The sequence below is a fragment of the Pristiophorus japonicus genome, chromosome 13 (genome assembly GCF_044704955.1).
Source record: "Pristiophorus japonicus isolate sPriJap1 chromosome 13, sPriJap1.hap1, whole genome shotgun sequence".
NCBI classification, from domain to species: Eukaryota; Metazoa; Chordata; class Chondrichthyes; family Pristiophoridae; genus Pristiophorus; species Pristiophorus japonicus.
Window position 1 is genome coordinate 2,151,527 of NC_091989.1, and position 144,179 is coordinate 2,295,705.

Sequence of the window (144,179 nt, forward strand, 5' to 3'; positions counted from 1 at the left end):
AGAGCCAGCAGCAACATCTTGCTTCTGACTCAGAGCATGTTCCCACATCTGTCCAAGCAACGCTTCACTTGTCATCCCCCCCTCCAATGAAGCATCGCCTGAGGAGCTCCTCGGCCAGGCGGCTTGGAGTCAGGAGGGGAAGGGGAAGGGGTAGAGGTGGGGAGGAGAAGCGGGAGTGGGGGGGGTTGGTTTAATGTTCAGTTTAAATGTTTTTTATTTAACAAAACCTTGTTGCGCGTTGGCTCAGATAGCTGCACCGTTACACGCTGGTGATTCCTTAAATGTCAAAGGGTAAAATTACACTTAACGTCAATCAAATTAAACTTTAAGCATGAGCTGCTCCAAGTGTGCGCTGACCTTGAGGTGGGTGATTGGGTGATGTCATCAAAACCCAGATCGCTATTTGGAGCGTGGGCAGTAACATCGGCGGGCCCAGGTATAGCAGAGTGGGAAAAAAAACATATTTTCTATGTTTCCATTTTGGGGGATCAAGGGCATGGCGAGAAAGCAGGAATAGGGTTCTGAAGTTGCATGTTCAGCCATGAACTCATTGAATGGCGGTGCAGGCTCGAAGGGCCGAATGGCCTACTCCTGCACCTATTTTCTATGTTAACTGTCACCAAGGTGATGCCCACCATTGATATATGACCTGCACACCCAGCAGTGTGTAAGCCTTATAAATAACACCAACCTTCTTTCAGGCAAAGCGATCATTGATGAGCTCCTCACATAAGGCTCTTGCAGCTATCATACCACCATGGGCCCTTTCTTGCGGTCTACAGGGGGGCGGGGCATGGCTTCAGTGTCAGCCTGATTGTCTGGGCCGATGTCAGCGTCCGCCTCCTCGTCCTCCTCTTCCTCTCTCTGGTGAGGTGGACTGTCAGATTCTTCAGGCAATTCTTGTCCCCTCCTGATAGCCAAGTTGTGCAGAATGGAGCACACCACCACGAATTGAGCTACCTGCTCAGGGTGGTATTGGAGCTCACCTCCCAAGTGTCTAAAGCGCTGCTTAAGCACTCCAATGGTTTTCTCCACGATATTGCGAGTTGCTCTGTGGCTCTCGTTGTATCGCCTCTCGGCCTCGGTGTGGGTGTCACGCAGGGGGTCATCAGCCAGGTGGTGAGGTCATATCCTTTGTCACCAAGCATCCAGCATTGACCTTGTGGCTGATTGTTAAACAAGTCAGATACAGTGCTCTCACGCAGGATGTGAGCATCATGGCTGCTGCCCGGAAATTGAGCCTTCACTGCCATAATAATTTGCTGGTGGTCGATAATGAGTTGGACATTCAGGGAGTGGAATCCCTTGTGGTTCCTGAAAACCTCTGCATCCTGAAAAGCTGCCCGCATCGCGATGTGCGTACAGTCTATTGCTCCCTGCACCTTGGGGAAGTTAGCAATTCTGGAGAATCCTAGAGCCCTCTCCCTGGTCCTAGGGAAGCTGATCAAGTCCCTCCTGCGTGTGTACAGGGCTTCAGTGACCTGTCTAATGCAGCAATGTGTGGCATGCTGGGACAGACCGCAAATGTTCACAGCTGAGGCTTGAAAAGAACCTGAGGTGTAGAACGACAGTGCCGCGGTGACCTTGACCTCAACGGACAGTGCAGTACGGATGGTGCTGGTAGACTGCAGATCTCCCCTTATGAGCTGGCATACCTCAGTGATAACCTTTTTGTGGAAGCGCAGTCTCGGAATGCAGGTGGTGTCGGGCAAGTCGAGGTTAGACCGCTTGTCCCTGTACTTGTGGGGGGTGTAACGTCTGGTCCTCCTCATCAGTCTGGCACGTCTTACATTGGGCACATAATGCTGTGGAGCGTACCTTCGGCGATCTCGAGTCTGCAGCATGTAATTGGTCATCAAGAGAGGATGAGAAAGGACTGGGCCCATTGCAATAGCTCTCTGTTTTCCACAGATTGGTCACAAACAATGAATGTCCCAACAAAGACACCTATTAAATTCCAATCGTTCAAAGTATGGTAAAGATGTTGGTACAGAAGTTCACATCACTTCCAAAGAGTTCCAGAGTATATCCAAACTCCCCCGAGGTTGAAGCAGAGCAGCCTTTTAAAGGATGTGACATGTGATGTAGAACATGGCATCCATAACGCTGTGATTAGTTCCGGTTAGTTCCACTTTTTCCGAGCGGTTTTTTGGGCGAGCGATATTATGGCCGATGTGTGTGCGAGGTGGTGAAAGTGACGCTGGGCGATCTCTTGGGCATTACTTTCGGCAAATGTGATATTTGCGACAAAAAAAAGTGGGCGGGCGGTATTATTGAATCTCGGAGTTAATTCCATCCAGAAACTATTGCTGGCCGATATGGGCGTTGATTTCGCCCATTCTGATGATTCTGCCCCAAAAAAATGGGTGGGCAGTACTATTTTTTCCTGGCGTTACGCACATGGGGAAAACGCCCGTCAGTTTCCATTTTGTGGCTAAATGGGCGATATATGGCCGTTATACGTCATTTCAGCGGTAAAATGGACGTTAAGTGGGCGTTAAGTATGCAAAAAAAGTGGAAACTCTAGCGCATAGTGACAGAAGTAGGCCATTCGGCCCCTCGAGCCGGTTCCACCATTCAGTTAGATCGTGGCTGAGCTGCACCTCAACCCCATTTACCCTCTTTGCTCCACATCTCCCGATACCTTTAACTGGTAAAAATGTCAACTCCGTCTTGAGCATTTCCATTGTCGCAGCATCCACAGCCCTTTAGGGGAGGTGGTTCCAGATTCTCACCACCCTTTGTGTGAAGACGTGCTTCCTGCTATCACTCCTGAATGGCCTGGCTCGAATTTTAAGGTTCTGGCCCCTTGTTCTGGACTCTCCCACCAGAGGAAATTATTTCTCTGTATCCACACTATCAAATCCTTTTATCATTTTAGCAATTGGATCACCCCGCTATCTTCTAAACTCAAGGCAGTACAAGCCATGTTTCGGCAACTTGGCCTCATAATTTAACCCTTTAATCCCTGGTATCATTCTCGTGAATCTGTACTGCAGCCCTCCAAGGACAATATCCCCTTCCTGAACGAAATGCTGTGCTTCAGGTCTGACCCAGACTGCGTACAACTACAGCATCACTTTCTCCACTTGCTCTTCCAGCCCCCTTGAGATAAAAGCCAACATTGCAGTAGCCTTTGTGATTGCTTTTACTACCTGTCCACTAGTTTTTAGTGATGTGTATACACGGATATCCAGAGTTTCTAGTTTCTCACCATTTAAAAATACGATGTGTCTTTGATGGATTCAAAGTGGAAGACCTCACATTTCCCCGCACTGAACAGCATCTGCCACAGTCTTGCCCATTCACTTCATCTGCCGATGTCCCTTTGCAAATTTCTGCTCCCATCGGCACAACTTACTGTGACTCCTAACTTCGTGCCATCTGCAAACGTGGATATACACCACTCGGGAATGGTACGGGGATAACTCTTTCAGTCGTGCCATTATTCTGTTACAACTAAACAGGAACATGGTACCCTCCGTTTAACTTTTCCTCCAATGTTGAATGGCACTTGTGGCACTGTAGCACTCCCCGCCTCCCACCCTCCATTACTGCACTGGAGTTTCAGCCTAGGTTACGGGTTCAAAACCTGAAGTGGACCTTAAACATTTCCCCCGTGGTTGGGAAAACTATAGACCAGTTAGCCTGATATCTGTGGTTGGGAAAATGTTGGGGTCCATTATTAAAGAAGCAGCAGAACATTTGGAAAAGGAAAATTTGGTCAGGCAGAGTCAGTATGGATTTATGAAGGGGAAGTCATGTTTGATAAATTTGCTGGAATTCTTTGAGGATGTAACGAACAGAGTGGATAAAGGGGAACCAGTGGATGTGGTGTATTTGGACTTCCAGAAGGCATTTGACAAGGTGCCACATGAAAGGTTATTGCACAAGATAAAAGTTCAAGGGGTTGGGGATAATATATTAGCATGGATAGAGGATTGGCTAACTAACAGAGAACAGAGAGTTGGGATAAATGGTTCATTCTCAGGTTGGCAAATAGTAAGTAGCGGGGTGCCACAGGGATCAGTGCTGGGACCCTAACTATTTACAATCTATATAAATGACTTGGAAGAAGGGATGAGTGTAACGTAGCCAAGTTTGCTGACGATACAAAGATGGGAGGAAAAGCAATGTGTGTGGAGGACACAAAAAATCTGCAAAAGGACATAGACAGGCTAAGTGAGTGGGCAAAAATTTGGCAGATGGAGTATAATGTTGTAAAGTGTGAGGTCATGCACTTTGGCAGAAAAAAATCAAAGAGTAAGTTATTATTTAAATGGAGAAAGATTGCAAAGTGCTGCAGTACAGTGGGACCTGGGGGTACTTGTGCATGAAACACAAAAGGTTAGTGTGCAGGGAGAGCAAGTGATCAGGAAGGCCAATGGAATCGTGGCCTTTATTGCCAAGAGGATGGTGTATAAAGAGAAGTCTTGCTAGGGTATTGGTGAGACCTGGAATACTGCGTGCAGTTTTGGTTTCCATATTTACAAAAGGATATACTTGCTTTGGAGGCAGTTCAGAGAAGGTTCACTCAGTTGATTCCAGAGATGAGGGGGTTGACTTATGAGGAAAAATTGAGGAGGTTGGGCTTCTACTCATTGGAATTCAGAAGATTGAGAGGTGATCTTATCGAAACATATAAAATTAAGAGGGGGCTTGACAAGATGGATGCAGAGAGAATATTTCCACTGATGGGGGAGATTAGAACTAGAGGGCATGATTTTAGAATAAGGGGCCGCCCATTTAAAACTGAGATGAGGAGGAATTTCTTCTCTGAGGGTTGTAAATCTGTGGAATTTGCTGCCTCAGGGAGCTGTGGAAGCTGGGACATTGAATAAATTTAAGACAGAGATAGACAGTGTCTTAACCGATAAGGGAATAAGGGCTTATGGGGAGCGGGCAGGGAAGTGGACCTGAGTCCATGATCGGATCAGCCAAGATCTTACTAAATGGTGGAGCAGGCTCGGAGGGGGTGGCGTATAGCCTACTCCTGCTCCTATTTCTCATGTTCTTATGATGTTCATATAAATACACAACCTTCTTACTCAGAGCTGAACAGATCATCTCAGTTCCCATGGACTAGAGGGTAGCTAATGTAACACCACTTTTTTAAAAAGGAGGGAGAGAGAAAACAGGTAATTATAGACTGGTTAGCCCGACATCAGTAATGGGGAAAATGTTGGAATCAATCATTAAGGAAGGATGAAATAGCAGCGCATTTGGAAAACAGTGACAGGATCGGTCCAAGCCAGCATGGATTTATGAAAGGGAAATCATGCTTGATGGATCTTCTGGAATTTTTTGAGGATGTAACTAGTCGAGTGGACAAGGGAGAACCAGTGGATGCGGTGTATTTGGACTTTCAAAAGGCTTTTGACAAGGTCCCACACAAGAGATTGGTGTGCAAAATCAAAGCACATGATATTGAGGGTAATGTACTTACATGGATAGAGAACTGGTTGGCAGACAGGAAGCAGAGAGTCGGGATAAAGGGATCCTTTGCAGAATGGCAGGCAGTGACTAGTGGAGTGCCGCAGGGCTCAGTGCTGGGATCCCAGCTCTTTACAATATACATTAATGATTTAGATGAAGGAATTGAGTGTAATATCTCCAAGTTTGCAGATGACACTAAACTGGGCGGCGGTGTGAGCTGTGAGGAGGACGCTAACAGGTTGCAGGGTGACTTGGACAGGTTAGGTGAGTGGGCAAATGCATGGCAGATGCAGTATAATGTGGATAAATGTGAGGTTATCCACTTTGGTGGCAAAAACACGAAGGCAGAATATTATCTGAATGGTGCCATACCCTGGTCTACACCCAGCTTTCTCCAGGATGGCAGGAGAATCCCACTGGAATTGCAGAGTTATATAGTTTGTTACACAAAGGCGATACGAGGAAAAATTATTTTACTCAACGAGTGATTTGGATCTGGAATGCGCTGCCTGAGAGGGTGGTGGAGGCAGACTCAATCGTGGCTTTCAAAAGGGAGTTGGATGAGGACCCGAAGGAAAAATATTGCAGGGCTCCGGGGCTCTGGCAGAGAGCCGGCACGGGCTCGATGGGCCGAATGGCCTCCTCCTGTGCTGTAACCATTCTATGATTCTACAATGGAGATCTTAAATTGCTGACAACAAAGTACTGGCGTGGGAGGTAGATCACATTTCAGTAGAGAAATTAATTGCACTCAAGAAATTATCGTAAATCACTGAATTTAGTGCAAGCAATTTAATTTTTAGTGATGAGAATTCACCTGCACTTCTCCATATTTCTGATACTTACACTGGTGTACAGTGATTCACCATCAGCTTTTTAAAGCAAATATGCTTCAATACATGTTTTGCTGAGGCTATTCAAAATCCAATTACAGATGGTAACATTTCCATAAAATGCTCCAGGGTTTTTTCCCTGATTTGTTAAATTGACAATGGTTAATTGCTAATAAATGCATTTTACTTAAGTAAACATAAATAATGTCTGTAATTAATGCTGTTCGGTGCAACCACTGCTCTTACCTGCAGTGGTGATTTCTCGTGCCAACACAGCCCTGCTGTCACAGCAAAACTCCAAAAATAGGCACTGCATCTTTGTATCTGCAGTTTAATAAACTCCCTCAATCCTCTTAGTAAAATCAGATCAAGTATTAAACCTGGCTTCGAACGTATGGATTACTCTCCTGCTGGAGTCTTTGTTGGGTCCATTCATTTATATTGTCCCTTAACGCCCAGTAATCGGATTTAATAGGAATTTCAGCACAATCGCCCATCAATCAATGAGGAGCAATGAGAAATTCCCAAAGTGTCCAGATTGATGCAGACACTAAATCCCCAACAGATTGAAACATTAACCTTCAGAACAGTTTAAAGGACAGCAGAGCATGCTCAGAGCGTTGAAATCACCACACATGGTATAAAATGACTGCTTTAAGGGTAAATGATTGTTAGCTGTTAATCTTCCTATTGGAACAATATTTCCCCAAACCTATGTGTGTGTGGGGCGCGTGCGTGTGCGATATGTGTATGTGGGGGGGGGGGGGGGGGGGGTTGTGTTTTTCCTCGTTTAAAAGTGAGATGAGGAGAAATTTCTTCTGAGGGTTGTAAATCTGTGGAATTCTCTGCCCCAGAGCTGTGGAGGCTGGGCCATTGAATATATTTAAGGCGGAGAAAGAGAGATTTTTGAGCGATAAGGGAGTGAAGGGTTATGGGGAACGGGCGGGGAAGTGGAGCCGAGTCCATGATCAGATCAGCCATGATCTTATTATATGGAGGAACAAGCTCGAGGGGTCAAATGGCCGACTCCTGCTCCAAGATCACCCCAACCTCTGTCGTTGAACTGCAGTATGTGGACGATGCCTGCGTCTGCACACATTCAGAGGCTGAACGCCAGGATGTAGTCGATGTATTCACCGAGGCATATGAAAGCATTGGGCCTTACGCTTAACATCTGTAAGACAAAGGTCCTCCACCAGCCTGTCCTCGCTGCACAGCACTGCCTCCCAATCATCAAGATCCACGGCACGGCCTGGACACCGTGGACCATTTCCCATACCTCGGGAGCCTCTTAACAAAGGCAGACATTGATGCGGAGATTCAGCATCGCCTCCAGTGCGCCAGTGCAGTCTTCGGCTGCCTGAGGAATAGAGTGTTTGAAGACCAGGCCCTCAAATCTACCACCAAGCTCATGATCTGCAGGGCTGTAGTAATACCTGCCCTCATGTTGGGCTCAGAGGCATGGACCATGTGCAGTAGACACCTCAAGTCACTGGAGACATATCACCAACGATGTCTCCACAAGATCCTGTAAATCCCATGGGAGGACAGATGCACCAACATCAGTGTCCTCGGCCAGGCTAACATCCCCAGCACTGAAGCACTGACCACACTCGATCAGCTCTACTGGGCAGGCCACATAGTCCACATGCCAGACACGAGACTACCTAAGCAAGTGCTTTGTGCGGAGCTCCTTCATGGTAAATGAGCCAAAGGTGGGCAGCGGAAATGTTAAAAGGACACCCTCAAAGCCTCCCAGTGGCGACATCACCACTGACACCTGGGAGACCCTGGCCGCAGACCACCCGAGGTGGAGAAAGTGCATCCGGGAGGACGTTGAGCTCTTCAAGTCTCAACGCAAAGAACGTGAAGAGGTCAGGCGCAGACAGCGGAAGGAGCGTGCAGCAAACCAGCCCCACTGACAGCTTCCCTCGACGACTGTCTGTCCAACCTGTGACAGGGTCTGTGGCTCTCATGTTGGACTGTTCAGCCACCAAAGAACTCACTTTGGGAGTGGAAGCAAGTCTTCCTCAATTTCGAGGGGCTGCCGATGATGATGATGAAGTTCTTGTACATTTCCTTCTTTTATTTTTCTCCATCAAGGAGCCTCAGATGTTGAAAGGTGATTGAATGGACGGTCCAAGTGGCTAATGGCAATTGCCCCTGCGACAGAGGGATGGTGTCGGCAGGACTAGGTGACATTGTTGGCTTTTGTTTCTTTCCCTGAAATGCAAACCGCTTGCATAAAGCGCGCGGCCATGTACTTTGATTGAACGCTGAGAAAACTCACTACACACACACCCCTCAACCCCCCACCCCCCCAATCCCCCCCTCACCCCCCCACCACACTCAACCCCCACCTACCACCCCCAATCCCCCCACCACACACAGCCCCCACAACCCCCCCCCGTACACGGTTGAAACTTGACTTTAAAAAAAAAGGATGAATATCGGTTTTAATACTAAGAATACACATTTATTCAACAAATCTCATCTTAATCCATGTTTCCATTTAAGTAAAGACTGTGAAGAAATTGTAGCTGTCTGAGTCAGATAAAACCCTTGATGCATCCGGGCAGATTAAGGATTTATTTTAAACCTGGCACATCGGAGCTGGGAGTTACATGAAATGTATAAAATAACAGAAACATTCTCCGAGCTGAGTGTGCAGTTCTCAACCCTGCTGAACGAGGAAGGCCCATGGTTAATCCTGGCTCTGATTAGAGGCAGGAGTCGGGATTTCACAATTCGCCTCAATCCTCCTGGGCTGGAGAGGAAACCAATCAGACAAGCTTTTCACTCCTGACTGCGAGTCACTGACACCACTGGAACCACTGGAAAGTGCAAGTGTAGAGACATCAGAACTGCAGCATGGCTCCATTCAAATATTGAAAGGCAGTATGACAAAGACATGCATTTCTATAGCGACTCTCGCAACCTCAGCACGACCCAAAGCGCTTTACAGCCAATGAAGTATCATCATCATCAAAGGCAGTCCCTCGGAATCGAGGAAGACTTGCTTCCACTCTAAAAGTGAGTTCTCGGGTGACTGAACAGTCCAATACGGGAATTACAGTCTCTGTCACAGGTGAGACAGACAGTGGTTGAGGGAAAGGGAGGGTGGGACTGGTTTGCCGCACGCTCCTTCCACTGCCTGCGCTTGGTTTCTGCATGCTCTCGCTGACGAGACTCGAGGTGCTCAGCGCCCTCCCGGATGCACTTCCTCCACTTTGGGCGGTCTTTGGCCAGGGACTCCCAGGTGTCATTGAAGTGTAGTCACTGTTGGAATGTAGGAAACACGTACTCAGAGTCAAGAGCGTACCCACTGAGCATGGCCTGCTTGGATAGACTGCCGTTATCTCGGAGTCTCTCACATATATCTGTATTTAGCTTCCTTATCGTTCCATTGCTTCAATAGCAAATATATCGCTTTTCTGTTTCAAATCCAACGAATTCAATTGCTGTTGAACAAGCACAGAAATATCAACCTAATACATTCCACACCCATTAACACCCAAGTGTCTTTGTAACAGTGCTACATAATGTTAAAAAAAAAATGGGTAGATGTTAGTATTGTCTGGGCTGCTTTGCCTTATACTCACTCAAATTACTTTTCCATGAAATGCTGGAATAAGTTCACATGTGAAGCTCATGGTTCGAAACAACGTAATTTACAGTGTAAATCACAGCCGTTTCAGGAAACTCAGCCAAAACGTTTTTGTACTTTAACAACTAAGCAAAATATTTTTTTGTAAAAGTGGATTGAAAAATATATTATCCCATTATCCCAAGACTCCTTCAAGCCATTAATGGCGGAATGTAAATAATGCAAAAATAACAAAGAATAATTTGCTTTAACGTAATATTGCTTTTAAATAATATTGACCCTAATGAGCTTATTGAATTTTGTACAACTTGTGCAATTTTAACAATGTTTCCATTCTGAATGTCAAATGAGATCAGATGTTGCTTTGGGAAAAGATGGACAATTTACGGCGGATTTGCAGAACACTTGTGCTTGGACATTTGGCAGCTGAACACCATGGCCATGCTCGAGTCGAGCCCAATTATCTGCCCTGTGCTCAATCCCTGGCCAAATTCTCCCTCCCACAACAGCACACAAGCCGAGAGGAATGAACGTATGAACGGTTTCCAGTCTACAGGACAGTCATTCGTGGATTCCATTCATTCTTCTGCCACATGATTGGCCAGCATATCCCTTCAAAAACTCTGAGCTGTACAAGCAAGCCATTCGCAAATGTTGGAGAAGCTTGTTCTAAGCAATAGTTTCCTGATGGAATGATAGGGAAGGAGGTTAGATTTCCGTAAGATTGTGAATAACATTATTGTTATTGCTTTTGTGTCTTCAAAAGAGCCAGTGCAGACTCGATGGGCCGAATGGCCTCCTGTAGTGCTATACTATTTTATAATTCTATTTATTGCCAAGAAAGTTTTGGTAATAAAAGGCACAGATACAATAATGATAAAATGGTTGTAGTTTTCTTTTGTAAATGATGTGATATTGAATTTCCACATTAATGTCACTTGAACAATGTGTCCCAACTTTCAAAGAAAAATATTCTAAAATAGATGACATGAACGAGAGGTGTCACCATCCAATTGATTGAGATTTCTGTGGAGAAGAATATAGCATTGCACGTCAGGGTGAGATCACAGAAGGCGAGGAATAGACCTTGGTTCAATCGCAAGGACTCTGCTCCCCCAGTCAACCCTAACTCCACAGTGTCAGCTGTGACTCAGTGAGTGTCACTCTCACCTCGGTTGTGGGTTCGAGTCCCACTCCAGGGGTCGAGAGTCCAGTGCAGTGCTGAGGGAGTGTGCACTGTCGGAGGTGCCATCTTTTGGATGAGATGTTAAACCGAGGCCCCGTCTGCTCTCTTAGGTGGATGTAAAAGATCCCATGGCACTATTTTGAAGAAGAGTAGCGGAGTTTTCCCCAGTGCTAATGGGCCGATATTTATCCCTCAATCAACGTAACAAAAAAGCAGATTATCTGGTCATTATCACATTGCTGTGTGTGGGAGCTTGCTGTGCACAAATTGGCTGCCACGTTTCCCACATTACAACAGTGACTACACTCCAAAAGTACTTCATTGGCAGCAAAGCACTTTGGGACGTCCAGTGGTCGTGAAAGGCGCTATATAAATGCAAGTCTTTCTTTTAACCCATGGGTTCACACAAGGCACAAGAACCAATTGTGGCAACCAGTCAGATGGGGAGCGGTAATTGGTACCATCAACGTCAAGAATCACATTTAATAGGAACATAAACATAAATATCACACAACCATGAATTTCCTGAACAAGAATTTAATCAGTCCACAGCATGGCTCAGGGATATAATTAACATCACGAAGAGCATTTACCGAGATTGGAGGATGTTAAGAGTTGCCTCGCTCTGTAGCTACAGGAGGAGTGTAGCGACACGCATGACTTCATCCAGAGGGAATGGAGAAACGCTGGCATAACTTTGAATTCAGGCTGGGTGAGAGAAAGGTGCTGCAGGCCTGGCTTATAGTGTAAATTTGATTTAAGTCATAGCCATCTTCTCATCCGTCGCATCAATGTGAGGAGACAAAGAAACTAAACCTGGAGACAAACAATACTGTTTCTTTTTATTTATTCGTTCACAGGATGTGGGCGTCATTGGCAAGGCCAGCATTTATTGCCCATTCCCAATTGCCCCTTGAGAAGGTGGTGGTGAGCGGCCCTCTTGAACCGCTGCAGTCCGTGTGGTGAAGGTGCTCCCACAGTGCTGTTAGGGAGAGAGTTCCAGGATTGTGAGCTAGCGATGATGAAGGAACATAAGAACATAAGAATTAGGGACAGGAGTAGGCCATCTAGCCCCTCGAGCCTGCTCCGCCATTCAACAAGATCATGGCTGATCTGGTCGTGGACTCAGCTCCACTTACCCGCCCGCTCCCCATAACCCTTAATTCCCTTATTGGTTAAAAATCTATCTATCTGTGATTTGAATACATTCAATGAGCTAGACTCAACTGCTTCTCTGGCCAGAGAATTCCACAGATTCACAACCCTCTGGGAGAAGAAATTCCTTCTCAACTCAGTTTTAAATTGGCTCCCCCGTTTTTTTGAGGCTATGCCCCCTAGTTCTAGTCTCCCCGACCAGTGGAAACAACCTCTCTGCCTCTATCTTGTCTATCCCTTTCATGATTTTAAATGTTTCTATAAGATCACCCCTCATCCTTCTGAACTCCAATGAGTGAAGACCCAGTCTGCTCAATCTATCATCATAAGGTAACCTCCTCATCTCCGGAATCAGCCTAGTGAATCGTCTCTGTACCCCCTCCAAAGCTAGTATATCCTTCCTTTAATAAGGTGACCAAAACTGCACGCAGTACTCCAGGTGCGGCCTCACCAATACCCTGTACAGTTGCAGCAGGACCGCCGTGCTTTTGTACTCCATCCCTCTCGCAATGAAGGCCAACATTCCATTCGCCTTCCTGATAACCTGCTGCACCTGCAAACTAACTTTGTGGGATTCATGCACAAGGACCCCCAGGTCCCTCTGCACTGCAGCATGTTGTAATTTCTCCCCATTCAAATAATATTCCCTTTTACTGTTTTTTTTTTCCCAAGGTGGATGACCTCACAATTTCCGACATTGTATTCCATCTGCCAAACCTTAGCCCATTCGCTTAACCTATCTAAATCTCTTTGCAGCCTCTCTGTCCTCTACACAACCCGCTTTCCCACTAATCTTTGTGTCATCTGCAAATTTTGTTACACTACACTCTGTCCTCTCTTCCAGGTCATCTATGTATATTGTAAACAGTTGTGGTCCCAGCACCGATCCCTGTGGCACACCACTAACCACCGATTTCCAACCCGAAAAGGACCCATTTATATATTTCCAAGTCGGGATGGTGTGTGACTGGGAGGGGAACGTGGAGGTGGTGGTGTTCCCATGCGCCTGCTGCCCTTGTCCTTCTAGGTGGTAGAGGTCACGGGTTTGGGAGGTGCTGCTGAAGAAGCCTTGGCCAATTCTTTTTAAATGTTAACCAAAAATTTATAAAAAGGCATCTTGGGACTGCAGTCTATCTTAGATAGGAATCATGGAGTGCAAAATTTGGGAGCACTCCATTCGGGGCACTAACTTTTGAAAGCTGCAAATATTAGCACCAGGCGCTAATGATTTTCAGCCGTTTCTAAATTTGGTGTTAGCGCTAAGTGTCCATTCCTTCTTGGTGCGCTACCAGACACAGGCGGGGCAGTAGGTGTGCAGTGCTGCTGGGATCCGAGGATCCTCCCCTCCCTGAAATGGAAAGGCTAATGCTGCCAGCTCTGCACTGAGACCGGTGAGCTGGTCCTCGACGGCAGCCGTGATCCGGTCCGATCAGCCCCACACACTCCCGTGATCCGGCCCGATCAGCCCCACACACTCCCGCGATCCGGCCCGATCAGCCCCACACACTCCCGCGATCCGGCCCGATCAGCCCCACACACTCCCGCGATCCGGCCCGATCAGCCCCACACACTCCCGCGATCCGGCCCGATCAGCCCCACACACTCCCGTGATCCGGCCCGATCAGCCCCACACACTCCCGCGATCCGGCCCGATCAGCCCCACACACTCCCGTGATCCGGCCCGATCAGCCCCACACACTCCCGCGATCCGGCCCGATCAGCCCCACACACTCCCGTGATCCGGCCTGTTGAATTCCTAACACAGATGAGGCTGCACACAGGGAGGTTAAAGTAACAGTGACCTCAGTCTTTAATAAGACATTCCAGAGTGAGGAACAGGCCTTAGGGGCCGGCTTATATACAGTGCTCCCAAGGGATGCTGGGTTCCCTTGGGACTTCAGGAGATGCGCTCCCTGGTGGCAGAATACGGGAGTGCATGCTTTGCAGATACACAACATCACTCCCCCCCCCGCCCAAAGTCAAAGTGAAAACTATTTACAAGGTGAGGCGGTCGGGAGCCTTTCTTTCACCGATGGACCTTGGTACAAATGTCTGGCTGGGCTGGCGTGTTGTTGGCCCTGCAGGGCTGCTGGGTGAGCCTGGCCTTGCTGGGCTGTTGGGTTCGATTTCCTGGTCCAGGGTGGTGGTCGTTGATCCTTTGGGTGGGTGTTGTGGGCTCGAAAAAAAAGTGGTGTCTGCTCTGGGTTGTTCAGGGCAGTCTGTGAACCGCAGTTTGGTCCAGGTGCTTTCTGCAAATTTGTCCATTGTCTAGTTTGACTACAAACACCCTTCTCCCTTCTTTAGCTATCACCGTGCCCGCGATCCACTTGGGACCATGTCCATAGTTTAGCACATACAGGGTCATTCAGATCAATTTCCCGTGACACAGTGGCGCGACCATCGTTTACATTTTGTTGCTGCCGCCTGCTCTCTACCTGATCATGCAGGTTGGGGTGAACTAGCGAGAGTCTGGTTTTAAGTGTCCTTTTCATGAGTAGCTCAGCCGGGGGCACCCCTGTGAGCGACTGGGGTCTCATGCGGTAGCTGAGCAGTACGCGGGACAGGCGGGTTTGGAGTGAGCCTTCTGTGACTCGTTTAAGGCTCTGTTTGATTGTTTGTACTGCTCGGTCTGCATGCCAATTGGATGCTGGTTTAAACAGGGCCGAGGTGACATGTTTGATCCCATTGCAGGTCATGAATTCTTTAAATTTGGCCCGTTGTCACTGACCAGTATGTCAGGCAGGCCGTGGGTGGCAAACATGGCCCTCAGGCTTTCAATGGTGGCGGTGCTTCCCGACATTATTTCACATTCAATCCATTTGGAAAAAGCATCCATCACCACCAGGAACATTTTACCGAGAAACGGGCCCGCATAGTCGACATGGATCGTTGACCATGGTCTGGAGGGTCAGGACCACAAACTTAGTGGTGCCCCTCTGGGCGCGTTGCTCAACTGAGCACACGCTGCATTGCCGTACACAGGACTCTAAGTCAGAGTCAATACTGGGCCACCACATGTGGGATCTGGCTATCACTTTCATCATTACTATATCCGGGTGTGTGCTGTGGAGATCCGAGGTGAACGTCTCCCTGCCCTTTTTGGGTAGCACTACGCAGTTACCCCACAACAGGCAGTCTGCCTGAATGGACAGCTCGTCCTTTCGCCACTGGAATGGCTTGATTAGCTCTTGCATTTCAATGGGCTGCTGGCCCAGCTCCCATGCAGTACACAGCTTTTTTTTACTCGGGACAGCAGAGGATCTTGGCTGGTCCAAGTCCTAATCTGACGGGCCGTGACAGGTGATTTATCTTTTTCAGATGCTTCCATGACCATCAACAAGTCTGCGGGCTACGCCATCATCAACAAGTTTGCAGGCTGCGCCATTTCCACCCCCGTGATGGGCAATGGTAGCCGACTGAGAGCATCCGCACAGTTCTCGGTGCCTGGCCTGTGGCGGATGGTATAGTTATACGCTGATAGCGCGAGTGCCCACCTTTGTATGCGGGCTGAGGCATTAGTATTTATCCCCTTGTTTTCAGCGAACAGGGATATGAGGGGCTTGTGATCGGTTTCCAGCTCAAATTTGAGGCCAAACAGATACTGATGCAGTTTCTTTACCCCGAACACACATGTTAATGCCTCTTTCTCAATCATGCTGTCGGCCCTCTTGGCCTTAGACAAGCTCCTGGAGGTATAGGCGACAGGTTGCAACTTCCCCGCAACGTTAGCTTGTTGTAATACACACCCGTCTCCGTACGACGACGCATCACATGCTAGCACAAGTCTTTTACACTGGTTATACACTACATAGAAACATAGAAACATAGAAAATAGGTGCAGGAGTAGGCCATTCGGCCCTTCTAGCCTGCAGCGCCATTCAATGAGTTCATGGCTGAACATGCATCCTCAGTACCCCATTCCTGCTTTCCCACCATACCCCTTGATCCCCCGAGTAGTAAGGACTTCATCTAACTCCTTTTTGAATATATTTAGTGAATTGGCCTCAACAACTTTCTGTGGTAGAGAATTCCACAGGTTCACCACTCTCTGGGTGAAAAAGTTTCTTCTCATCTCGGTCCTAAATGGCTTACCCCTTATCCTTAGACTGTGTCCCCTGGTTCTGGACTTCCCCAACATTGGGAACATTCTTCCTGCATCTAACCTGTCTAACCCAGTCAGAATTTTAAACGTTTCTATGAGGTCCCCTCTCATTCTTCTGAACTCCAGTGAATACAAGCCCAGTTGATCCAGTCTTTCTTGATATGTCAGTCCCGCCATCCCGGGAATCAGTCTGGTGAACCTTTGCTGCACTTCCTCAATAGCAAGAATGTCCTTCCTCAGGTTAGGAGACCAAAACTGTACACAATACTCCAGGTGTGGCCTCACCACGGCCCTGTACAATTGTAGCAACACCTCCCTGCCCCTGTACTCAAATCCCCTCGCTATGAAGGCCAACATGCCATTTGCTTTCTTAACCGCCTGCTACAAGCAGCTTGTTGGAGCATAAAATGTTTTTGGCTTTCTCAAAAGCAATTACTTGTTTTTTTCCCCATACCCAGTTCTCACCTTTATGCAATAACACATGTAGGGGCTCTAAGAGGGTGCTTAACCCCGGTACGAAGTTACCAAAATAGTTGAGGAGTCCCAGGAACGACCGCAGCTCTGTGATGTTCTGTGGCCTGGGCGCATTCCTGATAGCCTCTGTCTTGGCGTCTGTGGGCCAATTGCCATCCACCACAATCTTTCTCCCCAAAAACTCCACTTCTGTTGTCAAGACACATTTTGACCTCTTCAGCCACAGCCCTACGCGATCCAGTCGCTGGAGGACCTCCTCCAGGTTTTGTAGGTGCTCGGCGGTGTCCTGACCAGTGACCAATATGTCATCCTGAAAAACCACCATGCGTGGTACCGACTTGAGTAGGCTCTCCATGTTTCTCTGGAAGATCGCTGCAGCCGACTGAATTTCAAATGGGCATCTGTTGTAGATGAACAGTCCCTTGTGCGTGTTGATGCAGGTGAGGCCCTTCGAAGACTCCTCCAGCTCTTGCATCATGTAGGCCGAAGTCAGGTCGAGCTTGGTGAACGTCTTGCCTCCTGCCAGCTTCGCAAATAGGTCGCCTGCCTTAGATAGCGGGTAATGGTCCTGTAGCCAGAAATAATTAATAGTTACTTTATAATCGCTGCAAATCCTGACCGTGCCATCACTTTTGAGTACTGGAACAATCGGGCTGGCCCACTCGCTGAATTCCACTGGGGAGATGATGCCCTCGCGTTGCAGCCTGTCCAGCTCGATTTCCATTCTCTCCCTCATCATGTGAGGTACCGCTCGCGCCTTGTGGTGAATGGGTCGTGCCTCTGGGACCAAGTGGATCCGCACCTTTGCCCTGGAAAAGTTTCCAATGCCAGGCTCAAAAAGGAAGGAAATTTCTTCAGAACCTGGGTACATGAGGCCTCATTGACATGTGATAGCGATCAGATGTCATCCCAGTTCCAGCGGATTTTGCCCAGCCAGCTCCTTCCAAGCAGTGTGGGGCCATCACCCGGGACAATCCAGAGTGGCAGTTCGTGTACCGTGCCCTCGTAGGTGACCTTGACCATGGCGCTGCCCAGGACAGTGATAAGCTCTTTGGTGTACATTCTCAGTTTCATGTGGATGGGGCTCAGGGCTGGTCTGAGTGCCTTGTTGCACCACAGTCTCTCAAACAGCTTTTTACTCATGATGGATTGGCTAGCACCAGTGTCCAGTTCCATGGCTATGGGTAAGTCATTCAATTTTACATTTAGGATTATAGGTGGACATTTCATCGAAAATGTGTGCACCCCGTGTACTTCAGCATCTGCATCCTCTCTGAGGCTCGAAATTGCTTTGATCCACAATGGACCGAACTTCCTCTGCCACGTGGTGGTTAGCAGGTTTTGCAGAGCTTGCAGCTCGTCTGCAAACTCATTGGAGGTGCCCCATTGTTCCACAGCTCTTGCAAACATACCCTTTGAAGCGGCATGAATAGGCTGAATGGAAGCCTCCACAACGCCAACAAGGTGTGAATTGCCTTGCATTCATCCTTTGTTGTGGACTCAGTCATCTGGGTCACCCGAGGCCTGCTGGCAGTTGCAGACTCGTGGTTTCTGCCCTGTACATTTCTGCTCGCAAACACAGTTCCAGTTAATTTATGAACATTGCTAGCACTTGTGTGCTAAGAGATTTGTTTCGTGTTATCACTGGTGGACATAAATGCCTGTGCTATCGCAGTGGCCTTACTGAGGGTCGGTGTCTCTACAGTCAAAGGTTTACGTAGGATGGTCTCGTGGCTAATGCCCAGTACAAAAAAGTCTCTGAGCATTTGCTCCAGGTAGCCATCAAACTCACATTGTCCTGCAAGTCACCTTAGCTCAGCGACGTAGCTCGCCACTTCCTGACCTTCAGATCGCTGGCACGTGTAGAACCGATACCTCACCATCAGCACGCTCTCCTTCAGGTTAAGATGCTCCCGATCCAGTGTACACAGCTCCTCATATGACTTATCTGTGGGTTTCACTGGAGCCAGAAGATTCTTCATGAGGCTGTAGGTCGGTGCCCCGCTAACCGCGAGGAGGACCGATCTCCTTTTTGCAGTGCTTCCTTCTTCATCCAGCTTGTTGGCTACAAAGTACTCATCTAGCTATTTGACATAGGCTTCCCAGTCCTCACCCTCCGAGAACTTCTCCAGGATGCCCACAGTTTGCTGCATCTTTGCGTTGGATTCATATACTCGTCGCCAGTTGTTGTGTTCCTGACACAGATGAGACTGCACACAGGGAGGTTAAAGTAACAGTGACCGCAGTCTTTATTAAGACACTCCAGAGTAGGAACAGACCTTCGGGGCCGGCTTATATACAGTGCTCCCATGGGAAGCTGGGATGCTTTTGAAATTCAGGGGATGCACTCCCTGGTGGCGGAACATGGGAGTGCATGCTTTACAGATACACAACAGGCCTGATCAGCCTCACATGCTCCCGCGATCCAGCCCCATGCACTTCCGCGATCTGGCCCCACGTGCTGCTGCAGAATCTTCTCTCTCTTGGGCCTGGAGAAGTAACACCAATGCTGCCTCCGAAAGACCCTGCAAATCCATTGGCAGGATGACAGAGGATGGGACGACCTTGGATCTGGACTGGAGGTGACGGAGATTGAACAGTTTCCCATTTGTTCTGTAGATTAGCTCCACTCCAGAGTCGAGGAAGACTTGCTTCCTCACTATAAATGAGTTCTCAGGTGACTGATGAGCCCAATGTGGGACCTACAGTCTCTGTCTCAGGTGGGGCAGGCAGTGGGTGAAGGGACGGGTATTTGCGCTTGGTCTCCGCGTGCTCCCGAAGAAGAGACTCGAGTGTTCAGCGCCCTCCCAGATGCTTCTCCTCCACTTTGAGCGGTCTTGGGCCCAGCGATTCCCAGGTGTCAGTGGGAAAGTTGCACTTTTTCCAAGGAGGCTTTGATTGTGTCTGCGAAGCGTTTCCTCTGCCCACCTGGGGCTCGCTTGCCGTGTCGGAGCTCCGAGTAGAGCGCTTTCTTTGGGAGTCTCGTATCGGGCATGCGGGCGATGTGGCCCGTCTAGCGGAGCTGGTCGAGTGTGGTCAGTGCTTCGACGCTGGGGATGTTGGCCTGGTCGAGAACGCTGACGTTGGTGCGTCTGTCCTCCCAGGGGATTTGCAGGATCTTGTGGAGGCAGCATTGGTGGTACTTCTCCAGTGCTTTGAGGTGCCTGCTGCACATAGTCCATGTCTCTGAAGCATACAGGAGGGCGGGTATCACTACAGCCCTGTAGACCATGAGCTTGGTGCCAGATTTGAGGTCCTGGTCTTCAAACACTCTCTTCCTCAGGCGACCGAAGGCTGCACTGGCGCACTGGAGGCGGTGTTGGACCTTGTCATCGATGTTTGTCCTTGTTGACAGTAGGCTCCTGAGGCATGGAAAATGATCCATGTTGTTCAAGGCTTCATCATGGATCTTGATAACAGGGGTGCAGTGCTGTGTGGCCGGAGCAGGTTGGTAGAGGACCTTGGTCTTATGGATGTTTAGTGAAAGGCCCATGCTCTCGTATGCCTGGTGAATGTGTTGACGATGGCTTGGAGTTCGGCCTTCGAGTGTGCGCAGACGCAAGTATTGTCTGCGTACTGTAGTTTGATGATAGAGGATGGGACGACCGTGGATCTGGCCTGGAGGCGGTGGAGGTTGAACAGTTTGCCGTTTGTTCTGTAGATTAGCTCCACTCCAGCGGGGAGCTTGCTGACGGTACGATGGAGCATTGCAGCAAGGAGGATCGAGAAGAGCGTTGGTGCGATGACACAGAAGTGGTTGACCCCGGTCCGTACGTGCATCAGAGCGCCGGGCTGATGGATCGCGACCGAAGAGAAATGGGAAAAATTGAAAAGACACATTGCAACAATATTTTGCTGCAGGGGGCAGAATAGGAGTTCGAAGCCAGGCGCTATCGGGGCGATGCACAGGGCAACGACATCACAATCTCCGGGCACAGGAGTCTTACCACCGCCGCAAACCTCTCGGCTAAGTTAGCGGGTGTCGTTTATCTCGCTGCGCCCGGTGAGTCGTTAGTGTCCTGTTAGCGCCCCTTCGGGGGGTGATCATGAGGCGTGCTAAGGAGGCCAATTTGTAGGCCTTGATTCTTAAATTAAAAAGACCGTCTCTTGGTTGATTTTAGATGTTCAGCACAATTCTTAGCATTTGCACTTCGGAAGAAGATGAAAATTACGTGGAAAATGTCATCAGGAAAACTGTGCACTATATACGATAAAATCATGAACATGTTTATAAAGAATGCATTTGTTATTTTGGTACAAAGAGGACACCTTCCCAGCATCTCTCTCTCCACGCTCCGTATCCCTCTCGGTTTTATCTTTTCAGCACTGATGTTGACAAGGGACAAAAATATCTTGGATGAACCGACTGAACACAGAACGTCTAACACCAGTACTGGAGGGCCAGATACTGTTAGTGTTGGCAATGGCACGTGTCCCACTGCACTGTGGCAACATTGCATCGTGTATTTGCACAATAGGACGACAAAAATGAGATCATACCAGTAAAAACCTCAAACAGGCTAACGTACTACAGAAGAGTATATAGAATCGGCACTTAATGTTTTGAGAGACTGCTCATATCAATTCTCTGTAGGTGACCCGAGATTGTGGAATAAGCTGAGATTCCGAAACTTCCCAAGTGGATTCTCTTGTTTTATGTGTCTCCAGGATGAGATCTCTGAAGAGCTATTAAGTTCCCTTTGCACATTTTGAAAATCAAAGGCGAGTAGAAAAACAAGGACACACAAGAGCAAGCCTTCCATCACTGAATAATTGTCCAATGAATCGCTGGTTCCTACAGCCTGACTTTATCCCACCCAGATGATTAAAGGGACATGACTGGTTAGATCCTGCGTGACAATTCGTTCAATAATCCACTAGCGTAGTGTTGCCATGAAAAGAAACATTTTCCAATAAAACTTTAATCTGCTTAATTTTATTCAAAATATCTGTCTCCAGTGAAAGCCACAAGTGTGGTCACGCACCCACCACACTGCATATTCATTTTTTTGACCTATATATTTTGAATACGAATTTAAGAATTATTTAAATGTTAGTCTGTATTTTCCACTTGCTTCAGACAACATCTGAAAAATGCTTTTGCAGTTCATAATGTTATTCGAACCCCCTGGTTTTATTTTCTGATTTTTGTTCTCATTGAGACTCTGTACAATGAATGCTGGGGAATTAACCACATCAATATCAGCGACTCAGTGTCAGCACCAGACAATCCAGGGCCAGATTCAGCATGGTGAGATGCTGAATGCAGCTCCCTCTACTCCTCCACAATGAGCATCAACCTCAATCCGACATCGACCCTGACTAGCCCCAGTGTAAGTGCGATGTTTTTACCTTCACCACACCTGTGACCTCTTTGACAGAGTTTCCAATTTAGTCTCAGCTTTGAATTAGCAAGACGTTGGTGTTGCGTGCACTGTTCCATTAGGTGCAAGATTGAATCTGTTCTAACAGACGCTCGAACTTTAATTGGGGATTTGTAACTCCCTGCCAAGTGTCTGCTATAAGCACTCACTGCCAGGCTCAAATCTAACCTCGACTGATGGGATGAAAAGGTCTTAACTTTGCTAGCCATAAAGGTCCTATGGATAATTAATTTTAACCCAGTTTGCTTGATGGGCACGAGCACACGGCTCAAAACAGCACAGACAATCTCACTCGGAAGCTGAAAAACCTGGCTAGTGCAGGAGCTATAACATTTTACATTACTTCAGGAGAGGAGACGTTTCTGAGGAAGGGACTCGGGTGCATTATTGGGTCAGAGTTTGAATCCATATGGACATGTACTATATTAACTCGATTGTGACCCCGGTGACTGAAGTTGAAGAAAGTGTCTATTCCCAGAACTAATGCCCCGCACAAATAAAACATCCAAAATAAAGTCAACTGAGAAACCGGAAACTTAATCACAAATGGCACACAATCGAGAGAGTTTTAAATGTTAACTCTTTCAATTTTTTATTCACTACTGATAAATTAAATGTAAAAATTCTGGAACATTTGTTATCATCATAGGCAGTCCCTCGGAGTCGAGGATGACTTGCTCCCACACTAACACCAGTTCTCGGGTGACTGAAGAGTCTGATGCAGGGCCTACAGTCTCTGTCACAGGTGGGGCAGGCGGTGGTCAGAGGGACGGGTGGGTGGGGGGGCCTGGGTTGTCGTGCGCTCCGTCCGCTGTCGATGCTTGGCTTCCGCTTGCTCCCGGCGAGGAGACTCGAGGTGTCCCGCGCCTTCCTGGATGCTTTTCCTCCACTTTGGGCGGTCTTAGGCCAGGGATTTCCAGGTGTCGGTGGGGATGTTACATTTTTTCAAGGAGGCTTTGAGGGTGTCCTTGCAGCATTTTCTCTGCCCACCTGGGACTCGCTTGCCATGTCGGAGCTCTGAGTAGAGCGCTTGCTTTGGGAGTCTCGTATCGGGCATGTGGACGATGTGGCCCGCCCAGCGGAGCTGGTCGAGTGTGGTCAGTGCTTCGATGCTGGGGATGTTGGCCTGAGCGAGGACACTGATGTTGGTGTGTCTACCCTGCCAATGGACGCAGGATCTTGCGGAGGCAGTGCTGGTGGTACTTCTCCAGTGCTTTGAGTTGCCGACTGTACATAGTCCATGTCTCTGAGCCATACAGGAGGGTGGGTATCACTACTGCCCTGTAGACCATGAGCTTGGTGCCGGGTTTGAGGTCCTGGTCTTCAAACACTCTCTTCCTCAGGTGACCGAAGGCTGCACTGGTTGCACCTCGTTGTCAATTTTTATATTTAAATTAGGGAACCTTTAACAAATTTAACCAATGAGTTCTCTCTCCCCATTTTCATATTAAATACACTAAAATATTCACAACAAAAACTTGAGAATGAGGAACAGGACGGAGGTAGCAGCAAGGGGCTGGAGAATGGTAATAGCGAGCTATGACCGGAACGCCATCAAGCTACAAGTCATATGTTGAAATGACCTCGGGGTGGGGGTGCCGTTTGATAAATGAAGTTGCCAGCCCCACTCTGCAGCTGGTGGGCCTTCCTGCCCCTTGTTTACTGTTGATAGCCACAAAATGTATTCATCCATCAGCCATGACACCACTGGCAAGACATTTAGATATTCCCAGTCTCCCTTCCACGGACATTGTGTGCTGCACACTATCCCGGGCGCACAGGCAGGCAATCCCTATGAAGCCCGACCACCCCAAGCTCCCGGTGAGTGAGGCTCCCTGCTGGGCCTGACAGGAGGGAAATAACAGCAACTTGCATTTATATAGCACCTTTAATGTAGTAAAACATCCCAAGGCAACAAAGAATGTTTAGGGCCAACAATCCTGTCCTTCAAATATTGTTCTGTACCCACAACAATAACCCTTTTCCTGTCCCAGCTTATTCGAGGTACAATTAGTTATTTTGCAACCAATGTAAATTTTTTGCCCACTTAGATGTCCAACCTTGTATTTACCCATATTTGAAAAGTTTTATGATTTACCAATGGGCCTTTAATGCAGCGCAGGATAGACATGAATAACAAATTACCTCTGGGCTGTTCTGCCAATCAATACATTTTCCGTATAGAACTTACTCACTCTATACTATTATACTATAGAACTTACTCACTCTATACTATTATACTATTTTAAGCCAATTTCCAGTCGAAGGAAAAAACTCCCACAAAGCGATTTGAAAGCAAAGTCAAAGAATAGATTTGGTGGAAGCAGTAGAAAGTCTCAATAACACTGCTCGCTCCCAGCCTGAGAGTCAGGAGTAAAATGACTCTCCCAAAGCGCCATCTCCAGCCAAAGCAGCGGCTGCTAAAGTCTTCTCCTGAGGTGCAAGTACAATGATTCCCCATCCACTTCAGCATGTCTGCGAAGAGATTGATGAGCTTCTCTCACTTTGAGCCGAGTCCCCTGTGTCCCATTCCCTTGAACAAATAGTTATCAAACTGAGCCAATTAGTGATTGAACTACAGGGACAGAACCGGCAAATGAATAAAAGGGGGAACAAAATTAGGCCACGGATAATAAAACCAAATAGTTACACATGTTAGAGTCTTTAACCCCGGAGAGTAAAATGTAAGTGCATTTCCCAAGGACACCTTTGACAGGTCTGGGAAAGTGTGATGGAAAGGAGTAGTCCTTTGATGGGCTCGCTACTGTTTATCTGTAACTGATTGCTTGAGCTGGATGTAAACGGAATGAACCCAACCGTAACGTTCTATAGACAGATAGCTTTTAGACAATGAGCCCAACTCAAGTCTTGTTTTGAGAGGAAATTTGAAGTAAGATTTGATCCAAATGAAAATGCGTATGTATCTATTCCGACATTACCCTCCTGGGTCACGTGTGAAGCAAATTGGTTCAAATCAAGCGCTTAAAAATTAATTAAAATTCCTGTCTTTCCCCTCTATCAGACTACAACTTGATCTCATTCAATACAGATTTGGGGGGAGCAAATGTCATGGAATTGTTCAGAAGAAGGAACTAATTATATGATCAACGTGACCCATGACTGATTTTGATTTTCTGTTTCCTGAGGATATAATGTGGATCGGTGCGATACATATTAAATTGCATTTATACTGAAACACTTAGCTGTCAGTGGATATAGCCTCATTTAAAATTGTCATTTTACGTCATGTCAAGTTGCACCGTATTCCAGTGACAGCACAGTAGGAAGTTGGAGGGTAGAGTCAGGCAGGCGCTGGGAGCAGACAGAAATGGAATTGCATCACAGCATCACACTGCCATGTGCATTTCTGGGATACCAGTAACAGATTCCAGGGGTTAATTATGCAGTCACTGAAGGTTACCATCTACACATGTTCTCTGAATAAAACTACCGTGACACTGAAGGAGGGGAAGGACATTTCAACTGCAGATTAAATTCAGAGCTCCAATCCTTCAGTTCAATTTGATGCTTTCTCCTCCAGAAGAGGTGAAAAAAAATCCACCACAAAGTTTGCCAATTCACTGGAGAGCTCTCCGCTGTCGAGCTGACAGATAAGTAGATTGGCACAGCCAGAACTGAAAGGGGCTGTCAGAGTGAACTCTTCCAGCTCACTCACACTCAGGCGCTTTATTGCAGTTACTGACGTGACTACAATGCAACGTGCCTCAAATATCCAGAGGCAACTTGTTAAAAGCAATTAAAAGCTGGCATTTTTACTGGTTCGGGATACTTTCGAACTAAATATCAATTGTGAAACTTTCCTTTTATTAATAAATGAAAATGTAGTAAACAATAATATGAACTAAAGTTACAAATTAATTATGTATTCTAGACAAGGGTCAGGGGGAAGTGAAAAAGAAAATCAGTGGGGCAAAGAGAGGGTATGAGAATAGAGTGGCAGCCAACATAAAAGGGAATCTAAAATTCTATAGGTATATAAATAGTAAACGGGTGGTAAGGGAGGAGTGGGGCCGATTATTGACCAAAATGGAGACCTATGCATGAAATACTAAACAAGTACTCTGCATCTGTCTTCACCAAGCAAAAGGATGCTGCCATATACATAGTGAAGGAGTAGGTAGTGGAGACACTTGATAGGATAAAAATTGATTTAAAAAAAAAAGGTATTAGAAAGGCTGGTCGTACTTAGAATAGATAAATCACCAGGAGCGGATGGGATGTATCCTAGGATGCTGGGGGAATTGAGGGCGGAAATACTGGCCATAATCTTCCATAGAGGACTGAGAATTGCAAATGTTACACCATTGTTCAAAAAAAGGGAGACATGTTAAACCCAGAAACTACAGGCCAGTCAGTTTAACCTCGATAATCGGGAAGCTTTTAGATACATCAGGGACAAAATGAACAGTCACTTGGATAGTGGTGGATTAATTAAGGAAAGCCAGCACGGATTTGTTCAAGGCAAACTGTTACACAATTTGATCAAGATTTTTGATGAGGTAACAGAGAGGGTTGATGAGGGTAATGTGGTTGACGTGGTTACATGGATTTCTAAAAGGCGTTTGACAAAATGCCACACAATAGGCTTGCAGTAAAGTTGAAGCCCGTGGAATAAAAGGGACAGAGGTAGCATGGATACAGAATTGTCTCAGTGACAGGAAACAGAGAGCAGTGGTGAACGGTTGTTTATCGGGCTGGCGGAAGGTATACAGTGGTGTTCCCCGGGGGTCGGTACTGGGACCACGGCTTTTCTTGATATATATTAATGACTTGGATGTAGATGTACAAGGCACAATTTCAAAATTTGCAGATGACACAAAGCTTGGAAGTATAGTGAACAGTGAGGAGGAGAGTGATAGACTTCAGGAGGACATAGACAGGCTGGTGGAACGGGCGGACACGTGGCAGATGAAATTTTGCGCAGAAAGGTGCGAATTGATATGTTCTGATGGTCCTACCAAACTGTAAGAAATAGGAGCAGGAGTCGGCCACTTGGCCCCTCGAGCCTGCTCTGCCATTCAATAAGATCATGGCTGATCTGATCATGGGCTCAGCTCCACTTCCCTGCCCGCTCCCCATAACCCGTCACTCTCTTATCGCTCAAAAATCTGTCTATCTCTGCCTTAAATATATTCAATGACCCAGCCTGCACAGCTCTCTGGGGCAGAGAATTCCACAGATTTACAACCCTCAGAGAAGAAATTCCTCCTCATCTCGGTTTTAAATGGGCGGCCCCTTATGCTGAGACTATGTCACCTAGTTTTAGTTTCCTCCATAAATGGAAATATCCTTTCTACATCTACCTCGATGAGCCCCCTTATTATCTTATACATTTCAATAAGATCACCTCTGATTCTTCTGAACTCCAACGAGTATAGGCCCAATCTACTCAACCCTTCTTCATAAGTCAATCCTTCATCTCAGGAATCAACCGAGTGAACCTTCTCTGAACTGCCTCCAATGCAAGTATATCCTTCCTTAAATAAGGAGACCAAAACTGTACGCAGTACTCCAGGTGTGGCCTCACCAATACCTGTACAGTTGTAGCAGGACTTCTCAGCTTTTATACTCTATCCCCCTTGCAATAAAGGCCAACATTCCATTTGCCTTCCTGATCACTTGCTGTACCTGCATACTAACTTTTTGTGTTTCATGCACAAGGACTCCCAGGTCCCCCTCTAATGCAGCACTTTGTAATTTTTCTCCATTTAAATAATAATTTGCTTTTTTATTTTTCTGCCAACGTGGATTACCTCACACTTTCCCACATTATACTTCATCTGCCAAATTTTTGCTTACTCACTTAGCCTGTCTATATCCATTTGCAGATTTTGTGTGTCCTCCTCACAACTTGCTTTCCCACCCATTTTTGTATCAGCAGCAAACTTAGCTACATTACACTCGGTCTCTTCTTCCAAGACATTAATATAGATCGACAATTATCTTATTGAATGGCGGAGCAGGCTTGAGGCGCCAAATGGTCTACTCCTGCTCCTATTTCTTATGTTCTTATGTTCTTAAATACTTGAGGACCCAGCACCGATCCCTACGGCACCCCACTGGTTACTGATTGCCAATCGGAATTTGACCCATTTATCTCGACTCTCTGTTAGTTAGTCAATCCTTTATCCATGCTAATATATTACCCCCAACCCCATGAACTTTCATCTCGTGCAGTAACCTTTTATGTGGCACCTTATCAAATGCCTTCTGGAAATCCAAATACACCACATCCACTGGTTCCCCCTTATCCACCCTGCTCATTACATCCTCAAAGAATTCCAGCAAATTTGTCAAACATGATTTCCCTTTCATAAAACCATGCTGACTCTGCTCGACTAATTTATGCTTTTCCAAATGTCCTACTACTGCTTCCTTAATAATGGACTCTAGCATTTTCCCAATGACAGATGTTAGACTAACTGGTCTATAGTTTCCTGCTTTCTGTCTGCCTCCTTTTTTAAAATAGGGGAAGAATGAGGAGAGGCAATATAAACTGAAGGAAACAATGTTCAAGTTGCTGCATGAACAGAGACACCTGGGGATATATGGGCACAAATCATTGAAGGTGGCAGGGCAGGCTGAGAAAGCGGTTAAAAAAGCTTGAGATATCCTGGGCTTCATAAATAGAGGCACAGAGTACAAATGTGTGGAAGTTATGATGAACCTGTATAAACCACTGGTTCGACCTCAACTGGAGTATTGTATCCAATTCTTTAGGAAGGCCTGAGAGAGAGAGCAGAAAAGATTTACGAGAATGATTCCGGGGATGAGACACTTCAGTTCCGTGGAGATACGGGAGAAGCTGGGGTTGTTCTCCTTGGAGCAGAGAAGGTTGAGAGGAGATTTGATCGAGGTGTTCACAATCATGAGGGGTGTGGACAGAGTAGATCGAGAGAAACTGTTCCCATTGGTGGAAGGGTCGGGAACCAGAGGACACAGATTTAAGGCGATTGGCAGAAGAACCAAAGGCGACACAAGGGAAAACATTTTTACGCAGCGAGTGGTTAGGATCTGGAATGCGCTGCCTGAGAGGGTGGTGGAGACAGACTCAATCGTGGCTTTCAAAAGGGAGTTGGATAAGTATCTGAAGGGAAATAAATAGCAGGGCTCCAGGGAAAGGACAGGGGAGGAGGACTGGCTGAGGTGCTCTTGCAGAGAGCCGGCACGGGCTCGACGGGCCGAATGGCCTCCCATGCTGTAACCGTTCTATGATTTTGAAGTGTTTAATTACTGTTTTGACATTTGAAGAGCTGACTATGCAGATAGAAGTATTTCAGACAATTCAAAGCTGATTTTGATACTGTGTGTCAACCAGAAATCGGAATGAACTGCTAATGTCTATCCTTCTTGTTTTCCACCCATTTTGCCCGTGGACTACATACTTTGGGCTGGACTTTCGGCACATCATCTCCCATTTAGTGCCCATATAAGCGCTGAATTCAGGTTATCGCCCATATTTGATGAAAAATTAAAACTAGCGCACGATTAAGGACCATTTATCGCCGGGGCAACTTTCGACATTTCACCCATAATTTGCCCAAATGATCGCTGGCCTAAAGAGACGCTGAAGAAAAGCTGCAATCACCTGACCTTAACCCGGCACTACAGAGGCCATTTTGTAACTCGGAGGATCTTTAATAAAAGGTCGCTTGAAGTGGTTGGGTGGGGAAGCAATTTGAGTGTGATTTTAAGGGCATTTTTGAATCTTGTCAATCATCTAATCACATTGTGGTTAATTTCCAGTTTATATTGTATTTATGGAGGACAATTTAAGAAGTCAGATTAGGGCATTTATAGTGATTTATAGTAATGGGGCCTGTATTGATCACTAATCACATGCTGCAGACTGAAGATGGGAGAAGGTTAATTGAAGAGCATTGTGTGTCCAATCAAAGAGGTGGCAGACTGCTGAGGAGGAGGAGACCTTACACCCAATGCATTTAAAGGGATAAGCGATCAACTTGTCCGATAACATGTACGTTAGAAGGCTGCGATTCCGAAAGGTCGTCATCAGTGAGATACACCAGCTAATTAAGGGAGATCTGCAGCCTACCAGCATCATCAGGACCGCACTGCCCGTTGAGGTTAAGGTTACTGCGGCACTTTCCTTCTATGCATCGGGCTCCTTTCAGGCCTCAGCTGGCGACATTTGCTGCATCTCTCAGCATGCCACACATCGCTGCATTCGACAGGTGACTGAAGCCCTTTATGCTCGCAGGATGGGCTTTATAAACTTCCCTATGACCAGGGAGGCAGAGAGTGAGAGGGCTTTGTAGTTCTCGAGAATAGCAAACTTTCCCAAGGTGCAGGGAGCAATAGACTGTACGCACATCGCCCTACGAGCACCTTTACAGCATGCTGCAGCCGGAGACACTTTCAGAGTCTGGGCACCTCAATGCTCAGTCGTGCCTCATCCACCAACCCAACCAAAAAGGAGACAGTGCCCAAGTTAAAGAGTTGCTCACAGCACACAAGCAGCGATATAATTTAATAATTCTCCTTCTAACCTAAAGTGGTAGAAATGCCGAATGTTTGCGGTCTGTCTATTTCCAGTCATTCTATTGGCCCCAATTTTTGATCAAAGCATTTAAATAATAATTAGTACTGTTGATGAAGTTTAAGGCATCTCAGCAAAATTAGAGTTAAAAGGCGCAGGTTCTGATCCCAGTCCAAACAGGGAAGCTACCCAAGATTACCCAGCTTAATTACAATCTGGCAGATTTACATTCTAATTAATGAGTCAATGCATCATTACAATTTAAATGTAATAATTTAATACTTACTCTTCCGGTGAAACAAGTGCTTGTGCCTCTCGCCTATCGTGGGCCACAAATGAAATGAGTGGCGATATCCGCCCAGATTTTTTGATAAATCCGGGGTGGAGGCTTCCCACGCCCACTCCGGGTTAATTGGCCCCACCGAGTCTCGACCTCGTTGACCAAGGCCTCATTAGCCTCGTCTGAGAAGACTTTCGCCCTCCTCCTCCCTGCAATCTCTCTCCCGAATCCTCCTGGGACATCATCATATTATGTTCAGCACTCCTTCAAAATCTCCCCTCGTTGAAAAGCTTCCTTCTCTCCCTCCCTTTGCCTTCTGAGCATGTGCAGAAGACCCCGACCTCCCGAATCTTAGGAAAAGTTCTTTGCCTGAAAAAAATACGCGCATGCGCAGAATGGCCATTGCTATGGACGCCAACCATGACTGAATACATCGTTAAGGTCCATTTCACATCGTTAAGGCTATTGCCCAAATTAAAAAGGCAAAACTAGCAGTTTTAAAAATGGGGGATATTCCAACGATCCTGAAAATAAAAAAAGCACTAAGGCTGGAAATATCGCCCAGATCATAGTGGAAAGTCTAGCCCCTAGAATTGTCGTGGAGGGGAAAGGTAGATGCTTACAGAAATCTTCGTAGTCTACACCGTTACTGCTGTGAGGCTAATTTGGGACTGTCAGATTCCCTCCCACCTTCCTGTTGGCGATGCATTGTGCTGCTCCTGGCCGCTGCATTCTGAAAATCCAGCTGTGTTCTTGAACTTGCCATCTGGGAATTGACCGAGTGAGGAGGTCAGGCCAGGGTAGGACTATGGTGCTGACCGACTATTTATTGCAAGCCAAGTTCACTGTACATCTGTTGTGTTTTACAGCAGTTGAATGTATTTAAAATGACAGGAGTTCGCCTCTCCTCGCCTCAAGAGCGTTTATATTGCAGCCCAACACACATTAACAATTGACACAAAAGAACTGATGCACCATAGAATATTGAGAATGGCATAACAGAGCTTCATGGTGATTATCAAAAGTAAGTGATGTAAAATTAGATGATCACTATGAGCTATACAGTGCTTGCATGAACCTTACCTCTCCTCTAAACAATGTGTCTTTATTTTTATTGTTTTTATAAATGAGTTACTATAACATGTCCCTGATTCAAGGTCCAGGGTCATTCTCCTGCGCCTTTTCACTAAATTGTATTCATGAACAGCTGCCAGGCTCCAACATCACCGGATAGATTTACCTGCCTTCCATCTATCTTTGTCCCACCAGGAATGAAATCATTACCAGCCTGCCATGCGGTGCTGGAAGAGTAATGACTCCTATTGTTCTTTATTAAATGCGCACACAGTCTGGGCCCTCGGCCATGACAGGATATCAAAATGCCCCTTGCTCCTGTTTTGACCAGAAATAAAGCAGCAACGATTGAGGTTCGGTTCGGGGTTTGAACTGCCCTGCAGGTCCTCGGTGAATCGTAGCTCAGTGTTTTCAGCTATTTTTGCAAGGATGCAGCATAGACTGTTGCTGCAAATGGAGCAGGACTATCTAAATAATGTGTCTTTCACCTTGATTCATTAGGTGTTCAACATCTTTCAGTGACCGCTATTCAGCTGAACAAGACAACATCAACAGAATGCTAAATATTTCTGCAGTCTGGACGAGCTGCCCTAATCCGGCACCCACATTTCTTACAATTAGATCAAATGATACTGGACTTGGCCTGAACCCTAACCAATGGGGAACAATGTAGTGAGGAGGCTCGTGTGGAGCATAAACACCAGCCAACTTGTGCCAACTGACCGGTTTGTGTGCTGTAACCCTACAGGGGTCTGCGTCAGCACTGGCTAGTCCCGTGTCTAGTCTATGTCATATCTCAAACCGCTCATACACTGTATCCCAAAACATTATATTCTAAATAAAATCTATTTAATTAGCATTTGAATGAATGCGCACTGCTTTTTGCTTTCACCATCTCCCTAGGGAGCCTTTTTCCATAAATGTACCACTCGCTCACAGAAATTTTCCGCAGATTACTTTTAACTTTACAGCCCTTCTGTGTCCTCTGGTTCTTTTGTTGTGGACAAGGTGGAACAGCTTTTTATTGACTATGGTATCTAGTCCCTTTAGATTCCTAAAAACAGCAATGATATCAGCTCTCAACCTTCTCCCTGCCAGTGAGAACTGGCCCCATTGACATCATCGCTCGTCATAATCCAATTCCTCCATCCGTCAGTCATTCTGGCTCCTCTCTTCTGTATCCTCCCAACAGCTGCATTATCTTTCCGGACTGCCGTGAGCAGAACTGCACACACTCTTCTAAATGTGGTCGCAGCAATGATTTACCTCAGCTCAACACACTCCAACATCTGACTTGCTTTGCTCGCTGTCACTGAGCGTTGTCCGCCAGGACCCTTCACAACTCGATAATTTTCCATGTACAGTATTGTCTTTCCATTCCTGGAATTCTTGTCCCCAAGTGAAACACTTGCATTTCTCTACATTAAATTTCATCAAGCACCTTCATTAGCTTGGTATCATCTGCTGTGCATGTGACTCCCCTGCTCATTCTCATTGTTTCCATAAGAACTCAACAATCTACTTCACCAATCAATCTCTTATGTGTGTAATAACTCGATAGACTGAATACTGTAAACTTAACAGATACAAACCTGGCTCTGCTTTATTAGGGCCCAAAGTGATCACATTATATGATGGCTCACCTTTTATACCTGGACCGCGCACACGTGCGTACAGCCCAATGACCTCCGACAGTGGCCCACCTGGTGGCGAATAACCCCAAGCATACATACATGACACAATCTAAATAACATCCGGTCTCTACTTGACTCCTCGCCAGTCCCCAATTCATGTAATGGGCGGAACAATACTGGGCAGACAGTGTGCAGTGGCTAATCTGACTTAAACCATGTTTACTATGTGCTAGTTAGACAACAGTGGTGTTGAAGTGTTCTGATTACTGATATTCCTTTTTTTCCAATCAATTTTGGATTTATTTTCGATAACCTTACTTTGTTGGTCTTGACAATGTTCAAATACCTTCTTGTCAAGCGTGTCTGCAAATCTGGGCACTGGGGATGCTTGGAGTGAAAGGATTCAGTTTCACAGTCTGCTGGTATTTACAGCATCAGCATTTTACAAGTGTAATTGACAGGAAGATATGTGGACGCTGTCAGTATCACTAATGTGCAGCGTGCAGCATGTCCACGTCCTAATGCCCACCGACTGAAGGTTGGGACTGACCAGCACTGGATGCTCAGTGAATGGCTGACAATCACAGGAAAGGATTCAGAAAGAACAAATGTGCATTGATATCGTGTCTTTCAAAACCTCAAATGTTCCAAAGTGCTTTACAGCCAATGAAGCACTTTTTGAAGCATAGTCACTGTTGTATTGTGGGAAACGCAGCAGCCAATTTGCGCTCAGCAAGCTCCCACAAACAACAATGTGATAATGACCAGATAATCTGTTTTAGTGATGTTGATTGTTATGTCCACGACACCGGGGATAACTCCCCTGCTCTTCTTCAAAATAGTGCCATGGGATCTTTTATGGCCACCTGAGTGGGCAGATGGGGCCTCGGTTTAATATTTCATCTGAAAGACTGCACTTCTAAAATTGCAGCACTCCCTCAGTACTGCCCCTCAGACAGGGCAGCGCTCCCTCAGTACTGCACTGGGAGTGTCAGCCCAGATTTTGTGCTTAAGACTCTGGAGTGGGACTTGAACCCCCAATCTTTTGATTCAAAAGCAAGACTGCTGCCCACTGAGCCACGGCTGACACTTGAATGACTGTATCGGGCCTGCTGGTGATGCTGTCACTAACTAGTCAATGATACCGGCTACATCTTTTGCACTTTTGACCCTCATCACAAAGATCACTGCTAAGTCAATGACATCACTTTATGTGGCCCCTTCAATCCAACAATCTGTAAAACACCTCCAGCAACACCAGGGTGAACTTTTATTTTGCACACCAGCCATCATGGAGGTCCTCTGCGTCTGACTGCAAATCCTTTCAAGGCGTTGCATCCCTCTCATTTCTGCGGCTTCATCCAGCATTATCTGCTTTGTTCCCCTTGTGGGGGATCCTAGAACTAGGGGGCATCGTTTCAGAATAAGGGGCCGCCCATTTAAAAGGAAATGAGGAAGAATTTCTTTGAGAGGGTCGTGAATCTGTGGAATTCTCTGCCCCAGAGAGTTATGGAGGCTGGGTCATTGGATATATTTAAGGCGGGGAAAGAGAGATTTTTGAGCGATAAGGGAATAAAGGGTTATGGGGAGCGGGGGGGAGGAAGTGGAGTTGAGTCCATGATCAGATCAGCCATGATCTTATTGAATGGTGCAGCAGGCTTGAGGGGTCGTATGGCCTACTCCTGCTCCTATTTCTTATGTTCCTCCAACTCTGGCCTCCTGTGCATCACTACTCCCACTCCCCTCCCATCAGTTTCCAGCTGCCTTAGGCAGATCATCTGGAACTCCCACACTAACCCCTTCCATTCTCTCCATACCTTCCTTTGGCCAACTCCTCTACTTATCCTCTTTGTCTGCTTCGGTCTTCCGTGGCATGCCCGGGGATGCTCTCCTATGTTGAAGCATAGAAACATAGAAAATAGGTGCAGGAGTAGGCCATTTGGCCCTTCGAGCCTGTACCATGTCAGGAAGTTGTACTGGTTGAATTCAGTGAGTTGTGCTGCATTGTCACTTGTTGTGAAATAAAGCAATGCACATCTGACCTCGTTTGATCCGGGGTTTTCTCAGTCTCTCTTCAAAAGATTGGAGAGGCACCGTGAGCACATACAAAAGACAAGTTTGTCTGGTTCCTATCACTAGGATGTACCAGCATTGGACCCCTGGGTTACATTATTGCAGACAATGGACAATGTAAACAAGGGGCGTGGAAACGACTTCCAGGAGAATCTGATGCCACTGAACCAGAGAAGGTATTTACAGCAGTCCCCAAACATGCAACAGTGCCTTGCTCACAATGTGTACCATCCATCTGATTATCCACCCTGCTATCGACTCTGCTCCTGAAACATGTCAAACCACTGCAGCAATGATACTGATGGGTACGTTGGATCAAACAGCTGCTTCAGTGTTCAGTGAATGTGCAGCTGCATCAATCTGTGAAGCAGACAGATATATTTATCGAATGGAGAAGTTGTTAGACGGATGTGTGTTCATTGCCCCTTCAGAATTGCTCCGTTTATGTACGGATAGCCTCAGAAAGAAAAGGTACTTTCATCTCTTTAAAGATTGGTGTTTATACCAAAACAGGAAAGAAAATATAACACCTTTTGTTCAACATATAAAATATGACAGCTGTGTGTATGGAAGCCTCAAACTATAATTACTAACATTCCATGAGAAATATCCAAGCAATGGCGGGAAGTAACAAATTAAATGATCAAACCCCTTCGACAGTCTGAAAATTGCCTGTCTCCAGCTCCACGCAGAGAGGGACACACTGCCCTCTCGAACAGAACTCTGCCGCCATCCAAAACATGCCACAGCAAGGCAAGGAAACCAGCAGCTGCCAACACAGGCAGTGCAGCTAGAAGGGGCTCACTTGCCTGCCTCTGCTACCACTTGCACTGTCGAAAATCCTCCATCCGGAGGGAAGAGTCGGCAGGATTCATTTGATGCAGGGATTACTGCAAGGTTCAAGGCGATGACTAGCAAATCTATTCATCGTTACAGACACCTTGATTAAGACCGAGTTGAATCTAGAATCTGTTTTCATAAATCATGACAACAAAGAGCAGTGAACTCATCACACTTGATTCAAGTATAAGCCAAGAAATGCTGGGACTCTAGTACATCACCACAGGGGTGTGAGGCAAGGTTCACAATTGCTAGATTAGCTCTCATTACACGCAGTTCATTCTCAATCATGTTGCAAGGGATAACTATTTAATGCATCATACTGTATTAGGAGCATCCATGCAATTAGATGCTCTATTAATAATACATGTGGTAGATCATTCCAAGTGTGGATAGAATGTTGAGAACTTGCTTGATTTGCGGATGATGGATTTGTGAGATTCCATTGCCCTTATTAAAGGATATAATAATAGTGGAGATAGAGAATATATAGAAAGAATGACTTGCAGTTATATATGTAAACTTGTATTAACTCTGTACAGCCACCAGAGGGCTCATCCCCTGGAGTTCCAGGGGATCCCATAATCCCTTGAGAGCACAGGTATTTAAGGAGGCCTCACAGGTTGGAGGTGCACTCTGGAGACCTGCAATAAAAGACTACGGTCACTGAGCTCAGTGTTCAGTCTGATTCTTTCTCCATACATAACACTTGCATTTCTATAGCACTTTTCACAACCACTGGCTGTCCCAAAGCACTTTACAGCCAATGAAGTACTTTTTGGAGTGTAGTCATTGTTGTACTGTAGGAAATGCGGCAGACAATTTGTGCACAACAAGCTCCCACACAGCAATGTGATGATGACTGGATAATCTGTTTTTGTTATGTTGATTGAGGGATAAATATTGGCCGGGACACTGGGAAGAACTCCCCTGCTCTTCTTCAAAATAGTGCCGTGGGATCTTTTACACCCACCTGAGAGTTTCAGAGTTACTGATCACACTTCTGAGTCTTGATCCCAGGGCTGCAGGGCATTGCACTGTAATGTTTTCAAAATATATACAAGAGAGTCTCATATATATATCCAAAGGTACCTCATGAAACTCGATCAGAAATAAAAACAGCAGTCCTGGCCTGCCTCAGTCTTTTTGGCATAAAATGCGATATTTTAGGGTTGGCCCAGGTATCAGGTTATAAAGCCTACCACACAAAGTTGACCTGTTTCCAATTTTCCATTGCTAGACATGTCATTTGGTAGCACCCTGACTGTAAAAAGACCCCATTTCTCTCCCCCCATCGAGAATAGTAACTGGTAAACTGATGTGGGGGGGGAAGGTGGAAGATCAGCCATGATCTTGTTGAATGGTGGAGCAGGCTCGAGGGGCCGTATGGCCGACTCCTGCTCCTATTCCTTGCGTATGGTCTTATGTTACGTGCAGTTTGAGCCTTCAGTAGGTGAACAGCTGGTACCAGGAGCTTTTGTACAGAATAGTGAGTAACGCACCTCATTATAAAATGTAAAGCTGCATTATTGTTACCATCCTCACCTCAACACGGGCAAAAACACACACCCCATTGGACAATGACTCCAGCAGTTGGAGGTTGCTTGTTATTCTGTCGGCCATTAACAGGAGCAACTGCTTCCTGGATATTTGTCAAAATGAATAACTACAAAGATCCCATTACCATCCCTTTTCGCCTCGCACCATCATCCCTTCTGTCATTTACTCTCTCCTGCCTCCCACCCTATCACTGACCTTCCCTTTTGTACATTCCTCCCCTCCCTCCGGCCCCGGCACTTGCTTAAATCATCATCATCATCATCATAGGTAGTCCCTCGGAATCGAGGAAGACTTGCTTCCACTCCTGAACAGTACCAATTCGAGAACCACAGTCCCTGTCACAGGTGGGACAGACAGTGGTTGAAGGAAAGGGTGGGTGGGACTGGTTTGCCGCACGCTCCTTCCGCTGTCTGTGCTTGCTTTCTGCATGCTCTCGGTGACGAGACTCGAAGTGCTCAGCGCCCTCCCAGATGCAATTCCTCTACTTAGGGCGGTCTTTGGCCAGGAACTCCCAGGTGTTGGTGGGGATGTTGCATTTTATCAGGGAGGCTTTGAGGATTTCCTTGTATTGCTTACAACCTGTTACATCTCTAACATCTCCCAGTTCTGACGAAGGGTCATGGACCTGAAACATTAACTCTGTTTCTCTCTCCACAGACACTGCCTGACCCACTGAGTGTTTCCAGCATTTTCCATTTTTAATTACTAAAGATCTTTTTGTAATTCTCTCACTGCGTGCCAGTTTGTGCCCGTGTGTGCAGCATGCTAAGTTGCTCGTGTAGATACTGCAAACGGCGTACCTTCGCACACCATGATTAAAATCATTCTGTTTCAGCAAAGAGCATAGAGCTTCACAGCACAGAAGGAGGCCATACAGCCCAGTGCCCCTGTGGTGGCTCAGAGCAATCTCCACCGTCCCATTCCTTTCATGTTCCACATAACCCTATTACATTTATTTATTTCAAGTATTTATTGTCTTCCACTCGTATAAATGATTATGAATCATGTTTCCATCGCTGTTCATCAAAGGGTATTCCTGATCCCTGGGAACCCCAGCTGACCAGCGTTAAATCAGAGGATCGGAGCCTCCCGTAATTATTATAACGGATCCACCCCCCCAATCCTGCCGCGGGTAAACCACAAGTTGACCAATTTGCGGCGGGCTGGAAGTGGTCCCATATATTTACCGATTTGGCCCCACCGCCAAACTTCTCTAGCCCGTTGAGCGGTGGGCTAAAATTCCTCCCTCTGTGTCTGGAGGAAGTTGGAACACCCATTCTCTGTGTAACGGACATTTCCCCAGGCCACAGGAACTTCCATCAGTTCAGTGGAATGAGGCGACCATCTCAATGGGGATTGGACTTGCACCAGTGAGAACGCCCATCTCAAAATACAAGCCACGATACACACTGTTTTTTTAAAAAAGAGTGGCGATTTATCACCACCTTTTATATTGGAATCGGAAGCATCAGACGTTCTACTTTACGGTTCTTGGCAGAGGAGCCAAATTAGAACCTGCTTCTCTGTTGCTCGATATGTTGGTGCCAGATTGCCAGATTCAGGCAGCTGCGAGTTGGAGGCGGAGATGTTGAATTAGTGCACACTTTGGCTGATCATTACTCGGGTATTCTGTGCCAAATTCATGCTGTTAGCATCATAAATTCAACAAGGAGCCCTCTGACAAGAAGGTCATTCAATAGACAAACTGGTAACTTAGATAAACAGTGTACCACTGTGGAGAATATAACGGTGTTTAAATTATTCACCGGTTTTATGTAAATATATAAAATGACAGCAAGTCCTCAGTAATACGCTAGATAGTTATCCATAGTATGAAAACATTAACTATCATTAGTCACCATAAATCACAACATCTTCAGTCTTCTGAACAGAATGCAGGCACTGTCTCGAGCTTCTTCTACACTCAGAGCCAAAGCTGTACTTCCAGGAATTCTAGTTAATGACCTGTCTCTGTGTCCCCCCTGAACCTGGAGGAGAAAGTAAGTATGGCCTTTTCTGCTGAGGCTGCATCTATTGCTCTGACCATTTCACAGTTTCTTTCTCCCTCAATGACTTAATTCGATCAATTCTTATACTTTGCGTGCCCAAAATTCAAAGTAAAAACGAAAGACAGACTTGCATTTATATCGCACCTTTCATGACTTAGAATTGACTATTCCAACTGGCTGGCCTCCCATCTTCCACCTTCTGTTAACTATAGGTGATCCAAAACTCATCTGCCCGTGTCCTAACTCACACCAAGTGGCAGACAGTGACTAGTGGAGTGCCACAGGGCTCAGTGTTGGGACCTCAGCTCTTTACAATATACATTAACGATTTACATGAAGGAATTGAGTGTAATATCTCCAAGTTTGCAGATGACACTAAACTAGGTGGCGGTGTGAGCTGTGAGGAGGACGCTAAGAGGCTACAGGGTGACTTGGACAGGTTAAGTGAGTGGGCAAATGCATGGCAGATGCAGTATAATGTGGATAAATGTGAGGTTATCCATTTTGGGGGCAAAAACAGAAAGACAGAATATTATCTGAATGGCGGCAGATTAGGAAAAGGGGAGGTGCAACGAGACCTGGGTGTCATGGTTCATCAGTCATTGAAAGTGGGCATGCAGGTACAGCAGGCGGTGAAGAAGGCAAATGGTATGTTGGCCTTCATAGCTAGGGAATTTGAGTATAGGAGCAGGGAGGTCTTACTGCAGTTGTACAGGGCCTTGGTGAGGCCTCACCTGGAATATTGTGTTCAGTTTTGGTCTCCTAATCTGAGGAAGGACGTTCTTGCTATTGAGGGAGTGCAGCGAAGCTTCACCAGACTAATTCCAGGGATGGCTGGGCTGACATATGTGGAGAGACTGGATCAACTGGGCCTTTATTCACTGGAGTTTAGAAGGATGAGTAGGGATCTCAGAAACGTATAAGATTCTGACTGGACTGGACAGGTTAGATGCGGGAAGAATGTTCCCGATGTTGGGGAAGTCCAGAACCAGGAGACATTGTCTTAGGATAAGGGGTAAGCCATTTAGGACTGAGATGAGGAGAAACTTCTTCACTCAGAGAGTTGTTAACCTGTGGAATTCCCTGCCACAGAGAGTTGTTGAATATATCCAATGAACTGGCATCAAGAGGGAGTTTAGATATGGCCCTTACAGCTAAGGGGATCAAGGAGTATGGAGAGAAAGCAGGAAAGGGGTACTGAGGGAATGATCAGCCATGATTATATTGAATGGCGGTGCAGGCTCAAAGGGCCGAATGGCCTACTCCTGCACCTATTTTGTATGTTTCTATGTTTTTAAGTCCCGCTCACCCATCACCCCCTGTGCTCACTGACCTACATTGGCTCCCAGTTAAGTAACGCCTTGATTTTAACATTTTCATCCTCGTTTTCAAATCCCTCCATGGCCCTCGCCCCTCCCCATCTCTGTAATCTCCTCTAGCCCCACAACCCTCCGAGATATCTGTGCTCCTCCAATTCTGGCCACTTGAGCATCCCTAAGTTCCGCCGCTCCACCATTGGTGGCCGTGCCTTCAGCTGCCAAAACCCTAAGTTCTGGAATTCCCACCCTACCTCTCTACCTTTCTCTCCTCCTTAAAACCCAACTCTTCCTGTCCTAATATCTCCTTATGCGGCTCGGTGTCAAATGTTGTTTTATTACCCTCCTGTGAAGCACCTTGGGATGGTTTACTACGTTAAAGGCGCTATATAAATCCAAGTAGCTATTGTTGAACTCTGCTTGTACCAGTGGGGGAACTGAAGGATAGAAACCATTGACCTCCCCACCTAGACTTTCTTCCTGTAGAGCAAGTGCCACAACATTAATCGAGTACTGTATGAAACAGGTTAGTTAATGGAATAGTTGAGATTTGGAAACCCGATGAGTATGAAAGTGAAGTCAAGCTATTCGATTGTATATATCAAGTTCACATAGTGGTTTTCTTAATGACAAGAATAATATTATGAGCTGTCAAAAAAACAAAGTCAAGGAAAATACACAAAAGTATACATTTTTTCTTTTTAACTATACTTCAACTTGAATGTCAAAATAGTGCTCAATTATGGAAAAAAATAAGGTGTAAAAGGAGAGGCTAGACAGAGGTGTAAACATAACTCTGATGGATTAAAATATTCAACATTGCCCAAGAGGAGGGTTATCAATGTAATCTATGTGCTGTATGGATGACAGAGACATGTTTGAACAACCTCATTTCTCCACAAGGCTGCAAAACAACATTTATTACCCTGGTTTGGAGTCGTAAAATAAGCTGAATCGTCCAGAGGAAATCTGCAAACTCTCGTATTCCCACCAGTTGTTTGGAATTGTGGAATTCAAAACCGATTGTGATCCAGGCTGTGACACAAGAAGCAACATGCTTTAACTTGGAGAATGTTGATCGAAAGCAAATCTAGCCTTGCCTTCTGACCCAGTTTTGTTACGTGAATTAAGAGCTTCTAATGAACAATGAAGGAGCAGGAGTCGGCCATTCGGCCCCTCAAGCCTGCTCCGCCATTCAATGAGATCATGGCTGTTCTTCTACCTCAACTCCACTTTCCTGCACTATCCCTATATCACCTGATTCTCTTAATATCCGAAAATCTATCGATCTCTGTCCTGAATATACTCCACAACCAAGCCTCCACAGCCCTCTGGGGTAGAGAATTCCAGCCTCTGAGTGAAGAAATTTCTCCTCATCGTCTTAAATGGCCGTCCCCTTATCCTGAGACTGTGACCCCTGGTTCTAGACTCCCAGCCCGGGGGAAACATCCTCCCTGCATCTACCCTGTAAGTAGTTTATATATTTCAATGAGATCTCCTCTCATTCTTCTAAACACGAGAATATAGGCCTAGTCTACTCAATCTCTCCTCACAGGACCATTCCCCCATCCCAAGAATCAGTCTGGTGAACCTTCGCTGCACTCCCTCTATGGCAAGTATATCCTTTCATAGGTAAGGAGACCAAAACTCTACATAATACTCCAGGGGCGATCTCACCAGGGCCCTATATAAATGCAGTAAGACGACTTGGGGATAAAATTGCCCCGCACCCTGATCGGACACGGTAACCTTTCAGTCTGGGACTTTTATCGCCCAGCCCGGTAATTCTGCGCCCGACGCGGAATTGGGCATGTGCGCTCCTCTATGGAAGCCAAGCACTGTCTCTGGCGCATTGCTTCCTCAGAGGGACGCTGAGTTCAGCATCGTGCTCGGGAGGCCCGTGCTACGTGAAGCATCGATGTGAGGACCACCATTGTCGGGCCAATGCAAGAGTCGGCCAACAAAATAAAATTGTCCCCTCATCCAAATCATTGATATAGATTGTGAATAGCTGGGGCCCCAGCACTGATCCTTGCGGTACCCCACTAGTTATAGCCTGCCAACCCGAGAATATCCCGTTTATTCCTACTCTGTTTTCTGTCCGTTAACCAATCCTCAACCCATGCAAGTATATTACTCCCAATCCCATGAGCCCTAATTTTGTTTAATAACCACTTGTGTGGCACCTTATCGAATGCCTTCTGAAAATCCAAATACACCACATCAATTGGTTTCCCCTTATCTATACTGCTAATTACAACCTCATAAAACTCTTAGTTTAGTCAAACATGATTTCCCGTTCATAAATCCGTGTCGACTCTGCCCAATCCTAATATTATTTTCTAAGTGCCCTGTTGCCACATCCTTAATAATAGATTCCAGCATTTTCCCCAATACTGATGTCAGGCTAACTGATCTGTAATTCCCCCTTTTCTCACGAGCTCCTTTCTAAAATAACAGAGTTACATTAGCCATCTTCCAATCTGTCAGATCCGTTCTAGAATCTGTGAAATGTTGACAACCAATGCTTCCACTATTTCTATAGCCACCTCTTTGAAAACCCTAGAATGTCGGCCATCAGGTCCAGGGGATTTATTGGCCTTCAGTCCCATTCATTTCTCTAGTTCCATTTTTTAAACTAATTTTTACTAATTTCTTTCAGTTCCTCATTCCTGCTGGACCCTGGGTTCTCCACTATTTCTGGCAAGTTTTTTGCATCTTCTTCAGTGAAGATGGACACACAGTATTGGTCTCTGCTATTTCCTTATTCCCCATTATAATTTCTCCTGTCTCAGCCTCTAAAGGAGCTACATTTACTTTTGCTAATCTTTTCCTTTTTACATATAGAAGCTTTTACAATCTATGTTTATGTCTCATGCTAGTTTACTCTCAAATTCTATTTTCCCCTTCTTTATCAATTTCTTGGTCCTCCTTTGCTGAATTCTAAAATCCCCCAATCCTCAGGCTTACTGCTCTTTTGTGCAACATTATAAGCCTCTTCCTTTGAACTAATATTATTCTTTAACTTCTCTTGTTAACCACAGTTGGACCACTTTTCCTGTGGGGTTTTTGTGCTTTTAAGGAAGGTATATTTGTTGTAAATTATATATTAGTTCTTTAAATACTATCCATTACTTGTCTACCATCATACCTTTTAATGTAGTTTCCCCAATCTCCCTTAGCCAACTCTCCCCTTATACCTACGTAGTTTGCTTTGTTTAGATTGGAGTCCCTAATTTTGGATTTAACTAAATCACTTTCAAACTCAATATTAAATTCTATCATATTCTTCCCTGAAGGCCCCATTTACTTCAAGCTTCTTTTCTCATTGCACAGTACTAGATTTAGAATAGCCTGTTCCCTAGTTGGTTCCTCAACATACTGATCTAGAAAACTATCTTTTATACATTCCATGAATTTGCACTCACTATTACTGCATATTTGGTTTGCCCAGTCTATATGTAGATTAGTCACCCATGATTACTGCATTACCCTTATTACATGCATTTCTAATTTCCTGATTTATACTCTGCCCTACATTACAACTACTTTTAGAACAAAGTAGATATTGAGTGGAAGGATACTCAGTTATTTGTACTGCAAGTCAAAAATGCATCAATAAATTACAGCTGAAAAAATACCTCTGTAGCTCACACAAGCCAATGAAGCATTTTTTCAAGTGTAGTCACTGTTGTAATGTAGGAAATACGGCAGCCAATTTGTGTACAGCAAGCTCCCATAAACAGCAATGTGATAATGACCTGATAATCCATTTTAGTGATGTTAGTTGAGGGATAAATATTGGCCCCAGGACACTGGGGAGAACTCCCCTGCACTTCTTCAAAATAGCGCCATGGAATCTTTTTCCTCCAACTTAGAGCAGACGGGTCCGCGATTTAAAGTCACCTCCGACAGTGCAGCACTCCCTCAGCACTCCACTGGAGTGTCAGCCTAGATTTATGTGCTCAAGTTCCTGGAGTGGGACTTGAACCCACAACCTGCTGACTCAGAGGCGAGAGTGCTGCCCATTGAGCCACGGCGGATACTGTGAATGATGAAAAAAAACAATGTTCCAGAATTATTAACCCAATTTTAACAGATTTATTTCTGTAATCTTAACCAGTAATATCACTTAATATATAATAATGATAGTTAACATTAAAACATTTTGAACACTGTAATTCAGCTCATCCTTCCCCATTATCTGTCCTATTATTTTTTTTTAAGTCAAATGTATTTTTCCACCCTTGTATAATATATCCTATATATTCTATACTTTTTCTAGAAATAATATCGACCTGTAACATTGTGCATGTTGGCCCTCGGGGCTCCCGCTGTTTATCTTGGAGGTGGGAGCAACCTCCACAGTCCTGGACATTTGTGAACACAGAACCAGTTCCAAAGGTTAGATTTCTAGCCAATGGAAAGAGCCCAGCAGTTGAAGGTGACATTGTTTCATTGAAGATGTGATCAGGTCAATCTTTAATGTGTAAAAACAGTTCAGAACAGAAAAACAATGCTGTTGATGGACAAGTAAAGTCATTGTCGGCCTATTGGATTGTGCCCAAAGGAGCAACTGTGATGGTCGTTCTCACGGCACTATCCCGAATGTTTACTGAAAATGTAGCAAACCAGAGACACTAGCTCTGGTATAATATAATCAATACCTGACAGAGTGCATCACAAATCCCTACTGTCTTTGAAATCCCATCTTATCCCTGTTTAGAACAATCCTGCAATAACATTCAAGAGCACAAATTGGGTTCTAATTATGTAGCCTCATTTGAACTTTTATTAACCTTTCCTTACCTTACAGATGGTTTTGATGAGCTCGTGGCTCTGGGGATTTGTGCCTTGAAGCATTCTTTAAGTTTATGTGTAATAAGAGCTGAACAAGAGAGGCTTTTCTGCTGAGTCTATTGCCTCTGAGGAGCACTGTGCTATTCTGCTGTTGTATGCCACAAAACCCCACAGTGACCTTTTCAATAATTCACCGTTGCTTCAGCTATTGCAACTGACAAGGGCCAAATTGCAAAACTTGCCTTAAAGTACAACCGTGCTCAGAGCGACAGTGATAGAGGGCAAATCAGGCAAGATTACCATTTGATCCAAAGATATGATTATATCAGGTTCTAATTAAATATATGTGAGCAAAACCAGATTGGACCAAATTAATCTGCTCACTCTCTCATTTCTGTCACACAAGGATAAGGATCTCTCTGGTCAGTAAGTGTAAAGACATTGTCTGAGAGAACACATCCATCATTTTATGAGAAATACTGAAGAGGCAATCTTCAGAGATATAATCTTGATGCTGCTACATGCACAAATACCCTAAATGCATGAAAAATAAATACATGCAGACAAGAAACATGCCTGCAAATGAAACAGACAAAACAGTAAGTACTTCATCCCCTTATATTTCCTCGAAATTATATCCTGTACCCGCATCCTTAGGTCCAAAGATGCAAGCAATTCTATCTGTCCTTTGCTGACTTTAGAAATCGATTGTGTAGCAGCGACTATGACATCACAAGGTCATTGTCATTCATTATCAATGACTTCCTGACTCCGATCCACCCCTTGACACATTTCGCAAACAAAGACTAGGGGCTTGCATCTGTCCTATAAAATAACAAATGGTCACGTGCTGATCGACAGACACCTGTAGGCTCTGTTATTGGCACTTATGGTCTCCATACTGATCCAAACCATGTAATTCACCACATACCCGCAGTTAATGTTAGGTGCAAATAAGTCTTGTTTCATGGAGTGGTATTGCAGTGTGTTTAGTTTGTGAGCACATACGCTGTGTGTGTATAAGTTCTATGTTTCTTTAATCCTGCAGCCGCATTTCCCAAGGCAAGGGCTACAGCCTTGCTCCCAAAGACAGGCATCAAACACTCTCAGAACGGTTAATGATCTACATTGCAATGTAAAATTCCCTTCAATTTTCCACATTAAATGCAACATTAGGGCAATCTTAGACCGGGCAGCAGTGTGATACATGAGATTTTTATAAAATACATTCTTAACAGGCTCTGAGAGATTGTCAAGATAATGTAATTGTCAAACTCAGGACATTCTTTTCTCATGTTTTTTAAATTTCAGAATATTAAAAATGATATAACAAGTTCAAATGGGCCAGAATTTGCTGTCAAAATAACGGTGAGGATAATGACACTTGCCGTTATTTATGCGCAAATGCTGCAGCAACTTCAGGTGAGGGGCAGATACATGGTTAAACGCAAATATCCAAATTGCTGTATTTGCATGGTAGATACGAATTAAACCCGCCACAGAAAGTTCAGTCTTATCCATTTCAGTCTAAGTATCCTGTTAACAATGTGATAAATGTTAATTGCTGCCAAACAATCTCTCTGGCTCTGAAAATTAACTATTACGTGTGGAATCTCAGGTTTTAATTGGTGTTGGAGATTTCAAAAATGTAACATTTTAATTTTTAACTTTTCCTTTCTGTCACTTTTTCTCTTCTCTTTTAATCCGCTCTTTTTCCCTCTCTTTATTTTTCTTTCTGTACCTGATTTGACATTAAATTTACCCACTAACATACACTTCCTGCTCAGTCCTTGCACTATTAATGTCACAATCCTGCAGTCTGATTGGTTAAGGAGATGCCCAGTTTTCTTGCCCTGCTCATCCGGGTCCCAGATTCCCGGTTTCCCCTTGCTGCGACATTCTCAGCTCGCACTTTCAGCAACTCGCCACGCAACATATTTAAATAACTAAATGTGCAAGGCATGTCTAACTAATGGCAGATACCGGGAGATGCCCTGCTACAGAAAATTATAGCCCAAGAGCATTACTTTGGTATTAACGAAGCAATTACATTTAAGCTCTCACACTATTGTCATTAAATATTGGCTGAGTTTTGCAATGGAAAATAATAAATTGGAAGGATTCCCACAAGTAGCTGAAACACCCGTACAAGAGAGATGACAAGAGGGTCACATGGGGCATGCTGTTCAAGCAGGTATTTTATAAAAAGGTACAGACCATAAGGTTCACACCGATATTGCACACTGACATTTCTTCATCATAAGCAGTCCCTCGGAATTGAAGACTTGTTTCCACTCTAAAAATAAGTTTTTAGGTGACTGAACAGTCCAATACGAGAATTACAGTCTGTCACAGGTGGGACAGATAGTCGTTGAGGAAAGGGAGGGTGGGACAGGTTTGCCGCACGCTCTTTCGCTGCCTGCGCTTGGTTTCTGCATGCTCTCGGTGATGAGACTCGAGGTGCTCAATGCCCTCCCAGATGCACTTCTTCCACTTAGGGCGGTCTTTGGCCAGGGACTACCAGGTGTCGGTGGGGATATTGCATTTTATCAGGGAGGCTTTGAGGGTGTCCTTGTAACATTTCCTCTGCCCATTTTTGGCTCATTTGCTGTGCAGGAATTCAGAGTAGAGCGCTTGCTTTGGGAGTCTTGTGTCAGGCATGTGAACAATGTAGCCGCCCAGCAGAGCTGGTCGAGTGTGATCAGTGCTCTGATGCCGGGGACGTAGGCCTGGTCGAGGACGCTAACGTTGGTGCGTCTGTCCTCCCAGGGGATTTGCAGGATCTTGCGGAGACATCGTTGGTGGTATTTTTCCAGCGATTTGAGGTGTCTACTGTACATGGTCCATGTCTCTGAGCCATACAGGAGGGCGGGTATCAGTACAGCCCTTGTAGACTATGAGCTTGGTGGCAGATTTGAGGGACTGATCTTCGAACACTCTGCAGCCTCCAGTGCAGCAGTGCAGCCTTCGGCCGCCTGAGGAAAAGAGGTTTGACTGACATTTACTGCGGAAACAGCACACCTCTAAATACTCGACTTTACACGAACAGCTCTGCAGAGTACGGGATCTGCTCCAGCAACGGTGAACATTCGGATTATTCTGTTTTAGCTCATTTAATAAATGCTAATCAGTAAATCGCGCAATATGCAACATAGATTAACTTGAAATATTGAATGAAATAAAATATTACAGTACATATCTAACACACAGGCCTCGATTTTACACCCCCCCGCCTGACGGAAACCAAGCGGGTGGGGAAGTTAAATTGCAATGGAAGTATTATGCACTCTCTTCCTGCCACGATCTGGCCGACTGCAATTATAAGTTGAAGCTGGCAGGGACAGCTGACCCAGGGCGAGTGTCATCGGGCCACGACCTGCCATTTTAATCAGGAGCCTAAAGGGCCAAGCAGTGCTGGTTCCCACACTGGGACAAACGATCCAACAGCAGCAAGGTACAATAGGGCCAGCCTAGGCTTTAGGCCCAGGCAAGTTTTTAAGTTTCCTTGTGAGCCAGGAGTAGGAATCTCAGGCCAACTCTTCCCCACCCCTCTCCACCCTTGATGCAGATTCATAAGAACATAAGAAATAGGAGCAGGAGTAGGCCATTTGGCCCCTCGAGCCTACTCTGCCATTCAATAAGTTCATGGCTGATCAGATCTTGACCTCAACTCCACTTCCCTGTCCACTCCCCATAACCCTTGCCTCCCTTATCTTTCAAAATCTGTCTGGTTCCACCTTAAATACATTCAATGACCCAGCCTCCACAGCTCTCTGGAGTAGAGAATTCCACAGATTCATGACCCTTTGAGAAGAAATTCCTCCTCATCTCGGATTTAAATGAGCAAACCCTTATTCTGAAACGATGCCCCTAGTTCCAGATTCTTCATGAGGTTAAACATCCTCTCTGTGTCTACCCTGTCGAGCCCCCTCAGAATCTTATATGGTTCTATAAGATCACCTCTCATTCTGAAGTATACACCCAACACCTTCATCTCAGGAATCAACCAAATGAACTTTCTCTGAACTGTCTCCAATGCAAATATGGAGACCAAAGCTGTACGAATTACTCCAGGTGTGGCCTCACCAATACTCTGTACATTTGGAGCAGGACTTCCCTCCTTCTCCTCCTGGAAGCCACCAAAGGCCTTACCTTGTGCCGGGGACTATTCCCGCGGGTCCCTAGCGGTAGCCTCCTGCCCCCCACGTTATCGCCCCTGCCCACGGGCCAGGCCGTGATGCCTGCTGGTCTCGGGCCGGAGTGTGGCCTTGTATATGTAAATGAGGCCCGGGTGTTCAGGTCTCTCCAGGCCTCGGCACGCAAGCTTGCACTGACCCCACCACAAACTAATAATCGAGACCGCAGTGTCGAGTTATCCTGCCTTTCAGCCCACAATACAGGCAGTGTCTGGAGCAGACAGTTTTATTCTGGTCATTGCCAACTGGAGCCAGCACACCTGATGTCAGGACACTGGAGCAACCACCAACAGATACCCCCAAATCACTACTGTAGTTTCTCAGCAGGAGAGCGTTATGTCATCAACACTGCAAGGTTAAGAACATCAGAAATAGGAGCAGGAGTCGGCCATCCAGCCTTTCGAGACTGCTCCGCCATTCAATAAGATCATGGCTGATCTTTGACCTCAACTCCACTTTCCCACCTGATCTCCATATTCCTTGATTCCCCAAGTGTTGTGTATCATGTTCCGCCACCAGGGAGCGCATCCCCTGAAGTCCCAAGGGATCCCAGCATCCCTAGCGAGCACTGTATAGAAGCCGGCCCCCAAGGCCTGTTCCTTTAATCTCCCTGTGTGCATTCTCATGTGTGTCAGGAACACAATAACTGGCGACGAGAATACGAATCCAACGCAAAGATGCAGCAAACTGTGGGCATCCTGGAGAAGTTCTCGGAGGGCGAGGACTGGGAAGCCTATGTTGAATGGTTAGACCAGTACTTTGTAGCCAACGAGCTGGACGGAGAAGGAAGCGCTGCAAAAAGGAGAGCGGTCCTCCTCACAGTCTGCGGGGCACCGACCTACAGCCTCATGAAAAATCTTCTGGCTCTGGTGAAACCTACAGATAAGTCATATGAGGAGCTATGTACACTGGATCGGGAGCATCTTAACCCGAGGGAGAGCGTGCTGATGGCGAGGTATTGGTTCTACACGTGCCAGCGATCTGAAGGTCAGGAAGTGGTGAGCTACGTCGCCGAGCTAAGGCGACTTGCAGGACAATGTGAGTTTGATGGCTACCTGGAGCAAATGCTCAGAGACTTTTTTGTACAATGCATTGACCACGAGACCATCCTACGAAAATTTGCAGAGACACCGACCATCAGTAAGGCCATTGCAATAGCACAGGCGTTTATGTCCACCAGTGATAACACCAAACAAATCTCTCAGCACACAAGTGCTAGCAATGTTCATAAATTAACTGGAACTATGTATGTGAGCAGAAATGTACAGGGCAGAACCCACGAGTCTGCAACTGCCAGCAGGTCTTAGGTGACCCAGATGACTCACAGTCCACAACAAAGGATGAATGCAAGGCAATTCACACCTTGTTGGCATTGTGGAGGCTTCCATTCAGCTTATTCATGCCGCTTCAAATGGTATGTTTGCAAGAGCTGTGGAACAATGGGGCACCTCTAACGAGCTTGCAGCTGAGTTGCAAGCTCTGCAAAACCTGCTAACCACCACGTGGCAGAGGAAGATCGGTCCATGGTGGATCAAAGCAATTTTGAGCCTCAGAGAGAGGAGGCAGATGCTGGAGTACATGGTGTGCACACATTTTCGATGCAATGTCCACCTATAATGCTAAACGTAAAATTGAATGGCTTACCCATAGCCATGGAACTGGACACTGGGGCTAGCCAATCCATCATGAGTAAAAAGATATTTGAGAGACTGTGGTGCAACAAAGCACTCAGACCAGCCCTGAGCCCCATCCACATGAAACTGAGAACGTACACCAAAGAACTCATCACTTTCCTGGGCAGCGCCATGGTCAAGGTCACCTACGAGGGCATGGTGCATGAACTGCCAATCTGGATTGTCCAGGGTGATGCTCCCACACTGCGTGGAAGGAGCTGGCTGAGCAAAATCAGCTGGAACTGGGATGACATCCGAGCGCTATCACATCGTGATGAGGTCTCATGTACCCAGGTTCTGAACAAAATTACTTCCCTTTTTGAGCCAGGCATTGGAAACTTTTCCGGGGTGAAGGTGCGGATCCACTTGGTCCCAGAGACACGACCCATTCACCACAAGGCGCGAGCGGTACCTCACATGATGAGGGAGAAGGTGGAAATTGAGCTGACAGGCTGCAACACGAGGGCATCATCTTCCCAGTGGAATTCAGCGAGTGGACCAGCCCGATTGTTCCAGTACTCAAAAGTGATGGCATGGTCAGGATTTACGGCGATTATAAAGTAACTATTAATCGTTTCTCGCTACAGGACCAATACCCGCTACCTAAGGCAGACGACCTATTTGCAATGCTGGCAGGAGGCAAGACGTTCACCAAGCTCGACCTGACTTCGGCCGACATGACGCAGGAGCTGGAGGAGTCTTCAAAGGGCCTCACCTGCATCAACACGCACAAGGGACTGTTCATCTACAACAGATGCCTGTTTGTAATTCAGTCGGCTGCAGCAAACTTCCAGAGAAACATGGAGAGCCGACTCAAGTTGGTACTACACATGGTGGTCTTTCAGGATGACATATTGGTCATGGTCAGGACACCGTTGAGTACCTACAAAACCTGGAGGAGGTCTTCCAGCGACTGGATCGCGTAGGGCTGTGGCTGAAGAGGTCAAAATGCATCTTCATGGCAACAGAAGTGGAGTTTTTGGGAAGAAAGATCGCGGCGGATGGCATTCGGCCCACAGACACCAAGACAGAGGCTATCAGGAACACGCCCAGGCCACAGAACGTCACGGAGCTGTGGTCGTTCCTGGGACTCCTCAACTATTTTGGTAACTTCCTACCGGGATTAAGCACGCTCTTAGAGCCCCTACATGCGTTATTGCGTATTGGGTATGGGCAAAAAAAGCAAGTAATTGCTTTTGAGAAAGCCAGAAACATTTTATGCTCCAACAAGCAGCTTCTATTGTATAAACCATGTAAAAGACTCGTGCTAGCATGTGATGCGTCGTCGTATGGAATCGGGTGTGTATTACAACAAATTAATGTTGCGGGGAAGTTGCAACCTGTCGTCTATGCCTCCAGGAGCTTGTCTAAGGCCGAGAGGGCCTCCAGCATGATTGAGAAAGAGGCATTAGCATGTGTGTTCGGGGTAAAGAAAATGCATCAGTACCTGTTTGGCCTCAAATTTGAGCTGGAAACCGATCACAAGCCCCTCATATCCCTGTTAGCTGAAAACAAGGGGATAAATATGAATGCCACAGCCCGCATACAAAGGTGGGCACTCACGCTATCAGCGTATAACTTTACCATCCGCCACAGGCCAGGCACCGAGAACTGTACGGATGCTCTGTCGGCTACCATTGCCCACCACGGGGGTGGAAATGACGCAACCTGCAAACTTGTTGATGGTGGTGCAGTCCGCAGACTTGCTGATGGACATGGAAGCGTTTGAAAATGATAAATCACCTGTCGCGGCTCGCCAGAGCAGGACTTGGACCAGCCAAGATCCTCTGCTATCCCTAGTAAAAAACTGTGTACTGCATGGGAGCTGGGCCAGCATCCCTGTTGAAATGCAAGCGCTAATCAAGCCGTTCCAGCGACAAAAGGATGAGCTGTCCATTTCGGCAGACTGCCTGTTGTGGGGTAACCGTGTAGTGCTACCCAAAAAGGGCAGGGAGACGTTCATATCGGATCCTATGGGGATGTGCTAGGGGGAGTGTTTGCAAGTGCTGTTGGGGAGGAGTTAAACTAATATGGCAGGGGGATGGAAACCAATGCAGGGAGACAGAGGGAAACAAAAAGGAGACAAAAGCAAAAGACAGAAAGGAGAGGAGTAAAAGTGAGGGCAGAGAAACCCAAGGCAAAAAACAAAAAAGGTCACTGAATATAAAGGGGCTGCAGGAGGGGTCAAAACTAAAAATCATGGTTTAAAAACTAGCATTAAAACACTCTACCTAAACGCACGCAGCATTCGAAATAAAGTAAATGAGTTGACGGCACAAATCATTACAAATGGCTTTGATTTGGTGGCCATTACAGAAACGTGGTTGCAGGGTGGCCAAGAGTGGGAATTAAACATACAGGGGTATCTGACGATTCAGAAAGATAGACAAGAAGGGAAAGGAGGTGGGGTAGCTCTGTTAATAAAGGATGATATCAGGGCAGTTGTGAGAGACGATATTTGCTCGAATGAACAAAATGTTGAATCATTGTGGGTGGAGATTAGAGATAGTAAGGGGAAAAAGTCACTGGTGGGTGTAGTTTATAGGCCCCCAAATAATAACTTCACGATGGGGAGGGCATAATGGAGGGAATAATGGAGGCATGTGAAAAAAGAACGGCAGTAATCATGGGGGATTTTAACCTACATATCGATTGGTCAAATCAAATCGCAGGGGGTAGCCTGGAGGAGAAATTCATAGAATTCATACGGGATTGTTTCTTAGAACAGTATGTTACACAACTTACAAGGGAACAAGCTATCTTAGATCTGGTCCTGTGTAATGAGACAGGAATAATAAACGATCTCCCAGTAAAAGATCCTCTCGGAATGAGTGATCACAGTATGGTTGAATTTGTAATACAGATCGAGGGTGAGGAAGTAGTGTCTCAAACGAGCATACTATGCTTAAACAAAGGGACTACAGTGGGATGAGGGCAGAGTTGGCTAAAGTAGACTGGAAACACAGACTAAACGGTGGCACAATTGAGGAACAGTGGAGGACGTTTAAGGAGCTCTTTCATAATGCTCAACAAAAATATATTCCAGTGAAAAAGAAGGACGGTAAGAGAAGGGATAACCAGCCGTGGATAACCAAGAAAATAAAGGATAGTATCACATTAAAAACCAATGCGTATAAGGTGGCCAAGGTTAGTGGGAAAATAGAAGATTGGGAAAATTTTAAACTAAGCAAAGAATGACAAAGAAAGCAATAAAGAAAGGAAAGATAGATTACGAAGGTAAACTTGCGCAAAACATAAAAACAGATAGTAAAAGTTTTTAAGAGATATATAAAACGGAAAAGAGTGACTAAAGTAAATGTTGGTCCCTTAGAAGATGAGAAGGGGGATTTAATAATGGGAAATGTGGAAATGGCTGAGACCTTAAACAATTATTTTGCTTCGGTCTTCACAGTGGAAGACACAAAAACCATGCCAAAAATTGCTGGTCACAGGAATGTGGGAAGGGAGGACCTTGAGACAATCACTATCACTCGGGGGGGTAGTGCTAGACAGGCTAATGGACTCAAGGTGGACAAGTCCCCTGGTCCTGATGAAATGCATCCCAGGGTATTAAAAGAGATGGCGGAAGTTATAGCAGATGCATTTGTTATAATCTACCAAAATTCTCTGGACTCTGGGAAGGTACCAGCAGATTGGAAAGCAGCTAATGTAACGCCTCTGTTTAAAAAAGGGGGCAGACAAAAGGCAGGTAACTATAGGCCGGTTAGTTTAACATCTGTAGTGGGGAAAATGCTTGAAACTATCATTCAGGAAGAAATAGCGGGACATCTAGATAGAAATAGTGCAATCAAGCAGACGCAGCATGGATTCATGAAGGGGAAATCATGTTTAACTAATTTACTGGAATTCTTTGAGGATATAACGAGCATGGTGGATAGAGGTGTACCGATGGATGTGGTGTATTTAGATTTCCAAAAGGCATTCGATAAGGTGCCACACAAAAGGTTACTGCAGAAGATAAAGGTACGCGGAGTCAGAGGAAATGTATTAGCATGGATAGAGAATTGGCTGGCTAATAGAAAGCAGAGAGTCGGGATAAATGGGTCCTTTTCGGGTTGGAAATCGGTGGTTAGTGGTGTGCCACAGGGATCGGTGCTGGGACCACAACTGTTTACAATATACATAGATGACCTGGAAGAGGGGACAGAGTGTAGTGTAACAAAATTTGCAGATGACACAAAGATTAGTGGGAAAGCGGGTTGTGTAGAGGACACAGAAAGGCTGCAAAGAGATTTAGATAGGTTAAGCGAATGGGCTAAGGTTTGGCAGATGGAATACAATGTCGGAAAGTGTGAGGTCATCCATCTTGGGGAAAAAAAACAGTAAAAGGGAATATTATTTAAATGGGGAGAAATTACAACATGCTGAGGTGCAGAGGGACCTGGGGGTCCTTGTGCATGAATCCCAAAAAGTTAGTTTGCAGGTGCAGCAGGTAATCAGGAAGGCGAATGGAATGTTGGCCTTCATTGCGAGAGGGATGGAGTACAAAAGCAGGGAGGTCCTTCTGCAACTGTATAGGGTATTCGTAAGGCTGCACCTGGAGTACTGCGTGCAGTTTTGGTCACCTTACTTAAGGAAGGATATACTAGCTTTGGGGGAAATAGAGAGACGATTCACGAGGCTGATTCTGGAGATGAGGGGGTTACCTTATGATGATAGACTGAGTAGATTGGGTCTTTACTCGTTGGAGTTCAGAAGGATGAGGGGTGATCTTATAGAACCATTTAAAATAATGAAAGGGATACACAAGATAGAGGCAGAGAGGTTGTTTCCACTGGTAGGGGAGACTAGAACTAGGGTGCACAGCCTCAAAATACAGGGGAGCCAATTTAAAACCGAGTTGAGAAGGAATTTCTTCTCCCAGAGGGTTGTGAATCTGTGGAATTCTCTGCCCAAGGAAGCAGTTGAGGCTAGCTCATTGAATGTATTCAAATCACAGATAAATAGATTTTTAACCAATAAGGGAATTAAGGGTTACGGGGAGCGGACGGGTAAGTGGAGCTGAGTCCACGGCCAGATCAGCCGTGATCTTGTTAAATGGCGGAGCAGGCTCGAGGGGCTAGATGGTCTACTCCTGTTCCTAATTCTTATGTTCTTATGTTATGTTCTTATCTCTACAGCACACACCCGGGTATAGTAATGAAAGCGATAGCCAGATCCCACGTGTGGTGGCCCGGTATCGACTCTGACTTGGAGTCCTGTGTACAGCAATGCAGCGTGTGCTCAGTTGAGCAACGCGTCCAGAGAGGCACCACTAAGTTTGTGGTCCTGGCCCTCCAGACCATGGTCGAGGATCCATGACGACTATGCGGGCCCGTTTCTCGGTAAAATGTTCCTGGTGGTGGTGAATGCTTTTTCAAAATGGATTGAATGTGAAATAATGTCGGGAAGCACCGCCACCGCCACCATTGAAAGCCTGAGGGCCATGTTTGCCACCCATGGCTTGCCTGACGTACTGGTCAGTGACAACGGGCCATGTTTCACCAGTGCCGAATTTAAAGACCCACAATAGGATCAAACATGTCACCTCGGCCCCGTTTAAACCAGCCTCCAATGGGCAGGCAGAGTGGGCAGTACAAACCATCAAATAGAGCCTCAAATGAGTCACAGAAGGTTCACTTCAAACCCGCCTGTCCCGAGAACTGCTCAGCTACCGCACGAGACCCCACTCACTCACAGGGGTGCCCCCGGCTGAGCTACTCATGAAATGGACACTTAAAACCAGACTCTCGCTGGTTCACCCCAACCTGCATGATCAGGTAGAGAGCAGGCGGCAGCAACAAAATGTAAACGATGGTCGCGCCACTCGGAAATTGGTCACGGGAAATTGATCTGAATGACCCTGTGTATGTGCTAAACTATGAACATGGTCCCAAGTGGATTGCGGGCACGTTGATAGCTAAAGAAGGGAGTAGGGTGTTTGTAGTCAAACTGGACAATGGACAAATTTGCAGAAAGCACCTGGACCAAACGAGGCTGCGGTTCACAGACTGCCCTGAACAACCCACAGCAGACACCACCTTTTTCAAGCCCACAACACACACCACCTTTTTCAAGCCCACAACACACACCCAAAGGATTAACGACACCACGCCGGACCAGGAAATCGAACCCATCACCCAGCAGCCCAGCAAGGCCAGGCTCACCCAGCAGCCCTGCAGGGCCAACAACCCGCCAGCCCAGTGAGGGCACAGCCAACACACCAGAACAGACATTTGTACTGAGGTCCACCAGGGAAAGAAAGGCTCCCGACCGCCTCAGCTTGTAAATAGTTTTCACTTTGACTTTTGGGGTGGGGGGGGGCGCGAGGCAGGGGGGAAGAGTGATGTTGTGTATCTGTAAAGCATGCACTCCCATGTTCCGCCACCAGGGAGTGCATCCCCTGAAGTCCCAAGGGATCCCAGCATCCCTTGGGAGCACTGTATATAAGCCGGCCCCTAAGGCCTGTTCCTCACTCTGGAGTGTCTTAATAAAGACTGAGGTCACTGTTACTTTAACCTCCCTGTGTGCAGCCTCACCTGTGTTAGGAACACAATATGAAGAGTCTAAAAATCTAGCGATCTCAGCCTTGAACATATTCAGAGACTCAGCACCCACAGCCCTCTGAGGCAGAGAATTCCAAAAATTCACAACCAGCTGAGTGAAGATATTGCTCCTCATCTCAGTCCTAAATGGCCGACCCCTTATCCTGAGACTATGTCCTTAATTCCAGACACCTCTACAGAAACCACAAACTGGGGATCCATCTAGAGAAGGGAGGAATCGGTCACAGAAGCTTTTCACAGAGCTGCCAAACAAATGATAGTGCCGCTCTGTTATCACTCCTAACAAACAGGAAGGGACACCAAATTGTCAGTTACCAAATATCCTCAGATTTCCACAGCGACAGTCAGCAGGGAATGCCCCAAATGTACCTAGAGTATGAGAAAGCTGGGATGCCAGCTGGTTAGCAGCCTGAATCACCTGTATCACGGACCTTTGAAAGGCCAAATTGTCGGAACAATGGGAGGCATTCAAGGAGGCGATCCAGAGGGCTCAGGCCAAACATGTTCCCTTAAAGAAAAAGGGTGGGAATAACAATTCTGGAACCCCCTGGATATCTAGGGACTTGCAGAGGAGGATAAAGAAAAAAGGGACGCTTATGTCATATACTGATGGCTAAATACTGTAGAATCTCTGGAGGAATATAGAAAGTTCAGAGTTAAAATTAAAAAGGATATTAGGAATGCTAAGAGAGAGCATGAAAAAATCTTGACAAGTAAAGTCAAGGAAAACCCAAAGATGTTCTATAAATATATTGAGTAAGAGGGGAACTAAAGAATGTGTAGAGCCTATTAGAGACGATGAGGATACTCTGTGTGGAAGAGGAAGATGTGGGTATGGTTCTTAATGAATACTTTGCGTCTGTTTTCACAAAGGAAAGGGGCAATGCAGATACTGCTATTGAGGAGGAGTGTGAAATTCTGGGTGAAATAAACATAGTGAGAGAGGAAGCATTAAGGGGTTTAGCAGCGTTGGAAGTGGATAAGACTCCAGGCCCAGATGAAATGCATCCCAGGTTGTTGAGCGAAGCAAAAGAGGAAATAGCAAAGGCCTTGACCATAATTTTCCAGTCCTCTTTGGATCTGGGCATGGTGTTGGAGGATTGGAGGACTGCTAATGTGGTACCCTTGTTTAAGAACGGAGAAAGGGATAAGGCTGAGTAATTACAGGCCTGTCAGCCTAACCTCAATAGTGGGAAAATTATTGGAAAAAATCCTGAAAGTCAGGATAAATCTACATTTAGAAAGGCAAGGATTAATTGGGGATAGTCAGCATGGATTTGTTAAGGGAAGATCGTATTTGACTAACCTGATTGAATTTTTCGAGGAGGGTCGATGAGGGTAGTGTATATGATGTAGTGTATATGGACTTTAGCAAAGCTTTTGATAAGGTCCCACATGGCAGATGGGTCACAAAGGTAAATGCCCATGGGATCCAGGGCAAAGTGGCAAGTTAGATCCAAAATTGGCTTGGAGGTAGGAAGCAAAGGGTAATGGTTGATGGATGTTTTTGTGACTGGAAGGATGTTTCCAGTGGAGTTCCGCAGGGCTCAGCACTGGGTCCCTTGCTTTTTGTGGTATATATCAATGATCTAGATTTGAATATAGGAAATATGATTAAGAAGTTTGCAGATGAAACTAAAATTGACTGTGTGGTTGATAATGAAGAGGAAAGTCGTGAACTGCAGCAGGATATCAATCTATTAATCAGGTGGGCAGAACAATGGCAAACGGAATTTATTTCAGAGAAGTGAGATACTTGGGGATGGCTAATAAGGAAAGGGTATACACATTAAGCAGTAGGCCACTTAGAAATGTAGAAGAACAAAGGGACCTTGGAGTGCTTGTCCACAGATCCCTAAAAGTAGCAGGCCAGGTGGATAAGGTGGTTAAGAAAGCCAACGGAATCTTGCCTTTATTGGCCGAGGCATAGAATACAAGGGCAGGGAGGTTATGCTTAAATTATATAAAACACTGGTTCGGTGACTGTTGGAATACTGCGTGCAGTTCTGGTCACCGTATTGTAGGAAGGATGTGATTGCACTAGAAAGGATGCAGAGGAGATTTACTAGGATGCTGCCTGGAATGGAGAATCTTAGCTATGAGGACAGATTGGATAGGCTGGGTTTGTTCTCCTTGGAACAGAGGCAGCTGAGAGGAGACCACATTTTAGGTGTATAAAATTTTGAGGGGCCTGGATATAGTGGATAGCGAGGGCCTATTTCCCTTGGTGGAGGGGTCAATTACGAGGGGGCATAGGTTTAAGGTGGTTGGTGGAAGTTTTAAAGGGGATTTGAGGGGAGGATTCTTCACATAGAGGCTTGTGGGGGTCTGGAACTCACTGCCTGGAAGGGTGGTAGAGGCAGAAACCTTCACTACATTTAAAAGGTGCTTGGATGTACACTTAAAGTGCCGTAACCTGCAGGGTTACGGACCTAAGGCTTGTAAGTGGGATTAGACTGGATAACCTCTTGTTGGCTGGTGCAGATACGATGGTAAGTACTTCAGCGAATCGAATACGACCAGAGTGATCTCCGGGACTAGTTTCGACTGCCTGGATGGGTCGGAGAGGAATTTTCCCAGATTTTTTTCCCGAATTGGCCTGGGTTTTTAATCTGGTTTTTGCCTCTCCCAGGAGAGCACATGGCTCCGGTTGGGGTGGAGTGTAGAATGTTTCAGTATAAGGGGAGTCGCAGTTGTATGGGGCGGACTGGTTGGGCTGGGTGCTCTTTACCTTTCCGCCATTGTTCATTGTTCATATGTAACCTTCAGGGCTGCTGACCGAGGGCCGTGCGACTCTTTGTAGGCCGGCATGGACACGATGGGTCGAAATGGCCTCCTTCTGTGCTGTAAATTTCTATGTTTCTATGTCAGCCTGGTTACACAGCTTGCAAACCCCTAATAGCCCTTCACCATGCATCTCGGATAATTGTTGTCAGTCTGACATCTGATCGCTGCATTGGGCAGAAGTTGTGCTGGGTACTAACAGTGCATGAACAGCGATCGCTATTATGATCCCTCTGAAACTGACCACAATGTCAGGATTTAGCCCGTGTGCCTCTGAGCGCGGAAACCCTGAAGTTGCGGTCAGTTATTCGCTGCTCCGACACTGGCTGTGCTGTGGAACACCCACCCCATAGCCGGCAATCGATCAAATCAGTGAAACTGATGAAAACTTGGGCTTTCCACAGTAATATCGCTGTTAAATACCCCATTAAAAGTTCGACCTCGATGGAGTAGGTATAACTGGAGTTTGCTAAACAAATATTATGGCCCCTGAAAAACTAATTTTTATATTGTGGAGAGTCAAATTTCTCTAATATGATAAAAATTACAATTTTTAAAAACATTTTAAAACAAAAACTTTTTTAAAAGTTTGTTCATGATATTTTTAGCCTTTACCTGATCCCCATGTCAGAGCCCCAATCTTTGTTTCACTCTCTGTAAAATGTAAAAAAATGTCCAGATAAAAGCAGCTTCTCATTTCCTGGTTCCCGATACGTGAGAATTCTGCAATGCGATTGGCTGCTTAGAAAGCTTGCTAACGTCACTGCAGCTCGCGCTAGGGATTCCCCTCTATACAGCGCTGAAATCAATTACTTGTCAAAAAAGGTAAACTTCTCGCCACAGGGATGGCGAGATTGCAGCTTTCTTTGGGCCAACGCTTTGCTTCATCGCTGACCGCAAATTACAGGCTGGTTCATCACAATGGATGTGTTAGTGTTAAAAACTAATTGTGCACATCCCCAACAGCGGTTCCTGACCCTACGTTATAACTCGGAACAGTCCACAGTTACTAACAGCAATGCAAAGAACACGAACCGCCAATCGTCACATTATCAGACCCCTTTGCACTGCTCATCTCATCTCACTCTTCCTGTAAGGGGTCTGTATATGTTTTGGTCTAAAAGGTGCCTCTTTTTAATAACTGGCCTTCGTGTTTGCATGAATCCATGGCCTAAAAATAATTAAGCCATTCTCCGGACTGCAGCTTAAGTACCCATAACGGTGTGTTACCACAGCACAGGCCCTTTGGAAAAAGCAGAAATATTGCAAGCAAACTCAGCTGTCTGTAGACTTAAATCCTAATAAAGATTATTCAGAGATAGAGTTATGAGACACGCATCTTACTAGAGTACACAACAAATCATAGAATCATAGACATTTACAGCACGAAAGGAGGCCATTCGGCCCATCGTGTCCGTGCCGGCCGACAAAGAGCTATCCAGCCTAATCCCACTTTCCAGCTCTCGGTCCGTAGCCCTGTAGGTTACAACTGCATATCCAAGTACTTTTTAAATGTGGTGAGGGTTTCTGCCTCTACCACCCTTTCAGCCAGTGAGTTCCAGACCCCCACCACCCTCTGGGTGAAGAAATTTCCCCTCAAATCCCCTTTAATCCTTTTACTAACGACTTTAAATCTCTGCCCCCTGGTTTTACATACACAAGCACAGAAATTCTGTCCCGGGGAAACGACTCACGAGCAATTTTCCAGCGGATTGAATCTCGAGTGCTGGCAGCGGGTAAGCAAACATTTAAACTCTGAGGCCAGTTTTGGTATCAAATTAATGTCTTGAGCTCGACCTGTCAATTTGGGACATTCTGTGAAATAAGCTACTTAATTACTGATCCCTTTTGTGTAAATAAACTTCAGAATTTCAGTGAAGGACTGAAGAAAATCCCTGTTTTCTTTAATCAATGTAATTTATTTAAAGTGGGATCTACCAGATAATTGTCAATAATATTACTATCCAAATACACACTGGGACTAGGCCAGCAGTCATTGACCCATAACAAGAAAAGGACATTGAAATTATAAGAACATAAGAAATAGGAGTAGGTGTCGGCCATATGACCCCTCGAGCCTGCTCTGCCATTTAATACGATCATGGCTGATCTGATCATGGACTCAGCTCCATTTCCCTGCCCGCCCCCCATAACCCCTTACCGGTTAAGAAACTGGAATTATGCAATTATGTAACAACAAAGTTCATTTAAATAATTCCCAAGGTCTGCATTGAATGGCTGGAGCATTTCACAAAGCACCACTAACGGCCACATGTGAAACACTGTAATGGTGAGACACAACAATGATCGTGCACTTGCACTGGGGGCGGGGGGGGAAAAGAGGGGGAGAGAGGTCATGACAATAGGGGGAGGGTGGTCAGAGGCGGAGACACAGAATGGAAGGGCTATCAGAGAAAGCTCCAGAGAAGTGAAGATGGAGGAAGAATCATCTCCTTCCACCTTTTGAATAAGTCCAATCCAAGGCAAATTTATTATTCAACAAATCTCTTCAACTCTTGTTTCATACGGTCAATGATTTTGTAACATTCATCCCGAAAACTATCTCAAGTTTCTAACCTTCCTGTGGAATCATGCTGTTAACCAAGAAACATCTTCCAACAAATGTCTGGGGGGGTGGGGGACTGCGGGTGGGGGGGTGATGCTGATAATTGAATCTTGGAACTTTTACAAGTAATAGCCAGGGGTAGGAGGGTCAGATTGACCATGGAAAAGAAAGGGAAGGGACAGGGATGATACTAGTTAGAAAGGAAATGGAGAAATTGATTTTTAAACATTAGCAACGTCAAGTTCGTATGCAAATAATTGCTTCCTCCTCTTCTGTACAACCTGTGCTGCATGAGAGATTTTAGTGTGAATATTCCTTCGCTGCCATCATCATCATAGGCAGTCCCTCGAAATCGAGGAAGACTTGCTTCCATTCTAAAAGTGAGTTCTCAGGTGACTGACTGTACAGTCCAATACGCCACCATACTGCTAAGCTTTGGCTGATATTCAGGTGAAATGCAAGTTGGAAGAAATGCCGCCAGTATTTGATGCTGAAAACTCCATTTGAAAATTCGAACTGGATACTTTTTCCATCATTCTGCTGCTCCGATATTGGAGGAGGTGGTTTCTAATGTCTGGCAGCAGCCAGTCCCAGTCGTCAATAATTGTGATTGGGAAATCGGAGCTGCTGGAAATCCAACCACTAATGGAATCACTGCCCTCTTTCTACATCTCCCATCGAACCCAATGATGATAAAATCTTGGACAGTATTAAACACAGAAACACACAATGGTGTCACAATTCCTTGCATTTTAGATATTCACTTTGAATAATATTTCACATCAACATGCTCGGTTGGAACTTCTGTACCTCATCAACAAGACCCTTAATTAATGTATCTTTAGCATGAAATGGTCACATCAGAGTGAGAAAAGGTTTTACAACAACCGACTGTAGATAAGGATTACAGCGGCAAAATAGTGACCTCGGGATTATAAAAGTGACTAAGTTTGCTTTAATGCTCAGTGCCAATATATAGAGCAGAGTATTGCACACACAAGGTCACTTATCTCAACTAAAGGAGAGTATTTTTATAGTTCCTAAAGTATGTTAGGGCTGGATTTTACGTTTTGTCATTTTCGGGGTGAAACCGGAGGCGGATGGGAAAGTTACCAGCCGGGAATAGGTTGCGTCTTGGAAGAAATTTTCACCATCTGGGCTCTGTGCCAGGGCACAGCTAAGGGAGGAGTTCAACAACTTTTGCCGCGCAAAAATGGGAACCTCGCCAACTAAAGTGCGGAGCTGGGAGCGCTCCGAGAGGCGCCCTGGGACGGGAAAAAACCTAAAAAAAAAATACGCGAAATCATTCCCAAAACATTGCGACCACAACACAATTCGCTAAAAGAAATTAAGAGAACAAACCCTCGCACTTACCTTTCCTGCACTTTACCCTCCTCACTGCCCCCGGCAGGGCCAGAACGTTCGGTTTTCCCTGGCGGTGCTTCGGGGCAGACGGGTCGGGTGCGAGTCCAAACTCACACCAGTGACGCACACACAGCGCAGCTCTCCCCGGCGGTGCTGCCCAGCGCTGTCACAAAACCCGACCCGAAGCTCCCGATCGACACTGGAGACCCCGCTGCCCCGTTTCTCGCCACTCCGGGGCCAGTCCTGGAGTGCAAAGGACCCGAAAGTCCAGCCCACTGTTTCCGTTTGTTAAAGTGTCCGCTGTGGCTCATAAGATCACAAGGATTAGGAGCAGGAGTCGGCCATTCGGCCCCTTGAGCCTGCTCCGCCATTCAATAAGATCATGGCTGATCTTCGATCTCAACTCCACTTTCCTGCACTATCCCCATATCCCTTGATATTCATGGATCTATCGATCTCGGTCTTGAAGATACTCAAAGACTGAGCCTCCACAGTCCTCTGGGGCAGAGAATTCAAAAGATTCACCACACTCTAAGTGAAATTTCTCATCATCTCAGTCCTAAATGGCCGATCCCTTATCCTGAGACTGTGATCCCTGGTTCCAGACTCCCCAGCCCGGGGGAAACATCCTCCCTCATCTACCCTGTCAATCACTAAGAATTTTATATGTTTCAATGAGATCACCTCTCATTCTTCTAAACTCGAGAGAATTATAGGCCTCGTCTACTCAATCTCTCCTCATAGGACAATCCCCCCATCCCAGGAATCAGTCTGGTGAACCTTTGTTGCACTCCCTCTATGGCAAGTATATCCTTCCTTAGGTAAGGAGATACACAATACTCCAGGTGCGATCTCACCAGAGCCCTATATAATTGCAATAAGATGTCTTTACTCTTAATTTCTAATCTTCGTGTAATAAACGCCAACATACCATTTGCTTTCTTAATTGCTTGCTGTACCTGCATGTTAACTTTCAGCGATTCGTGTACAAGGACACCCAGGTCCCTCTGAATACCAACATTTAATGGTTGAACACCATTTAAAAAAATATTCTGCTGTTCTGCTCTTCCCACCAAAGTGAATAACCTCACAAGTAATTAACATCTACGACTGAGATGATCGTCTGAACAACATCACAAATTATAGATCATGCAAAAACGATAAGCAGGTTGGCAACTCCTAAAACATTTTTATCTACAACAATTAAACCTGGCGATCCAAAGGCTCTTGTCGAAGATGTGTAGCTTCACCATGAGCTTTGCAGAAACACACCTTGCTGTCTGGCTCACCATTCAGGTGTACTGAGCAACGAGACGTTCCTGTACTTACACGCTACATACAAAGTAAACTCACCACACAAAGTTAAGTCAAGTCATTTGTTGAACGATTGCATAGTGGTTGTGTTATTGCCCTAATAATGCACAAACTGCGACGAATAAAGTGTGTGAAACCGAGCTCAAATCCCACCACGGCAGCTGGGGAATGTAAATTCAGTTAATTAAATAAAAATGAAATAAAAAGCCAGTATCAGTAATGGTGACCATGATACTGCTGGATTGTTGTAAAAACCTGTCTAATGTCCTTCAGGGAAGGAAATCTGGCCTATGTGTGAACCCAGGCCCGTAGCAATGTGGGTGACTCTTAACTGCCCTCTGAAGTGGCCCAGCGAGACACTCATCACCTTCACAAGGGGCAATTAGAGATGGACAATAAATGCCAGCGATGCCCACATCCTGTGAATGAATAAAAAAGATACAATTTAAGTATCCTTTAAACAATGTGAAAAGTGTTAATTATTGTCAATCAACCTCTCTGACACTGAAAATTAACTATTACAAGTGTGCAGGCTCACTCCTTCAGGTTTAATTGTTGTTGGAGATTTTTTTTTAAAATAAATTAAAAATAATGTTTAACTTTTTCTTTGTCTCTTTTTTTTCTCTCTCATACTCCAATCTTTCTGTCCCTCTCTATTTCTCTTTCTGTACCTGATTTGACATTGAGCTCACCCGCACTAACTTACATTTGCTTCCTTGTGCTGTTAATTTCACAAACCTTCAATCTGATTGGTTAAGGAGACTTTCCCTGTTCCCTCAGGTCCCAGATGCCCTGTAGAGGGTACCGCACTGTTTCCATCGTGCACTTCCAGCAAGTTTCAGCACAAGATATCGTCGACATTAAACAGGTAAGGGCAAGTCTGACTAACAGGGGCGCCATTCCTTGGTTTGCCACAGCTATTGTGAGGCAGTATAAATGCAGCCCGAGTTCCATTTCAGTGTTTGAACTCCTCACAGGACAAGGCAGAGTGACACTTCCCAGAGGTGCATTCCACTTCCCTTCACAGTCACTCTGGCCCTTGGCACCCAATTCACATTACATTGAGTTTGGAGCATGAAGGAGATTTTTATTTATTTTTGTTCATTCCTGGGATGTGGGCATCGCTGGCAAGGCCGGCATTTATTGCCCATCCCTAATTGCCCCTTGAGAAGGTGGTGGTAAGCCGCCTTCTTGAACCGCTGCAGTCCGTGTGGTGAAGGTGCTCCCACAGTGCTGTTAGGGAGTTTCAGGATTTTGACCCAGCGACGATGAAGGAACAGCCGATATATTTCCCAGTCAGGATGGTGTGTGACTGGGAGGGGAACGTGGAGGTGGTGGTGTTCCCAGGCACCTGCTGCCCTTGTCCTTCTAGGTGGTAGAGGTCGCGGGTTTGGGAGGTGCTGCCGAAGAAGCCTTGGCGAGTTGCTGCAGTGCATCTTGTAGATGGTGCACACTGCAGCCACGGTGCGCCGGTGGTGGAGGGAGTGAATGTTGAAGGTGGTGGATGGGGAGCCAATCAAGCGGCTGCTTTGTCCTGGATGGTGTCGAGCTTCTTGAGTGTTGTTGGAGCTGCACTCATCCAGGCAAGTGGAGAGTATTCCATCACACTCCTGACTTATAGCTGTGAGTCTGGAGTGCAAATGTACCATCAGTGTTGCAACTTATGGGGCCCAAGTTTCCACACAATAAAAAATGGGCGCCCCTCCGAGCTGGGCGCCCGTTTTTCGCGCCTAAAACGGCGCCGGAAAAAAAACTCGCGATTCTGGAGAGCCCTGCAGCTCCTTGTCTGTTGGCGCGGCGCCCAGGGAGGCGGAGCCTACACTCACGCCGATTTTATAAGTGGGAGGGGGCGGATACTATTTAAATTAGTTTTTTTCCTGCCGGCAACCCTGCGCGTGCGCATTGGAGCGTTCGCGCACGCGCAGTGTGAAGGAAAACATTGTCACTCGGCCATTTTTGTAGTTCTTTGTAGCGGTTTAATTTTTGAACATTTTTTAATAAAAGCACATTGCCAACAGTACATCAGCACTTGCAGCCTTCTCACTGTCTCCTTCCCGCCCGCCGTCTGGAACATCTTCCTACCCCCCCCCCCCCCGCTGCGTTCGGGCGGGCGGGCCCGCACTCCCCTCCCTCCCCCCGTCGGGAACTTCTTCCTCCCCCCACACCCCCTGCCGTCGGGAACGAACGGACGAACTTGAGGCTGGCTGAAGCACTTTCACACAGGTAGGAAGATGGTTTATTTAATCTTTTCTTTGCTTATAAATGTTTATTCAGGTTGGATTTATTTGTATAATATTTGTAGAAGTATAAATAAGGATTTATTGTAGAATTTAATGACTTCCCTCCCCCCCCCCCCTCCCCCCACCTCGTTCTGGACGCCTAATTTGTAACCTGCGCCTGATTTTTTAATGTGTAGAACAGGTTTTTTCAGTTCTACAAAAATCTTCACTTGCTCCATTCTAAGTTAGTTTGGAGTACATTTTCACTGTGGAAACTTTGAAATCAGGCATCAGTGGCCGGACACGCCCCCTTTTGAAGAAAAAAATTCTGTTCCAAAGTAGAACTGTTCTACCTGACTAGAACTGCAGAAAAAAAAATGTGGAGAATTGCGATTTCTAAGATAGTCCGTTCTCCACCAGTTGCTCCTCAAAATCAGGCGCAAATCATGTGGAAACTTGGGCCCATGATGTGGGGGACATTCCAGTGATGTTTAATCTTGGTTGTAGAAAAACCTGAAGAGCATCTTTAAGTGAATTGTACTGACACTGAATTGTCATTCACCACAAAACATTAATGTATTTCACTGGTTATTTTTGATTATAAATATTGAATATTGAGACAGCACTGAAGGTCTAAACACATTCAAATCCACAGCTGATTAGTATAAAGTCAAATACATACAAAAGGCCAGAGAGGTGGAAAGTAGATTATTCAATAGCATGTGTAAGTGTTCAGCTTAAGTAGTGCATTCACCAGCAAAATGTGCCCGAAGATTTCAGTTTCTATGCTGGATTGTAATGTCGTTTTACTGTGGAACATTAATACCCTGATAAACAAAGGAAATTTCCCCACTGTGAAACTCAATGCACAATATGCAAAGCAATACATCATTTTAATGAGACTCCTCCTGATTAATATTCCGTCACACTAATAGATCTTTCCTGCTGCACAAATACTTTTTGCACGGTTGATGAAAGCGGATTTCTGCTCGGCTCGCCAATGCACGAGGCACATGTGGAACTGATCAAAGTTTCACAGAAGAAAAATACCCGCAAAGAAAATAAACAGTCAGGTATAACTTCATAAAAGGAACTAAATGCTGGGGGAGTATATAAGACCCCATAGAGAAGCAATATTTCATTGCTAAGCTTTCTTAAATAGATATTACACATAGACACATGAACAGATTGGACCAGGGAGGAATATGCAGTCCATCTGGGCAGCTGGAAAAACTAACAACTCTCCATCCGGAACTCCCTCAAATATCGATCCATTCCTACCTGCTCCATGCTCCCGGCCCCTTTAGACAGTGCACTTCACACACTCACCAGCCTCTGTATAAAGGGGTTAAATCTACACAAAACAGCAGGGAAAATCATTTGGGCAACATGTTTTTTTCCCCAGGAACAACTACTGTGTAATTCCTGTTAATTCGATATATGGAATTCTACACCGAAAAACAATGCAATCCAGTTACATGGAACAGGCAACTGGAGAAAATATCAGATACAACAGCTAGAATGGAGCAGCAGTAGCTATATACACAGCAAGAGGATTTCATAAACTCCTTCCTCAACAGGTCAATCCCATTGCTGCCAGTCACCTTCTTGGTATCTTACCCAAGTGCCCATTCCTCACGCGAGCTCAGTGAGTGTTAGCAGCTTATTTGTTGTAGGGGGTTATCACTGCCCAGATTGATTCTGTGGTCACCTGATGTCCATAGGCATTAACTTTCCATTAGAATTCACTGACTGACATTCGGGAGTGTCCATGTTGGCTGATGTCCTCCCTCTGCAGCCTAATGGTTCTGGTGTTAACTGTAGATCCCCAATTGCTGCCCCAGCTGACGACCTCTAACTCAGGACAGATGTCCAGATTGGGCTGCTAATTCACCCATTAGGCAGAGGTGGGCACCGGAGGGACTGGAGTGCATCATCACGCCCGGCAACCAAATTTTAATTTGATTTTACGTTTTAAAGTTTAATTTGTTTTAATTGCCGGTGTTTTTAGTGTCCCCCTCTCCTTTTATAGGGGGCACTGGAAAAATTTGATTTTAGCGCCCCAAAAAAAAAAAAAAAAAAAAAAAAAAAAAAAACCAAAAACCAAAAACCAAAAAAAAAAAGGGGCTTGAAAATGTCTGCTGTGTCACCCAGGTCGGGTGGCACAGTTTAATGTTGTTTATGTTTTGCAGGTAGACTCCTAAAAGAGTTTCACCCATTAGGCTATCAGGGGAGTTAATTAAGGTGTTGTTAAGAATTCATTAATAATAGGATTGTGTAGATACAAACATAACTACATGTGTGTGCATGAACATACTGGGAAATGGAATAACAAACAGCCCACCAATGTGTATTCTTTAACCAATAAATGGAACAGTTTGCAAATTATAATTAAAACACCATGACTGATTTGTTACAGGGAGAATTATTGAGCAAGCCTATTCAACAGAGAGGCTGAAGGTTGAATTAAACACTATCTTATTTTGCTTGAGCGGAAATGGTTATCCAAAGATATTTCCTACAGGTTGAATGTAGAATAATAAACTGCCATAAAAAGGCAAATATCAGAAAAACATCCATCTATAAAATGCTAATTATCTGTTGATGATTATTCAAATAATGGACTCCTGGGAAAATAAATGGAGAATCCGATTTGTTTGCATCAACATGGATGGGCGATTCTTGCTTATTCTGTAGATATAAACATTCTAAAGAACAAGAACATATTTACGAAAGTAATTCAGAGAAGGTTCACTCGGTTGATTCTGGAGCAGAGGGGATTGACTTATGAGGAAAGGTTGAGTAGGTTGGGCCTCTGCTCATTGGAATTCAGAAGAATGAGAGGTGATCTTATCGAAACGTGTAAGATTATGAGGGGGCTTGACAAGGTGGATGCAGAGAGGATGTTTCCACTGATGGGGGAGACTAGAACTAGAGGGCATAATCTTAGAATAAGGGGCCACCCATTTAAAACTGAGATGAGGAGAAATTTCTTCTCTCAGAGGGTTGTAAATCTGTGGAATTCGCTGCCTCAGAGAGCTGTGGAAGCTGGGACATTGAATAAATTTAAGACAGAGATAGACAGTTTCTTAATCGATAAGGGAATAAGTTATGGGGAGCGGGCAGGGAAGTGGACCTGAGTCCATGATTGGATCAGCCATGATCGCATTAAATGGCGGAGCAGGCTTCAGGGGCTGTATGGCCTACTCCTGCTCCTATTTCCTATGTTCTTAACTACCTTTGGCCAAACTAAACTTTAAAAATACAGAGAAACTGCGAGTGTCAACAAGTTCAGCATCTCACACCCTCTCAAATGCCTAGGAACAGGGATGTAAACAACAAATTTAGAACTGTAGACATTTCTTCCAAATACTACTACTTCCAAGAGTACACGGAATTCTATGTGGATCTGCGGTCAGGTCTCCCAGAAAATGTTAAATGTTTCGTCCAAAATTCTGGTTCATTTTAAACATTTTTAATAGGTGGATTTCTTCATTAAAATTAGTCAACTCTTAAAGCAAAGCCATATAGTTTAAATTATCTGATCGTTCAGTTTTCTAGGAATAATTCCCTACTTTTTATGTGTTAGTTACATTGCCTAATTCAAATTATTGGATAATTAAAATGTGTTAGCATTACCAACAATTTTAAATTATCAGAAGTAGACTGTGCTCCTCTAAGTCTGCCCAATTGGGCATCCCTGATTATAAAAGATGCAGCAAATAATCAGGAAGGCAAATGGAATGTTGGCCTTTATTGCAAGGGGGATAGAGTATAAAAACAGGGAAGTCCTGCTACAACTGTACAGGGTATTGGTGAGGCCACACCTGGAGTACTGCGTACAGTTTTGGTCTCCGCATTTAAGAAAGGATATACTTGCATTGGAGGCTGTTCAGAGAAGGTTCACTAGGTTGATTCTTGACTTATGAAGAAAGGTTGAGTAGGTAATACCTATATTCATTGGAGTTTAGAAGAATGAGAGGTGATCTTATTGAAACATAAAAGAAAAGGAGGGGGCTCGACAAGGTGGATGCAGAGAGGATGTTTCCACTCATAGGGGAATCTAGAACTAGGGGTACAAGTTCAGAATTAGGAACCGCCCATTTAAAACTGAGATGAGGAAGAATTTCTTCTCTCAGAGAGTTGTAAATATGTGGAATTCTCTGCCCCAGAGAGCTGTGGAGGCTGGGTCATTGAATGTATTTAGAAACATAGAAATTTACAGCGCAGAAGGAGGCCATTTCGGCCCATCATGTCCGCGCCGGCCGATAAGGAGCCGCACGGCTCTCGGTCAGCAGCCCTGAAGGTTACATACAAACCCATGAACAATGACGGAAAGGCAAAGAGCACCCAGCCCAACCAGTCTGCCCCACACCACTGCAATACCCCATGTATCGCAACATTCTACACTCCACTCCACCCGGAGCCATGCGATCTCCTGGGAGAGGCAAAAAACAGATAAAAAACCAGGCCAATTCGGGGAAAAAATCTGGGAAAATTCCTCTCCGATCCATCCAGGTGATTGAAACTAGTCTAGGAGATCATTCTGGCCCTACTTGATTCCTTGCAGTACTTACCATCGTATATATGCCAGTCAACAAGAGGTTATCCAGTCGAATCCCAATTACCAGCTCTAGGTCCGTAACCCTGCAGGTTACGGTACTTCAAGTGTCCATCCAAGCATCTTTTAAATGTGGTGAGAGTTTCTGCATCCACCACCCTTCCAGGCAGCGAGTTCCAGACCCCCACAACCCTCTGTGTGAAGAAGCTACCACTCAAATCCCCTCTGAACCTTCCACCAATCACCTTAAACATATGCCCCCTCGTAATTGACCCCTCCACCAAGGGAAATAGGCCCTTCCAACCACTATATCCAGGCCCCTCAAAATTTTATACATCTCAATGAGATCTCCCCTCAACCTCCTCTGTTACAAGGAGAACAAACCCAGACTATCCAATCTGTCCTCATAGCTCAGATACTCCATTCCAGGCAGCATCCTGGTAAATCCCCTCTGCACCTTCTTCAGTGCAATCACGTCCTTCCTATAATACGGTGACCAGAACTGCATGCAGTACTCCAGCTGTGGCCCAACAAATGTATTTATATAATTTAAGCATAACCTCCCTGCTCTTATATTCTATGCCTCAGCCAATAGTCAAGCATATCCTGTCTAAAAATCCAGTACCCAGGTATATTGAGCTGCCAAACCTGTCCCTCTTTCAGCCATGTCTCTGGGATTGCTATAATAGAAACAATGGGCCCAAGTTACCACAAGAAAAAAAACGGGCGTCCCTCCGAGCTGGGCGCCCATTTCTCGCGCCTAAAACGGCGCCTAAAAAAAATCCTCGGTATTCTCCACCTACTTACAGGTCCTCTGGCCCTCGGCGCAGCCAGCATGAGCTGTGGGGGGGGCGGAGCCAGGTCCCTGCGCTGAAAGCAGTGCCGGGACCTCTGCACATGCGCGCTACAGTCGGCACGCAAGTGCAGTAGCTCCAGGCGCCGAACTGTGTGGGAGGGGCCCGAAGCACGCAGCCCCTAGCCCTGGCCCAATGGCCTCACTGGGGCTGCGTGAATAAGGCTCCTCCCATGGCCAGCTCCTGCTCCCCGCACACCCCCCCCGACAAGACCCGACACCCGCTCTCCCCCCCCCCCCGCTCAGCGGCACGAACGGCTGCAGAATTCTCCCTGGCTGAAGCACTTTCACACAGGTAGGAAGATGGTTTATTTAATCTTTTCTTGGCTTATAAATGTTTATTCAGGTTGGATTTATTTGTATAATATTTGTAGAAGTATAAATAAGGATTTATTGTAGAATTTAATGAGTTCCCCCCCCCCACCCCCCCTCCCCTCACCTCGTTCTGGACGCCTAATTTGTAACCTGCGCCTGATTTTTTAATGTGTAGAACAGGTTTTTTCAGTTTTACAAAAATCTTCACTGGCTCCATTCTACTTTAGTTTGGAGTACATTTTCACTGTGGAACCTTTCAAATCAGGCGTCAGTGGCCGGACACACCCCCTTTTGAAGAAAAAATTCTGTTCCAAAGTAGAACTGTTCTACCTGACTAGAACTGCAGAAAAAAAAATGTGGAGAATTGCGATTTCTAAGATAGTCCATTCTCTACCAGTTGCTCCTAAAAATCAGGCGCAAATCATGTGGAAACTTGGGCCCATAGAAACATAGAAAATAGATGCAGGAGTAGGCCATTTGGCCCTTCGAGCCTGCACCGCCATTCAATGAGTTCAAGGCTGAACATGCAACTTCAGTACCCCATTCCTGCTTTCTCGCCATACCCCTTGATCCCCCTAGTAGTAAGGACTACATCTAACTCCTTTTTGAATAATATTTATTGAATTGGCCTCAACAACTTTCTGTGGTAGAGAATTCCACAGGTTCACCACTCTCTGGGTGAAGATGTTTCTCCTCATCTCGGTCCTAAATGGCTTACCCCCTTATCCTTAGACTGTGAACCCTGGTTCTGGACTTCCCTAACATTGGGAAGATTCTTCCTGCATCTAACCTGTCTAAACCCGTCAGAATTTTAAACGTTTCTATGAGATCCCCTCTCATTCTTCTGAATTCCAGTGAATACAAGCCCAGTTGATCCAGTCTTTCTTGATATGTCAGTCCCACCATCCCGGGAATCAATCTGGTGAACCTTCGCTGCACTCCCTCAATAGCAAGATTGTCCTTCCTCAAGTTAGGAGACCACAACTGTACACAATACTCCAGGTGTGGCCTCACCAGGGCCCTGTACAACTGTAGTAACACCTCCCTGCCCCTGTACTCAAATCCCCTTGCTATGAAGGCCAACATGCCATTTGCTTTCTTAACCGCCTGCTGTACCTGCATGCCAACCTTCAATGACTGATGTACCATGACACCCAGGTCTCGTTGCACCTCCCCTTTACTAATCTGTCACCATTCAGATAATAGTCTGTCTCTCTGTTTTTACCACCAAAGTGGATAACCTCACATTTATCCACATTATACTTCATTTGCCATGCATTTGCCCACTCACCTAACTTATCCAAGTCACTCTGCAGTCTCATAGCATCTTCCTCGCAGCTCACACTGCCACCCAACTTAATATCATACGCAAATTTGGAGATACTACATTTAATCCCCTCGTCTAAATCACTAATGTACAGTGTAAACAGCTGGGGCCCCAGCACAGAACCTTGCGGTACCCCACTAGTCACTGCCTGCCATTCTGAAAAGTACCCATTTACTCCTACTCTTTGCTTCCTGCCTACCAACCAGTTCTCAATCCACGTCAACACACTACCCCCAATCCCATGTGCTTTAACTTTGCACATTAATCTCTTTTGTGGGAGCTTGTCGAAAGCCTTCTTGTCCAAATATACCACATCAACTGGTTCTCCCTTGTCCACTTTACAGGAAACATCCTCAAAAAATTCCAGAAGATTTGTCAAGCATGATTTTCCTTTCACAAATCCATGCTGACTTGGACCTATCATGTTACCTCTTTCCAAATGCACTGCTATGGCATCCTGAATAATTGATTCCATCATTTTACTCCCAAGTGTCTTCCTGTGCTCTCAGCTCATCTGCCTTGTTCGCTAAACTCCTTACATTGAAGTAGGGTTAGGGTTAGGGTTAGGGTTAGCACAGGAAAACCTCCTTGATTACTACTTACTAACCCTTGTTTCCTCTGTCTTACAGATTCACTTTCTACATTCTTGCTTTCCAATTTCAGTTTTACTTCTTTCCCTATTGAATTTGTTCTCAGGTCTCCATCCCCCTGCCAAGCTAATTTAAACTCTCCCCGAGGCGGAGATAGACAGGTTTTTGATCGATAAGGGAGTAAAGGATTATGGGGAGTAGGCAGGGAAGTGGAGCTGAGTCCATGATCAGATCAGCCATGATCTTATTGAATGGCGGAGCAGGCTCGAGGGGCCAAATGGCCGACTCCTGCTCCTATTTCTTATTTCTTATAATCACTCAACCATTGGTGGCCATGCCTTCTGTTGCCAGACCCCAAGCTCTGGAGCTCTCTCCCTAAACCTCTCCACCTTTCGTTCCTCCTTCAAGATGCTCCGTAAAACCTACATCTTTAACCAAGCTTTTGGGCACCTGCGCTAATTTCTACTTAAGCAGCTTGGTGTCAAATTTTTTGAATCTCCTAATACTCCTGTGAAACACCTTGGGACATTTTATTGTGTTAAAGGTGCTATATAAATACATGTTGTTGTTGCATGAGAAAATAAGTGACATTTTGAATTAATCATATATAATGGATCAACAAGACCATCATTCTTACAAGGATGCTGCCAAGACTGGAGAATTTTGGTGATGAGGAAAGATTGGATAGGCTGGGGTTGTTTTCTTTGGAACAGAGGAGACTGAGGAAAGACCTAATTGAGCTGTATAAAATTATGAGGAGCTTGGATAGAGTGGATCGGAAGGACCTATTTCCCTTAGCAGAGGGGTCAATAAACAGGGAGCATAGATTTAAAGTAATTGCTAGAAGTATTAGAGGGGATATGAAGAAACGTTTCTTCACCCAGAGGGTGGTGGGTGTCTGGAACTCACTGCCTGAAAGGGTGGTAGAGGCAGAAACCCTCACCACATTTAAAACGTACTTGGATGTGCACCTGAAGTGATGTAACCTGCAGGGCTACGGACCGAGAGCTGGAAAACGGGATTAGGCTGGATAGCTCTTTCTCGACCAGCGCGGACACAATGGGCCGAATGGCCTCCTTCTGTGCGATAAATTTATATGATTCTATGATTCAATTCCCTAAAGGCTACCAGAACATCCTCATCTCCTTTTCACAGAGAACTGTTCTCCCTCCCCACCCCCGTGCCCGATTCCCCAGGGACACTCGCTCCCTCTAACCTTCTCACCTCTGCTCCCTTGAGCTGCTCTTTGCTGCTGGCTCGAGATATAGCTGCGATTTGCTAGCTCTGCTTTATTCTGGGCATGGATTCTCACTGCAGCTGGAATTCCTGATTGATCAGGAATTTCCCCACACAGCACGGAGTGAGATCTGGAGCAGAGAAAGCCAGGAATGGCAATGTGATGGGCTTCTCATAAAACTAGCCTGTACCAAGCTAGCAACTGAAAGAGAGCCCTCTATACATGCCAATGGCATTTAATTATACGGAACAGAAACAGTCCATTCAGCCCAAGCTGTCTATACTGGGGTTTATTCTCCACACGAGCCTCCTACCTCCCTAGTTCATCTCACCCCATCACCAGATCCTTCCATTCCTTTCTCCCTCATGTGTTTATCCAGCTTCCCCTTTCATGCATCGATACTATTCACCTCAACCACGCCCTGAGGCAGCAAGTTCCACATTCTCACCACTCTCTGGTTTCTCCTGAATTCCCTACTGGATTCATTATTGGCTATCTTATATTGATGGCAGCCTGTTCATCCTTTCCTGATACGTACACCCTCGCATTTCTGGTATCATACTTGTAAATATTTTTGCATCCTCTCTAGTGCCTCTACATCCTTTTTATAATATGGCGACCAGAACTGTACGCAGTGCTCCAAGTGCGGCTCTTCCTACTTCAGTCTTCATCGACGACGCATCTCTTTGGACATTTTAAAACACCAGCCTGGATTTCCCAATTGCTATTCATTTAAAATAAATAGGCTCCACTGGCATTAAAATAACACTGATCTAGAAATCTACAGAGACCTGCAGCCTGCAGTCCCCATCAACAATATCAATATTCAAAATGTTCGGTGGTCAGATGAGCATTTATAAATTTCCCATTTTGTATTGGAGTTCTTGTAGCTCTTTGGGAGGAGGCCAGGGAAATAATGAGGGTACAGAGTGATTCACTCAGATAAATGGTGAGAAACATTTAAATGTTGGTGTTCAGAGAGATTGACTCTCCTTGTGCAAGAAATACAGAAAGCGAGCATGCAGGTACAGCAAGCAACAAGGAAGGCAAATGGCATGTTGTCCTATATTGCAAGGGGGTTAGAAACATAGAAACATAGAAAATAGGTGCAGGAGCAGGCCATTCAGCCCTTCTAGCCTGCACCGCCATTCAATGAGTTCATGGCTGAACATGAAACTTCAGTACCCCCTTCCTGCTTTCTCGCCATAACCCTTGATCCCCCGAGTAGTAAGGACTTCATCTAACTCCCTTTTGAATATATTTAGTGAATTGGCCTCAACTACTTTCTGTGGTAGAGAATTCCACAGGTTCACCACTCTCTGGGTGAAGAAGTTTCTCCTCATCTCGGTCCTAAATGGCTTACCCCTTATCCTCAGACTGTGACCCCTGGTTCTGGACTTCCCCAACATTGGGAACATTCTTTCTGCATCTAACCTGTCTAAACCCGTCAGAATTTTAAACGTTTCTATGAGGTCCCCTCTCATTCTTCTGAACTCCAGTGAATACAAGCCCAATTGATCCAATCTTTCTTGATAGGTCAGTCCCGCCATCCCGGGAATCAGTCTGGTGAACCTTCGCTGCACTCCCTCAATAGCAAGAATGTCCTTCCTCAAGTTAGGAGACCAAAACTGTACACAATACTCCAGGTGTGGCCTCACCAAGGCCCTGTACAACTGTAGCAACACCTCCCTGCCCCTGTATTCAAATCCCCTCGCTATGAAGGCCAACATGCCATTTGCTTTCTTAACCGCCTGCTGTACCTGCATGCCAACCTTCAATGACTGATGTACCATGACACCCAGGTCTCGTTGCACCTTCCCTTTTCCTAATCTGTCACCATTCAGATAATAGTCTGTCTCTCTGTTTTTACCACCAAAGTGGATAACCTCACATTTATCCACATTATACTTCATCTGCCATGCATTTGCCCACTCACCTAACCTATCCAAGTCACTCTGCAGCCTAATAGCATCCTCCTCGCAGCTCACACTGCCACCCAACTTAGTATCATCCGCAAATTTGGAGATACTGCATTTAATCCCCTCGTCTAAATCATTAATGTACAATGTAAACAGCTGGGGCCCCAGCACAGAACCTTGCGGCACTCCACTAGTCACTGCCTGCCATTCTGAAAAGTACCCGTTTACTCCTACTCTTTGCTTCCTGTCTGACAACCAGTTCTCAATCCACGTCAGCACACTACCCCCAATCCCATGTGCTTTAACTTTGCACATTAATCTCTTGTGTGGGACCTTGTCGAAAGCCTTCTGAAAGTCCAAATATACCACATCAACTGGTTCTCCTTTGTCCACTTTACTGGAAACATCCTCAAAAAATTCCAGAAGATTTGTCAAGCATGATTTCCCTTTCACAAATCCATGCTGACTTGGACCTATCATGTCACCATTTTCCAGATGCACTGCTATGACATCCTTAATAATTGATTCCATCATTTTACCCACTACTGAGGTCAGGCTGACCGGTCTATAATTCCCTGTTTTCTCTCTCCCTCCTTTTTTAAAAAGTGGGGTTACATTGGCTACCCTCCACTCCATAGGAACTGATCCAGAGTCAATGGAATGTTGGAAAATGACTGTCAATGCATCCGCTATTTCCAAGGCCACCTCCTTAAGTACTCTAGGATGCAGGCCATCAGGCCCTGGGGATTTATCTGCCTTCAATCCCATCAATTTCCCCAACACAATTTCCCGACTAATAAAGATTTCCCTCAGTTCCTCTTCCTTACTAGACCCTCTGACCCCTTTTATATCCGGAAGGTTGTTTGTATCCTCCTTAGTGAATACCGAACCAAAGTACTTGTTCAATTGATCCGCCATTTCTTTGTTCCCCGTTATGACTTCCCCTGATTCTGACTGCAGGGGACCTACGTTTGTCTTCACCAACCTTTTTCTCTTTACATACCTATAGAAACTTTTGCAATCCGCCTTAATGTTCCCTGCAAGCTTCTTCTCGTACTCCATTTTCCCTGTCCTAATCAAACCCTTTGTCCTCCTCTGCTGAGTTCTAAATTTCTCCCAGTCCCCAGGTTCGCTGCTATTTCTGGCCAATTTGTATGCCACTTCCTTGGCTTTAATACTATCCCTGATTTCCCTAGATAGCCACGGTTGAGCCACCTTCCCCTTTTTATTTTTACGCCAGACAGGAATGTACAATTGTTGTACTTCATCCATGCGGTCTCTAAATGTCTGCCATTGCCCATCCACAGTCAACCCCCTAAGTATCATTCGCCAATCTATCCTAGCCAATTCTCGCCTCATACCTTCAAAGTTACCCTTCTTTAAGTTCTGGACCATGGTCTCTGAATTTACTGTTTCATTCTCCATCCTAATGCAGAATTCCACCATATTATGGTCACTCTTCCCCAAGGGGCCTCGCACAATGAGATTGCTAATTAATCCTCTCTCATTACACAACACCCAGTCTAAGATGGCCTCCCCCCTAGTTGGTTCCTCAACATATTGGTCTAGAAAACCATCCCTTATGCACTCCAGGAAATCCTCCTCCACCGTATTGCTTCCAGTTTGGCTAGCCCAATCTATGTGCATATTAAAGTCACCCATTATAACTGCTACACCTTTATTGCATGCACCCCTAATTTCCTGTTTGATGCCCTCCCCAACATCCCTATTACTGTTTGGAGGTCTGTACACAACTCCTACTAACGTTTTTTGCCCTTTGGTGTTCTGCAGCTCTACCCATATAGATTCCACATCATCCAAGCTAATGTCTTTCCTAACTATTGCATTAATCTCCTCTTTAACCAGCAATGCTACCCCACCTCCTTTTCCTTTTATTCTATCCTTCCTGAATGTTGAATACCCCTGAATGTTGAGTTCCCAGCCCTGATCATCCTGGAGCCACGTCTCCGTAATCCCAATCACATCATATTTGTTAACATCTATTTGCACAATTAATTCATCCACCTTATTGCGGATACTCCTTGCATTAAGACACAAAGCCTTCAGGCTTGTTTTATTAACACCCTTTGTCCTTTTAGAATTTTGCTGTACAGTGGCCCTTTTTGTTCTTTGCCTTGGGTTTCTCTGCCCTACACTTTTCCTCATCTCCTTTCTGTCTTTTGCTTTTGGCTCCTTTTTGTTTCCCTCTGTCTCCCTGCATTGGTTCCCATCCCCCTGCCATATTAGTTTAAATCCTCCCCAACAGCACTAGCAAACACTCCCCCGAGGACATTGGTTCCAGTCCTGCCCAGGTGCAGACCGTCCGGTTTGTACTGGTCCCACCTCCCCCAGAACCGGTCCCAATGCCCCAGGAATTTGAATCCCTCCCTGCTGCACCACTGCTCAAGCCACGTATTCATCTGCGCTATCCTGCGATTCCTACTCTGACTATCACGTGGCACTGGTAGCAATCCCGAGATTACTACTTTTGAGGTCCTACTTTTTAATTTAGCTCCTAGCTCCTTAAATTCGTTTCGTAGGACCTCATCCCTTTTTTTGCCTATGTCGTTGGTACCAATGTGCACCACGACAACTGGCTGTTCTCCCTCATCCTGGAGTATAAGAGTAAGAAAGTTTGGCTCCAATTGTACAAGGCCTTCAGAATGGCAGGCAGTGACTAGTGGAGTGCCGCAGGGCTCAGTGCTGGGACCCCAGCTATTTACAATATACATTAATGATTTGGATGAAGGAATAGAGTGTAATATCTCCAAGTTTGCAGATGACACTAAACTGGGTGGCGGTGTGAGCTGTGAGGAGGACACTAAGAGGCTGCAGGGTGATTTGGACAGGTTAGGCGAGTGGGCAGATGCAGTATAATGTGGATAAATGTGAGGTTATCCACTTTGGGGGCAAAAACACGAAGGCAGAATATTATCTGAATGGCGGCAGATTAGGAAAAGGGGAGGTGCAGCGAGACCTGGGTGTCATGGTTCATCAGTCACTGAAAGTTGGCATACAGGTACAACAGGCAGTGAAGAAGGCAAATGGTATGTTGGCCTTCATAGCTAGGGGATTTGAATGTAGGAGCAGGGAGATCTTACTGCAGTTGTACAGGGCCTTGGTGAGACCTCATCTGGAATATTGTGTTCAGTTTTGGTCTCCTAATCTGAGGAAGGACATTCTTGCTGTTGAGGGAGTGCAGCGAAGGTTCACCAGACTGATTCCAGGGATGGCTGGACTGACATATGAGGAGAGACTGGATCAACTGGACCTTTATTCACTGGAGTTTAGAAGGATGAGAGGGGATCTCATAGAAACATATAAGTTTCTGACAGGACGGGACAGGTTAGATGCGGGAAGAATGTTTCCGATGTTGGGGAACTCCAGAACCAGGGGACACAGTCTTAGGATAAGGGGCAGGCCATTTAAGACTGAGATGAGGAGAAATTGCTTCACTCAGAGAGTTGTTAACCTGTGGAATTCCCTGCCGGAGAGAGTTGTTGAGGCCAGTTCGTTGGATATATTCAAGAGGGAGTTAGATATGGTCCTTGCTGCTAGAGGGATCAAGGGGTATGGAGAGAAAGCAGGAAAGGGGTACTGAGGGAATGATCAGCCATGATCTTACTGAATGGTGGTGCAGGCTCGAAGGGCCGGATGGCCTACTACTGCACCTATTTTCTATGTTTCCATGTTTCGATGAGACCACACCAGGAGTACAGTGCACAGTTTTGGTCTTCGTATCTGAGGAAGGATATACTTGCCTTGGAGGCGGTGCAACGGAGGTTCACTAGATTGATTCCTGGGATGAGGGGGCTGCATTATTATGAGAGATTGTGTAGAATGGGCCGATACTCTCTGGAATTTAGAAGAATGAGAGATGATCTCATTTAAACATACAAGATTCTGAGGGGGATTGACAGGGTAGATGCTGAGAGGTTGTTTCCCCTGGGCTGGAAGGTCTAGAATCAGGGGTCACAGTCTCAGGATAAGGAGTCGGCCATTTAGGACTGAGATGAGGAGAAATTTCACTCAGAGGGTGGTGAATCTTTGGAATTCTCTGCCCCAGAGGGCTGTGGAGGCTCAGTCTCTGAATATATTCAAGGCTGAAATCGATAGATTTTTGGAGTCTAGGGGAATCGAGGGATATGGAGACCGGCGGGAAAGTGGAGTTGAGGTCGAAGATCAGCCATGATCTTATTGAATGGCGGAGCAGGCTCGAGGGGCCGATTGGCCGACTCCTGCTCCTAATTCTTATGTTCTTATGAAAATACCAGGGATGAGAAACTTTAGTTATGAGCATAAAATGGAGAAACTGGGGAACCTTTCATTACAGCAGAAATGTTTAAGCGGTAATCAGATCGAGGCGTTTAAAATTGAGAGGGTTTGATGGAGAATAGAGAAACATTATTTCCATTGATCAATGAGTCAATAACTGAAGGCCATCCAACAGAACCTGGTGTGTGTTGAGCACATTTTGAGGGCGTAAAACGGGCACAACACACACCAATTAATCAATGGGAGGGCATGTGCATAATTACCATCCATCCTCGGGCCTGCTGATAATGGGCACGGAGAGGCCTGATAATGGGCACGGAGAGGTCTGACAATGGGCACGGAGAGGTCTGACAATGGGCACAGGGTGTCCTGATAATGGGCACGGAGAGGTCTGACAATGGGCACAGGGTGTCCTGATAATGGGCATGGAGAGGTCTGACAATGGGCACAGGGTGTCCTGATAATGGGCACGGAGAGGTCTGACAATGGGCACAGGGTGTCCTGATAATGGGCACGGAGAGGTCTGACAATGGGCACAGGGTGTCCTGATAATGGGCACGGAGAGTCCTAATAATGTGGGCACAGGGTGTCCTGATAATGGGCATGGAGAGGCCTGATAATGGGCACGGAGAGGCCTGATAATGGGCACGGAGAAGCCTGATAATGGGTACAGGATACTTTCTCCCCCACAGATCATCTGCAGAATAATGAAAGGGCATGTTAGGAAAATGTTATGCAAAGGTTGATAGGACATCAAATACACTTCCAGAAACTCTAGACTAGCTTTTAAATAAAAGTTGATAGATATTTGAAAAAGAAAGAGTGTGGGGAAAGGCCAGAAGGTCGTGTGGTGACATGACTTTGAGAGCCAGCATGGGCCTGATGGGCTGATTGGCAGATTTCTGAGCTGTAACAGCCCATTATTCTATAATGCTATTTATTTATTGGTACATTGGGTGCTATTCTATCTGTTGATAGCTTGCTTGTTAAAGGATTTGCAAGCTTAATGAGGGTGCAGATTAAGTGAGTACATTCCTCGGCATTTCGGTGAATTGTGTTACTCTGTGGGAACCCCTTCTGCTTGCTGCTAATTGTTGTGTCTCGATTCTTGTAGCTTGATAATGTTTGGACTCTTGCTGTTTTATTTCAAACTGAGCAATTTTAATTTCAGTTGTCCTGGGGGCTTGATCATTGTTGCATCCAGGTTGTGCCTGTTCAGCGATGTTAGTTATTCAGCTGTGAGAGAGTTTTGAGTTTGATGATTCCCTGTAAGCTTGGCTTTCCCACCCCACTGCTGTTCTCCTTTTCCAATTTTTTTGTTTGCTCAAATGCTATTTTGGATGTTTTTTTCCCTTGAGGGGTATTTGCCTTCCGATAAAAGGGCACATATCCTTATATTTCCCTGGTGTACACGTGGCCTCCCCAGATACACTGTCTTTGTCTGAGAATGTGAACAGCCTTTTCCAGGCAACCATTATCACCAGACGCTCCCTGAGCCACTGAGTATATCCAGCATTTTCTCTTTATACATCATTACCCTCTGTCGGTCGGATACCAGGAGTCCCATAATGATGCCCTGGCATAAATTCTCTGTCTCCTTTCTCTCCCCAGTCCATATGAAGATACCACTGTGGTCTCTCCCAAATCAACCTCCTGCCCATAAAGGCTGACATCAGAAGTGGAGTACAGTGGGAATAAAGCCTGTTTTCCCACTCTGTGCCACCCATTTCAAGATGTATTTTATATCTAGCTTCTGTGTTGTAGCTGTGTTACATCGATGGAATTATCTTCCCAACTTTTACCTTAATATACTTTCCATGACAATCGGCACATGGAATTTTATAATCAGAGACATTGGTACACCTTACATTTAAGCTGAAGATATAATATTATCCACACTGTTTTGAAATCAACTCTCACTGCCCATTCTCTGACTCTTAAGTCATTTCGACCCAGACGTCAGAATTGAGTAGGCCATTCAGCCCCTCGAGCCTGTTCCGCCATTCAATGAGATCTGTGACCGAACTCCATTTTTAAAAATTTGTTCACTGCTGGCATTGCCAGCATTTATTGCCCATCCCTAATTGGGATTGAGAAAGTGGTGCTGGGAAGGCTTGGCTGGGGAGGTTTACAGAAACCACTGAAGAGTCAACCACATTGCTGTGGGTCTGGAGTCACATCTCAGCCAGACCGGATAAGGACGGTAGATTTCCTTCCCTAAAGGACATTAGGGAACTAGTTGGGTTTATTACTAGCTTTTATTCCAGGTTTATTTAACTGAAGATAAATTCCCCAGCTATTTATGGTGGGATTTGAACTCATGTCCCAAGATCATTGTCCAGGCCTCTGGATTACTGTCCAGTAACATAACCACTATGCTACGATATCACTTAATGCCTCTGGTTAATAAAAAGCTATCAAATCAGATTTAAAATTAACAATTGCTCTAGCATCAATTGTCATTTGTAGGAGTTTCAAAACTCTACCTCCCTTTGTGTGCGGAAGTGTTTCCTAACTTCACTCCTGAAAGGTCTGTCTCTAATTTTTAGACTGTGCCCCTTAGTTGTAGGGGCCGAAATTGCCCATCGCCCGAAACTGGGCTCACCTCCGTTTCTTGAAGTTTTTCTCTGCGGCAACCCGGAGATGTCGTAGATATTCTACATTTTGTCGGTTTTTTTTGGCCGGGGCGGGTGTCGAGACGGGTGAGGGGCGGGTGAGAGGCGGGTGTCGGGGCAGGTGAGGGGCGGGTGAGAGGCGGGTGTCGGGGCGGGTGAGGGGCGGGTGAGGGGCAGGTGTCGGGGCGGGTGAGGGGCGGGTGAGGGGCAGGTGTCGGGGCGGGTGAGGGGCGGGTGAGGGGCAGGTGTCGGGGCGGGTGAGGGGCGGGTGAGGGGCAGGTGTCGGGGCGGGTGAGGGGCGGGTGTTGGGGCGGGTGTCGGGGCAGGTGAGAGGCGGGTGTCGGGGTGGGTGAGGGGCGGGTGAGGGGCAGGTGTCGGGGCGGGTGAGGGGCGGGTGAGGGGCGGGTGAGAGGCGGGAGTGCCCTTGCAGCAGGTCACCCGCCCGGCCAGTCATCAGTGCCACGCTGCCTGGCACTGATGCGTAACAACACGTAACACTGCCTACAATGGGGTCGGTCTTTGTGTCATCAGCTAAGTTGGATATATGGCTTCCTATGCCATCATCCAAGTCTTTAATAAATACTGTGAATAGTTGAGGCCCCAATGCAGATCCCTGCAGGACACCACAAGTCACTTTTTGCCAGTTATTCCCCATTATACCTACCCTCAGCCAATTTCCTAACCAGGTCAATAATTGGCCTTAAATTCAATGGGATTTTACCTTAGTTAACAGTCTCTTATGTGGGACTTTATTAACTGTCATCTGGAAGTCCATATAAATAACATCCATAAATGCCTTAACTCCCTCGAGTCTTTCTTTCCATCTCAAATTCACAGGCTTGTAAAACTCCAGCTCAGCAAGACCTAAAGAGCTCATCTCAATTGAGCCCATTTTCTACCCAAACCTTTTTTCAATTTGTCCTGAGCTTTGAACACACATGGGCTAGAAATTCGGTATGGCCCGTTTTGATGCGGTGACGGCACTGGGCGATGTCTACCGCCTCCAAGTGGGATAATCAGTTGTTTTATTCCCAAGAGGAGTGCTGAGCACTAAGGAAAGTGGTTCAAACTCTTCTTCAGGCGCTAACAGAGCGATAGCGCAGGAGGCGGGGCACTAACAGAGCGATAGCGCAGGAGGCGGGGCACTAACAGAGCGATAGCGTAGGAGGCGGGGCACTAACGGAGCGATAGCACAGGAGGCGGGGCACTAACGGAGCGATAGCGCAGGAGGCGGGGCACTAACAGAGTGATAACGTAGGAGGCGGGGCACTAACGGAGCGATACCGCAGGAGGCGGGGCAGACATTCCATTGACTCTGGATCAGTTCCTATCGAGTGGAGGGTAGCCAATGTAATCCCACTTTTTAAAAAAGGAGGGAGAGAGAAAACAGGGAATTATAGACCGGTCAGCCTGACATCAGTAGTGGGTAAAATGATGGAATCAATTATTAAGGATGTCATAGCAGCGCATTTGGAAAGAGGTGACATGATAGGTCCACGTCAGCATGGATTTGTGAAAGGGAAATCATGCTTGACAAATCTTCTGGAATTTTTTGAGGATGTTTCCAGTAGAGTGGACAAGGGAGAACCAGTTGATGTGGTGTATTTGGACTTTCAGAAGACTTTCGACAAGGTCCCACATAAGAGATTAATGTGCAAAGATCCTCTCGGAATGAGTGATCACAGTATGGTTGAATTTGTAATACAAATTGAGGGTGAGGAAGTTGTGTCAGAAACGAGCATACTATGCTTAAACAAAGGGGAGTACAGTAGGATGAGGGCAGAGTTGGCTAAAGTAGACTGGAAACACAGACTAAACGGTGGCACAATTGAGGAACAGTGGAGGACTTTTAAGGAGCTCTTTCATAGTGCGCAACAAAAATATATTCCGGTGAAAAAGAAGGGTGGTAAGAGAAGGGATAACCAGCTGTGGATAACCAAGGAAATAAAGGAGAGTATCAAATCAGAGACCAATGAGTATAAGGTGGCCAAGGTTAATGGGAAACTAGAGGATTGGGAAAATTTTAAACAACAGCAAAGAATGACTAAAAAAGCAATAAAGAAAGGAAAGATAGATTACGAAGGTAAACTTGTGCAAAACATAAAAACAGATCGTAAAAGCTTTTACAGATATATAAAACGGAAAAGAGTGACTAAAGTAAATGTTGGTCCCTTAGAAGATGAGAAGGGGGATTTAATAATGGGAAATGTGGAAATGGCTGAGACCTTAAACAATTATTTTGCTTCGGTCTTCACAGTGGAAGACACAAAAACCATGTCAAAAATTGCTGGTCACGGGAATGTGGGAAGGGAGGACTTTGAGACAATCACTATCACTAGGGGGGGTAGTGCTGGGCAGGCTAATGGGACTCAAGGTAGACAAGTCCCCTGGTCCTGATGAAATGCATCCCAGGGTATTAAAAGAGATGGCGGAAGTTATAGCAGATGCATTCATTATAATCTACCAAAATTCTCTGGACTCTGGGGAGGTACCAGCGGATTGGAAAGCAGCTAATCTAACGCCTCTGTTTAAAAAAGGAGGCAGACAAAAGGCAGGTAACTTTAGGCAGATTAGTTTAACATCTGTAGTGGGGAAAATGCTTGAAACTATCATTAAGGAAGAAATAGCGGGACATCTAGATAGGAATAGTGCAATCAAGCAGACGCAACATGGATTCATGAAGGGGAAATCATGTTTAACTAATTTACTGGAATTGAGGATATAACGAGCATGGTGGATAGAGGTGTACCGATGGATGTGGTGTATTTAGATTTCCAAAAGGTATTCGATAAGGTGCCACACAAAAGGTTACTGCAGAAGATAGAGGTACGCGGAGTCAGTGGAAATGTATTAGCATGGATAGAGAATTGGCTGGCTAACAGAAAGCAGAGAGTCGGGATAAATGGGTCCTTTTCGGGTTGGAAATCGGTGGTTAGTGGTGTGCCACAGGGATCGGTGCTGGGACCACAACTGTTTACAATATACATAGATGACCTGGAAGAGGGGACAGAGTGTACTGTAACAAAATTTGCAGATGACACAAATATTAGTGGGAAAGCGGGTTGTGTAGAGGACACAGAGAGGCTGCAAAGAGATTTGGATAGGTTAAGCGAATGGGTTAAGGTTTGGCAGATGAAATACAATGTCGGAAAGTGTGAGGTCATCCACCTTGGGAAAAAAAACAGTAAAAGGGAATATTATTTGAATGGGGAGAAATTACAACATGCTGAGGTGCAGAGGGACCTGGGGGTCCTTGTGCATGAATCCCAAAAAGTTAGTTTGCAGGTGCAGCAGGTAATCAGGAAGGCGAATGGAATGTTGGCCTTCATTGCGAGAGGGATGGAGTACAAAAGCAGGGAGGTCCTTCTGCAACTGTATAGGGTATTCGTAAGGCCGCACCTGGAGTACTGTGTGCAGTTTTGGTCAGCTTACTTAAGGAAGGATATACTAGCTTTGGAGGGGGTACAGAGACGATTCATTAGGCTGATTCCGGAGATGAGGAGGTTACCTTATGATGATAGATTGAGTAGATTGGGTCTTTACTCGTTGGAGTTTAGAAGGATGAGGGGTGATCTTCGAGAAACATTTAAAATCATGAAAGTGATAGACAGGATAGAGGCAGAGAGGTTGTTTCCACTGGTCGGGGAGACTAGAACTAGGGGGCACAGCCTCAAAATACGGGGTAGCCAATTTAAAACCGAGTTGAGAAGGAATTTCTTCTCCCAGAGGGTTGTGAATCTGTGGAATTCTCTGCCCAAGGAAGCAGTTGAGGCTAGCTCATTGAATGTATTCAAGTCACAGATAGATAGATTTTTAAATAATAAAGGAATTAAGGGTTACGGGGAGAGGGCGGGTAAGTGGAGCTGAGTCCACGGCCGGATCAGCCATGATCTTATTGAATGGCGGAGCAGGCTCGAGGGGCTAGATGGCCTACTCCTGTTCCTAATTCTTATGTTCTTATGTTCTTATGTTTTTATGTTCTTAAAGCACGTGGGATTGGGGGTAGTGTCCGGACATGGACTGAGAACTGGTTGGCAGACAGGAAGCAAAGAGTAGGAGTAAATGGGTACTTTTCAGAATGGCAGGCAGTGACTAGTGGGGTACCGCAAGGTTCTGTGCTGAGGCCCCAGCTGTTTACACTGTACATTAATGATTTAGACGAGGGGATTAAATGTAGTATCTCCAAATTTGCGGATGACACTAAGTTGGATGGCAGTGTGAGCTGCGAGGAGGATGCTATGAGGCTGCAGAGTGACTTGGATAGGTTAGGTTAGTGGGCAAATGCATGGCAGATGAAGTATAATGTGGATAAATGTGAGGTTATCACTTTGGTGGTAAAAACGGAGAGACAAACTATGATCTGAATGGTGACAGATTAGGAAAAGGGGAGGTGCAACGAGACCTGGGTGTCATGGTACATCAGTCACTGAAGGTTGGCATGCAGGTACAGCAGGCGATTAAGAAAGCAAATGGCATTTTGGCCTTCATAGCGAGGGGATTTGAGTACAGGGGCAGGGAGCTGTTACTACAGTTGTACAGGGCCTTGGTGAGGCCACACCTGGAATATTGTGTACAGTTTTTGTCTCCTAACTTGAGGAAGGACATTCTTGCTACTGAGGGAGTGTAGCGAAGATTCCCCAGACTGATTCCCGGGATGGCGGGACTGACATATCAAGAAAGACTGGATCAACTGGGCTTGTATTCACTGGAGTTCAGAAGAATGAGAGGGGATCTCATAGAAACATTTAAAATTCTGACGGTTTAGACAGGTTAGATGCAGGAAGAATGTTCCCAATGTTGGGGAAGTCCAGAACTAGGGGTCACAGTCTAAGGATAAGGGGGTAAGCCATTTAGGACCGAGATGGGGAGAAACTTCTTCACCTAGAGAGTGGTGAATCTGTGGAATTCTCTACCACAGGAAGTTGTTGAGGCCAATTCACTAAATATATTCAAAAAGGAGTTAGATGTAGTCCTTACTACTAGGGGAATCAAGGGGTATGGCGCGAAAGCAGGAATGGGGTACTGAAGTTGCATGTTCAGCCATGAATTCATTGAATGGCGGTGCAGGCTCGAAGGGCCGAATGGCCTTCTCCTGCACCTATTTTCTATGTTTCTATGTTTCTATGAGACGGGGCACTTACGGAGTGATAGCGCAGAAGGCTGGCTCAATTTTTGCCGCTAGGATGCTGGCTTCCTGGCACTTAAAGTGGAAGAAAAAAATCCTACTGAAAAATTCAACAAACCTGATCCACACTTTCCCATCACTGCAACAAATAAACAGCAGTTGAAAAATTGAAATTTCAGCCCTTACCTTGCACTCCGGACGATATCGCCCCAGGATCATCGCTGGACTGACTGCTTTCCCCGGCCAGGCTCAGCCAGGGCACTACGGCAGGTCAAGGAGTCAAATTTGCAAACGCGGTGCTCAGTGGGTGGGACCAAGTGGGCGAGCGCAGCGTAAATTGTCAGCGCCGCCACTAGACCTTCACCGAAGTTTGCAGCGGGCACCGACAGCACAGCGCTCGGGCGGGAGGGATTTAGCGCCCAATTAGCATCCATCTGGGGCGCTAACAGGTGGCGTTAATCAACCGAATTTCTCCCCATAATTTCTTAATTTTTTAAATAAGGCCACTGTCAGAAGTAAATTCTTCCACTAAAACTCAGGATAAAAGGAAATCAACAGGAATAGGTGTAGATTGGGGGCGCCTATCGTATCTCAAAGGGAGGTACAAGAGGATGTGGCTCCGACACTGAACCAAGGTACACACAGTATCTAGGAGCAGTAACCATGGCATTAAACCCAGGAGATCCTGTGCAAATGAACCTTCACCATTCTTTCAGAACCAGTGATCCACAAATCAGCAATACCATCAGATATCAAGACTGAGTATGAGAAAGAACACCTTATCATTTAATAATGTTAAAATCTGTGGAAAATATTATGAAATAAAGCCTGGAGTAGGTAGTGTAATTGAGTACAATATTGAAGACCTGATACAGTGAGACAAAACTGGCCTGATAGGGTCCTGCACACCATGAAAGACAGTAATAATACATATTCCAGGAGCATTACACCTTTAGGTGTCAGCCGTGGCTCAGTGGGCAACTCTGTCTCTCTTTCACCTCTAAATCAGAAAGTTGTGGGTTCAAGTCCCACTCCAGAGACTTGAGCACAAAAATCTATGTTAACACTGCAGTGCTGTACTGAGGGAGTGCTGCAATGTCAGAGGTGCTATCTTTCAGATGAAACATTAAATCGAGGCCCCGTCTGCTCTCTCAGGTAGATGTAAAAGATTCCATGGCACTATTTTGAAGAAGAGCAGGGTGTCCTGGGGCCAATATTTATCACTAAAACAGATTATCTGGTCATTATCACATTACTGTGTGTGGGAGCTTGCTGTGCACAAATTGGCTACCGTGTTTCCCACATTACAACAGTGACTATACTCCAAAAGTACTTCATTGGCTGTAAAGCACTTTGGGAAGTCCTGTGGTTGTGAAAGGCGCTATATAAATGCAAATCTCTTTTTATTTTTTGTAATAAAAAAATAACGATTATTTAGCATTAAAACCTTCTTTTATTACATCCGAAGAGATTGTAAAACTTTCTGTACTTGGGAGAAAATCATAAGGAAAATCTCTACTCATAACTACCAGTAACAAAATATATAAACAAAGATTAAAATTCCCATGGGAAAGTTCGCAAAAAGGTAAAGCCAAGTTAAACTCTATAAATTACTAAAAATAAATGGAATATAATCAAGCCTGCAATGCAGTGTCTGGGTGTAATCCATTTCAGCTTCACTCTCACGGTCGCTGCTTTCATGTAAACTCTCGAATATGTCATATCCACTTTCTCCTGTATTTTTTTTCCGCTATGAAATATTCTTCTCCATTTTTTTTACGGTTTCAATTGCTACCAACCTGCTATCTTGTTTCATTCGTGAGGCAGAAAATTTGGGCCAGTCTTGGCCGAGCACGTGTTCACACCGTCTGTAAATCAATCGCCCGTTCGAGTAGCATCGCTAGTCTTGCTTCTGTCGCCTCTTGATCTCGAGGGCTTCATTGCCGTACAGAACTACCAGTGTATTTGTAGCCAGTCCCTATAGCCGAGGACTGTTAAAATAAAAAAGTCATGCAAATGCTCTAAATGGTTTAACAAAAACAAAACTGTTAGCGTAGAATCAAACAGCACACAAGGAGGCCATTCGGCCCATCGTGAAGGAGCGATCCAATTAGTCCCTTCCCCTTACTCGTTCTCCATAGCCCTGCAAAAAAAATTTCCTTTTTTTATCCTGGAAATTTGAAACAGAGACAGAAAATGGTGGAAGTGCAGAGCAGGTCAGGCAGCATGTGTGGAGAGGGAAGGTTATTTCCCATCTTGGGTGTGGACCCTTCAACGTGTGTGCTTACTAATATTACTGTTATGTATGTAAACATTACCAGTGTGTAAGACTTGCCACCAGGGGGCACGCCTGTGGGAGACCCAAGGGTCACCTGCACACCCTGGGCAAGCAGGTATAAAAGGCAGTCTACCATGCTGCTTCCTCACTCTGGAGTTACAATAAAGAGACCAAGGTCACAACAGTTTGGGCTTACAGTGTACAGTCTTGTGGAGTTATTCTGAACATAACAATTACCAACAGTAACTTCGAGGGTTTTACACGCAACCCAAAATTGACAACATTCAAACAATGAGGGCAAACACACCCCCTCCCTCAGGCTCTTACTCAAGGTCATGACCCTTTGGTTGGAGTTCCGTCATTTCAGGAATATTTTCTCTTACTATTGATGTGCGTTTCAATTACTGGAAATAGAAAAAGACCATTTGGCCCAACAACCCCATCCTTTTTGGCAAAACTCAAGATTCTTGCCTTTTTGTTACCCTGATCTTTGGCAAGACACACATTCAGTTGCCTCTTGAACCCACTTGTATGATCGGCTTGTCTGGGTAAATTAGTCCATAGCTATTGTTTAATGTGTGAAATATTTCAGCCCAAATTCCCAATCCACTTTAATTTTCTAACGTTTTAGTTGAATCTTGAAAATATTGCCAGTGTAAACAATTTGTCTGGATCAACTTGAACTATCACCTTCATAATTTACAAATTCTATTATTAATAGATTGTTTAAATGAACATTAACTCCACTGCAATTTACCACATTGGGATAAACCAGCAATCCAGCATTGAAATATGCATTTCCACCCATCACACAGCTGGCAGAAACTCTTGCCTGCCTTGAAGCCTGCCATTTAACTTTGGCAACATGGGTGAATTCTGCGGAGGGACCTCCATAGGCGCAGGTTGATCTTCTCGTCAATTCTCCCATTGCTGATTCATTTTAGATCCCGAAGCCTGTCAAACACAACTAGCTTCAACTCAGAGAATAGAAAGAAAGACTTGCATTTATATAATGCCTTTCACGACCACCGGACGTCCCAAAATGCTTTATAGCCAATGAAGTACTTCTTGGCGTGTAGTCACTGTTGTAATGTGGGAAACGCGGTAGCTAATTTGCGCACAGCAAGCTCCCACAAACAGCAATGTGATAATGAGCAGATAATCTGTTTTTTAGTGATGTTGATTGAGGGATAAATATTGGCCCCAGGACACCGGGGATAACTCCCCTGCTCGTCTTCGAAATAGTGCCACGGGATCTTTTACATCCACCTGAGGGAGCAGACAGGGCCTCGGTTTAACGTTTCATCCAAAAGATGGCACTTCCAACAGTGCAGCGCTCACTCAACACTCGGGTGGATGTAAAAGATCCCACAGTACTATTCCAAAGAAGAGCAGGGGAGTTATCCATGGTGTCCTGGAACAATATTTATCCCTCAACAACATAACAAAAACAGATTATCTGGTCATTATCACATTGTTGTGTGTGGGAGCTTGCTGTGCACAAATTGGCTGCCGCGTTTCCCACATTACAATAGTGACTATACTCCAAAAGTACTTAATTGGCTGTAAAACGCTTTGGGATGTCCGGTGGTCGTGAAAGGTGCTATATAAATGCAAGTCTTTCTTTTCTTTACCAGAACTATGCAATGTAAGAAAATTAATTTACTTTTGCTGTCTCTTGTGGTCGGACATATTTAATTTTAAACACAACGAAGGCAAACAAAGTGACTTCCTCCCAAGAGAATCCCAGCTTGCGGTATCTTTGGCCAGCCTCAGCCTCCTTACATAGTGCTCCTCTATCATGCCCAGGCAGCTGACTTTCTGTCTATTTTGTCTTGTGTGCTATGTTGTGGCTGTTAGACATCTGTGGGCAGAGACCGCTGCAAACAATCCTTCAAGGTTAATTGGGATCGCCTGGTTCAAATGGCTTGGAAGGATAGATTGATACTTAGTGATGGTGATTTAATTTTATGGCAGGACCTGGTGTCGAGGTTCTCCAGAATTTATTGGATTTGTGCTACAAGTCAACAATTGTGATCCTTTCGTCCCGATGACCTTGGTTAGTTCTACCGACAGGCAACAGCATCAATAGAAAAAGGACAGACTTGCATTTATATAGCGCCTTTCACAAACGCAGGACGTCTCAAGGCGCTTTACAGCCAATGAAGTACTATTTAGTCACTGTTGTAATGTGGGAAATTGCGCACAGCAAGCTCCCACACACAGAAATGCGATAAATTTGAAGCAGTGAATCCAACTGTCACCGCAAGAACAGAAATACAATGATGGAGCGACACACACGGGCAGGTTCAGAACTGAAATGGCAGCTCCTTTCTGTTAGTGTCTTTAACTTTTAGCAGCTTTGCAGCTCCAGCATTTGACCTTAACACAACCACGAAAACACCAGAGACAGTGTTTCTGTCAGTGATCAAAGTGGTTGGTCTGTGAAACAGTTCCGCATTGAGAAAGGGATAAAGTGATGATGTATCGACCATTCACGAGATCCAGGTGGTGCCTTAACTCTCGGGACCACGGTCCGAATCGGCTAAGGAGCTAATTAATGTCACCTCTCACTTTCATCTGTGAGAGGCCACATCAAAAAACATGCAACAGTCAATACTTTCCCTTTCCTTTCAACGGATAGAATTTAAGAATCTTAAAGCTACGGTGTCCGAAAAAGTATTCCTGTAATATTTATGTTAGGGTATTAAAGGCTCCATTTTACATACTATAAATCACTGCAATTCCAAATTCCTCTTGAACGTGATTGTTTTTCTGTCACTTAGTGGCTGTAAGGGCCTTTAATAAATCCCCCCCACAGACAGCGATGACTCTTGGAGCCTTTCCCATTACATTTTTCCCCAATGATAAATTAATCTCCCTCAGAGAATCATAGAAAATTATAGAGTCATAGAAATTTACAGCACAGAAGGAGGCCATTCGGCCCATCGTGTCCGTGCCGGCCGACAAAGAGTTATCCAGCCTAATCCCACTTTCCAGCTCTCGGTCCATAGCCCTATAGGTTACGACACTTCAAGTGCACATCCAAGTACTTTTTACATGCGATGAGGGTTACTGCCTATACCACCCTTTCAGACAGCGAGTTCCAGACCCCCACCACCCTCTGGGTAAAAAAACTTCTTCACAACTCCCCTCTAAACCTCCCCCCAATCATATTAAATCTATAAGAACATAAGAAATAGGAGCAGGAGTCGGCCATTTGGCCCCTCGAGCCTGCTCCACCATTCAGTAAGATCATGGCTGATCTGATCATGAACTCGGCTCCACTTCCCCGCCCGTTCCCCATAACTCTCTGCATCCACCTTGTCGAGCCCCTTCATTATCTTATACATTCCGTACGATCACCTCTCATTCTTCTGTGTATAGGCCCAACCTATTCAACCTATCCTCATAAGTCAACCCCTTCATCTCCGGAATCAACCAAGTGAACATTCTGTGAACAGCCTCCAATGCAAGTATATCCTTCCTTAAATACAGAGACCAAATACGCAGTACTCCAGGTGTGGCCTCACTAATACCCTGTACAGTTGTAGCAGGACTTCTCTGCTTTTATACTCTATCCCCCTTGCAATAAAGGCCAACATTCCATTTGCCTTCCTGATTACTTGCTGTACCTGCATACTAACGTTTTGTGTTTCATGCACAAGGACCCCGGGTTATGCCCCCTGGTTGTTGACCCCTCTGTTAAGGGAAACAGATCTTTCCTATCCACTCTATCTAGGCCCCACATAATTTAATACACCTCAATTAAATCTCTCTATGACACTATTCTAATATTTAATGACCTACAGCTATCAAGGGGCTGGTGAGATAGATTTTGGGGAAGAGATATTTGAGGAGATATGAAATTAGGAACAGCTTGCAGGAAGGACAGCTACCAGTTATACACAATTACTACCATAATCCAACAGGATTCTGTTGAGAAAACGAATGTATCCGTGACCCATTGGAGAATGTGACCCAAAACGAATGTATTGTCGGGATATTCCTTCACTTCTTTTGCTTGGGGATGGGGTGGGGTCAATCTGTTGCCAGAAAATTGATCTTGCCGCATTAAATTCAAAGTGTTTGAGGAATCCACTAAAGGTTGTGTTTGATCAATGTGTGTGCAACTCACGGCTTCCTTTATATGTTGCCAATAGTCCATCTGGATCCAGACGTGTTGTAGCTCCGTGACTTATTTACAGACTAGTAGATCTCGCGCAGCATTGTGAGTTGGAGCTTTTAGAAGACCAGCAGAATTATGTAAACAACAACAACAACAACAACAACTTGTATTTATATAGCACCTTTAAAGTAGTGAAATGTCCCAAGGCGCTTCACATGAGTATTAAGAGATAAAAAATTTGACACTGAGCCGCATAAGTAGATATTAGCGCAGATGAGCAAAAGCTTTGTCAAAGAGGTAGGTTTTAAGGAGCCTCTTGAAGGAGGAAAGAGAGGTAGAGAGGCGGAGAGGTTTAGGGAGGGAGTTCCAGAGCTTGGGGCCCAGGCAACAGAAGGCACGGCCACTAATGGTGGAGCGATTATAATCAGGGATGCTCAGGAGGGCAGAATAAAGTAATATTAGCTGGGACTATCGGCACTGGATTTGGCCTGTGGGTTTGATAACACTGGGATGGGGGCACGGGGTCCAACAGTACTTTAAGCTGGGTTCCCAGAATCTGGGAGCACTGGGAGAGAATTCCTAGATTTCCAGGAACACTGAAGCAGGTCTTGGGATCTGGGATCACTGAGAATGATATCCTCAGACTGAAAGAATTTGCAATTATATAGCTCCTTTCATAATCTCAGGATGTGGCCAAGGCACTTTACTGGCAATTAATTACTTTCAAAGTTTAGTCACTGTGACAATGTAGGGAAATGTAGCATCCAATTTACACATAGTAAGGTTCCACAAACAGCAATTAGATAAATGACCAGATAATTTGCTTTACTGATGTTGGTCGAGAGATAAATGTAGTTGAGGAAACCAGGAGAACTCCCTTGCTCTACTGTGAATAGTTCCATGGGATCTTTTCAGGTTAGATGGAGTATCGGATTGACTTCTCATCCAAAAGCACCTCCGACAGGGCAGTGCTCCCTCAGTACCGCCCCTCCGACAATGCGGCGCACCCTCAGTACCGCCCCTCCGACAGGGCAGTGCTCCCTCAGTACCGCCCCTCCGACAGTGCGGCGCTCCCTCAGTACTGCCCCTCCGACACTCCCTCAGTACTGCCCCTCCGACAGGGCAGTGTTCCCTCAGTACCGCCCCTCCGACAGTGCAGCACTCCCTCAGTACTGCCCCTCCGACAGTGCGGCGCTCCCTCAGTACTGCCCCTCCGACAGTGCGGCGCTCCCTCAGTACTGCCCCTCCAACAGTGCGGCGCTCCCTCATTACTGACCCTCCGACAGTGCGGCGCTCCCTCAGTACTGACCCTCCGACAATGCGGCGCTCCCTCAGTACTGCCCCTCCGACAGGGCAGTGCTCCCTCAGTACCGCCCCTCCGACAGTGCGGCGCTCCCTCAGTACTGCCCCTCCGACACTCCCTCAGTACTGCCCCTCCGACAGGGCAGTGTTCCCTCAGTACCGCCCCTCCGACAGTGCAGCACTCCCTCAGTACTGCCCCTCCGACAGTGCGGCGCTCCCTCAGTACTGCCCCTCCGACAGTGCGGCGCTCCCTCAGTACTGCCCCTCCAACAGTGCGGCGCTCCCTCATTACTGACCCTCCGACAGTGCGGCGCTCCCTCAGTACTGACCCTCCGACAATGCGGCGCTCCCTCAGTACTGCCCCTCCGACAGTGCAGCGCTCCCTCAGTACTGCCCCTCCGACAGTGCAGTGCTCCCTCAGTACTGCCCCTCCGACAGTGCAGTGCTCCCTCAGTACTGCCCCTCCGACAGTGCAGCACTCCCTCAGTACTGCCCCTCCAACAGTACGGCGCTCCCTCAGTACTGCCCCTCCGACAGTGCAGCACTCCCTCAGTACTGCCCCTCCGACAGTGCAGCGCTCCCTCAGTACTGCCCCTCCGACAGTGCAGTGCTTCCTCAGTACTGCACTGGGAGGGTCAGCTTAGACCTTTTGTGCTCCAGTTTCTGGAGTGGGTCTTGAACCCACAGCCTTGTGACCCAGAGGCGAGAGTGCTGCCCACTGAGCCACAGCTGACACTATCCAATGGTCCATCAATGCTGCAAAATATGTTTAATACCCCATTTGTGACGTGGTCTATTATAAAATATACAGAAGATGCTACTGTTTAAAGTATTTGGCATCATGTTACTATATGAAGATCTGTCCTATAAGTGGAATAAAATGATTTCAGATTTCAGTTTATAAATTGGTGCTCCCTGCATAGGCCTCCCCCACAGGGCCACTTTTAAAGAATTTCAGCATGTGCCCAAACTCTTAATATGTACTCTTGGTTCAATATGTATGCTTCAGACCAGGAGAGTGAATTCATTAAATAACCCCCAACCAAAGAAGTCAGAGCAGTGAGATAGCTCAGCGCTGGGATGGGCAGTGGAGAAGTAGAACGTAAATTTGAAGAGAGATAGAGAGAAAGAGCCTTTAAACAATTATCTTAAAAGGGACATTGTTCGTGGTTTGATCAGGAATTTGCCATGATATTTCCACGTATTGTTGCTTTAACAGGGCTCAGTGATTGTGAGAGCATTATTAAAACACTAACTCCAGCTGGAGTTGCTTAGAGAATGAAATTGGGGCTAAGGAAGAAAAGCTAAATTATGTTTTAATATAATAAAATCATATCTAATATGTAGCAAAAGGTTAGCCAGACCGGCAAAGAGCAATGATACGCCTTTAACAACAATACTGTTTTGCCAGTGCATTATATTCCAAAAGAATTCCTCAAACATTTCTCCCACTGAGCGAAGATTGAGGACATTGATAAGGTCCAAACTACACAGAACCGAATCCATCTGCTGATATTTCTCCGCAAATGATCGCATCAGAATCCAAAACTCAGTGAGCTGCGCTCGATTTCCACTCCGTCTGTGTGTCTGCTAACTTACAAGTATCATTTCAGCTCTCAATCCACGAAAGTGCAAGAATGTGAGATGTATTGCAAAGCAATCTGAGTTTACTGACCCGTTCAGTGTACTGGGATGGAGAAAGCATTGCGTTTCAATGGCTGGGCATGACCAAATCCTTCGGAAGGTGCCCCAGCTTCCAACATGCTCCGGTGATCAGTCTGATACCTCTTGTACCGAGCCGCAGATTTGAAAATGCGTCAGATCAAATGCTGTCCTGAAAACAAGTGTGCCTGCCTTTCAACTCGAAAAATAGAAAGACTTGCACTTACATAGCACCTTTCACAACCTCAGGACGTTCCAAAGCGCTTTACAGCCAATGAAGTACGTTTTGAAGTGTAGTATTGTGGGAAATGCAGCAGCCAAGTTCCGCACAGCAAGGGAGCGACGCACTGTTGGAGGGGTAGTACTGAGGGAGTGCTGCACTGTCAGAGGGGCGGTACTGAGGGAGCGATGCACTGTCGGAAGGGCAGTACTGAGGGAGCGATGCACTGTCGGCGGGGCAGTACTGAGGGAGTGCCGCACTGTCAGAGGGGTAGTACTGAGGGAGCGCCGCACTGTCGGAGGGGCAGTATTGAGGGAGTGATGCACTGTCGGAGGGGCAGTACTGAGGGAGCACTGCACTGTCGGAGGGGCAGTATTGAGGGAGCGATGCACTGTCGGAGGGGCAGTACTGAGGGAGTGCTGCACTGTCGGAGGGGCAGTACTGAGGGAGTGCCCCAGAAACACTGTGCCACCGCCTGCGGGCAGGGGTGATGTCACCAAGTACAAGCACGGCGGGCGGTCTTGGAATAAGGTGGAGGAGAGATGGATGCAGCCTTCCTTTGCTGTTGCTGCTATTGTTATTATTATTGTTACTGTTGCAACTATTCTCAAATTAAAATTTTTTTGTAAGTTATGTAAATTTACAAGTTTAAAAGTTAGTAAGTGATTTTAAAGTTTGTAAGTGATCGTAACTGAAAACTTCAAAGTTTGATACAAGAATATTTTTATTAAAGTTAAGTACAAAGAACTGTTTGTTAAATTTTTGAATAAAATATATTTTACATTAAAACTGAATCATTTCCATTACTTGCTCCATTAACACAATATAACATTAAGGAACAGCTCCAAACAGTAAACATGGCCCATGTGGAATAGTTGTCGCTGAGCCTTCAGGCAGCAAAGCGTTCACGGATGAGCTGCTGGTGCAAGGCTCGAGCAATCGTTAAAGGGGCATGATGGTCTGCCCTCCTCCGCCGTCGTGCTCCGGGTTCAGGTAGTTGCATGGCTTCCTCATCCTCCTCATCATCTGCATCTTCCTCCTCATCATCATCAGCCACTCTCACCTCAGGTGGGTCTTCCACTACCAGCTGCTGCTGCCTCATGATAGCTAAGTTGTGCAGCATGCAGCACACAACAGTGAACTGACCGACAATCTCAGGGGAGTATAGCAAGTAGCCTCCGGAATGGTCCAGGCATCGGAAACGCTGTTTCAAGATGCCAATGGTCCTCTCCATGATGCTGCGTGTCGCAATGTGCGAAATGTTGTATTCCCAGTCAGCTTCCGTCCAGGTTACGCGTAGGGGTATCATGAGTCAGGTGGCGAGGCCGTACCCTTTGTCTCCCAGTAGCCAGCTCTGCCCTTCTAGCTGCTGCTGAAATATGGCAGATATAATGCTCTCGCATAGGATGAACGCATCATGGTTGCACCCAGGGTATCTTGCACCAACTGACATGATGCGATGCATGTCATCACACATGAGCTGTACATTAATGGAGTGGAAGCCTTTTCTGTTCCTTTACATCTCGGAATCCTCCAAAGGTGCTCGCAAGGCGATGTGGGTACAATCAATGCAGCCCTGTACCTTTGGGAAGCCAGCAATCCTGGAGAAGCCCGCAGCCCCATCACGCATTGCCTGTGCGGTCATGGGGAACTTTATGTAGTCATTCCTCCGGGCATATAGTGCAGCTGTCACCTGCTGAATGCAGACATGTGTTGCATGTTGAGAAATGGTGCAACCATCCTCAGTTGTAGCCTGGAACGATCCAGATGCATAGAATGAAAGTGCAGCTGTAACCTTCACTTCAACTGACAAAGCAGTCCTCCTGATGCTGCTAGGTTGCAGGTCTGCTTTCACTAACTCACAGATCTCGGTTACAACTTCTTTGCGGAAACGTAACCTTCTCACACAGTCTGCATCACTCAGGTGCAGGTACGAACACCTGTCTCGATATACCCGACATGGGTAAGGCCTCCTGCCCAGTACCCAACAGGCTCTGAGGTTCCTCATGTGATGACGTCAAATCAATAGTCTCCTCCATGATGCAGGAGGCTCGCACAAGGTATGGCATTGTCAGTATTGCCCCCGTGGTTAAATTGTAACTTTGCAAGAAGCTCAAAACAGCAGGAAGGCAGGCAGGACAGGTTCTTTGTTGCCTCTCCCCAAGGTCTGTATGGACCACACACAGTTCTCAGCAGTCTTGTGACTTCTCCACACACCGCCTCTCCCCCCCCCCCCCACACCCCCCGGGCTTGTTTTGCAGCCAAGCCCGGAGCCCCTGTGTCCGGGCGCAGGGCCGATTGTGCCGGCTGAAGTTGTGACCTTCCACCCCTGTTTGAAGACGTCTGGTGATGGCGTGTGAATGAAAACTTCAGAATTCCATGAAACTTCCATGTACTCGGTTGAAAGGTAAATTTTTTAAATCTTTATTATGGATAGTTAAAGTGTTATTGACTCCCTCCAAAAACTTTGATGAAAAGCAATGGCGTCTTTGAACGCTGATTTCTCAATGTGCACTGCTTTCTCACAACTCACCAGAAGGTTTTTTGGGAGTGCCCATGATTTTTGGCCAAACTGTGAAAAATGATCAAAACTGGCGCAGACATGAGGGAACTAACGTTAAAAAACTAACGTAAACAATTCATAACTAACTCAGTTACGCTGGCGCAGATTCCTGGGGCAAACTTTGATTTAAATACCTACAGCAAAAAAAAACAGCACGCGCCAAAAAAACGGCACAAATTGAGCCCGATGAGTTAGGCAAACATGAAAAGACTCCAGTGCAAGATTGTGTTGTTGCTAAGCAAGTTAATATCGTTCCTGGTGAGCTTTATCATTGTTAACTGAAATGTATGAGCTTTTTTTGGTGGTGGTCAGGTTAACAAACATCTGTGTTGAGAAACATAACCCTCTCCCCACTATTAATGCAGCATCACCGTGTGTCTTGGTCAGTGTCATATCTGCACCCGTGCGATGCTCACAGATTTGTAGAGCTTTCACACCTGCAATTTCTGCAGTCTGGAGGAGTCCGTGTTCCACGTGTATGCTCAATGTGCGAGGTTGCAGCTCCTGTTCCAATACTTGAAGGGGCTGCTCCTCAATTTCTGGCTGCACTTCAGTCCCACTCTCCTGATCTTTGGGCACCCGGTGCGGAGGGGAGCGGGCAGGTCGGGAGGCCTCCTCTCGTAGGACTGCTCCTGGGCCTGGCCAAGGTGGCCATCAACCGGTCCAGGCAGAGGGCGGTCGAGGGGGTCGTTCAGCCCGACTGCCTGCCTCTCTTCCGCGGTTACATCCGAGCCAGGGTGTCCCTGGAGATGGAGCACGCGGTGTCCACCGGTACACTCTCGGTCTGGGTACTAGAGGGACTGGAGTGCATCATTTCAACAAAGAACAAAATTTTAATTTAATTTGATTGGTAAAGTTCCCTTTAATGTTTAATTGTTAATTTGTAGGTGTTGGTGCCCTTAAAAAAGGGGCACGTGATTTAAAGTTATACCAAAAATAGTTGTCGAGCTGTTGCATTTTGAGTGGCTTAGCCAGTCACGTGATGTTCACAAGGCTCAATAAAACCCCAGTCAGTTGGGTCTAGGTCATCCACGATGAGGTATGCAGTTGTGAGCCTAGTGGATGAACTGGTAATGTGTCATCATCATCATCATAGGCAGTCCCTCGGAATCGAGGAAGACTTGCTTCCACTCTAAAAGTGAGTTCTCAGGTGACTGAACAGTCCAATATGGGAATTACAGTCCCTGTCACAGGTGGGACAGACAGTGGTTGAAGGAAAGGGTGGATGGGATTGGTTTGCTGCACGCTCCTTCCGCTGCCTGCGCTTGCTTTCTGCATGCTCTCGGCAACGAGACTCGAGGTACTCAACGCCCTCCCGGATGCACTTCCTCCACTTAGGGCGATCTTTGACCAGGAACTCCCAGGTTTCGGTGGGGATGTTGCACTTTATCATGGAGGCTTTGAGGATGCCCTTGTAATGTTTCTTCTGTCCACCTAGGGCTCGCTTGCCATGTAGGAGCTCCGAGTAGAGTGTAATGTGTAGTGTGATTGTTAAACCTTTGTTAATAAACCAACTAGTTATTAATAGCAATGAGTTCCTATGAATTGTTAAGCAAAGAACCCGTGAAGCAAATGCATCACAGTCAGGAAAACACAAGTCAGATGAAGAGTAAAAGTTCCTTCAGTCAAGCTTTGCAATGTTCCTTCAGAGCGTTCCTGGGAAATGCTCGATATCACTGTTCCTGATGAAGCCTCGGAATGAGCTTGGAGTCAGGATCGATTTGTGCTGGTGTAAGTCATTTCTTTCCAAGCTGGGGTCCTGCACCACAAAGGAATGAAGTGAATCTGCCCAAACTCATTCCACGGAGGAGCCGTATAGACAGAGAGGACATTCATCACAATTCCACACTGGCATTGAACCAAATGCACACAAAGGAAGAGACTTTGCAGCACAGTGCCATCCAATCCCTTGGCACTGCAAGCGTCTAATCAAGGCTTTGCCGTGTCAGGGTGTCTGCAAGAGTCAATTGTGGTTTTAATTTTTATCTCCGCATGTTTTAATGCAGGCTGTTAACTCTTTTATTCTGCTTCACATATCCATCAGTTCTAAATGATACGATTTTTTTTTCAGGCACAGGTTGTGTATTGTCCACAGGGATGTAGGCAAAGAACAATTGGATCTGTATTGCCTTGATATCAAAACCACAATCAAATTCCTATCCAAGCTATGATTGATTAATGTTGATCATGAAACTGAAGCTGAGAATGTAAATAAGAAGGAATAACGTGAATAAAAAAGGAGTGTTGAAGGTTCTTGTAGTGGCTGGAATGTGCCCGTTGTGAATAAACTGTGTACATAAGTGACAACATTTACAAAGTCCCAGAAATTGCAGTCAGAGGTTTACCACGGGCGGGTACGTCTGACCGCAAAGATTTTGAGGAAAGTCCCCGGAGGCCTGCAGTCCTAGGGCTCGACGCGAAGGCCTGCGTCACGGCCCACGTATCCCAGGAGTGTATACGCATCGTACGCATCACTGGGATCACGTGGGCCGGCCCAACCTATCAGAGTAAGGGATCCCCATTCATACTTATAGTGATTCTGTGTGTACTGAATGTACACAACTACCATAAGTATGAAAGAAAGACTTGCATTTATATAGCATCTTTCATGACTACCGGACGTCTCAAAGCGCTTTACAGCCAATGAAGTCCCTTTAGAGTGTGGTCACTGTTGCAATGTGGGAAATGAATGGGAACACCTCCAAAACACAGAAACACTGAATTTAACTTTTAAAAAAACAATTCGATTTTTCAAAATAATAAAAATTGAATTTAATTATTTAAAATAAAAATTAAATTTTTTGAAAATTAAATTTACATATTTTAAAGAGTCTAGAAATAAATTTATCTTATTTAACAGGATTTAAAATGTTTAAATTTTTTTTTAAATGTAAAAGTCTTAGTTGATAAAATCAGGCTCAGTGGGCAGCACATAGAAACATAGAAACATAGAAAATAGGTTCAGGAGGTGGCCATTCGGCCCTTCGAGCCCGCACCACCATTCAATGAGTTCATGGGTGAACCCTCTCCATGTTCTCCTCTCCTCGCTCCCTGTACCCGCTCCCTGTACCCCGATAACCGCTCATTATTCCCCCGTACCCGCTCCATGTTCCCCGTACCCGCACCTTTTCTCCAGTTCCGTGTACCCCGCTCCATGTTCCCCTGTACCTGTTCCCAGTTCCCCTCTCCCCGCTCCGTATTACCCTGTAAACGCTCCGTGTTTCCTGTACCTGTCCCTTGTTCCCCTGTACCCGCTCCGTGTTCCCCTGCATCCGATCCCTATTCCTCTGTACCCGCTCCCTGTTCAATGTACCTGTTCCCTCTTCCCATGTACCTGCCCCCGTTCCCATGTACCTGCTCACCTGTAACCGCTCCCTGTTTCCCTGTGCCTGCTCTTTCCCCGTAGCCGCTCCATGTTGTCCTGTACCCTCTCCGTGTTCCCCTGTACCCTCTCCGTGTTCTCCTGTACCCGCTCCGTGTTTCTCTGTACCCGCTCTGTGTTTCTCTGTACCCGCTCCATGTTCCCCTGTACCCGCTCCATGTTTCTCTGTACCCGCTCCGTGTTTCTCTGTACCCGCTCTGTGTTTCTCTGTACCCTCTCCATGTTCCCCTGTACCCGCTCCGTGTTTCTCTGTACCCGCTCCGTGTTTCTCTGTACCCGCTCTGTGTTTCTCTGTACCCTCTCCGTGTTCCCCTGTACGGGCTCCTTGTTGCCCAGTTCCGTGTTCCCCCTGCTCCGTGTTCCCTTGTAGATGCTCCCTATTCCCCTCTGCACACTCCTTGTTCCCAGAACATGCTGCTTGTTCCCGTGTTCCCCGCTCCCCGCTTCCTGTTTCGCTGTACCCGCTCCCTGTTCCCGCCTCTGAGTCAGAAACATAGAAAATAGGTGCAGGAGTAGGCCATTCGGCCCTTCGAGCCTGCACCGCCATTCAATAAGATCATGGCTGATCATTCCCTCAGTACCCCTTTCCTGCTTTCTCTCCATACCCCTCGATCTCTTTAGCCATAAGGGCCATATCTAACTCCCTCTTGAATATATCTAATGAACTGGCATCAACAACTCTCTGCGACAGGGAATTCCACAGGTTCACAACTCTCTGAGTGAAGATGTTTCTCCTCATCTCAGTCCTAAATGGCCTACCCCTTATCCTTAGACTATGGCCCCTGGTTCTGCACTTCCCCAACATCAGGAACATTTTTCCTGCATCTAACCTGTCCAGTCCCGTCAGAATCTTATACGTTTCTATGAGATCCCCTCTCATCCTTCTAAACTCCAGCAAATAAAGACCCAGTTGATCCAGTGTCTCCTCATATGTCAGTCCAGCCATCCCTAGAATCAGTCTGTTGAACCTTTGCTGCACTCCCTCAACAGCAAGAACGTCCTTCCTCAGATTAGGAGACCAAAACTGAACACAATATTCCAGGCGACCACTCACTAAGGCCCTGTACAACTGCAGTAAGACCTCCCTGCTCCTATACTCAAATCCCCTAGCTATGAAGGCCAACATGCCATTTGCCTTCTTCACCGCCTGCTGTACCTGCATGCCAACTTTCAATGACTGATGAACCATGACACCCAGGCCTCGTTGCACCTCCCCTTTTCCTAATCTGTCGCCATTCAGATAATATTTTGCCTTCCTGTTTTTGCACCCAAAATGGATAACCTCACATTTATCCACATTATACTGCATCTGCCATGCATTTGCCCACTCACCTAATCTGTCTGTTACCCTGCCGCCTCTTAGCGTTCTCCTCACAGCTCACACCACCACCCAGTTTAGTGTCATCTGCAAACTTGGAGATATTACACTCTATTCCTTCATCTAAATCGTTAATGTATATTGTAAATAGCTGGGGTCCCAGCACTGAGTCCTGCGGCACTCCACTAGTCACTGCCTGCCATTCTGAAAAGGACCTATTTATCCCGACTCTCTGCTTCCTGTCTGCCAACTAGTTCTCTATCCATGTCAGTATATTATCCCCAATACAATGCGCTTTGATTTTGCATACCAATCTCTTGTGCGGGACCTTGTCAAAAGCCTTTTGAAAGTCCAAATACACCACATCCACTGGTTCTCCCTTGTCCACTCTGCTAGTTACATCCTCAAAAAATTCCAGAAGATTCGTCAAGCATGATTTCCGTTTCATAAATCCATGCTGACTTGGACCGATCCTGTCACTGCTTTCCAAATGAGCTGCTATTTCATCCTTAATGATTGATTCCAACATTTTCCCCACTACTGATGTCAGGCTAACCGGTCTATAATTACCCGTTTTCTCTCTCCCTCCTTTTTTAAAAAGTGGTGTTACATTAGCTACCCTCCAGTCCATAGGAACTGATCCAGAGTCTATAGACTGTTGGAAAATGATCACCAATGCATCCACTATTTCTAGGGCCACTTCCTTAGTACTCTGGGATGCAGACGATCCAGCCCCGGGGATTTATTGGCCTTCAATCCCATCAATTTCCCGAACACAATTTCCCGCCTAATAAGCATATCCTTCAGTTCCTCCTTCTCACTAGACCCACTGTCCCCTAGTACATTCGGAAGGTTATTTGTATCTTCCTTCGTGAAGACAGAACCAAAGCATTTATTCAATTGGTCTGCCATTTCTTTGTTCCCCATTATAAATTCACCTGAATCCAACTGCAAGGGACCTACGTTTGTCTTTACTAATCTTTTTCTCTTCACATATTTTCGAAGCTTTTGCAGTCAGTTTTTATGTTCCCTGCAAGCTTCCTCTCGTACTCTATTTTCCCCCTCTTAATTAAACCCTTAGTCCTCCTCTGTTGAATTCTAAATTTCTCCCAGTCTTCAGGTTTGTTGCTTTTTCTAGACAATTTATATGCCTATCCTTAATTTCCCTTGTTAGTCATGGTTGAGCCACCTTCCACGTTTTATTTTTACTCCAGACAGGGATGTACGATGGCTGAAGTTCATCCATGTGATCTTTAAATGTTTGCCATTGCTTATCCACCATCAACCCTTTAAGTATCCTTTGCCAGTCTATTCTAGCCAATTCACGCCTCATACCGTCGAAGTTACCTTTCCTTAAGTTCAGGACCCTAGTTTCCGAATTAACTTTGTCACTCTCCATCTTAATAAAGAATTCTACCATATTATGGTCATTCTTCCCCAAGGGGCCTCGCACAACAAGATTGCTAATTAGTCCTTTCTCATTACACATCACCCAGTCTAGGATGGCCAGCTCTCTGGTTGGTTCCTCTACATATTGGTCGAGAAAACCATCTCTAATACACTCCAGGAAATCCTCCTCCACCGTATTGCTACCAGTTTGGTTTGCCCAATCAATATGTAGATTAAAGTCGCCCATGATAACTGCTGTACCTTTATTGCACACATCCCTTATTTCTTGTTTGATGCTGTCCCCAACCTCACTACTACTGTTTGGTGGTCTGTACACAACTCCCACTAGCGTTTTCTGCCCTTTGGTATTCCGCAGCTCCACCCATACCGATTCCACATCATCCAGGCTAATGTCCCAGCTTACTATTGCATTAATTTCCTCTTTAATCAGCAACACCACCCCACCTCCTTTTCCTCTCTGCCTATCCTTCCAAAATGTTGAATACCCCTGGATGTTGAGTTCCCAGCCTTGGTCACCCTGGAGCCTTGTCTCCGTGATGCTAATTACATCATATCCGTCAACTGCTGTCTGCACAGTTAATTCGTCCAACTTATTCCGAATACTCCTCGCATTGAGGTACAGAGCCTTCATGCTTGTCTTTTTAACACACTTTGCCATTTTAGAATTTTGCTGTAATGTGGCCCTTTTCGTTTTTTTCCTTGGGTTTCTCTGCCCTCCATTTTTACTATTCTCCTTTCTACCTTTTGCTTCTGACTCCATTTTATTTCCCTCTGTCTCTCTGCATAGGTTCCCATCCCCCTGCCATGTTAGTTTAACCTCTCCCCAACAGCAGTAGCAAACACTCCCCCTAGGACATTGGTTCTGGTCCTGCCCAGGTGCAGACCGTCCGGTTTGTATTGGTCCCACCTCCCCCAGATCCGGTTCCAATGTCCCAGGAATTTGAATCCCTCCCTGCTGCACCACTCCTCAAGCTACGTATTCATCTGCGCTATCCTGCGATTCCTACTCTGACTAGCACGTGGCACTGGTAACAATCCTGAGATTACTACTTTTGAGGTCCAACTTTTTAATTTAGCTCCTAGCTCCCTAAATTCGTCTCGTAGGACCTCATCCCGTTTTTTACCTATGTCGTTGGTACCTATATGCACCACGACAACTGGCTGTTCACCCTCCCTTTTCAGAATGTCTTGCACCTGCCCAGAGACATCCTTGACCCTTGCACCAGGGAGGCAACATACCATCCTGGAATCTCGGTTGCGGCCGCAGAAACGCCTATCTATTCCCCTTACAATCGAATCCCCTATCACTATCGCTCTCCCACTCTTTTTCCTGCCCTCCTGGGCAGCAGAGCCACCCACGGTGCCATGAACTTGGCTGCTGCTGCCCACCCCTGATGAGTCATCCCCCTCAACAGTACTCAAAGTGGTGTATCTGTTTTGCAGGGGGATGACCGCAGGGGACTCCTGCACTACCTTCCTTGCACTGCTCTTCCTGTTGGTCACCCATTTATTATCTGGCTGTGTACCCTTTACCTGTGGTGAGACCAACTCACTACACGTGCTACTCACGTCATTCTCAGCGTCGTGCATGCTCCAGAGTGAATCCACCCTCAGCTTCAGCTCCGCAACGCGGTCTGTCAGGAGCTGGAGGCGGATACACTTCCCGCACATGTAGTTGTCAGGGATACCGGAAGCGTCCCTGACTTCCCACATAGTACAGGAGGAGCATAACACGTGTCCGAACTGTCCTGCCATGTTTTAACCCTTAGATGAACTTAATTTGGCACCAACAATGCTAAATGTTACTTACTGATAAAGGAAAACTACTCACCAATCACCAGCCAATCACTTACCCCTTGGCTGTGACGTTACCTTTCGATTTCTTTCTGCTTCTTTTTTGCCTTCTCTCCCTGCTGCAGCTGCACCGGCTGGGCCAGAAGATGCCCAGAAAGGGTAAGTTATATTTTCAATATTTGGGGATTTCTTTGTGCAGCAGGAGTGCCATCGGTTCCTCGGTGGCAGATCATACCGCCCGGAATCCCCTACCCTGCCCACGCGTTGCCCTCCCCTGCCCCGCCCCCGGAATCCCCACCCCTCCCCCACTCTGCCCCACCCGCCCTCCATTACCCCGCCCGCCCTCACCCCACCCACCCCCACTCTGCCCTGCCCCCCCACCCCGCTCTGCCCCCCCCCCCCGCCCACCACGCCCGACCTCCCTCCCCCTCCTCACCCCCCCCCCCAGCCCGGCACAGATTTCCGTCAGGCTCGGGTCTGACCTCTGACATGCGATGTAAGCTCGCCATTCACCCAGCCTCCAGACTCTCCCGTCCTCCCAGCAGGAAATGCCTCCCCCTCGGTCTCCCTATTCCCACTGCCTGTGCGATGTTGGTGGAGCGGAGAGTGAGAGGGGATCGATGCTGGGATTGTGGCCCCAGTAAAACATGAATAAGTCGCCGTGGTTTACCCAAACAGCCGGCAATCTGACATTTCCACATTTATGCTGCTGATTGTCTGCACCGTTCTACATTTGCTGGCAAGTCGAAGCTGCTCAGTCTGCCCTCATTTATCACGGTTCAACCTGGTAACATGCTGTTTGCAGCAAGTCATGTTCTCAAAGGTAAACCTGAAACCCGCAGCACTGATATGGGAAGACAGAATTCAAAACCATATTTAAAGACCCATTCTAGTTGGAAATCGCACTGTGCAACAGTAACAGATGGTTGAAGCATTTGCCTGAATTGCTTTATCAGCTGATTGGCGAGGTGCTTGCCCGTTTTCTTTGGGTGGGTTTCATGGCTTCAATCAAAAGGGGATCAGAGGAATTTCATACGAAACGTCAATTTGTTTAACCAACATCACAAAAGCACAACTTAGGGAATCTGTGTGTAAATATTTTCAGCTTAAGTACAACTGGCTCTTTAGTTAAGATTTTCTGCACAATAATTGGATTTAAATAGCAAAACAAATTTACAGAAGTTCCAAGGGGAAATGCTCAGGTGCAAGGGCGTGATGATTGTGTTTTTGGACATGACAACCTTTGCTGCACGATCGGTGGTGTTTTATATGTGCACTATCTGGTCATGTTTGGAACCCATTGGCCCTCCGACTGTACAGTGTTGGTGACTGAATACTGCTAACTGAGCTATGGTGAGAGCTGTTAATGTAAAGCTTTGCAGAATCAATCCATTATGTGCTGATGTTGAAGTGACAAGAAGCCAGTTCGGAAAGGATGGAATTCCTAATGGCCAACGTCAAGCCTCATCAGACACAATCACACCATGTGTTTCCAGTTAGGGCCCAGGACTGGTTCTGCTTGAGCAGTGGACCAAGGCTCAGAAAGTTGTACAGAGACTTCACTGCTCTTCACAATAAGTAACACCTAATAAATAGGCTGGCAGATGAGGTGAATATTTTCCTGAAAGAAAATATTTCCAAATGAGGTCCTGCTCCTTTTGTGAATATCTTTAAAAAAGTTAAAGATGCTTTGCTGGATTTCTTTCCTGTTTTTCAGGAGCCACTTACAAATGTTTATTCTGGGCAAAACAGTTCTTAAATCTTACACAAGACCATCACACCCAGAAATCGCAAGTGAGCTTCCAACAACCTGTACAAAAAATCATCTGTTATATAACAAAGGAACCTCCCTCACATCGCCTTTCAAATCACTTCCAGGAAACGCGGGGTTTAAAGGTACAATGGAAATAAAGGAGAGATTTAAGGCAGAATCTCTCTGCTCTTTTTAAATAAATGGGACTTCAGTGTCAAATGTCCAGTTTGTTATAGTTTGAGACCTCGTTGGCCAGCAACCTGTAAACTATCCCGACAGGCTTTGTTGTGACCAAGTTGAGATATTTTGATTTGAACATTTAATGTAATTCTGATGCACAAAGTGGCCAGTGTGCAAAGAAACGGTATGCAAAGGAGCTGTGTGAAAAGGGGACAATTATTAAGCTGCAGGGGCACAATGTTTGTTCTTCAGACCCAATAACATTGCAGCAACAAAACCACAAGTAGGTTATCAAGACCCAGCCAAGAAGTTCCGGAAATTCCATATCCGCAACCACTGTGCCTCTGCCTTTACCCAGTGGCATTTTACTTTAGGCTGAACCTTTCTCCACATTCACATGGGAACTAATGAAGACAGGGCAGCAGCAGGTGCTGGCCTTGTGATGTGCAACGCAGTGCACTTCAGGAAGTAGGGGAGTGACCGCTGTTTTAATTGCCGTGTGCTTTGTAGAATTAGTGGAGATGTTGTTTTCTCACCAATGTTATGCCAGTCTCCTGCTAGTTTTATCCCACACATGTGGTAAGAATGTACAACCTCTTAAATCCTGTTTATATGGAATCCTTGAGCAGATCCATCTGTGAAGCAATAAACTGAAATGAAAGGAACTTGCATCTCCCTCATGATTTGGCTCCAGTGAATATTCAACAACATTGGCCCGTCCGCCAGTCAATAGTTCCAAGATGGTATCTCTACTTCCCATGAATCAATCAAAAACATTTCCCAAACTGTCATTTTTCAATAGCTATATTGTATTTTTACCCCAAGTTCCATTCTTACTACCTTCCAGGCACTTACACATGATGAGATTGGGTTCCACTGGCACCAATTGCTCCTTGATACTTCACTGCAATGATCATTCTCCATGGGTCAGTCTAAACCGTGAGTGTTGGAATGTATTATCACATGCTCAGTTCGCTCTGGCCTAATAGAACAAGCTCATGGACTGAGACCTCATCGTGCCTCTGTCATTCATTTATTCTACCCACAAATATTGCAAGTGTCATCTGACATTGAACCATGTGAGCTATCACTACCCAGCCTGACCCTGCCCTCAACTAATGTCCACACACACCGATATTGCAACAAGTATCACTAGTGGGCAATCAAACCAACAGGCCATTGAGAACGTTTTCCATCTATTCAGATAACCTTCAGCAGAGGAGGAGAGAAATTCCAAAGGAAGGGGAAGATGCAGTGCCAAAGTTCCAGAGGATTTTAGCGGGACACAACTTCAGGAAAGTCAACAGAAGTTTATGGTCATGAAAAAAAGAGCGTAAGAGTAGGAGAATGTAAACTTATTTAAAAATCAAACTACTCCAAAATGTACAATGGATGAAACTGAAAATAGACTAATTGCAGGAACTACAAAGCTCCATCAAGAACTTGCTACAGAACGGCAGGTCAACAACACACCAGCAACGCAGTGGAACACAGTGTTGTTCTGAGTGAACACAAGAACATAAGAAATAGGAGCAGGAGTCGGCCATTTGGCCCCTCGAGCCTGCTCCACCATTCAATACGATCATGCCTGATCTGATCATGGACTCAGCTCCACTTCTCTGCCCACTCCCCATAACCCTTTACTCCCTTATCATTCAAAAATCTGTCCATCTCCACCTTAAGTATATTCAATGACCCAACCTCCACAGCTCTCTTGGGCAGAGAATTCCACAGATTTATAACCCTGAGAGAAGAAATTCCTCCTCATTTGTCTCCTCGGTTGACCCCAGAGTCGAAGGCCTTCTTGAAGTCAAACAAGATCATGTACAGAGGTTGATGCTGCTCCTGACATTTCTTGGATTTTTCGCGAGGTGAAAATCATGTCCGTTGTGTCTCTTAGTGGGCGAAATCCACACTGCGACTCTGGGAGGAGCAGTTCAGCCACTGGGAGGAGGCATTTGAGGAGAATTCTTGCGATAATTTTCTCTGTGACAGAGTCTCTAACACTAGACTGCGAGGGTGTGCGCTTCCATGGTGCACTATTGGCTCACACGTTCTCAACAAATTCCAACAGAATCCGCTTCATCTCAAACAGCTCAACAACTTTGTCAAACGCGAGAGGTTTGACATAACCCCGTTCCCCAGTGGACAAAGGGATTTCAACCTCGGAAGTCTGATCTTTTTTTCTGGATGTGGTACATTGAGAAATAAATATGTTCAATAAAAGTTCTTTCAATTGTTAAACCTTGACAGGAAGCGGCCTGGTAGAACATTGAGCTATGGCGCTCCCTTTTATGGAGCCAGTGTGTGTGATGGCTGTTTCCCTCGATCTGAGTGATAGGAGGGTTAAGTGCCAAGCTGAACTCTTTAGAGCAAGCCTCTTATTATCTGGTTTTCATGGAGCATGGCTGTCAGTAAATTGTTATACCTGTAGCCTGCAGTGTCCTGCTCTGTTTCGACACATCACTAATCTGTCAAGTATGAACATTTCCAGAGCTGCTTTGGGGCAGTCTAAATGGAAGTGATATTAGACTTAATATGTTAAAATGACTCCAGTTTATTTTGTGTGAATGAGGTTTAACTTTCTAAGCTTGGCCTGCTAAAAAAACTGATTTAAGAAAATATTTTTTGGACAACTATGAGTGTTTGACTACCAGAAAACAATGCATGTTGGGAATTGAGAAGGAGATGAGGAAAAGTGGAGGGCAGAGAAACCCAAGGCAAAGAACAAAAAGGGCCATTGTACAGCAAAATTCTAAAAGGACAAAGGGTGTTAAAAAAACAAGCCTAAAGGCTTTGTGTCTTAATCAAGAAGTACCCAGAATAAGGTGGATGAATTAACTGTGCAAATAGATGTTAACAAATATGATGTGATTGGGATTACGGAGACGTGGCTCCAGGCTGATCAGGGCTGGGAACACAACATCCAGGGCTATTCAACATTCAGGAAGGATAGAATAAAAGGAAAAGGAGGTGGGGTAGCATTGCTGGTTAAGGAGGAGATTAAGGCAATAGTTAGGAAGGACATTAGCTTGGATGATGTGGAATCTATATGGGTAGAGCTGCAGAACACCAAAGGGCAAAAAACGTTAGTGGGAGTTGTGTACAGACCTCCAAACAGTAGTAGTGATGTTGGGGAGGGCATCAAACAGGAAATTAGGGGTGCGTGCAATAAAGGTGCAGCAGTTATAATGGGTGACTTTAATATGCACATAGATTGGGCTAACCAAACTGGAAGCAATACGGTGGAGGAGGATTTCCTGGAGTGCATAAGGGATGGTTTTTTAGACCAATATGTCGAGGAACCAACTAGGGGGGAGGCCATCTTAGACTGGGTGTTCTGTCATGAGAGAGGATTAATTAGCAATCTTGTTGTGCGAGGCCCCTTGGGGAAGAGTGACCATAATATGGTGGAATTCTGCATTGGGATGGAGAATGAAACAGTTAATTCAGAGACCATGGTCTAGAACTTAAAGAAGGCTAACTTTGAAGGTATGAGGCGTGAATTGGCTGGGATGGATTGGCGAATGATACTTAAGGGGTTGACTGTGGATGGGCAATGGCAGACATTTAGAGACCGCATGGATGAACTACAACAATTGTACATTCCTGTCTGGCATAAAAATAAAAAAGGGAAGGTGGCTCAACCGTGGCTATCAAGGGAAATCAGGGATAGTATTAAAGCCAAGGAAGTGGCATACAAATTGGCCAGAAATAGCAGCGAACCTGGGGACTGGGAGAAATTTAGAACTCAGCAGAGGAGGACAAAGGGTTTGATTAGGGCAGGGAAAATGGAGTATGAGAAGAAGCTTGCAGGGAACATTAAGACGGATTGCAAAACTTTCTATAGATATGTAAAGAGAAAAAGGTTAGTAAAGATAAACGTAGGTCCCCTGCAGTCAGAATCAGGGGAAGTCATAACGGGGAACAAAGAAATGGTGGACCAATTGAACAAGTACTTTGGTTCGGTATTCATGAAGGAGGACACAAACAACCTTCCGGTTATAAAAGGGGTCGGGGGGTCTAGTAAGGAGGAGGAACTGAGGGAAATTCTTATTAGCCGGGAAATTGTGTTGGGGAAATTGATGGGATTGAAGGCCGATAAATCCCCAGGGCCTGATGGACTGCATCCCAGAGTACGTAAGGAGGTGGCCTTGGAAATAGTGGATGCATTGACAGTCATTTTCCAACATTCCATTGACTCTGGATCAGTTCCTATAGAGTGGAGGGTAGCCAATGTAACCCCACTTTTTAAAAAAGGAGGGAGAGAGAAAACAGGGAATTATAGACCGGTCAGCCTGACATCGGTAGTGGGTAAAATGATGGAATCAATTATTAAGGATGTCATAGCAGTGCATTTGGAAAGAGGTGACATGATAGGTCCAAGTCAGCATGGATTTGTGAAAGGGAAATCATGCTTGACAAATCTTCTGGAATTTTTTGAGGATGTTTCCAGTAGAGTGGACAAGGGAGAACCAGTTGATGTGGTATATTTGGACTTTCAGAAGGCGTTCGACAAGGTCCCACACAAGAGATTGATGTGCAAAGTTAGAGCACATGGGATTGGGGGTAGTGTGCTGACATGGATTGAGAACTGGTTGTCAGACAGGAAGCAAAGAGTAGGAGTAAATGGGGACTTTTCAGAATGGCAGGCAGTGACTAGTGGGGTACCGCAAGGTTCTGTGCTGGGGCCCCAGCTGTTTACACTGTACATTAATGATTTAGATGAGGGGATTAAATGTAGTATCTCCAAATTTGCGGATGACACTAAGTTGGGTGGCAGTGTGAGCTGCGAGGAGGATGCTGTGAGGCTGCAGAGCGACTTGGATAGGTTAGGTGAGTGGGCAAATGCATGGCAGATGAAGTATAATGTGGATAAATGTGAGGTTATCCACTTTGGTCATAAAAACAGAGAGACAGACTATTATCTGAATGGTGACAGATTAGGAAAAGGGGAGGTGCAAAGAGACCTGGTGTCATGGTACATCAGTCATTGAAGGTTGGCATGCAGGTGCAGCAGGCGGTTAAGAAAGCAAATGGCATGTTGGCCTTCATAGCGAGGGGATTTGAGTACAGGGGCAGGGAGGTGTTGCTACAGTTGTACAGGGCATTGGTGAGGCCACACCTGGAGTATTGTGTACAGTTTTGGTCTCCTAACCTGAGGAAGGACATTCTTGCTATTGAGGGAATGCAGCGAAGGTTCACCAGACTGATTCCCGGGATGGCGGGACTGACCTATCAAGAAAGACTGGATCAACTGGGCTTGTATTCAGAAGAATGAGACGGGACCTCATAGAAACATTTAAAATTCTGACGGGGTTAGACAGGTTAGATGCAGGAAGAATGTTCCCAATGTTGGGGAAGTCCAGAACCAGAGGTCACAGTCTAAGGATAAGGGGTAAGCCATTTAGGACCGAGATGCGGAGGAACTTCTTCACCCAGAGAATGGTGAACTTGTAGAATTCTCTACCACAGAAAGTTGTTGAGGCCAATTCACTAAATATATTCAAAAAGGAGTTAGATGAGGTCCTTACTACTAGGGGGATCAAGGGGTATGGCGAGAAAGCAGGAATGGGGTACTGAAGTTGAATGTTCAGCCATGAACTCATTGAATGGCGGTGCAGGCTAGAAGGGCCGAATGGCCTATTCCTGCACCTATTTTCTATGTTTCTATGTTTCTATGTTTGACATGGCCAGAAAACGTTGTACAGAAAGGGAGGATTGAACCAGGTGGGAACTGTAAATTCCTGTCCCCTCAGTACAGACTCACACGAGGCATGTAGTGAAGTCAAGGTCACTCTGGACCTGCACCTTTATTTCACAGCTCTGGAATGCTGCTCTTGCCTGAGACCTGCCCTTATATATCTGTCTCTTTCAAGTGCACCCCTGGTGGTAAGGTATGCTGGTGGTTACAGGTCATATCTTATTACAGTCATGTATAGCATGTTGGGATACAGTTATATATAATAATGTAAGATACATGACATCACCCTCCCCCAAGGTCTTATTGTCTTTATAAGTTCAGTCTCTCAGGTGGTCTACGCTCTCGCATGGACCGTCTGAGTTGTGGTTCAGTTGTTTGCCTTGGTGTCTGTTTTTCTTTGGGTGTGGTTGCTGGTATCTCGCCTGGGCTGTCTGTTTCGATTGGTGTGATTGTTGTTGACTCGCCTGGGCTGTCTGTTGGGATTGCACTTTCCTCAGGTTGTTCCCTCTGTCTGTCCACCAGGTGTGGTGCGAGTTCCACATTGTAGTCTGCCTCTGGTTCCACAGTGCTGTTGGTAAATCTGCTTTTGACTTGGTCTACATGCCTCCGGCAGGTTTTGCCATTGTCCATTTGTACTACCAGTAGCCTGTTTCCTTCCTTGCCCATTACTGTCCCTGCAAGCCATTTGGGATCCCTGCCATAGTTTAGTACAAACACTTTGTCCCCTATCTCATTCCATCTCCCCCTCGAATTTCTGTCATGGTACTCAGCCAGCTTACGGCGCATTGCTGCAACAATTTCGCGCATGTCTGGGAGATTAATGAGAGCCTTGTTTTTAAAGTCCTTTTCATCAACAGTTGTGCGGGGGGGATCCCAGTCAGTGAGTGCGGACGAGATCTGTATGCCAACAGCAGTTGCAACAGGCGACCCTGCAGCATGTGACCTTGGATTTTAAGCATGCCTTGTTTAATGATTTACACTGCTCTCTCCGCCTGGCCGTTGGAGGCCGACTTGAATGGTGCCATCTTGACGTGATTTATGCAGTAGTCAATTATAAAGTCTTGGAATTCTGCGCTGGTGAAGCACAGACCATTGTCACTGACCAATATGTCAGGGATTCCGTGCGTTGCAAACATGGTTGCGAGGCTCTCCACAGTGGTGGAGGTTGTGCTCGAGTTTAAAATGGTGCATTCGATCCACTTTGAAAATGCATCTACAACTACGAGAAACATTTTGCCCATGAATGGGCCCACATAGTCTACGTGCACCCGCGACCACGGTTTGGTAGGCCAGGGCCAGGGGCTCAGTGGAGCCTCCCTGGGGGCATTGCTGAGTTGGGCACAAATGGTGCACCTTCGGATGCAGAGCTCCAAGTCCGCGTCAATACCAGGCCACCAGACGTGGGATCTGGCTATGGCCTTCATGAGAACGATCCCCGGGTGCTCGCGGTGGAGCTCCCGGACAAATGCCTCTCTGCCTCGCAGAGGCATGACTACTCGGCTGCCCCACATCAGGCAGTCTGCTTGTAGTGAAAGCTCATGCATGCGCCTGTGAAAGGGTTTTAATTCCTCGGGGCAGGCATCGCGAGCCTCTGCCCAGTCACCGGTTAGGACACATCTTTTTACTAAGGATAACGTGGAGTTGCTGGCCGACCAGGCTCTGATTTGGCGAGCTGTCATGGGCGAACCTGTGGACTCAAACGCATTGATTGCCATGACGATCTCACAGTCCTGTTCATCAGACCCTTCCGTGGTCACCAGGGGTAGCCTGCTGAGCGCGTCGGCACAGTTGTCTGTGCCTGGTCTGTGCCTTATGGTATAGTCGTAGGATGCTAGCATGAGTGCCCACCATTGAATTCTGTTTTGGACTCTGTTGGGCGGATTCCATCAGCGGCAATCCTTCTGCCCAAAATTTGAACCTCGGGTGCAAGAAACAGGTACTTGGATTTCTTGACTCATAGGCCTACCCGATCCAATCGCTTTAGTACTTCCTCCAAATTACGGAGATGGGAGTCGGTGTCCCTGCCCGTGATAAGTATGTCGTCTTGAAATACAACCGTCCCCGGGATGGACTTGAGCAGACTCTCCATGTTGCGCTGGAATATGGCAGCTGCCGACCTGATGCCGAATGGGCATCGATTGTACATGAAAAGGCCTCAATGTGTGTTGATGGTGGTGAGTAGCTCGGATTCCTCGGTCAATTCTTGCGTCATATACGCAGATGTGAGGTCTAATTTTGAGAAAAGTTTACCTCCAGCCAATGTGGCAAATAAGTCCTCCGCTCTGGGCAGCGGGTACTGGTCCTGTAGGGAGACTCTGTTTATGGTAGATTTGTAGTCCCCACAGATTCGTACGGATCCATCAGGCTTCATGACTGGGACGATGGGACTTGCCCAGTCGCTAAATTCCACAGGTGATATAATGCCTTCCCGCAGAAGCCTGTCCAGTTCATGTTCAATCTTTTCCCTCATCACATAGGGCACAGCTCTGGCCTTGTGGTGGACCGGTCTAGCATCCTGTGTGATGTAGATTTTGACTTTGGCCCCTTTGAAAGTGCCCACACCTGGCTGAAAGAGATGTTCAAATCGCTTTATAACTGTTGAGCAGGAGGTCCGTTCCTCTAATGACATGGCATGGACATCATCCCATTTCCAGTTTAGTTTTGCCAGCCAGCTTCTCCCCAGCAGTGTTGGGGGGTCTCCGGGGACAATCCACAGGGGAAGTCGGTTCAATGTCCCTTTGTGTGTGACAGAGAGCATGGCGCTGCCGAGGACTGGTACGATTTCTTTGGTATAGGTCCTTAGTTTGGTGTCGACCCTTGTGAGTTTTGGTCTGTCTCTTATGCGGCCACAGTTGTTCAAATTGTTGAGTGCCCATGAGAGATTGACTTGCTCCTGTATCCAGCTCCATGTTGACAGATATCCCGTTGAGTAGGACCCTCATCATTATAGGAGGCGTCCTGTCATAGGAGCAGCGGCCATTGATCGTGTTGACCCGCTGTACATCGGTGTCCCGGGTACTGTCCCGCTTTCCGACCCATCCGATTCGTATACCAGCCGAGCTGCCGTTTTTTTGCACATGCGGGCCAAATGCCCTGTATATTCACAGTTCCTGCAAACAGCCTGCTGAAATCGACATTCTCTTGACGAGTGCCCACCCCCACACCTCCAGCATAGACTGCTTGCAAAGAATGAGCTGCGTCTGGCTGATCTCTCTTGAGCTTCTCTCAGTTTGTAGTTGATTGCTCGCATTGTGGGTTGATGAGGTGTGAACGGCCATTCCTGTGGCCCTTGATGGCTTCTGTTGCCACTGCTTGCTGTCGAAAGCCTGTTCTCCCGGTTTTGTCTGTGTGTGGGGGTAGCAGCTTTTCTAATGCTGTGAACTCCTTGTTCCATTATTTTGTTAGTTGTCGTACCTGCATTGTAAATCAACCTCGTTTCTTCTTCCCCTACCAAGAATGTCTGTGCAACCAATGCTGCTGCCTCTAAGGTCAGGTTCTTGGTCTCTATGAGCTTTCGGAATATGCCTGCGTGGCCTATTCCTTCAATGAAAAAGTATCTCAGCATTTCTCTCCTCAGTTCATCTGGCAACTCACATAAACTAGCCAACCTCCGAAGGTCCGTCACGAAGTCGGGTATGCTCTGGCCCACACAGCGTCTGTAGTTGTAGAACCTGTGTCTGGCCATGTGTAGGCTGCTCACTGGCTTCAGGTGGTCTCTTACCAGTGTGCTCAATTCTTCAAACGACTTGCTTGCTGGTTTCTCAGGTGCCAACAGATTCTTCATTAAAGCGTATGTTTTCGAGCCACAACTGGTCAAGAGATGGGCTCTTCTCTTGCCTGCCGTATCATCGCCTAACCAGTCTTTGGTTACAAAGCTTTGCTGGAGCCTTTCTATAAAGTCCTCCCAATTGTCTCCCACATTGTACTTTTCATCTGATCCGTTGTTCGCCATTCTGTGGATTCTGTAATCCCGTAACTCGTCGCCACTGTAAAGTCCTGTCCCCTCAGTACAGATTCACACGAGGCATGTAGTGAATCAAGGTCACTCTGGACCTGCACCTTTATTTCACAGCTCTGGAATGCTGCACTTGCCTGAGACCTGCCCTTATATACCTGTCTCTTGCAAGTGCACCCCTGGTGGTAAGGTATGCTGGTGGTTACAGGTCATATCTTATTACAGTCATGTAAAGCATGTTAGGATAGAGTTACATATAATAATGTAAGATACATGACAGGAACAATAATGATTCTTCAGCTGTTGGGACCTTAAAATTGTCATGCCGAGGATGCATAATGTGGTGTAACAGGTTCGAAGAATATTCTCGGATTGTGCTCGATCTATCTGAGGCAGGAGAGCCCGAAACTTTACACCACATTTAATCAAGAGCTGCGTTTGTGGGCGGTAACATCCGAGAGGCGGGATATTTTGCATCAGGCGGGTTACCGCCCTCGAGAGGAAGTGGAGCGCAGAATAACGGATTCCCCTTCCTTTCTCGGGCAGGAACGGGGCAGGGGCGGAGCGTTACGCACTGGGCCGTGTAGCGCTGCGCGTAGGAGGGGCTCTTCCTTTCATTAAGGGAAGGGCCCAAGCTGCATACTCTGCAGTAATAAAGGGGTCTCCGTGGACCACCGGGCAGTGAGGGTGCCGTATCAACAGCCCGACACTCGAGCAGAATGTCAGGCTGAACGATCGCGGCACGGACCAAAGCGGCAACAGGGCGCTGGAAAAAAAGGCAACATTTTTTTCAATGGCCGCCACCTCCCCTTTAACTCTCGGCCCCCCGAGCGGCCAGCCGCCCAGTTCATGTCCCCTGTAACCATTCCTGGCATCACTCGGTGCAGCTTCAAGGGTTGCTCCCCAATTTGTGTTCTGGGGTGATACGGCGCGCTGCACATGGTGATGACATAGTCATCGCCAGCGCAGAGGAGCGGGGCACTATGGGTTATCGCTACTGCTACACTGCTGCGGAATTTAGCGGGAGTCATTAGCGGTGCTTCGCTGGGGCGAAAAGTCGAATGCTCCCCGTTACCATCCACTGGGGGTGCTAATGAGCCGGATTTCTAGGCCCATGTCTATAGATATTATTTTTCGGGACTTCCAGAAGGCATTTAATAAAGTCCCTCATAAGAGACTGTAACTAAGGTTGAAGCCGACGGAATTGAAAACAAATTACTGACTGTAACATATGTACCTGTGAGGATGCTCACGGATTTGTAGAGCTGTTGCATTGTGAGTGGCTTAGCCAGTCACGTGATGTTCACAAGACTCAATAAAACCCCAGCCAGTTGGGTTCAGGGGATCCACGATGGGGCAGGTGGTTGTGAGCCTGGTAATGTGTAGTGTAATTGTTAAACCTTTGCTAATAAGCCAACTATTTCTTAATAGCAATGTGTTGCTATAAATTATTAAACAAAGAACCCATGAAGCAAATACATTACATTGAGCTGGTTCGGAAATTGGCTGAGCAGCAGGAGAAAGGCAGTAAGGATAATAAACAGGCACTCTAATTGGCAGAGTGTGACTCGTGGTGTCCCGCAGGGATCTGAGTTAGGGTCTCAACTATCCAAAAAATATTTTAACTACTCATATCCAAAGTTGCTGATGACACAAAGACAGGCGGCATTGCAGGCAGTGTAGAGGGAAGCATAAAATTAGAGAGCTATTGTAGATTAATAGACAAAACTGTGCCAACTGGGTTTCACTGTAGGCAAATCTGCAGCCATCCACTTTGGACCTAAAAAGATTACAACAGGATACTTTCTAAATGGTGAAAATTAAAAGGAGTGATGCCCAAAGAGATTTGGTCCAGGTATATAGATCATTAAAATATCATGGACAGATACAGAAAATAATCACAAAGGCTAAAGAAATGCTGGCCTTTATATCTCGAGGGCTCGAGTACAAGGGGGTACAGGTTATGCTGCAGCTGTACAAAGCCCTGGCTAGACCACACCTGGAGTACTGTGAGCAGTTCCAGGCACCACACCTTAGGGAGGGTATATTGGCCTTGGAGGGAGTGTCGCGTGGGTTTACCAGAATGATACCCGCACTCCAAGGGTTAAGGTACGAGGGGAGATTACACAAACTGGGGTTGTATTCCCTGGATTGTAGAAGGTTAAGGGGCGATCTGATCAGTTAATGGATCAGATCGGATAGATAGCGAGAAACTATTCCCACTGATTGGGGAGTTGAGGACAAGGGGCACAGTCTAAAAATTAGAGCCAGACCTTTCAGGAGTGAAATTAGGAAACACTTCTACACACACAGGGCTAGATTTTCTCCAGCCTAATGCATATTTTAACGTGCATTAATGCATATTTTAACGAGGTAGTGCCAATGATGATGATTTTGGAAGAAAAAAAAACCACACAGGAGAATCCGTCGTTTCAGCCTCAGAAATGTCAGTAAGTAGGAAAACCTGCAAAAAAGGTATGTTAAAGTTTTTATTTTTTTATTCTTTTGCAGCAATTACTGAGTTAAGGATCTTGTAAATGTTTTGTGATTTTTGAATTTTTGTTTTTTGCAATTTTTTTTCTGTTTTCTCCCCTCCCAGGGCCTGTATTTTTGGCGTTGATAGGCCTCGGGCTAAAGTTGACGACATCACGGTTTTTAACGCCAATCGTTGTGTTTTTTAAGAACCGCCGTATTTAGTGGCCAAATTGCATCATCATCATAAGCAGTCCCTCGAATTGAGGATGACTTGCTTCCACGCTAAAAAGGGATGAGTTCACAGGTGTTTCAATGAAGGACCTAATATTCCAGATCCCGAACTACATCCTGAAGGGTGGAAGATGCCTGTGGGTGGATTGTTTTAACGTGGGGTGGCCGTTGCACACCAGCCACCACACGGGCTTGACAGAGCTAGGTCTTGGTCCAGTGGCGAGGGTTAACCAGGACGACTGGAGACCTGCTCTGCTGCACGGACCTAGTGCGCTCACATATCGCAGTGTGGGCTGGGCCCGTGCTGCCCCTGGGCCCCTGGCCCCGAACTCACGCCTCTCCTGGGCCCCGATCACGTCCCTCCACAGTCTCTCGCCACTCCTGCTGTACCTGCCCACGCTCCATTCACCGACCTGGACCTTGATGACATCCCCCTTTGCTGCTGCTGCCCTCCTGCACCAGCTCGTGCTGTACCTTGCCGTGGTACACCGCCACGTGACAGGCCGCCACTTGCCGTTCCTTTTATGGCCCCGACCTGCAGCTGGTGTTCTCACGCAGGTTGGGGCCCCCACTTAAATATTGGCAACATTTTCATTCTTATTTATTCACTATTTTGTCATTATTTATCAAATAACGACAGGCTGGGGAATTTCTAGCACAAAGGCTGGAAGAAGTTTGGAATTCTCTTCCGCAAACGGCAATTGATGCTAGATCAACTGGAATTTTTAACGCTGAGATTGATAGGTTTTTGTTAACCAAAGGTACTAAGGGATATGGGCCAAAGGCGGGCCATTGGAGTTAGGTCGCAGGTCAGCCATGATTTCATTGAATGGCGGAACAGGCTCGAGGGGCTGAATGACCTCCTCCTCTTCCAATATTGCTATGAGAGAGAAGAAGTTGGTTGATGGGTCTTCGAACATTATCATCTCTATGTGCTTCAATGTGCCAACCAATGCATACCAAACACAATGAGTCACTGCTTCACTGAAAGTTTTTAAGCTGGTTTGGACAAGTAATTTCACAAAAATCATGTTTAAACATCCAAAAACGTGGTTATTTATGTATTCTCAGCCAATTGGCAAAAGAACCAGAGGGAGAGAGACGAGGAGAATATTTGTACGCAGCGAGTTGTTGTGATCGGGAACGCGCTGCCTGAAAGGGCGGTGGGAGCAGATTCAATAATAACTTTGAAAAAAAAATGTTGGGTTATGGGAAAGAGCAGGGGAGGGGATTAATTTACATCTCTTTCACAGAGCCAGCACAGGCAACGACGGGCCGAATAGCCTCCTTCTGTATCAATGAAAGTTTCACATAACATTTGTAAGACCCCGCCCCACCCCCACACCCGATCCTTTTAACGGCCCAGCCCCCCCTGCGAACCCTCCCTCCCCCCTCTGTGTGGCCTAGTGCCACAGGGCTCCCTGCCCACAGCCAGCCTCTTCGTCTGTGGGCTGTGCACAGGAAACCTAGGCCTCGCATGGAAATCAGGCCCTGTCCTTAAAGTGGGTGGGGCCTGTGGGAAACTCGGCCCCCCCCACCCCCTCAACCCCCACCCCCAACCCCCACGTCCTCAACCCACAGCCCCCCCAACCTCCGCCCACTCGATCCCCGGCTCCCCAATCTCCGCCCCCCCCAACCAACCTCCGCCCCCAACCCCTCAACCCCCGCCCTCCCAATCTCTGCCCCAATCTCGCCCCTAACCCCCAAGCAGCCCCCTCAACACCTGCCCCCAAACCTCATCCCCAAACCCACAGCCCCTCTCAACCTCCGCCCCCCCCAAGCTCCACCCCAACCCCAGCCCCCAACCTCCACCTCCAACAAGCGCCCAACCCTCACCCCCAACTCCAAACCCCACAACCCCCAAACCTTCTGCCCCCCCCTATCCACAGCCCATCTCCCCCTTAAAATCCAGCCCAGCCATTTGAAGTGATCACTTGGCTCCCGGCTGGAATCGCAGAGCTGGCTGCCTCAGCCCTAGTTACTTCCATCAGTCCATCAGTAACCTGCACATTGCTGGCCGACTGAATCAAGACCTTCCATTTTGGGGTACGATGAACCTCAAAAAACCATTGCCCACCACAGTGCATTGACACTGTCTGTGGTGAAGTAACAGTGAGAATAGTGAAGAACATTTGTGGTGAATTTTCTCCTGAATGTAAAACAGACACATTGTGGTAATTAATGACCCACGAACAGAATCATAGGAACAGTTGGCATTGAAACATGCAATTTCTGAGAATATAATTTTGCTGGCCATTTAATTAGAGAAAAGCAGGAATTGTGTTTTTTGTTGAGGAGGGGGAGTTCCACCTCATTGAGGCCTCCAGTATTTAAACAAACAACAGCGAAACCAACACAGAATGGTCTATAAGTTCGACTGTGCAGTGCCCATTTTTCAGACCTCACATGCCCTCACACCCTCAGTGTGATCGGCAAGAAGTGCAGACATATTCCCGGCCGGAAGGAGGAAGGACCTCTCATATTGGGAAAGGACAAAGAAAAAATCACCGTGCAGCACCCAGACCCGAAACAGGCAAATTAGGGGCCTAAAGCCTGACAGATGCCCCCAATGTAGGAGTGCTCCTCCTGACCATCCATTTTACACAGGATATACGGCCCAGAAACAGGCCATTCGGCCCAACCAGTCCGTGCCGGTGTTTATGCTCCATTCGAGCCTCCTCCCGTCTTTCCTCATCTAAATCTATCAGCATAACCCTCTATTCCCTTCTCCCCCATATACTTGTCCAGCCTCCCCTTAAATACATCGATACTATTCGCCTCAACCCCTCCCTGTGGCAGCGAGTTCCACATTCTCACCACTCGCTGGGTAAAGAAGTTTCTCCTGAATTCCCCATTGGATTTCTTGGTGACTATCTTATATTGATGGCCTCTAGTTATGCTCTTCCCCACAAGTAGAAATATTCTCTCTGTATCCACTCTATCAAAACCTTTCATCGTTTTAAAGACCTCTATTAGGTCACCCCTCACCCTTCTTTTTTCAAGCGAAAAGAGACCCAGCCTGTTCATCCTTTCCTGATACGAGAAATGCGAGAGTATACATACTGTATCTTCCTTGTATCTGATGGTGGAGGGTGGAAGATAACACAGCTGAGCTAGTCTTCTCCAGTCCTCTCAATCCCTCTCGTGTGCTCAAGTGATACAACCATCTCTCGAGCTGCACTCGTACACCTGCAGATGATACAAGAATTGGCCGTGTGGTTGATGGTGAGGAAGCTGTAGACTGCAGGAAGATCCAGGAACAATCAGGGGGCACAGATTTAAAGTAATTGGGGGGAGGTTTAGAGGGGATTTGAGGGGAAATGTCTTTGCCCAGAGGGTGGTGGGGGTCTGGAACTCACTGCCTGAAAGGGTGGTAGAGGCAGAAACCCTCACCACATTTAAAAAGTACTTGGATGTGCACCTGAAGTGCTGTAACCTGCAGGGCTACGGACTGAGAGCTGGAAAGTGGGATTAGGCTGGGTAGCTCTTGGTCGGCCGGCGCAGACACGATGGGCCGAAATGGCCTCCTTCCGTGCTGTAAATTTCTATGATTCTATGCTATGAAGATATCAATGCACCTGTCAGATGGGCAGAACAGTGGCAAATGGAATTCAATCCGGAGAAGAGTGAGGTTTTGGGGGAGGGCTAACAAGGCAAGGGAATACACATTAAATGGTAGGACACTGAGAAGTGTAGACGAACAGAGGGACCTTGGAGTCATGTCCACAGATTCCTGAAGGTAGCAGGCCAGGTAGATAAGGTGGTTAAGAAGGCATATGGAATGCTTGTTTTTATTGGCCAAGGCTTAGAATATAAGAGCAGGGAGATTATGCTTCATCTGTAGAAAACACTGGCCTGCTCTCAATTCCCATTTGCCGATATGATGGTGTGATTACAAGTAGGACTGAGTGGTTTGTGGTCGTTGGACTCTTTATTACCCAAGGCAGAGGTAGACAGTGTAACAGTGATACAGTTAAGGGGAAGGTGGGTAAGTACATGAGGGAGAAAGGAATAGAAGGATGTGCTGATGGGGTGAGATGGTGGGAGAAGGCTCGTGTTTGGGCATCCACACTGGCACGGACCCGATGGGCCAAATGGCCTGTTTCTGTGCTGTAAACGTGATGCAATGTAAAGGTGACTGCAGTTATACAAACACTCTTTGCTTATCAAAATGTCAATGAAGAATATCAAATATTCTATAGGCTGCTTTCCACCAGCATTTATGGAGTTAAAAATAAAACAAAATTAACCTGCCCTTTCATGTGAAAAACAACCAAACTCATTCTAATTCACTGCACTTGCTGTTTATTTCCCCTCCAGCAAATGCTAATGACTTCTCGGCCAAATGAGAATGAATTGCTCGTCAGCCCTGATGATCGACTTGTGATCTATCAATTTTAAACCACTAACAGGGTCACATGCTCAAATCCTGTTGTAATCCATTAGATTTGCTGGAAATGATAACCTTTAGCTCAGCTCCATTTTAAATAAAACTCACAGCTGCTCTGGATGCCACCGCATGCAAGAAGGGTAATACATCACATTGTCGCGGCTTTTGTACCTTGTTTTTATGGCAGCAGAGTTCTGGTGCACATTTCAGCCAGCCTGTTAACTGAGAAGTGTAAATACCACGAAAAGATACAACACATTTATAACACTTTGTGGGCTGACTGGAGACTTTGATAGGAATGAAGATTAGTAACTGCATAGAAGACAAAGTAAAAGCCAGGGTGCAAAAGGTGCTCCTTTTCTATTGGTAGTTCTGCCTCCGACACTTTCTCAGCCACTCCTTTCCCCTTCTGCCTCTTTGAGGGAGAAATTCGGCTGCTTTGCGTCTCCTGTTAGCGCCTGCGGGGGGCGGTAATGGGGCACTAAGGTGTTACCGACCGGGCGCGGGAATTCACTGACACCCGCCAACTTGCCCGGCGGTTTCGCGCTGGCGTTAACACTTACCGCCTTGTAGATCGTTACATCATTCGGTGCGCAACGCCCCGTTTGTGATATTCAGTCCCGCTCCCTGCAACATCGCCGGGCATCAACAACGGCAGCTGCAGGAACTGGTGTCACCTCGGCCGGCCGCTCGGGGAACGATATTTAAAGGCAGTGGTGGTCAGATAGGGCAAACTTTATTCCTCACACCAGTCTGGTGCCTGCTGAATGTTTTTCACCGCTGATTACTGCGCGATTCCTCAGCCCTCCACACTCAGAGTGCTTGGGGCTGAAATGCAAGTTGTGCAGGTCCCGGGGCGCAGAAATCAGCAGTGATAAACATTCAGCAGGCACCAGACTGGTGCGAGGAATAAAGTTTGTCCTATCTGACCACCACTGCCTTTAAATATCGTTCCCCGAGCGGCCGGCCGAGGTGACACCAGTTCCTGCAGCTGCCGTGTTAATGCCCGGCGACGCTGCAGGAGGTGGGACCGAATATCACACCCGGGGCGGTAACGGGGCACTGTGCACCAGATGACGTCATGATCTACGGGGTGCTACAGAGTGAGGCGGTAAGTGTTAGCACCAGCGCGAAACCGGCGGGGAAGTTGGCGGGTGTCGGTGAATTCGCCGCACCCGGTCAGTAACCCCTTAGCACTGCATTACCGCCCCCTGCAGGCGCGTTTGGGAGATGCAAAGCAGCCCCACAGAGAGAGCATAATAATGTTTCAACCCATCATTGGCCCCTCCCTTTAAGCGAGGGGAGGAGCCTGTGATGCCGGCAGCGCTGCACGGAACATTGCCCAGCGCTCTGTCACTAACGCCCCTCACACTTTATCGCCCTGAGAGAACTGCTTAGCGCATGATTTAGCTCCACCTCCCTCTTTGAGCACTAAAGCGGAAATTCCTGGGAGCAGAAAATCATTTTCACCCAGTGATACTTTTGCGATAATTCAAAAGTTATCGGCCCAAACGAGGCGGTGTGCAATTTCTAGCCTTTTGTCTTTTCATTTTAAATCTCCCAGTTTACAACGTCTAAAAGAACGTTAACAGGTAAAAGCATTTCATTGTACAAAAGGTTTTGACATTCAAAATTAAATAGGGTAAAGGAAGTACCGCCTGTGAGTAGATGCTCATAGGTTGGTACTGCAATTGCTGCCTATACTTCAGTTGCTGCTCCCACGATACATCGGAGACAGAGGATCAGTGCAATCCCAGTCTTCGACCTGCTGCAATTAATAACTGACTGGTGCTGCAATAATCCGCAACAGTATTATTCTACTCACTCACAGTCTGATGCATTATCCAATTTTATGTCATTATCTCCTGCCAGCTTCCTCCTGTTCAGAAGAATTTATCCAACAATTCACCTATTCCTTGCCCTTCACTAGGTTTGCTGGTATACTTTGTTGTATCCACAGTGGATTTTGCTTCTAAAAGGAGTATTTTCATCGAACGGTTTCTACAGAAAACACAATGCAGGAGACATCCTGGATTAGTGAACCTGGATTTTAGGTTTTGGTGGAATCCTGATGGGAGGAAAAAAGAGACTTGCATTTCTATAGCGCCTTTCACGACCTCAGGCCGTCCCAAACTGCTTTACAGCCAATGAAGTACTTTTACTGTAGGATAGTCACTGTTGTAATGTGGGAAATGTGACAGTAAATTTATGCACAGCAAGCTCCCACAAAACAATGTGATAATGACCAGATAACCTATTTTTTAGTGACGTTGATTGAGGGCTAAATATTGGCCAGGACACCGGGGATAACTCCCCTGCTCTTCTTCGAACTAGTGCCATGGGATCATTTTAATTCCACTTGAAAGAGCAGACGGGGCCTCGGTTTAACATCTCGTCCGAATGACGGCACCTCCGACAGTGCAGCACTCCTTCAGTACTGCCCCTCCGACAGTGCAGCACTCCCTCAGTACTCCCCCTCCGACAGTGCAGCACTCCCTCAGTACTGCCCCTCCGACAGTGCAGCACTCCCTCAGTACTGCCCCTCCGACAGTGCAGCACTCCCTCAGTACTGCCCCTCCGACAGTGCAGCACTCCCTCAGTACTGCCCCTCCGACAGTGCAGCACTCCCTCAGTACTGCCCCTCCGACAGTGCAGCGCTCCCTCAGTACTGCTCCTCCGACAGTGCAGCACTCCCTCAGTACTGTCCCTCCGACAATGCGGCACTCCCTCAGTACTGCCCCTCCGACAGTGCGGCTCTCCCTCAGTACTGTCCCTCCGACAATGCGGCACTCCCTCAGTACTGCCCCTCCGACAGTGCGGCACGCCTTCAGTACTGCACTGGGAGTGTCAGCCCAGATTATTCTGCTCAAGTCTCTGGAGTGGGACTTGAACCCACAACCTTCTGACTCAGAGGCGAGGGTGCTGCCCACTGAGACATAGATAGCTGACACTTGGAGGGGGTGGGGGGGTCAAGTGATTTTGCTTGAAATGATCCCAGTTAATCTTCGGGGGTCAGGCTCAGTTGTTCAGCTTGGAGAGATATTAACGGGATTCCTGCCTTTGCTGGGGGGGGGGAGGGGGGAGGGGGGAGCGGGGAGGGGGGGGGGGAGGGGGGAGGGGGGCTGTGCGGTCGAATGGACCAATGCCCTTCAGTCCTGTTAAAGAGGAGAATGAACTTTAGTTTAAGAATGGCGGTGTGTAATTGACAGATTTGTGATTGTTTACACCTCCTGGGAGATGGAGAACTTTCATCTTAAATAGCTCTCCACTCACCATAGCAACGTTGGAAGCCAATATTATGGAGGTTTCCCTCACTTTCACTGTGCTGGTAATGCTGGAGAATCTGACGTACAATGTCAGCCATTATTACAGAGCCTCTGCACTGTTCCCGTCTACACTGTGGTGCTTGTGTTCAACAACTGGCATCACATGATGATTGCAGAGGTCAATCTTTGGTTAAACTTCTCTCCTCCACCCCCCCCCCCCACAAACCCCCATCCCACACAGCCCCCCTCTCCCCCATCCTCCCCCATCCCCCCCATCCCACACAGCCCCCCTCTCCCCCATCCTCCCCCATCCCCCCCATCCCACACAGCCCCCCTCTCCCCTCTCCCCCCTCCCCCCCATCCCTCACAGCCCCCCTCTCACCGTCGTCCACACTCCCCTCTCCCCTCTCCCCCCTCCCCCACACCCCGTCGCCCACACCCCATCGCCCACACCCCTCTCTCCCCCCCTCCCACACTCCCTCGCCCACACCCCCCTTCCCCTTGTCCACACCCCCTCTCCCCCGCAGCCGCCCTATCCCCCTCCCCCACAACTGCATCGCCCATAAACCCCCTCCCCGCCCCCCCACAAACCCACTGAACCACACCCCCCTCATCCCCATTGACCCAGCGACGATGAAGGAATGGCGATATATTTCCCAGTCAGGATGGTGTGTGACTGGGAGGGGAATGTGGAGGTGGTGGTGTTCCCATGCGCCTGCTGCCCTTGACCTTCTAGGCGGTAGAGGTCACAGATTTTGGAGGTGCTGCAAATCACCTTGCGCTAATGTTATTTTGTACAGCAAAGTAAAGAGGGTTTAGGGACAGTTATTGAATGCTCTGTCGTTCTTTCTTTTGCCTTTATGCACCCAGAAGTGTCTTCAGTATTTTGCTTATCGTCAATTTTATGATACATTACAGTTTGAGCTGCATTTTAGCTTTGGGAATTGTCAACTGAAGCACACTTACATTTCCTATTTTTTCACCAGAGGCTGGCTAATTCAATTTTAAAGTGTCGGAGCCTTGAACTCCGATCTATCCTAAAACTTAAAAAAACATCTTTACAGATATCTTACATAAAGTTCTATAATGGTCTTTTAAACAGAATTACTGTGAAAGTTTTGTGATCGAGTGCAGCCCGATAGTTTCTCTCACCATCACACTGGAGCCGCAGACTGTTTCGGTTTCCGAAGCCTTTCTAACTTCATAAAATGGCTTTCCTAAATTAAGAACATAAGAAAACACGTAACACAAGCTCGCTCCATCAACAGTCCAAGTACAATCTACTCTGCACCACATAATGTCAGGCCAAACCCTCTGCCGAAACAGTCCCTGCTCCTTTCAAGAGAACTTTAGAAACATCTATCCAGCTTTATATCTCCACTGGTTAGCACTCTAACTTACACACTATTGGTCAGTCTGCCAGATACAGGTAGTAACATTAATTGTCCCCACAGGAGGAAGGCAGTAATGATCAACGTGCTACTGCAAGGTTACAGTCATTAGCAAGGCCACTGCTTTGGGTTTTCACATTAAAGTGGGGGGATTGTGGAACACAGTTCTTATAAAACTCCCAGAAACACCAATAAAAATCTTGTAATTCCACACAATAAAAATGTAATTTGATTTATTCACAATAAATCTGTAGCCCTGGTCAACAGTGAAAGATTTTCTATTCAGACAAATCCCAGCGAACGTCGAGATAACAAAGCACAGAATGAGAACAACTTACTAACTGGCAGTTGGTCAAAGTAATATTTTCCTTTCTGTTATGACGGACATAAAGCATCGATATTCACCGACTGACGTGCAGTAATGGAAGGACTCTTCACACAGCCTTCATACACGCTCTCATTATCAAACAAAACAATTATCTGGGTAAATGGTAATGCTGAACAGATGTTGAGAATACTGCAGTCTGACACTTAACTGACTTTCATACATGCTGGCGATATATTGAAGCTATTATCAGCTGCAGCGGGAGACATTTGCACACACCAACACACAGGAACATTGCCGCAGAGTGTGGTTACTTACAAAGATCAATCTGTCTATACTCATACTCTGGTAGTTCACAATCAAGAAAAAAAACCCAATTAGAATCACCAAAGGGTATGTGGCTTGTCCGTCACATGACCTTACTAAAGACAATGATGTGATCTCAACACAACCTTCACAAAACAAGCTGCCATATATTCAGTCAAGTTAAAACAAAGCTAATAGACGAGAGCTGCAATGTTTTTAGTGCTGGCCGATTATGATTAACATCCTTTTCAAGTGGATACATGCCAGCGGTCAATGTTTTAACTGACAGTCAGCATTTTAACCCATTTGTCCGCCTGTTAATGTCTCATAAGAATCATCCGCTGGGACTGAGAGGTAATCAGCACCAACTGATTGGCTCAGGACTGGACCTGTCAGGACCAATTGCATCAGCTGGAGGGTGGGTCTGGGGTCTGTCAGGACCAATACCACATCACTCTCTCACACAAACTAGTGACAGCAACGTTGAGCTGATGGTTTCTGAATGACGTGTTTAACAGCTGTGTTCATTTAGTTCTTGTTCCCAAGTATTAACAAAAGATATGCGACTAAACTACATATTTCAAATATCTTCCTATTGTCCTCAAAAAGAACTTTCTGGTCCTTGCCAGCTTTTATCTAATTAAAGGATTATTTTATACAAGACTGGTTGAAATTATTTATTTTTTACGGTTAAAGAGGATCTTGCATGGTGAGAATGCTTCATCTGAGTATTCCTGTCTTCAAACTTGTGGAAATGTCACAGTTTAGAAATAAAAGTGAGGTTTTACTTAAGCTAAAATGAAATAAAGAGAGATTCCCACGGTTGGAATGTGCGACTGTGCTGCGGGATGGGTACTTTGGTTTATTTGTGGCTGAGTTGACGCACTCGATGATGTTCTTCGACTTTAAAGCTGTTTTCAGTTTTCTGACGTTCATCATCATCACAGGCAGTCCCTCGGAATCAAGGAAGACTTGCTTCCACTCTTAGCAGGAGTCCTTAGTTGGCTGTACAGTCCAATACGAGAACCACAGTCCCGGTCACAGGTGGGACATATAGTCGTTGGGGGAAAGGGTGGGTGGGACAGGTTTGCCGCACGCTCCTTCTGCTGCCTGCGCTTGATTTCTACTTGCTCTCGATGACGATACTCGACCCTCCCAGATGCACTTCCTCCATTTAGGGTGGTTTTTGGCCAGGGACTCCCAGGTGTCGGTGGCGATGTCGTTTGGCTCGTTTGCCATGAAGGAGTTCCGAGTAGAGCGCTTGCTTTGGGAGTCTCGTGTCTGGCATGTGGACTATGTGGCCTGCCCAGCGGAGCTGATCGAGTGTGGTCAGTGCTTCAATGCTGGGGATGTTGGTCTGGACGAGGACGCTGATGTTGGTGCGTCTGTCCTCCCAGGGGATCGGTTGTTGCTGTGCAGTTACCGGGGAAAGTGCAGAGCCTGCAGCGTCTGTGTTGGAGTTACCAACTCACATGGAAATGTGAGACCTGACAATAAAACACACAAAGAATATAACAGCAACTGCAGTCAGGCAGTGAGGCCCATCCCAATGCACAGAAAGCACCTTCGCTTTTAAAAAGATTGACGTGTGTAATGATTTTCATTCGCAATAAGAACATTAGAATTAGGAGCAGGAGTCGGCCATTCGGCCCCTCGAGCCTGCTCCGCCATTCAATAAGATCACGGCTGATCTTCGACCTCAACTCCACTTTCCCGCCCGATCCCCATATCCCCTGATTCCCATAGTGCCCAAAAATCTATCAATTTCGGTCTTGAATATACTCAACGACTGAAGATCCACAGCCCTCTGGGGCAGAGAATTCCAAAGATTCGCCCCCTCTTGAGAAAATAATCCCCCGTGATAGGGTCAAAGAGCAACAGAAGCTGGAAATCAGTGCTACCAATAACAGAGGATGAATGCCATGACATCATTCTGACAGACACTGCAATATAGGCAGTGACCTGTTATTAAATGGGTTAATGCCTTGATTAAAACAGCAGACAGAAGCATTTTATATGAGCACATTTGTCAGCTATAAGCAGCTGATGGTGCTTTCTAAGTACATGTTTAAATGCACAGCAAGTTGATTAATATCTAAAAGAGGAAAGCATCAATGAATGTTTGGGGGGGCGACCCTGTACCTGAACTCCGCTCGAAGGTTCCGTTTACATGCTATATTCTCACCCTTATCTTTGCTGAAGCTTATCATCAATTAAATTAGCTGAGGTTGTTAAATCGGCCGCCCCTCAATCCAAGTAATCTCCCTCTTGCTATCTGGACTGTCATGGAACCAACACAGATACAATACCAGTCAGTTTTAGCTTGTGGATGAAGAGCGCATTGTCATGGGGTTCAGTGAAGGAGTGCGCTATAAAGGGTTTTAGTTCACAAATGAACATGATGTATCCAGAGTTAGATCCCAATAAAAGAAACATGAAACAGTAAAGCACCATTTTTATTTTTAGATTTAAAATATCTGTACGTCTTCCAGGGGAAATTCTTCCTGGTTTGAAAGTCAGAATTACATTAGCTCCAAGATGGTGGAAATGGTATCATCCCAGCCACAAATACACCAACAGTCCTCAGCTCATGGCACAGTACAGTAGTAAAATTATAAGCATCGAAATCTCAGTTTATTTTATTTTAAGTGTCAGCTGTGGCGCAGAAGGTTGTGGGTTCAAGTCCCACTCCAGGGGCTTGAGCACAAAATCTAGGCTGACACTCCCAGTGCAATGCTGAGGGATGAGATGTTAAACTGGGGCCCTGTCTGCTCTCTCAGGTTGGCGTAAAAGATGTTATGGCACTATTTCGAAGAAGAGCAGGGGAGTTCTCCCCAGTGTCCTGGGGCCAATATTTATCCTCCAATCAACATCACTAAAACAGATTATCTGGCCTTTAACCTATTCCTGTTTGTCGGAGCTTGCTGTGCCTAAATTGGCTGCCGCGTTGCCTACATTACAACGGTGACTACTCTTCAAAAAGTTCTTCATTGACTGTAGAGCTCTTTGTGATGACCTGAGGTGAAAAAGGCGCGACAGAAATGCAAGTCTTTCTCTCTTTAACAGCTCGTAGAAGCCTCAATGAAAAAGCAAACTCTGGCTTGCACAAACAAACATATTAAAATAATTGTAGCTGCTTATTCCCATTAGACATCAGCAATTACCTTAACTTTATTAAGCAAATTTGCGATGCCTATCTTAAGAACATTGTAGATGCAATAAAAGCAATACTCGAGGGAAGGGTCAATGCCAGATAGCTCTTGCAGACTGCCGGCAATATAAGATTTCAGTTAACAAGCAAATCTTTGAGAGTCATCGTGAGTTAATTGGCAAGTGTTTCTGACTTAAGTGGGTATGTAACCGATTAGAGAATTTCAAAAAGTTAAAAATGTAACTGCAAGGTTGTGCCTTGTTATTCAAAGTAAATATTATATTTGTAAGAGAGACTTTCAGACTAGCTGAGAGGCAATTAATTCAACAACCAATAAACCTGTAAATTAACAAAAATTGTTTAAAGGAACCTTAATAAATCAAATTTAAATTCTGTTCCCTGTTGAAATGATGCACTTCAGTCCCACACTCCTGATCTCCGGGCACCCTGTGTGGGAGGGGAGGCGGGCAGGTCGGGAAGGCCTCCTCGTAGGACTGCTCCCGGGGCACGGCCAAGGGGGGATCATTAGAGCTGCGGGCTGAACGACCCCCTCGACCGCCCGCTGCCTGGACCAGTTAATGATCCCCCTTGGCCGTGCCCGGGAGCAGTCCTACGAGGAGGCCTTCCGACCTGCCCGCTCCCCTCCACACAGGGTGCCCAAAGATCAGGAGTGTGGGACTGAAGTGCAGCCAGAATTTGAGGAGCAGTCCTTGGGAGGTATTGCATAACCTTTGGCACTCGATGATGATTTCCCAAATTAACTCAGGATGTTGACGAATTAGACATTGATGAGCTCATTATTCGGAGAAAAGGCAAATGCTGGAGCTCACAATGGGTCAATTACAAAACCATTAATCCTGAACATGATTTCAATTATTTATTCGACAGAAGCCCTGCTTTGCTCCTATCTACAGAGTGCAGCCTGCAACATTATATTGCTGACATATTCCTGTGTCTGGATAAACGGTTTCTGTTTAACGCATAATGTCCAACAGTCCATCTGGACCTGGTAATAAGGCGGCCTTCTCGCTGTGCCCTAATCGAGAAGGTCAGTGAGACCACGGCCCACTGTTACATAAGGTGATATCTCCAGGGGATGGGAGGGATTCAGCCAACTCATTACCATATACACAGCAGGCCAAATCAATAATCAATAATCACAGGGTGGGCAAGTTGGGGGAAGCTCACCAATGTTTTTGCTCTGGTAAGCGGAGTGCTTTCAGCTGGTTAAACTCTAGCAGTGTCCTTAAGCCAACTTGCGTCTAAAGACTGGACTTGGAAATGACCAAGTGCGTACTCCATACTGAGTAACTGAAAATCCGACAGGTGGGTGTACATTTGTCAATAGCTTGAGTTGGAGACGGATTAGTGGGTACCTCAGCTGACAAAAGGAAGTTACATACAGCAACCTAGCAGTACACTGTACCGTGTTGAAATGATGTGAATTGAGAGGTGTATTCAAGTGATATATTTATAAAATAGTCACCAAGAAACCCAATCGGGAATTCAGGAGAAACCTCTTTACCCAGAGTGGTGAGAATGTGGAACTCGCTGCCACAGGGAGGGGTTGAGGCGAATAGTATCGATGCATTTAAGGGGGGGCTGGACAAGCATATGGGGAGAAGGGAATAGAGGGTTATGCTGATAGATTTAGATGAAGAAAGATGGGAGGAGGCTCGAGTGGAGCATAAACGGCAGCATGGACGGGTTGGGCCGAATGGCCTGTGTCTAAATAAGAACATAAGAAATAGGAACAGGAGTAGGGCATACAGCACCTCAAGTCTGCTCTGCCATTCAATAAGATCATGGCTGATCTGATCATGGACTCAGGTCCACTTCCCTGCCCACTCCCCATAACCCCTAGCCCCTTATCGTTTAAGGAACTGTCTATTTCTGTCTTAAATTTATTTAATGTCCCAGCTTCCACAGCTCTCTGAGGCAACAAAGTCCACGGATTTACAACCCTCAGAGAATAAATTTCTCCTCATCTCAGTTTTAAATGGCAGGCCCCTTATTCTAAGATCATGCCCTCTAATTCTAGTCTCCTTTATCAGTGGAAACAGCCTCTCTGCATCCACCTTGTCAAGCCCCCTCATAATCTTAAGATCCCCTCTCATTCTTCTGAATTCCAATGAGTAGAGGCCCAACCTACTCAACCTTTCCTCATAAGTCAACCCCCTCATCTCTGGAATCAACCTTGTGAACCTTCTCTGAACTGCCCCCAAAGCAAGTATATCCTTTCATAAATATGGAAACCAAAACTGCACGCAGTATTGAAACATAGAAACATGGAAAATAGGTGCAGGAGTAGGCCATTCGGCCCTTCGAGCCTGCGCCGCCTTTCAATGAGTTCATGGCTGAACATGCAACTTCAGTACCCCATTCCTGCATTCTCGCCATACCCCTTGATCCCCCTAGTAATAAGGACTACATCGAACTCCTTTTTGAATATACTTAGTGAATTGGCCTCAAAGTATTCACCACTCTCAGAGTATTCCAGGTGTGGCCTCACCAATACCTTATATAACTGTAGCAAGACTTCCCTGCTTTTATACTCCATCCCCTTTGCAATAAAGGCCAAGATTCCAATAGCCTTCCTGATCACTTGCTGTACCTGCATACTAACCTTTTGTGTTTCATGCACACGTACCCCCAGGTCCCGCTGTACTGCAGCACTTTGCAATCTTTCTCCATTTAAATAACAACTTGCTCTTTGATTTTTTTCTGCCAAAGCGCATGACCTCACACTTTCCAACATTATACTCCATCTGCCAAATTTTTGCCATATACCCTGTGTAATCCTGTTAGATCAGAAGTTTTGTTAAGAACAAGCAAAATTTAAAAGCTTCCTTAATTAATTCCATTAATGTCTAATTTAACCAACTGCTTCCAGCTTCTTCAATCCCAGCACAATGAAGAAAATTAACATTTAGCATTGCATGTTTTTAGGCAATGTGCAAGTAGAATTCGTGCAAGTAAGGTTACATTTGAGGTCCCGTGCTGTGAAATTAGGTTATGCTGACTTCTAAAGGAATAAGAGAATTTCTTTGGAGAAATGCCGCGATGCTCAGCTCTATGGCACTGTGGGCTTTATTATGCAGTTAATATTTAGAAATACTTTCAAAAGAACATAATTTATTATAAGCAAAATTTATTGCACATTTGGCAGGTTTTGGATTGTGGTCGAGTGGTTGAGGGGTGAGTGTGTTCTGCTGCTGTTATCCTTGGAGCTTGGCAGCAAAAGGAGAATAAAAATGAGATGCAAGTGTTAAAGATGTCAGCTGCTGGTTTTAGTGCGTGCTCAAGTCAGAACTTGCTGGCACCAACGTTCTGGAGATAGTTTATCATCCACTGTGCAGGATTGCTCATTGAACGGCTTGTTAATGGTCCCTAATGCAGGACCAGACTGCATCCTACTTCGTGAAATGAATCCATCCCATGGCTGTTGGTTAGGTTCACCTGAGCTGGAGTCATTTTATCTCCAAGAGAGAAAGACGTGACCAACATCTGTTGTAACATCCCGAATTTCCCACATTCCACCAGTGACTGCACTTCAAAAGCACATCATTGGCTGTAAAGCGCGTTGGGACGTCTTGAGATTGTGAAAGGCACTATATAAATGCAAGTCTTTCTTTCTACTGTAGGTAATACTGTCCTGCCGCAGGAGATAGAGGATAGAGCTGGAGCAAAATCTTCACAACCTACAAACTAAACCTAATGTGTGTACCAGCTTTGGACAAGTTACCTGTTCTTAATTGAGAGGCATTGTGTTGTGCGCCTTAGGATATGAAGAGAGTGCATATGGATCTATGCCACCTCTTAACAACTTATTGTCGCGGGTTTGGGAGGTGCTGCCGAAGAAGCCTTGGCGAGTTGCTGCAGTGCATCTTGTAGATGGTGCACACTGCAGCCACGGTGCGCCGGTGGTGGAGGGAGTGAATGTTGAAGGTGGTGGATGGGGAGCCGATCAAGCGGCTGCTTTGTCCTGGATGGTGTCGAGCTTCTTGAGTGTTGTTGGAGCTGCACTCATCCAGGCAAGTGGAGAGTATTCCATCACACTCCTGACTTGTGTCTTGTAGATGGAAACAGCGGAAGGAACGCATGACTACCCAGACCCCCCACCTACCTGCCCCTCCAACCACCACCTGCCCCACCTGTGACAGAGACTGTAGCTCCTGCATTGGACAGTCACCTGAGAACTCGTATTAGTGTGGAAGCAAATCTTCCTCGACTCCGAGGGACTGCCTCAGAGAGAGCGAGATGGTGGAAAGGCTTTGGTGAGTCAGGGAGGTGAGACACTTGCTGCAGAATATCCAGCCTCTGGCCTGCTCTTGTTGCCATAGTATTTATGTGGCTGGTCCAGTTAGGTTTTAGGTCAATGAATGTTGGTGGTTGGGGATTCGGCGATGGTAATGCCATTGAATGTCAAGGGGCACTGGTTAGACTCAGGCTTGTTGGAGATAGTTCATAAGAACATAAGAAATAGGAGCAGGAGTCGGCCATTTGGCCCCTCGAGCCTGCTCCGCCATTCAATATCATGGCTGATCTGATCCTGGCCTCAACTCCGCCCACTCCCCATAACCCAAAACTCCCTGATCATTCAAAAATCTGTCAATCTCCACCTTAAATATATTCAATGAACCAGCCTCCACAGTTCCCTGGTGTAGAGAATTCCAAAGATTCACGATAATCTGAGAGAAGAAATCCCTCCTCATTTCTGTTAAATGCGCGACCCCTTATTCTGAAACTATGTCCCCTAGTTCTAGATTCCTTCTTGAGGGGAAACATCCTCTCTGCATCTACCCTGCCAAGACCCCTCAGAATCATGTTTCAATAGGATCAACTCTCATTCTTCTGAACTCCAATAAGTATAGTCCCAACCTGCTCAACCTTACTTCATATGACAACCTCTTCATTTCAGGAATCAACCTCGTGAACCTTCTCGGAACTGCCTCCTATGCAAATACATCCTTCCTCAAATAAGGAGACCAAAACTGTACGCCAGGTGTGGTCTCACCAACGCCCTGTACAGTTGCATTGCCTGGCACTTGTGTGATGCAAAAGTTACTTGCTATTTATCAGTCCAAGCCTGAGTCTCATTCAGGTCTTGCTGCATTCGGGCACGGACTGCTCCATTATCTGAGGATTTGCAAATGGAACTGAACACTGTGCAGTCATCAGCGAACATCCCCACTTCTGACCTCAAGACA